Source organism: Dendropsophus ebraccatus, chromosome 8, assembly GCF_027789765.1.
Source record: "Dendropsophus ebraccatus isolate aDenEbr1 chromosome 8, aDenEbr1.pat, whole genome shotgun sequence".
Lineage (NCBI taxonomy): Eukaryota > Metazoa > Chordata > Amphibia > Anura > Hylidae > Dendropsophus > Dendropsophus ebraccatus.
In genome coordinates this window covers 65,635,731-65,779,909 of record NC_091461.1, presented here as the reverse complement: position 1 = coordinate 65,779,909, position 144,179 = coordinate 65,635,731, and the positions used below count along the sequence as shown (strand labels likewise).

Below are 144,179 nucleotides of genomic sequence, written 5' to 3'. Positions count from 1 at the left end.
TGCTCTGTGTTAAGTGGGGGGTTAACAGGGCGGTCTCATTCCGCTGCGAGTATGCTTCCTATAAAACAACAGGCCAGGGATCTGTAGCGGATTTCTCGCTGCAAACTCGCAGCGATAAATCCGCTGCGGATCCACCCTGTATGTTTTTAACCCCTTAAGGACCGGGCCTAAAATGGCCTTAAGGACCGAGGCAAATTTTATGAATATGACCTGTGTCACTTTATTCATTAAAGGGGTAGTGCGGCGGTAAACAATTATTCACAGAATAACACACATTACAAAGTTATACAACTTTGTAATGTATGTTATGTCTGTGAATGGCCCCCTTAGCCGTGTCCCACCACCCCCACCCGTGTACCCGGAAGTGTGGTGCGCTATACATACCTGTCACGTGCCGACTCGTCTCCGATCTTCAGTCTGCGATGTCATCTTCAGATGGCCTGGCCGAATCCCTCCGTCCGTCTTGAGTGCCGGCCGCCCTCTGACGCGTCATCGGCTGAGCCAAACTGTGCTCAGCCAATCGCGGCTGAGCATCTGATGATGCTGAAGACGGCGGCTGGCACTCAGGACGCTCGGAGGGATTTGGCCCAGCCGTCCGAAGACAACATCGCTGACTGAAGATCGGAGACGAGTCGGCACGTGACAGGTATGTATAGCGCACCACACTTCCGGGTACACGGGTGGGGGTGGTGGGACACGGGGAAGGGGGCCATTCACAGACATAACATACATTACAAAGTTGTATAACTTTGTAATTTGTGTTATTCTGTGAATAATTGTTTACCGCCGCACTACTCCTTTAATAACTTCGGGATGCTTTTACCTATCCGGCTGATTCTGAGATTGTTTTCTCGTGACAAATGGTACTTTACATTTCTGGTAAATAGGAGTCGATGCTTTTAACAAATCTTTATGAGAAAACCAAAATAACATGAAAAATTGTGAAAAAATGCATTTTTCCAACTTTGAAACTTTTCTGCTTATACAGAAAATGGTTATGCCACATAAATTTTATATTAAATAGCATTAGCAACATGTCTACTTTATGTTGGCAACATTTATTAAACTATCTTTTTCATTTTTTTTAGACAATAGAAAGCTTAAAATATTAGCAGAAAATTTCCAAATTTTCAGTAAAATTTCAAAATCAGATATTTTTAGGGACCTGTTCAGGTTTAATAAAAGTGTATTTTAGGGGACTGTATGTTAGAAAGCCCCACAAAGCACCCATTTCAGAAACTGCACCCCCCAAACTCTGCAAAAGCACATCCAGAAAGTTTTTTAACCCTTTAGGGTAGTCATTGAAATAAAAGCTAAGTGTGTAAGAAATTTTAAAATTTTTATTTTCTGTGCAGAGATTTTAATGTAATCCAATATCTTTCATAATTATAAACCTATTACCAGAGAAATGCACCCCAATATTGATTGCCCCATTTCTGCAGTTTATAGAAATACCCCAAATGTGGCCCTATTGCGCTATTTGACGCAACCACAAGCCTCAGATACAAAGGAGCGCCTAGTGAATTTCAACGCCTCCGTTATATTTGGTCATTTTTGACTGTACCACTTCAGGTTGGCAGAGGCTCTGGGGTGCCAAAACCTAAAAAACACCCCTAAAGGGACACCATTTAGAAAACTACTACTCTCAAGGAATGTAACAAGGGGTGCGGTGAGCATCTGGACCCCACAGGTGCTTCACAGATTTTCAGAACAATGTGGGTCAAAAAAGAAAAATGTATTTTTTACACAAAAACGTTGTTCTAGCCTTCAATTTTTAATTTTCACAAAGGGATAAAAGAAAAAAAAACAAAAAAAAAAAACGTGTAGCGCAGTTTTTCCCGAGTACGGAAATACCCCACATGTGGACATAAAGTGCCAAGCGGGCGCAGGACGAGCCTCCAAAGGGAAGAAGCGCCAATTGGCTTTTGGAAGCTGAATTTCACTGGAAAGGATTTCAAGGGTCATGTCGCATTTACAGAGCCCTCGTGCTCCCAAAACACTGGAAACCCCCCACAAGTGACCCCATTCTGGAAACTACACCCCTCAAGGAATCTAACAAGGGGTGCACTGAGCATATGGACCCCACTGGTGACGGACACAAATGTGGAACAATGTGACGTGAAAGGGAAAATTTTCATTTTTTCACTTTCACGGCACAAATGTGCCCATTATCAAGGGGTCCATATCCTCACTGCACCCCTTGTTAGATTCCTTGAGGGGTGTAGTTTCCAGAATGGGGTCACTTTTGGGGGTTCCAGTGTTTTGGCAGCACGAGGGCTCTGTAAATGCGACATGGCGTTCATCATCCATTCTGGCCAAATCCAAATCCAAATGGCGCTCCTTCCCTTGAGAGGCTTGCTCTGTGCCCACATGGCGCTTTATGTCCACATGTGGGGTATTTACGGACTCTGGGGAATTTGCTCTACACATTTTGTGTGTTTTTTTATCTTTTAACCCCTTGTGAAAATGAAAAAATCAAGGCTAGACTAACATTATAGTGTAAAACATGTAATATTTCATTTTCACGCCACATTGTTCCACATTTGTGCCCGTCACCAGTGGGGTCCATATACTCACTACACCCCTTGTTACATTCCTTGAGGGGTGTAGTTTCCATAATGGGGTCACTTGTGGGGGGTTTCAACTGTCTTGGCAACACAGGGGCCTTTTAAATGAAACATGGCCCTCGAAATCCATTCCAGCCAAATCCAGCCTCCAAAAGCCAAATGGCGCTCCTTTCCTTTGGAGGCTTACCCTGCACCCGCATGGCGCTTTATATCCACATGTGGGGTATTTCCATACTCAGGGGAAATTGCTCTACACATTTTGTGTTTTTCTTTATCTTTTAACCCCTTTTTAAAATGAAAAAATCAAGACAAGATCAATGATTTAGTATAAAAATTAACATTTTTTTACTCTAAATGTTGGTCTAGCCTTGATTTTTTCCATTTCCACAAGGGGTTAAAAAAGGAAATGAACGCAAAACGTGTAGGGTAATTTCCCCTGAGTACGAAAATACCCCACATGTGGACATAATGTTCCATATGGGCACAGGGCAAGCCACCAAAGGGACAGAGCGCCATTTAGAGGCTGGAATGGAGGATGGAGGCCATGTCGCAATTAAAAAGCTCCTGTGCTGCCAGGACAGTGGGAACCCCCCACAAGTGACCGCATTCTGGAAACTACATCCCATAAGGAATCTAACAAGGGGTGCAGTGAGCATTTGGACCCCACTGGTAACAGGCACATATGTAGAACATGTGATGTGAAAATAACAAATTCCAATTTTTTTCATTTTCACGGCACAAATGTGCCCGTCACCAGGGGGCCATATCCCCGCTGCCCCCCTCATTAGATTCCTTATGGGGTGTAGTTTCCAGAATGGGGTCACTTGTGGGGGGTTTCTACTGTCCTGGCAGCACAGAGGCTTTGTAATTGCATCATGGCACGCCTCTTATGGGAATGGCGGCCATACCTATTTAGCTGGGGAAAAGGGACAATTCTAATTAATTTGGGGGTATTAGGCCAATTATTAGTTTATAAGGTTGAAAATGACAGGAGTCCATCAAATTCAACCTGTGTTGATCCAGAGGAAGGCAAAAAACCCTTGTAAGGCAGACGACAGTAGCCTCATCACAGGGGAAAAATTCCTTCCCGACTCCATAATGGCGATCAGAATAATCCCTGGATCAACGTGACCCCTGGAATAGGAATAAGGGACAGAATTTAGAAAATGTAGAACTCCGATGACGTGTGGTACGCCTTGAAGCGATCCAGTATGTAGAGGCTGGGGTGATCAGGACAGGTGTCACACTGGAACATGGTGTCCTTCCTGAGCCCCCTGTTACGCCACACTCTGCACTTCTTTTGGGTTCTCCCGTTCTCCTGTGTGCGGGACGTCACCTGGAAAATGTTGCCCTGGTGCGATCCGGGGTCCTTCATATCCAGAAGCGCTGGGTCCGCTCCATGGCTAAATATTAGGGCTCTTTTACTGCTTCTGATATTTTTGGATCGTGCCGCAAGTACAGTAGCTCGGGCAGCGAGGGACCGGAAGAGGGGGTGCTGGTATAACAGTTATCCCCGTACAGGTGGTAACCTTTATCCAGCAGTGGGAAGATCAGTTCCCAAACGATCTTCCCACTAACTCCGAGGATGGGGAGGGGGGCATCTGGGGGCTGGATTCGGGTGTCCCTTTCTTCATACACTCTAAGGGTACGTGCACACTGCGGAATGGCGAAGGATAACCCTTTGTGCATTCCGCAGCTGGCACCCACCGGCGGACTGATGCAGGCACGCGTCTCCGCTCTTGTCACACTCCATTCTATGCACGGGCGGATTCCGCCCTCTGCCCAAAGAATGAACGTGTTCATTCTTTGGACGGACAACAGAATTCGCCTGTGCATAGAATGGAGTCTATGACACGGGTGGGGACACGCGCCTGCATCAGTCTGCCGGGGGGTGCCAGCTGCGGGATGCACAAAGGGTTATCCTTCTCCATTCCGCAGTGTGCACGCACCCTAAATCTGTAAGTGTACCCTGAGGTACTCTCACAGAGTTTGTAGAATTTAACGTCATACCGTCATCTCTTATTGGGACGGTACTGGCGGAAAAGACGTGTCTGGGGGGCAGCGTAAGCTACGCTACCCCCAGACACGTCACTGGATGATGAGGATGAGGATGAATATGGAAAAGAAGGATCCCCCCATTCATCCTCACTGGCTGTTTCAGTGTCGGAGGCAATAATAACGTATGCGTCCGACGCCGAAAACACCCTGGGGGACATCTTTATACGGGGACTAGTATATGGGGTATGTGTAGTGGTGTGGTGTAAAACTTTATTCCGTGTAGTGTAATGGTGTTTTTTTACATGTTTTTTTAACATTAAGTATAAAAAAAAAACCTACGCCAAGAAAGGGGTTGCCGATAAATGCCGCACTTATAAGCAGACCGTGGCAGTAGGATATAGGAAAAAAACACCCTACACCCTACGTGCGATGCTGATCAGCACTCAGCGGCGATAGGGTGCGGAAAAAAAAAACAACAAAAAAAAACAACTTTCTTCAACCCTATAGCTACTGATATGTGTAATATATACACTTATCAGCCGCTAGGGGGCAGTAGAACGCAAATTCCGGAAAAAGTCGAAGTTTGACGACGCTGGAGCCGATGATTGCCGATGGGGACCGCCGGAAAAAGACAAAGACCCCGACGAAGACGAGGACGCAATCGGGACCCGGAAGACACGATCGGGACGCTGGATCCGGTGAGTATGGGTCAATACCTGCTCTGGACACCTCAGCTACCTAGCTGAGGTGTCCACAGCAGGTATTTAACACTTTTTGGGGACTTATATCGACGTGATCGGCCGGCCGATCACGGCGATCGGGACGTGGCACGGTGGCCACCATTACTTTTAACAGTAATGGCGGTCGGTGCCGTTCTCGGACAGCACCGACCGCCATTGCTTTCCGGGCCATAGGGTCACCGATGACCCAGAAAGCTGCAGATTGCCGCTATTGGCTGATCTGATTTGATCAGCCAATAGCGGCGATCGTCAGCACGGGAGGGGTTAATAACCCCCCGTGCCGACAAGCAGGGATTGCCTGCTATACATTATAGCAGGCCATCTTCCCCGATCGCTGCGTGTGTACACTTACGCCCGCGGCCGTTAAGGGGTTAACCTAATGGTACGTCTTCATTGTCTAAGGGTATATGCACACTTCAAAAAAGTGACCTAAAATTTGTTGCAGAATCCGCCACTCAAGAACTGCGGTGCGTGCATCTCCTCCCGTGTCATAGACTGCTTTATATGCACGGGTGCATTCCGTCATCCATCCAAAGAATAACACGTTCAATCTTTGCATGAACAACGGAATCTCCCAGTGCATAAAATGGAGTCTATGAAACGGGTGCAGATGTGCACGCCCGCCGCAGCTCACGAGCGGCAGATTCTGCAAAGGATTTTAATTTTCTGTGCAGAGATTTTAATGTAATCCAATATCTTTCATAATTATAAACCTATTACCAGAGAAATGCACCCCAATATTGATTGCCCCATTTCTGCAGTTTATAGAAATACCCCAAATGTGACCCTATTGCGCTATCTGACGCAACCACAAGCCTCAGATATAAAGGAGCGCCTAGTGAATTTCAACGCCTCCGTTATATTTGGTCATTTTTGACTGTACCACTTCAGGTTGGCAGAGGCTCTGGGGTGCCAAAACCTAAAAAACACCCCTAAAGGGACACCATTTAGAAAACTACACCCCTCAAGGAATGTAACAAGGGGTGCGGTGAGCATCTGGACCCCACAGGTGCTTCACAGATTTTCAGAACAATGTGGGTGAAAAAAGAAAAATTTATTTTTTACACTAAAACGTTGTTCTAGCCTTCAATTTTTCATTTTCACAAAGGGATAAAAGAAAAAAAAAACAAAAAAAAAACGTGTAGCGCAGTTTTTCCCGAGTACGGAAATACCCCACATGTGGACATAAAGTGCCAAGCGGGTGCAGGACGAGCCTCCAAAGGGAAGGAGCGCCAATTGGCTTTTGGAAGCTAAATTTCACTGGAAAGGATTTCAAGGGTCATGTCGCATTTACAGAGCCCTCATGCTGCCAAAACACTGGAAAGCCCCCACAAGTGACCCCATTCTGGAAACTACACCCCTCAAGGAATCTAACAAGGGGTGCACTGAGCATATGGACCCCACTGGTGACGGACACAAATGTGGAACAATGTGACGTGAAAGGGAAAATTTTCATTTTTTCACTTTCACGGCACAAATGTGCCCATTATCAAGGGGTCCATATCCTCATTGCACCCCTTGTTAGATTCCTTGAGGGGTGTAGTTTCCAGAATGGGGTCACTTTTGGGGGTTCCAGTGTTTTGGCAGCACGAGGGCTCTGTAAATGCGACATGGCGTTCATCATCCATTCTGGCCAAATCCAACCTCCAAAATCCAAATGGCGCTCCTTCCCTTGAGAGGCTTGCTCTACGCCCACATGGCGCTTTATGTCCACATGTGGGGTATTTACGGACTCTGGGGAATTTGCTCTACACATTTTGTGTGTTTTTTTATCTTTTAACCCCTTGTGAAAATGAAAAAATCAAGGCTAGACTAACATTATAGTGTAAAAAATTTAATATTTCATTTTCACGCCACATTGTTCCACATTTGTGCCCGTCACCAGTGGGGTCCATATACTCACTACACCCCTTGTTACATTCCTTGAGGGGTGTAGTTTCCATAATGGGGTCACTTGTGGGGGGTTTCAACTGTCTTGGCAACACAGGGGCCTTTTAAATGAAACATGGCCCTTGAAATCCATTCCAGCCAAATCCAGCCTCCAAAAGCCAAATGGCGCTCCTTTCCTTTGGAGGCTTACCCTGCACCCGCATGGCGCTTTATGTCCACATGTGGGGTATTTCCGTACTCAGGGGAAATTGCTCTACACATTTTGTGTTTTAGTATAAAAATTAACATTTTTTTACTCTAAATGTTGGTCTAGCCTTGATTTTTTCCATTTCCACAAGGGGTTAAAAAAGGAAATGAACGCAAAACGTGTAGGGTAATTTCCCCTGTGTACGAAAATACCCCACATGTGGACATAATGTTCCTTATGGGCACAGGGCAAGTCACCAAAGGGACAGAGCGCCATTTAGAGGCTGGAATGGAGGATGGAGGCCATGTCGCAATTAAAAAGCTCCTGTGCTGCCAGGACAGTGGGAACCCCCCACAAGTGACCGCATTCTGGAAACTACATCCCATAAGGAATCTAACAAGGGGTGCAGTGAGCATATGGACCCCACTGGTAACAGGCACATATGTAGAACATGTGATGTGAAAATAACAAATTCCAATTTTTTTCATTTTCACGGCACAAATGTGCCCGTCACCAGGGGGCCATATCCCCACTGCCCCCCTCGTTAGATTCCTTATGGGGTGTAGTTTCCAGAATGGGGTCACTTGTGGGGGGTTTCTACTGTCCTGGCAGCACAGAGGCTTTGTAATTGCATCATGGCACGCCTCTAATGGGAATGGCGGCCATACCTATTTAGCTGGGGAAAAGGGACAATTCTAATTAATTTGGGGGTATTAGGCCAATTATTAGTTTATAAGGTTGAAAATGACAGGAGTCCATCAAATTCAACCTGTGTTGATCCAGAGGAAGGCAAAAAACCCTTGTAAGGCAGACGACAGTAGCCTCATCACAGGGGAAAAATTCCTTCCCGACTCCATAATGGCAATCAGAATAATCCCTGGATCAACGTGACCCCTGGAATAGGAATAAGGGACAGAATTTAGAAAATGTAGAACTCCGATGACGTGTGGTACGCCTTGAAGCGATCCAGTATGTAGAGGCTGGGGTGATCAGGACAGGTGTCACACTGGAACATGGTGTCCTTCCTGAGCCCCCTGTTACGCCACACTCTGCACTTCTTCTGGGGTCTCCCGTTCTCCTGTGTGCGGGACGTCACCTGGAAAATGTTGCCCTGGTGCGATCCGGGGTCCTTCATATCCAGAAGCGCTGGGTCCGCTCCATGGCTAAATATTAGGGCTCTTTTACTGCTTCTGATATTTTTGGATCGTGTCGCAAGTACAGTAGCTCGGGCAGCGAGGGACCAGAAGAGGGGGTGCTGGTATAAAAGTTATCCCCGTACAGGTGGTAACCTTTATCCAGCAGTGGGAAGATCAGTTCCCAAACGATCTTCCCACTAACTCCGAGGATGGGGGGGGGGGCATCTGGGGGCTGGATTCGGGTGTCCCTTCCTTCATACACTCTAAGGGTACGTGCACACTGCGGAATGGCGAAGGATAACCCTTTGTGCATTCCGCAGCTGGCACCCACCGGCGGACTGATGCAGGCACGCGTCTCCGCTCTTGTCACACTCCATTCTATGCACGGGCGGATTCCGCCCTCTGCCCAAAGAATGAACGTGTTCATTCTTTGGACGGACAACAGAATTCGCCTGTGCATAGAATGGAGTCAATGGGTGCCAGCTGCGGGATGCACAAAGGGTTATCCTTCTCCATTCCGCAGTGTGCACGCACCCTAAATCTGTAAGTGTACCCTGAGGTACTCTCACAGAGTTTGTAGAATTTAACGCCATACCGTCATCTCTTATTGGGACGGTACTGGCGGAAAAGACGTGTCTGGGGGGCAGCGTACGCTACGCTACCCCCAGACACGTCACTGGATGAATGTGGAAAAGAAGGATCCCCCCATTTATCCTCACTGGCTGTTTCAGTGTCGGAGGCAATAATAACGTATGCGTCCGACGCCGAAAACACCCTGGGGGACATCTTTATACGGGGACTAGTATATGGGGTATGTGTAGTGGTGTAGTGTAAAACTTTATTCCGTGTAGTGTAATGGTGTTTTTTTACATGTTTTTTTAACATTAAGAATAAAAAAAAACCTACGCCAAAAAAGGAGTTGCCGATAAATGCTGCACTTATGTGCAGCACTTATGAGCAGACCGTGGCAGTAGGATATAGGTAAAAAACACCCTACACCCTACGTGCGATGCTGATCAGCACTCAGCGGCGATAGGGTGCGGAAAAAAACAAAAACAAAAAACAAACAACTTTCTTCAACCCTATAGCTACTGATATGTGTATTATATACACTTATCAGCCGCTAGGGGGCAGTAGAACGCAAATTCCGGAAAAAGTAGAAGTTTGACGACGCTGGAGCCGATGATTGCCGATGGGGACCGCCGGAAAAAGACAAAGACCCCGACGAAGAGGAGGACGCGATCGGGACCCGGAAGATACGATCGGGACGCTGGATCCGGTGAGTATGGGTCAATACCTGCTCTGGACACCTCAGCTACCTAGCTGAGGTGTCCACAGCAGGTAGTTAACACTTTTTGGGGACTTATATCGATCGGGACGTGGCACCGTGGCCACCATTACTTTTAACAGTAATGGCGGTCGGTGCCGTTCTCGGACAGCACCGACCGCCATTGCTTTCCGGGCCATCGGGTCACCGATCACCCGGAAAGCTGCATTTGATCAGCCAATAGCGGCGATCGTCAGTACGGGAGGGGTTAATTACCCCCGTGCCGACAAGCAGGGGTATATGCACACTTCAAAAAAGTGACCTAAAATTTGTTGCAGAATCCGCCACTCAAGAACTGCGGTGCGTGCATCTCCGCCCGTGTCATATATGCACGGGTGCATTCCGTCATCCATCCAAAGAATAACACGTTCAATCTTTGCATGAACAACGGAATCTCCCAGTGCATAGAATGGAGTCTATGAAACGGGTGATGTGCACGCCCGCCGCAGCTCACGAGCGGCAGATTCTGCAACGGATTTTACGTCACTTTACCGAAGTGTGCACATACCCTTACATAGTACTGTTAGTAGATGAGAGTTTCCAGTAAATATTCTGCTTAAACAGATTTGTTAGCCTGGGTTCACACTGTGTTTTTTGCAGACCATTTTTTTCATGTATTTTATGCAAAAAATAGATAAAAAACTGATTTATTTGTGTGCATCCATTTTTCCATTGACTTCCATTATACAAAATAGATAAATAAAAAAAAAACACCAGAACTAATTTTTTTTTTAGCATACACTACACAAAAAAGGATGCATTTTATTATGGAAGTCAATGGAAAAACGGATCAAAAAGGATGCACACAAATACATCCGTTTTTCATTCATTTTGTGCATAAAACAGATGAAAATATGGACTGCAAAAACACAGTGTGAACTCTTATTGTTTAAAAGTTTTATTAGCCTGGACACACATTGACACCGGCTCTGGTTATCTGTTGTATTGGATGAAATATCTGTGGTGATATGTTCCTGGCATTGCCAAATGTCAGAAAAGTTTTAGCAAATTGTCTCTGTTGCTAGGTCATTGTTGATGTGTAAAGTCAGGACCAGGTCTATCAGTGACCTCAGGCCCAGTGGCACCGAGTTGGGGAGTAAAATGGAGAAAAGAATTGCTGAAACCTAAAGGGGTATTCTCAGTTTAACTAACACAGTTAAATATGTAGGGGTCATCAAGAAGAAGATTTGCAAATAAACTCTGCAAGTTTTTCTTTTATATATAAGCCGACATGGCCTTGGTTTCTGGTACTAAGAGTAAGTATGCTCTTTCCCAAGGAGGTGAGGCATCTGGCAGAACACTGATAGGACAATTGTATGGGTGATGAGGAGGCAAGTTCTCCATTTGCTTTTCAGAGATGACGTCTGCAAAATCTTGATACAGAATAGGGAGACCTAGCAGAGGCTTGGAGGGATTCTGTAGAAAAGAAGAATGTTCAGCACAAGATGTCTGCAAGCAACGGTTAAAACCATCTGGCCCCCAACTTAGGACTTCCCTAGCCCTCCAGTCAAGGTGTGAGCGTGAAATTGCAGCCATGGGAAACCCAGAAAAATGGCAGAGGATGAAAAAGGCAACACAAATGCAGGGCAGTTTCTAGGCCATTTTGGCAACAGGGCGACTCTGAAAAAAGCGCCCCCCCCCCCCCCTCTACACCTCCTCTGGAGCAGGCGCAGGTCCCACTGAATTTACTAAAGCTGGGTTTACGCTACGTTTTTGCACTTGTGTGCATTTATTTTGATTTGTTTTTCTATTGACTTCCATTATTTAAAAAAACGCATCTGCTTTTTTAATGTATACAAGAACGAGGTAGACTGAATTTTTGTGTGCGTTAAAAAAAGGATGCGTTCTGATATGACTGACAGGAAAAGAGGCTTCTAAGTGACCTCTTTTCCTGTCAGTCATCCTGCGGAGCTCCCTGACAGGCAGAAAGCTGTGACTAGTCACAGCCCAGATGACTAGTCACAGCCCAGATGACCAGTTCCTGGCTCTTTGCTTGTTTCATGCGCCAAAATAATAGACTTCATTTCAGCAGCTAAATGTTCTACAGAAGAGAGAGAACACAAGGTAAGGGAGCGTTTTGGCATCTTCCGGGCACCGCTAGTAGCGTTACTGGGACAATCTAAGTTAATGGTTTTCTTTATCTTTTACAAGTCTATGGCACTATACATTCTTCCAGCAGAATGAAAATCCGCCTCAAGAATGCACCGCCATAGACTGTAATAGAAATCAGTATCGCAGCAGATTTCACTGTGAAACTCGCAGCGTGAAACCTACTGCACATGTGTATGTACCCTTATAAACCTATGGTAAGTTCCAGAACCAGAACCGGATGTTGCAGCTGTATCTTTTTTTTTCCCAGGCTGCCTTAATCAACAGCTGCACCATACGGGTCTGGTTCTGGTACTTACTGTAAAGGTAGCTGCACACTTACTGCATTCACAGTGGATTTCACGCTGTGAGTTTCCGCTGCGAATCCTGGTAGTGTGATTTTCAATGGGGTTACATATCCGCAGCAGAATTTACATCCTGCTGCAAGTATGTAACCCGGCTCCTTTAACCCCCGCCTGCCACTCAGCATACATTACCTGCTCTGTGCCGCGGCTGCATGTGAGGCTCCCATCAGTCCTGCTCAGCCAATCAGTGACTGCAGCGCGGCCGTGCATTGATTGGCTGAGCGGGACCGACCGAGTTAATGTATGCTGCGGGCAGTAGGGGTTAAAGGGGCCGAGTTACATATTCGCAGCGGAATGTAAATTCTGCTGCGAATATGTAACCCTATTGAAAATCACACTACCAGACTCGCAGCGTGAAATCCACTGTGAATCCGGTACATGTGAAGCTACCCCAAGTTCTCTCACCTCTAGTATATATACAGACAGATCAATAGATATGTACTTACATACATATATATATATATATATATATATATATATATATATACACACACACACACACACACACACACTAGTATACTACACAGTATGGACATCACACATACATAGAATATTAGCATCACACTATACATACGATAGGACATCACACATACATAGAATATTAGCATCACATTATACATACTATAGGACATCACACATACATAGCACACTATACATACGATAGGACATCACACATACATAGAATATTAGCATCACACTATACATACCATAGGACATCACACATACATAGAATATTAGCATCACACTATACATACCATAGGACATCACACATGCCTTTCACATTGAACTCTTAACTTTTTGTAGCTGGGTGCAGTCTAGAAAGGGTTAAATCATCAGGCTGAGGTCCTATGCTAATAATCCTCCCCCACCCCCTCCTCCTGACTTAAGCTGCAGAGGATCCTGAGCTGAGGTGGAAAGGATGAGGAAGATGAGAAAGTATAGACTGTGGGGTATAAAGCTGCCCATCACCCCCCACTCCACAATTACATACACCCCAACACTGCTGATCCCCCTCAGTGACCCCCCTCTCCCCCTCCCCCTGCAGACAGCAGCGGCACTTACACAGACTCTCTTCTTAGCCTTGTCCAGGCCGGGTCGGGGGAGGAGACGCCTCACACAGGAGCTGCTGCCTGTGCTGGATGATCAGTAGAGCCGCAGGGGAAAGGTGGAGAAGCCCCTGCTGCCTCCTCTATCCTCTTCCCTGTACACAGGCCACAAAGGAGCCCCCAGGAGCCAGGTGCTGTGTGTGGGGGCACTCTGAAGTCCGAGCCTGCTGCCTGTGTGCAGAATGTCACTGCTGCTGAGTGAGGTAGGGAGGGCGCCCCCTAGCTGTCAGCGCCCCGTGCAGTGGCCCGGCCTGCACGGTGCTAGAAACGGCCCTGCACAAATGATTTCCTACTTGTGCAGGACGCCGACTGGTAGGTTCAGAACAAAAAGGAATAGTCACTCTTAAAGGGGTTGGCCTCTTTATAGTAAAATTGCTCAGTGTACAGTATTAGTAACTGTACTCACTGAATATACTGACAGCAGTCCCCTATGTACCTCCTCCAGGCTGGGCTGCCCTGCTCTGTGGTGTTTTGGTCCAAAGGTTGCTGACATGGAGGAGCATGTGACCAGGCACCGCCCCCCCCCCAGTGTTCACCACACAGCCTGTATATGTCTATGGAGTACACAGGGGACAGGGCATGGTCACATGCTCCTCCATGTCGGCCATTTTATGGACTGAAACAAAACAGAGCAGGGCAGCCCAGCCAGGAGGAGCGGAGTCTGATTTTAGCTCCTGATGGTAAATTCTCTCTTCTTGTGTCAGAGGAACTCTGACCATGTGCATAGGTCCCTTGGAAGATGGCTGAGGCAAGGGAGAAGGTGGTCTTTGAAACTCAGATGCCAACCAAAAAGTACAGTGAGGGCGAGCTAATTCGAGCTCTAGACAAACCTCCTCTTTTCTTCCAGAGAAACGAACGTCAATTCAGGTGGCCAATAGGATCAAATTAAAGGAGGAAGGAAGATCTCGCTGGATAACATACGGGTCCTTGACTCAAATGGCGAGTCCCTTCTTGAAAGTAGCAACAAGAGCAGCATTGTTCCAGTTGAGTTCCACGGCCAGAGAATTGTACAGCATACTGTCCCATGGGGGAAGTCTCTTTCAGGAGAGCAGTCTCTGCAGAAGGTGCACATGCAGGTTCCTTGAAAATGCACCGGAAATCAGGCAAGAAGGCTTGGAGATTGGTGGTGACTGGATCATCCGGATCCCAAAGAGGTGTTGCCCATGCCAGTGAGGAGAATGGTCACAAATGCCACCTTACAGCTTTCTGTGGTAAATTGTGGAAAAAGAAAAATGTTATGGCTATTAAAGGGTGAGGAGAAAAAAAGTTCTCCAGGAAAATAAATTTTCCAGGTCGGGAAGTGGTTAACGTCGATATTAGCTGGTAATAATTTTTAGTTACCAAGGGTATATAAAATAGAAACTGCCAGTATAGTGCACAGCAATGCCACTAGTCTAAGTAGCCAGCCATCATGTGTAGTACTCAGGAATACAGAAGTAATGTTAAGGATACCACTTTGCTATATTAAGGTCTCACCAGTTTCCTTACAAATACATACGTAGAGATCATGTTCAATACATTTTCTGAAACAAAGTTTCATTGCTGAAGCAAATTAAGGCAGCATTAAATGGGTTCTGCTGAACACTGACTTAATTGGTCTATGGTTCATCCATGGGGGTGAACGTCCAGAAGTGCTGCATCTCTTCATCATTTAGGCTCTGCTCACTTCTCCATTGTCATTTAATTTCTTCTGTTTTGTTATAAGAAGAGAAACACAATGGAATGCCAGATCCATTGCATGACAGACACCCAAGGCGCCCGATGTTACCCAAATCACTTATAATGGGATCTGTCATAGTGTCTGTCATTTTGACGGAAGGTATAATGTGCCATGCTGTGCTACTCTTTAAGTATGATGGAATCTGCAGCGAGGTCTCCAAATGCTCGTGAACATGAAAGCCTTACATTGATACAATGGCTTCCTTGTGTAAGAGGATGTGCTTGGTACTGCAGTATATCTAATTCACTTGTATTAAGGAGATATGTAACTCCTTTGTGTTAGTCCCAGAGTCTGAACTTAAACATTGACGGCATATTCCAAACTTTTAATATTATGGCCATAGAGAACCCCCATAGCTAGTTTTTGGACAGTGTGATGCCAGTGGGAGATAGATCAGTGACAATGAGGTTTAGGGAACAAAGTATTTTTATTTGGTTTATGAAATTGCTGCAATATATCATGTTTTTATATTTAACCCCTTCATGACCAAGGTCATTGATGCCCGGATGTCCAGGTCAAATTAATGCAATGTTTCTCCGCACCTTCTAAGAGCCATAGTGCTTTTATTTTTCCACCTACAGGGCTGGTTGGTGTGTCATTTTTTTGTGACATGATCTCTAGTTTTTAGTTGATTGCTTTTTATAATTTTTTTCCTGATATATAACTTTAAAAAAATCAGCAAATTTTTTTTTTTCATTGGGCATGGCTGCGGGGGTCCCGATCAGTCAGTGACAGGTGCTTGTCCTGTCACTGACTATCCCAAACGCTATAAATCGCGGCGTTTAAGACAGGCAGCTGTGGGATTGCAGCTGCCTGTCATTATCTCTGGCCCTGAACTCACTGATGTGTGTGGGACTGCTTTCACTGCAGTGGTCCTGCACACATCAAAATCCCCTGAAGTCAGGAACGTATGTGCAGCACGTACAGCAGGAATGTACTGTATATATACGTATGACTGACGTGAAGGGGTTAAAATGCAACCGCAAGTATAGGGAAGGTGGTTAGGTGGTTAAGAAATGGGTTTTATTTTATATAGATAACATTTTAACACTCTACTTACACAACTAACCTCTTCTTTCTATTTCCCTGCACAGTGACCTATGCAGTGGTCACATAGCATACTCACAACACTTTACCGCAGAAGTAAATAGTCCTGTTCCTATGGTCAATGTAGCTGCTGGCTGTAAAGCATTTTTTGACTGTTGTTAGCAATTTGGGAAAAATGGCTACCCCCATAATTATGTACAATAAAAAAATGTGCACTCAGAATATATAGTTGAGAATAACAGAATGAACAGAAGTATTAGTATTAGAAGTATTAGTACTACTTTGATAAGTAAAAAAAATTAAGTGATATAATTTATTTCTATAGTCACAAAAAAAATCTTAAAAACGATGTTTGCTATAAAGGCTTCATTTGAACAATAGGCCATTTTCTGATAACACGTTCCCTTTAAGCAGTTTTAGTAAGTAGACTCATTAGCATGCAGATTTGTTAATGGTAAATCAATGGTGTAAGTTACTCATTAGAAAAAAACTCATTACGGGCACAAAGTGGCTTTTATAGATAAATTCACAATTCAAGCCCATTATAAAACATTCTATATACATGCAAATGACTCAGTATGTAATCATGAATAGAAAGCTTCCATGGAGATTCCTCTATAGCTTGCTGGAGACCCTAGGTGACATAGGAATAATAATTCACGTAAAGACTTGTTGCATTTTTATTTATTGCGTCAATTTATAGTCAGTATTACTTTCTAGATAAAATAAAATAGCATATTAATCTATTCAAAGAAATTATCTGACCCCTTTACCCCTATCTGAAATTATGTCCTATGACCAAATACCATTGGATCAAGTCATGGTTCCTGAAGGGGTGTGCAGAACACCCATGCAGAATTAAAATAAGGGCCCCTCAATGTGTTGGTTTACATTACCATGCCCCCAAGCTGAAACAAGAGGGTCCCGTACTTGTTTTAATTTCCCTCCACATCTGTTCTTGTAAAGAGGGATGGCATGATCTTCAGGGAGGATGATCGCCTCCATTGTTTGCTAATACTGTGCATGTGGACAGGGAGGACCCTGCACAAGCTCACACAATGTGTAGGAAGGGACCAATGTGACCTAAACCCTCTTTATGGAGCAAATACCACTTGGGAAACTGTATGGATCCTGTGGTACATATGCCTGGGCCACCATGGTTGGATTGGTCCAATGGTATCGTAGCAATAAACTGTAAAGAAAAATTGAGTAGCAAAAATAGACAAAGTATGTTTGGCCCATTAAGGTCTTTGGACATATCAGCATCCTTTTTTTGACATTTTGATAACATACAGCCCAACAGAAGCCCCAAAATGTTATGTGAAAAGGCCTATATCAATAGTCATAATCTGGCTCAGGAGGGTCTTGTAGGCCTCTTTCTTGTAGCTATGACACCTTAAATCCAAAACAAACATGTCTAAGATTCAGTGAAACATTCTGGATCCAAAAACTGTCCCAGAATGCTAACCATCCGTACTGATAGAAGATACTGCACGCTGCTCAGTCATTATTTTGGTTTAGGTTTATGGTTAATTCTGTAAGGTAGGCACAATGACGCGTATACTGTTTGGCTGCTGTAGTGACAAATATTTGCACAGTGACACCACTGAGTAACTAATACGTGTAAGTGGCTCTTCCGACTGATCGACGACAAATGATTTCAATGGATATAGGGGTTGGGCATGATGAAAAATGCCCAACCCCTTTATTCTGCAAGAGATAAACGGCAGTGAAAGCACTCTGGCTGCAGCTTAACCTTCTCCACAAAGAACATTGGGCTGTGCCAAATGTTCCTGTATACAAGAAGGATGGGGGCCGAACAGGAAAGGTAACTGACAGCTGAATGATCATTCAGCTGTCACTTATTGCAGTCTGCAGTGAGTACCACAACCTGGTGTAATTTATCCAATTTTTTTAATTTGAGAAACACTGCTAAAGTCTCTTTTTGGAGAAGCCAGACACGCCTTTAGATGAACATGGGTTCCTAAATTAATTTGGATCAATGGCAATATTCTAGCTTAGGTCCTGTAATAGCAAAGTCAGGTTCATGCCTAGCCAGTGTCAGACTGGGGTACCTGGAGCCCACCAGAGGAAATGATCCTTGGGGCCCACCTATATAGAACCAGTGAGACATGACATGCTGACCCTCTCCTTTCCTGGATTCATCTGTATCTGTGACAAATCTCAGAACACCCTACATTTATACAGCTCTCAGGGTATGCTGGGAGTTGTAGTATCTGAGAGGACAACCCTTTAATAAATCACTGTGTGCAGAGGCTCCTGGTGGCTGCAATCTGTGGGTGACAACCATCAGCCCTGAAGGTCCAGCAATACATCTGTCTACAGCGGCAGTTATCAGAGGATTGTACTACTGTACTACAACTCCCAGCATATCCTGAGGGCTGCAGACTTTCAGTAAATGCTGGGAGTTGTAGTGCCTGCAGCTGTTGTAGTTGGGTCCTAGGTGCATTATACACTGGATGCTTTGTGGGAGATCAGAATATATAGATCTGGGGGCTCAGTGTAGGGAAGTGACCCCAGAACATCACTTATAGGGGATAGAACAAAAACATCTACCCCTACCAGCTCTACACAGGTTCTGTACACCATATACATTACAGTGCAGTTATATCAGGTGACTCCCAGGGGACGTGTTCTCTGATCAGAGTTCTTCCCTTTTCATCTTCTTCTTCTGGCCTGGGCCATTAGACCTTCTCCAAGAAACAAATCCACAGAATCTGCAAGACAAACATATTAGGCTCCACACTCTGGCACCATTCTCATCTCTATACACACTGCACATCTGTATTGGCCCCTTTACACCCTCATTTAGTGGGTGAACCCCCTTATAGTGTATGTCCCCCTCTGTGTATTCCCTCTTATAGATGGCCCGTTACCCCCCTTATAGATTGCACCCGTTAGCCCCCTTATAGATGTGTCCCCCCTGTTAGCCCCCCTTATAGATGCCCCCTGTTGATGTCCCCGTTAGCCCCCCTTATAGATGCCCCCTGTTAGCCCCTCTTATAGATGGCCTCTGTTAGCCTTTCTTATAGATGCCCCCCCCGTTAGCCCCCCTTATAGATGCCCCCTGTTAGCCCCCCTTATAGATGCCTCCTGTTATCCCCCCTTATAGATGCCCCCTATTAGCTCTCCATATAGATGGCCCCCTGTTATCCCCCCTTATAGATGCCCCGTTAGCCTTCTTATAGATGGCCCCCCATTAGCCCCCCTGATAGATGCCCCCTGTTAGCCTCCCTTATAGATGCCCCCTGTTAGCCTTCCTTATAGATGGCCCCCTTAGCCCCCTTATAGATGCCCCGTTAGCCCCCCTTATAGATGCCCCCTGTTAGCCTTCCTCATAGATGGCCCCCTGGTTAGCCCCCTTATAGATGCACCCTGTTGATGGCCCCCCTGTTAGCCCCCTGATAGATTGCCCCCTGTGCAGATAAAAAGAAAAAAAAAACTCACCTAACCACTCGCTCCCCCGCCGGCTGTCTTCTCTTCTTCCCCGGCTGACGCTCCGCTCCCTGGAGGGATTCCCGGTCGCCGCACGCATCAGGAAGATCAGTGTGCCCCCGGGGCCAGTACTTCCGATATCACGCGCTTCCTGTACTGGAAGTTCCGGCCCCCGGCACACACAGAGCTTCCTGATGCGTGCGGCGGCTGGTGCAGGACACCCCCCCAGGGAGCGGAGAGAGCTGGGGCCGGATTGCCTCTTGTCACCGCAAGCAAGACACTGCTTGCAGTCACAAGAGGGATTGGGGAGAAGGGGCAGTGCGGCGAGGGGGGGGGGGCCCGCGGCAGCATTGTAACTGTCAGGGGGCCCTGCCGCCCGACAGTCAGTGCGTCGCATCAGCGTGGGGACCGGGGCCTACCAGAGGATCATCCGGTCCTCCGGTAGCCCAGTCCGACGCTGTGCCTAGCACAATCACAACTATGTTGACACTTCAGTAAATTATAGCTTGCAAGTAAAAATATTGAGGGATGTGTCATCTCAATAATAAAAAGAAGTCTTTAATTCTAAAGAACAAAAAATAAATCCCTGATATCCCTGATCAAGACTTGGGCTAGAAAATCTAAACTGTGTACAGAATACAAAACTCATGATTTATTTATTTATTTTTTTTTAAAGGGTCTAGCAAGGATCACAGACACTACCTAAGCAGGTTTGCATGACAGGTACGCTTTAAGGCTCGGTTCACACGTTGTAAGAGTGCGGCTGTATTTGCGGCTGTAATTGTGCGGCGGTATTTTTGGTGGTTCGTGTGTATGCTTGGAAGTATAGGATATGCGGCTGCACAGTGCACACTATCTTTGAATCTACGGCCCTATCGTAAACGGACCCGTAAAAAATGAACAAGACCATTGTTTGCGGCTGAACATGCGGCCGAGGATTGACAGGCGGTCCGTACGGAGTACTTCAAAAATAGCCGCCAATGATGCCGAATGCCGATGCCTCTAATAGTTAATATATTAAATTAATCAAACACATTTTCTTTGTAATCAAGACACTTTCGTTGATCAATAATTTATTTCTAACGAATCCATCATTTTGCAATTAAATATACTATTAAAAAAAATAGATATATAAATAAATGTATATTTATCTATATATTTATTTTTTGACAGTATATTGAATTGCACAATGATGGATTCGTTAGAATTAAATTATTGACCAACGAAACTGAATTTATTTAAACGAAAATGTGTTTTCTTAATTAAATATTAATTAGTACAGGAAGCTCCATAAGCCGTTAATTCATATTCCCGGCAATAGAGCATTCTGTACTAATCATCACTTTACTTTAATGAAAACATCAAATGTTTCTTCTAATTATGTTATCACAATAGCATTATTAGAAGAAACATTTAGAATTATATGTGCGCTCAGCTGATTGGCTGTTCGGCTGAGCGCACATATAATGAGCCGGTCCGCAGTACAGTGACTTCATTGTGCTGCGGACCAGCGAAGAGGACACATCGGGGTGAGTATAGAGCTCTCCCCACCCCCTCCCCGGAACTGCACCCCTCCCAGCAAGGAAGGGGGGTCACTTAACCCCTTCCTTGCTGGGATGGGTGCAGTCTGACATCAGTCTGGCCCCCAAGGGGTTAAGGGGGATGCAATACATCCTCCCTTAACCCCTTGGGGGCCAGACTGTAAGCAGCGATCTGTAAAGATGCTGCATACTGTAAGGAGCACAACACCGCTCACAATGATGGGTGTTGTGCTCCTGTTTGTGTGTTTTTTGTGTGTTTCTCCCTTTTTGTTTTTCAGATATCGGTATCCTGGGGATTAGTCGGATTCCATGGACTACGTCGATGACCAGCGATTGTTCTTTGAATTTTTTTTAATAAAATGGTCAATGAGGGGTGTGGGGGTGTTTTTATTTGAATAAAAAAATTTGTAAACTTGTGTCTTGTCTTTATTTCTTTACTTTATAGACTTAGTAGTGGAAGCCGTCTAATAGACGGAATCCATTACTAAGTTGGGGCCTAGTGTTAGCCGGTATAAAATGGCTAACACTAACCCCCTATTATTACCCCAGTACCCAATGCCACCAGGGGTACTGGGAAGAGCCGGGTGCCAGTGGTCCCGGAGCGTCAATATTGGCGCTCCTGGACCGGGCGGCAGCAGGCTGGTAAGATTTAGGCTGGGGAGGGCCTAAACCAATGGCTCTTCCCACCCTGGTGTTACCAGGCTGCTGTCGTTTGGTTTTTAACCCGGCTGGTTATAAAAATAGGGGGGACCCTATGCGTTTTTTTTTTTATTATTTATTTTAAAAAAAACGCATAGGGTCCCCCCTATTTTTATAACCAGCCGGGTTAAAAACCAAACGACAGCAGCCTGGTAACACCAGGGTGGGAAGAGCCATTGTTTTAGGCCCTCCCCAGCCTAAATCTTACCAGCCTGCTGCCGCCCGGTCCAGGAGCGCCAATTTTGACGCTCCGGGACCACTGGCACCCGGCTCTTCCCAGTACCCCTGGTGGCATTGGGTACTGGGGTAATAATAGGGGGTTAGTGTTAGCCATTTTATACCGGCTAACACTAGGCCCCAACTTAGTAATGGATTCCGTCTATTAGACGGCTTCCACTACTAAGTCTATAAAGTAAAGAAATAAAGACAAGACACAAGTTTACAAATTTTTTTATTCAAATAAAAACACCCCCACACCTCTCATTGACCATTTTATTAAAAAAAATTCAAAGAACAACCGCTGGTCATCGACGTAGTCCATGGAATCCGACGTAATCCCCAGGATACCGATATCTGAAAAACAAAAAGGGAGAAACACACAAAAAACACACAAACAGGAGCACAACACCCATCATTGTGAGCGGTGTTGTGCACCTTACAGTATGCAGCATCTTTACAGATCGCTGCTTACAGTCTGGCCCCCAAGGGGTTAAGGGAGGATGTATCGTATCCCCCTTAACCCCCTGGGGGCCAGACTGATGTCAGACTGCACCCATCCCAGCAAGGAAGGGGTTAAGTGACCCCCCTTCCTTGCTGGGAGGGGTGCAGTTCCGGGGAGGGGGTGGGGAGAGCTCTATACTCACCCCGATGTGTCCTCTTCGCTGGTCCGCAGCACAATGAAGTCACTGTACTGCGGACCGGCTCATTATATGTGCGCTCAGCCGAACAGCCAATCAGCTGAGCGCACATATAATTCTAAATGTTTCTTCTAATAATGCTATTGTCATAACATAATTAGAAGAAACATTTGATGTTTTAATTAAAGTTAAGTGATGATTAGTACAGAATGCTCTATTGCCGGCATATGAATTAACGGCTTATAGAGCTTCCTGTACTAATTAATATTTAATTAAGAAAACACATTTTCGTTTAAATAAATACAGTTTCTTTGTTCAATAATTTAATTCTAACGAATCCATCATTGTGCAATTAAATATACTGTCAAAAAATAAATATATATATAAATATACATTTATTTATATATATATTTATTTTAACAGTATATTTAATTGCAAAATGATGGAATCGTTTACATTTAATTATTGAACAATAAAAGGGACTTTATTAGACAGAAAATGTGTTTTATTAATTCAATATATTAACCATGAGAGACATCGGCTATAGTGCAGAGGATCGCAAACCCCGGTAATAGCGATTCATGTAAACTGTTTCCCTGCTTTCCCAGATGCATCCAGAGGTGTTTGCATCACTTTCTTAACATTTTATTTGTTATTTTTAGTTGAACCAGATTTCCAAGTAAATGACCGTATGTTTTGAGCCGCATGTCTATTTTTTCCCACGGCAGTAGTTTCACCCGCACATTTACAGCCGCATAAAAAATACAGCCGCACAGTTACAGCGTGTGAACCCAGCCTAAGAATGCTGGAGCTGCATTTTACTTTTATTTTCCTACTTTTCTAATGCTTATGCCACTTTTTCACCATGGCTTAACAGAAGGTGGCATCGATGGTCTGTCACATGCCAGAAAATTGTCATGAATTATAGGGAACTTTATTGTATTTAGAGGTCCGTGCCCCTAAATGTATTTGGCGCATCCAGCCCAAAATGGCCTTAATGACCCCGCCAATTTTCATTTATTTTTGTTTTTTCCTCCTCGCCTTCTTAGAGCTCCAGCGCTTTCATTTTTCTATCTACAGCAGCGGTTCTCAACCTTTGGGTTACGACCCCGGCGGGGGTCAAATGACCAAAACATAGGTGTCAACTAAAGCCATCGGAAAATACATATTTCCGATGGCTTTAGTCGCTGAGACGTGCTACCGCCTGCAGCAGCGCTGTTTAGCTGTAACGCACGCCAGTATGGATGCGCTTTCCAAACTGAATGCCTGCATGCATGCGCAGATGTGATTGCATCATCTGTATGGTGCCTAAGGGGCGGGGGAAGCGGGGGGAATGCTCCACAGTCCATAGCAGCACATTACGCGTGTCCATCGTCGTCAGTGGGCGGACGCAGCAAACACCAGTGGACAGAAGCCTAGGAGACGGCGAGGCAAGAGGCGGAGAGCCAAGAGAGCCTGCGAGACAGCTTGCTGGTGTAAAAAAGGTCAATAATGTGAAAACAGTACACATCATACACACAATACTGTGTAAGTGTAAGGTGCTTTGTGTGTAATCATTACACAGTACACAAAGCACCAAAGAGAATACATAATACATATCAGGTATTTACATTCTGAATCACAACTGTATCAAAATTACAGTTTTGAAGTAGCCACCAAAATTATTCTTATAAGAGTTTTATTTTTTCACCTATAGGGCTCTAGGGGATGTAAATTTTTGTGCCACGATCTGTACATCGGACGGTTTGATCACTTTTTATTTTTTATATATAATGTAACAATTGATCAACATTAAAATCAGTATCAATTCAACATTTTTACTTTCTATTTTTGACACTTTAAGTCCCCCTAGAGGACTTTTACATGCAATCTTTGAATTGCATACACTGATCACTGTTATGCTATAGCACAGGATTGATCAGTGTTATTAATGTTCTGCACATAGAGGCTGTCTCACTTCATAGGGGTATATACTGGTACGCCCCGGGTCATCTGGTGTCAGGCGGCTGTGGCGTACCGGTACGTCCTAAGTTGTCTAGGGGTTAAAGTGAAGTGTCCCTGTCTTTATAACTTTCAAAACCTAAATCAACAGTAGATGTGATATAAAGCAAGTTTACAATTTACATTTTTTTTTTTTAAGTTATCATGGAAAACACAGCACTCCCTGGATTCTGACTTTCTTTTTTTCCAAAGAGTCAGAAAACAGGAAGTCCTGTGTTTCCAAGGTCATCTGACTGCTCACAGAGAAATCAGTCATGTAATTGATGGACGCATTCAGCTGGGACTCTCTGAACTGGCCGGGACTTACTGTTTTTAGTCTTTTTCAATCAACAGAAGACTAAAAATCAGCCTTTAGAAGACTGGACCTGGATACAAGTAAGTATAGCTTTGTTTTACAGCATAATAAAAAAAAAAAATTACTGTAAATTGCAAACTTGCTTTATATCATATCTACTGTTGATTTAGACTTTGAAAGTTATAACAACAGTGACACTTTAAACAGAGAATTCCACCCAAGAGCTAAAATTCTCCCAAACCTAGCCGAACTCACCAAGTCCCTGAGTATTTTGATCCGTATCCCATCTTTCTAGCTGCCGGCTTCCTGAGCTACAAGTTTTTCTAAAAGCCAGTCTATATCCAAGATGGCATGGCCAGAATACTACATTGCCCAGCATGCATTGCACCTCAGAGCAGACTGCCAAGTATCTGCCTCATCTTGTAGTATCTGCCCATCGCTAGATCAATCTGCTTCTGTTTTACACTGTAAACAAAATACTGTATCTAGCAATCTATCTGTTATGGTGTGGTGTGGTATTGTGAGTTCTTTGAAATTCTGAGAGAATTGGGGGTGGGGTAGAGAATAGGGCCATTTATAAGGCAAGAAATCCCACTTATTAAACCTGACAGGGCATACCTGTGAAGTGAAAACCATTTCCAGTAACTACCTCTTGAACTTCATCAAGAGAATGCCAAGAGTGTGCAAAGCAGTAATCAAAGCAAAGGTGGCTACTTTGAAGAACCTAGAATATGAGACCTATTTTCAGTTGTTTCACACTTTTTTGTTAAGTATCTAATTCCACAGTGTGAATCTACAATTGTCTTAGTCATGAAAATACAGAAAACTCTTTGAATGAGAAGGTGTGTCCACACTTTTGGTCTGTACTGTATATAGATGTGTCTATACATTGTATTACCGTATCTGTACAGTTCTGCCACACTGGTAGCTGATAGAAATCCAGGAAGTGAAAAAAATGGCCTCTGTGCCAATCCACATTGTCTCCTGCTCCTTCTACTATTCCAGGGCTCCAGACTAAAAAATTTACCTAGGAGCCATTGGCTCCTAACCTGAAAAATTTAGGCGCCAAATAGAATATTTGGTCGCCAACATTTTAAAACATGTAAAATTAATGTTATGTTAAATGGGACTTACTGTGTGCAGAGGCCACGGCAGCATCCTCCTTTAGATTCTCTCTTTTCTTAGTTTGAAAACGTTCAACATGGAAACTTGCAACTTGACAACCATATACAGTCTGACTCAGTACTTCAGCTTCACTTGGCTAGCCTTTTAATGAGGCTTACTCTTCTGAAATTGAACTTAAAAGCTTGCAACTTGACAACAATATACAGTCCACTAGAATGTATGAGGTGGTCTACAAGTCAGGTTCTGAGTCAGTGTATATACATACAGACACTGAGGGAAGTGGTACTGTGCAGTGTATATACATACAGACACTGAGGGAAGTGGTACTGTGCAGTCTATACATACTGACACTGAGGGAAGTGGTACTGTGCAGTCTATACATACACCCCCCCCCCCACTGACTACCGCACCTGGCCGCCATCACAACAGACACTACCAATCAGCCGCCCAGGCCGCGGTCCCCCCACACAGATTAGTGGCCGGCCGCCACCCCTGCAGTCCCTCCGGTTGTACTCACACACACTATCCACAAATTGGTGCCGCTGGGGTGCACTTGAAGAACCGCCGGGTGAGGAGAGGCAGGAGAGAGGCGCTGGAGGAGTGTGGCGCCTCTGCGGCCGTCCGTCCAATGAATGAAGGACGTGCGGGATGACGTCACTGGAGAAGCGTGTCCCCGCACACGTCATCCAGCACGTCCGTCATTCATTGGACGGACGGCCGCAGAGGCGCCACGTGCTTCGGTGCAGCGTGTGGAAGTCCTTAAAGAGACAGCCGCCGGGGCCAGTCGCAAATGGCGCCCAGATTAATAAATCTGGGCGCCATTTGCAAGATATCAGTCGCATTGGCGACCATTTTGGTCGCCATCTGGAGCCCTGTATCCCCTCTTAGGAGACAAATATTCCACGTCTCACATTGTGTGTGTCTGCTCGTCTCAGCAGGTGTTTCAACTTTTGCTGATTGCGCAAAAGTCTACAGAGAAATTAGGGCTGTGTTCACACATGTTGGAGTGTCATTGCAGTACTACAGTATCTGCACAAAAATGATGCAGTAACACAAATAGATAATGCTAAACAACAGTGAGGATAAGAGCCGACACTGCCAATCCCACCTGCACAAAAAACAAGGCATAAACAGTATATCCCATGTAAGATAGTATCGAATAAAGTGCTTTTTGTGGGAATCAACTTCAAAGATAAAAGATGCTTGATTATATGTGTGTGGAAAGAGGAGAAAAAAAATATTTTAATAGTTCTTTCCTTTATTCCAATATCAGCGTTACAGGTAGAGAATACAGTATGCTGTGTGGTGTTACAGGTAGAGAATACAGCATGCTGTGTGGTGTTATAGGTCGAGAATACAGCACTGTGTGGTATTACAGGTAGAGAATACAGTGTGCTGTGTGGTGTTACAGGTAGAGAATACAGTGTGCTGTGTGGTGTTACAGGTAGAGAATACAGCGTGTTGTGTGGTGTTACAGGTAGAGAATACAGGGTGCTGTGTGGTGTTACAGGTAGAGAATACAGCGTGCTGTGTGGTGTTACAGGTAGAGAATACAGCGTGTTGTGTGGTGTTACAGGTAGAAAATACAGCGTGCTATGTGGTGTTACAGGTAGAGAATACAGCGTGCTGTGTGGTGTTACAGGTAGAGAATACAGTGTGCTGTCTAGTGCTACAGGTAGAGAATTCAGCGTGCTGTGTGGTGTTACAGGTAGAGAATACATCGTGCTGTGTGGTGTTACAGGTAGAGAATACAGCGTGCTGTGTGGTGTTACAGGTAGAGAATACAGCACTGTGTGGTGTTACAGGTAGAGAATACAGCACTGTGTGGTGTTACAGGTAAAGAATACAGTGTGCTGTGTGGTGTTACAGGTAGAGAATACAGCACTGTGTGGTGTTACAGGTAGAGAATACAGTGTGCTGTGTGGTGTTACAGGTAGAGAATACAGCACTGTGTGGTGTTACAGGTAGAGAATACAGTGTGCTGTGTGGTGTTACAGGTAGAGAATACAGCACTGTGTGGTGTTACAGGTAGAGAATACAGCACTGTGTGGTGTTACAGGTAGAGAATACAGTGTGCTGTGTGGTGTTACAGGTAGAGAATACAGCACTGTGTGGTGTTACTGGTAGAGAGTACAGTGTGCTGTGTGGTGTTACAGGTAGAGAGTACAGCGTGCTGTGTGGTGTTACAGCTAGAGAATACAGTATGCTGTGTGCTGTTACAGGTAGAGAATACATCGTGCTGTGTGGTGTTACAGGTAAAGAATACAGCGTGCTGTGTGGTGTTACAGCTAGAGAATACAGCGTGCTGTGTGGTGTTACAGGTAGAGAATACAGTGTGCTGTGTGGTGTTACAGGTAGAGAATACAGCGTGCTGTGTGGTGTTACAGGTAGAGAATACAGCACTGTGTGGTGTTACAGGTACAGAATACATCGTGCTGTGTGGTGTTACAGGTAGAGAATACAGCGTGTTGTGTGGTGTTACAGGTAGAGAATACAGCGTGCTGTGTGGTGTTACAGGTAGAGAATACAGCGTGCTGTGTGGTGTTACAGGTAGAGAATACAGTGTGCTGTGCAGTGCTACAGTAGAGAATTCAGCGTACTGTGTGGTGTTACAGGTAGAGAATACAGTGTGCTGTGTGGTGTTACAGGTAGAGAATACAGTGTGCTGTGTGGTGTTACAGGTAGAGAATACAGCGTGCTGTGTGGTGTTACAGGTAGAGAATACAGCGTGCTGTGTGGTGTTACAGGTAGAGAATACAGCGTGCTGTGTGGTGTTACAGGTAGAGAATACAGCGTACTGTATGGTGTTACAGGTAGAGAATACAGCGTGCTGTGTGGTGTTACAGGTAGAGAATACAGCGTGCTGTGTGGTGTTACAGGTAGATAATACAGCGTGCTGTGTGGTGTTACAGGTAGAGAGTACAGCGTGCTGTGGTGTTACAGGTAGAGAATACAGTTTGCTGTGTGGTGTTACATGTAGAGAATACAGCGTGCTCTGTGGTGTTACAGGTAGAGAATACAGTGTGCTGTGTGGTGTTACAGGTAGAGAATATAGTGCTGTGTGGTGTTACAGGTAGAGAATACAGCGTGCTGTGTGGTGTTACAGGTAGAGAATACAGCGTGCTGTGTGGTGTTACAGGTAGATAATACAGCGTGCTGTGTGGTGTTACAGATAGAGAATACAGCGTGCTGTGTGGGTGGGACCACAATAAAATGATAAAGTACTGCAAATAATTCAGCCTAAGGGTGCCTTCACACCTAGCGACTGGCAGCGTAAATTACGCTGCAAGTCTGTCAGGTCCTGGCAGATCACTTTCACTACATACATGCAGTGGTCTGAACGACCGCTGCGTGTATGTAATTCTGCCGGCCCCTTAACCCCTTCAGCTCCCACTCCCACTCCGCTGTATACATTACCTCTCCTCGCTGCACGGGTCCCGGCGTACTACTCTCCTGCCCGGCCAATCAGTGGCTGCGGCAAGGCAACACACTAATTGGCCGGACGGGAGAGCAGTCGGGAGGAGTAATGTATACAGAGCAGGAGCGGAGCAGGAGCCGGGCAGGTCGCTAGGTGTGAAGGCACCCTAAATGTTCTGCAACAGATTTGGGCGGGGAATAGGCAGGGTGGGCGACTGTGATGGAACAGCTGAGGGAAAGCATTGCATTCTGGAACCTGTGGTACTGAGTACATCTGCGCAACCAGGGAGTGCAAAAACACAAAACAGAACAAAACCCCCCAAAACAAATGGATTTTTGGCAGTTTCAAAACTGGGATAGACAGGTAAGTAATGCTTTATGCTTTTGCAGAAATTTCATTTTTTTTTTTTTTTTTTTTTACCACTACCCGGAGTTCCCCTTTAATGGCAGGCAAGTCCAGGCAGACTAATGGCACAGTTTTACTTGCAGTACAGAATACATGTTATGTTTCTATATGATTATCTGTCCATTAACAGGTTCATGTCTGTGCATCCCTCTTTGTCATTCCGGTTTGTTGTTGGCCTCTACTTGGTCTTTACTACGAGGCTGAAGTTGGTTTCTTATTCGGCCAGTTTCTTATTCGGGGCTGAAGTTGGTTTCTTATTCGGCAGTTTCTTATTCAGAGGATTTTTCTTTTTCCTGTTTTAGCTATTATTCTTACAGAAAATGTATAATATTCATACCCTACCGTAAGTGAGGGGCCCTGAGAGGACTGGTGATAAAAATGGCAAAAAAGACCCCACGGTTGGCATAAAAATGGGCATGAAAGTAAAACCACAAAATTATTATTTAAGAATAAAATTGACTTTGGGCCACTGATCTCACACTGATAATACACAGAGAGGGATGTCCCGCATCATACCCAAGAGAGTCCAGCCTGACCCAAAGTGGTTCTGGGTATAAAAACTGGCATCAAAGTGGGCACATAGCCATTTTTCATGATTTGAATAAGTAACAGCTATTTTCAAAGGGTTAAATGAGTTTGGGCCACTGATCTCACACTACGTACACACAGATAGGCATGCCTCGCATCACATCCAAGAGAGTCCAGCCTGGCCCAAAGTGGTTCTGGGTATAAAAACTGGCATCAAAGTGGGCAGATTGGCATTTTTCCCAAATTGAATAAGTAACAGGTATTTTCAAAGGGTTAAATGAGTTTGGGCCACTGATCTCACACTGATAATACACAGAGAGGGATGCCCCGCATCACAACCAAGAGAGTCCAGCCTGGCCCAAAGTGGTTCTGGGTATAAAAACTGGCATCAAAGTGGGCAGATTGGCATTTTTTCCTAATTTGAATAAGTAACAGCTGTTTTCAAAGGGTTAAATGAGTTTGGGCCACTGATCTCACACTGATAATACACAGAGAGGGATCCCCCGCATCACATCTAACAGAGTCCAGCCTGGCCCAAAGTGGTTATGGGTATAAAAACTGGCATCAAAGTGGGCACATAGCCATTTTTCATGATTTGAATAACTAACAGCTATTTTCAAAGGGTTAAATGAGTTTGGGCCACTGATCTCACACTGATAATACACAGAGAGGGATGCCCCGCATCACATCCAAGAGAGTCCAGCCTGGCCCAAAGTGGTTCTGGGTATAAAAACTGGCATCAAAGTGGGCAGATTGGCATTTTTCCCAATTTGAATAAGTAACAGGTATTTTCAAAGGGTTAAATGAGTTTGGGCCACTGATCTCACACTGATAATACACAGAGAGGGATGCCCCGCATCACATCCAAGAGAGTCCAGCCTGGCCCAAAGTGGTTCTGGGTATAAAAACTGGCATCAAAGTGGGCACATAGCCATTTTTCATTATTCGAATAAGTAACAGCTGTTTTCAAAGGGTTAAATGAGTTTGGGCCACTGATCTCACACTACGTACACACAGATAGGCATGCCCCGCATCACATCCAAGAGAGTCCAGCCTGGCCCAAAGTGGTTCTGGGTATAAAAACTGGCATCAAAGTGGGCAGATGGGCATTTTTGTCCTATTTTGAATAAGTAACAGGTGTTTTCAAAGGGTTAAATGAGTTTGGGCCACTGATCTCACACTGATAATACACAGAGAGGGATCCCCCGCATCACATCCAACAGAGTCCAGCCTGGCCCAAAGTGGTTCTGGGTATAAAAACTGGCATCAAAGTGGGCACATAGCCATTTTTCATGATTTGAATAAGTATCAGCTATTTTCAAAGGGTTAAATGAGTTTGGGCCACTGATCTCACACTGATAATACACAGAGAGGGATGCCCCGCATCACATCCAAGAGAGTCCAGCCTGGCCCAAAGTGGTTCTGGGTATAAAAACTGGCATCAAAGTGGGCACATAGCCATTTTTCATGATTTGAATAAGTATCAGCTATTTTCAAAGGGTTAAATGAGTTTGGGCCACTGATCTCACACTGATAATACACAGAGAGGGATGCCCCGCATCACACTGATAATACACAGAGAGGGATGCCCCGTATCACACTGATAATACACAGAGAGGGATGCCCTGTGGGTCCTTACCAGACTTTGGAGCAAATGCCAAACTTTACTGAAACGGTAATGAGGATTAAGGTAAAACACACCTTTATCCATGGTGTTTTTGGTGCAATAAGGAGCTATCAGCAGTTTAGATTAATCTAACTGGCTGACAGTTCCCCTTTAATAATGGTCATTATTTGCCCTTATTTTTACTTTGTTTAAACATAGCCTAAAGGGGTATTCCTGGAAAAATTGAAAAAAAAAGAATCAAAATTAACCCTTAACTAAAGAACTTATATATTCCTTGTTGGCTTTACTCGGAGATTGCTGGTCTAGTCACATGATGCAACCTTTCTTACAGTGATGTCCTACTTCCTTTCATCTTCTTGGGTATGGTCACCATACGTCACGTCAGCACTTGGGGGCAAAGCCATCTCTCGTACCCAGAACGGCCTTCCTATACGTGCGCAGTGCGATCATTAGTATTGCAGCATGCATCTGCTAATCCCACTGGGTACAGGGACATCAATGCTCCCGTAATCAGGTTCTGCTGGCTACAAGGGCGGATTACTGGCTACAAAGGGGTCCTATATGGCTACAAGGGGACCCTGACATTGCAGGCAACACATAGGACAAATATATTTCAATGGCCCTGTTCACACATCTGTACAAGTGTTCAGGTCCACGTCCCGCGCTACAAAAAAATAAAGGATAGATTATAGTGCGGACTTGCATTTGCGGCACGAATCATTGTCTTCTACATAGTGCTCCGTAAACTGCGTAGCACTGTTACTGCACATTCATAGTGCGGTCCATCATTACAGGTCCGTATTCACTGGCTGAACTATGGATGTGTGAATGAGGCCTAACATAGCCTAAAGCAGACCTGTCAGCAGAAAACATTGCTGCAGGTATTGTTATTATAGAAATGTATTCAGGGTTAGCCGAGAAATGTTTAATAAGACGAGATGGGACAGCGAATTCTGGGATCCTGTTATGCTGACAAATGCTTCCTGAGTACTTTAGCCCTGTTTGCTTAAAGGGGTAGTGCGGCGCTAAACATTTATTCACAAAATACCCAGAACCACTTTGGGCCAGGCTGGACTCTCTTGGATGTGATGTGGGGCATCCCTCTCTGTGTATTATCAGTGTGAGATCAGTGGCCCAAACTCATTTAACCCTTTGAAAATACCTGTTACTTATTCAAATTAGGAAAAAATGACAATCTGCCCACTTTGATGCCAGTTTTTATACCCAGAACCACTTTGGGCCAGGCTGGACTCTCTTGGATGTGATACGGGGGATCCCTCTCTGTGTAATATCAAAGTGAGATCAGTGGCCCAAACTCATTTAACCCTTTGAAAATAGCTGTTACTTATTCAAATCATGAAAAATGGCTATGTGCCCACTTTGATGCCAGTTTTTATACCCAGAACCACTTTGGGCCAGGCTGGACTCTCTTGGATGTGATGCGGGGCATCCCTCTCTGTGTAATATCAATGTGAGATCAGTGGCCCAAACTCATTTAACCCTTTGAAAATAGCTGTTACTTATTCAAATCATGAAAAATGGCTATGTGCCCACTTTGATGCCAGTTTTTATACCCAGAACCACTTTGGGCCAGGCTGGACTCTCTTGGTTGTGATGCGGGGGATCCCTCTCTGTGTATTATCAGTGTGAGATCAGTGGCCCAAACTCATTTAACCCTTTGAAAATACCTGTTACTTATTCAAATTGGGAAAAATGCCAATCCGCCCACTTTGATGCCAGTTTTTATACCCAGAACCACTTTGGGCCAGGCTGGACTCTCTTGGATGTGATGCGGGGCATGCCTATCTGTGTGTACGTAGTGTGAGATCAGTGGCCCAAACTCATTTAACCCTTTGAAAATAGCTGTTACTTATTCAAATCATGAAAAATGGCTATGTGCCCACTTTGATGCCAGTTTTTATACCCAGAACCACTTTGGGCCAGGCTGGACTCTCTTGGGTATGATGCGGGACATCCCTCTCTGTGTATTATCAGTGTGAGATCAGTGGCCCAAAGTCAATTTTATTCTTAAATAATAATTTTGTGGTTTTACTTTCATGCCCATTTTTATGCCAACCGTGGGGTCTTTTTTGCCATTTTTATCACCAGTCCCCTCAGGGCCCCTCACTTACGGTAGGGTATGAATATTATACATTTTCTGTAAGAATAATAGCTAAAACAGGAAAAAGAAAAATCCTCTGAATAAGAAACCAACTTCAGCCCCGAATAAGAAACCAACTTCAGCCCCGAATAAGAAACCAACTTCAGCCTCGTGTCTTTATTAATATCTGGGCCTCCTTGTGTAGTGATAAACCAAGCTCTCTCAGTTCAAGGATTCTGTCCCTCCCAGTTAGTGACAAGCGGCAATACATGGCTGATCGATGAGCAGGTGGCATTGCACCTGTAGGGACCTGATCCCATTCCTGGGGTTTGGTGACAGGGACCTGCTTTTGTTCTGGCTTCCACATGCTCCAGACAGGATCTTGTTAATGTGGTGATTTATAGATCTCCTCTCTGTCATCACCCTCCAGCTTGTCCTTCTAGGTGCTGAGCAGTGTATATAGCCAGTGCCCAGACCTACTGGTGTGCAGGGGGGCAAGCTAATATTGATGATAGCTTTATAGCTCTCAATGACCCTAGTATTAGAATAGTTTCCTGGGCAACTCTGTCCTGGATAGCCAACAGCTGCCCGGGCATGCTGGGAACTGTGGTTCTGCAATAGATGGAGAGGAGACCCCTGCAGTGAAAGGACTTTGTCTCTGACTGATATGTGTGCTGCGTCAGATTCAGCTATAGGAGTCAGTATATGAGGCGTCAGTATATGGGGAGTGAGTATATGGGGCATCAGTATATGGGGAGTGAGTATATGGGGCATCAGTATATGGGGAGTGAGTATATGGGGAGTCTGTATATGGGGTGTCAGTACATGGGGAGTCAGTGTATGGGGTTCATTCAGTACATGGGGAGTGAGTACATGGGGAGTCAGAGTATGGGGTTCAGTACATGGGGAGTCAGTGTATGGGGAGTCAGTGTATGGGGAGTCAGTGTATGGGGAGTCAGTACATGGGGAGTCAGTGTATGGGGTTCAGTACATGGGGAGTCAGTACATGGGGAGTCAGTACATGGGGAGTCAGTACATGGGTTGTCAGTGTATGGGGAGTCAGTGTATGGGAAGTCAGTGTATGGGGTTCAGTACATGGGAAGTCAGTACATGGGGCGTCAGTACATGGGGAGTCAGTACATGGGTTGTCAGTACATGGGTTGTCAGTGTATGGGGAGTCAGTGTATGGGGTTCAGTACATGGGAAGTCAGTGAATGGGGAGTCAGTACATGGGGAGTCAGTGTATGGGGAGTCATTGTATGGGGTTCAGTACATGGGGAGTCAGTGTATGGGGAGTCAGTACATGGGGAGTCAGTCCATGGGGAGTCAGTCCATGGGGCGTCAGTACATGTGGAGTCAGTGTATGGGGAGTCAGTACATGGGGAGTCAGTCCATGGGGCGTCAGTACATGTGGAGTCAGTACATGGAGAGTCAGTACATGGGGAGTCAGTACATGGGGAGTCAGTGTATGGGAAGTCAGTACATGGGGAGTCAGTGTATGGGGTTCAGTACATGGGAAGTCAGTAAGTGGGGCGTCAGTGTATGGGGAGTCAGTGTATGGGGTTCAGTACATGGGGAGTCAGTACATGGGGAGTCAGTACATGAGGCGTCAGTGTATGGGGAGTCAGTGTATGGGGTTCAGTACATGGGGCGTCAGTCCATGGGGCGTCAGTGTATGGGGAGTCAGTCCATGTGGCATCGCTGCCGGCTGGCGCAGGGTGACTATAGGGCGCAGCTGTGTCCCCCACATGACTGGTGGTAAGCAGAGATTGTGAGCGGCTGCTGTACCGAGCACGATGCTTGTAGCTGCCCCAGGGATGCCCAGCACAGCGGGCGGCTTGTGCCTGTCAGGGACACGGTCATGACTATAGTGCGACATTTACTATGTGCTGGAGATAATCCGCATCAGTGCTCAGCCACAGCCTGCCAGTCCTCCTGACACCATAGAGCGCGGCCGGAGCTCCAGACCGTCACTTCCTCTCCTCGGTTCTCTCTCACACCGGCTCTCGCTGGTGAAGGAAGCCGGAAGCGGCAGGGCGGAAACCGGGATCAGCTGATCGAGCTGTCCCCAGGTAGTGCCGGGGAGAGGAAGCCGAGGCTGGCAGGCAGGCTGTCGGGGGAGGGCTGCTGACTGGCTGTGGGAAGCCTCTGACGAGGAGCGCCATACACCGAGCTGCAGCCAGAGAGGGGAAGGAGGCGCACAGGCCCTGCACCACCTCTCTCCCGGCACAGGGGGGCAGTCTCCGCAGCGCAGGGCTCAGCACTAGGGGGGCTTTTGTTCGGTCAGAGGAGCTGCTACTTCCCCTCAGGGGGCCCTGACAGCGCTCTCTCCAGCCCGGGCTGCTGCCTCCACATCCCCCTGTTTCCTCACACCAGAGGCAGGCAGGCAGAGGAGACAAAGGAAGCCGAGGAGAACAAAGAGAGGACGGGGAAGTCTCCCCAGAGAGGGCACCGAGACCTCCCGCTGACAGCAGTGACAGTAACCTGAGGAGCCATCTACCCAGGAGCTGCACATCCCCCTGGCCACTACTACTTCAGCCTGACCAGCAAGACCCCTCCGCCACCTTCTGGATCCCACTACTAGACTTTGTACCAAGATGTAAAATTGTTGCTTTTTGGGGAAAGGAAACAGATCCATTGTTGCAGCTTTGTTGACATTTCTGCATCCATCCTGCAATGTGAATGTTATTGTGCAGGGAGGTGGAGTAGCCTGCAGTGTCACCTTTCTAGCACTGGGACAGTATGCAGCCCCTGGGCCACCAGCGAGCAGATGCTGGGATATGTAGTGTGCTCCGGCCGGCCCATCATCCTGAAGAGGTTATGTGACTGATCTAGGGTATCCATCTTCTAGGTCCGCACACTAGATTGAGCGCAGTGTCTGATGGGGAGGGTTTGGGTAATAAGAAAAGCACAAAAATAATATAAACAGTCATAGGAAAAGTCATGTAAAAAACGTGGATTTTTCTTCTTCTTCAATATGTGATTTCTTTAAAGAAAGTTAGCTCCATCAGACACAGCAGGACTGCAATCCCATATATTTTTATGACAGTAAATTTTCCAACTTTGACCCCCTGTTTGTTGTAAAGTCCACAAGTCGCTTCCAGCGTACACCATTGGATGTAATGGAACTCATGTTTGCAGAGTGGGAGGACGGTGAGAGATTTTCTTTTGAGGACTCGGATCGCTTTGAGGAAGACTCCTTATGCTCTTTTATCTCGGAGGCAGAGAGCCTCTGCCAGAACTGGAGAGGATGGCGCAAGCAGTCAGCCGGCCCAAACTCCCCTACAGTCAAGATGAAAGGTGAGTCCTGTACGGCCGGCTTATTGCACAGTGCCATCCGGTGGCTCATGCTGTTAGTGTAGCCCGTACCAGCCAATCAGAGTCTGGCTTTACTTTTACTAGAGTATCATTGAAAATAAAAGAAATGATTTGATTGGTTAGTATGGGTGACACTGACTCCTAGACCAGCATGTATGTCTGAGGCCCAGTATATCTCCACATTGTCTTGTCTTGGGGTCTTCAGATTTCTTGCAGTGGGACTGTTGAATATGAAGAGTAGTAACAGTGAGTTTTTAAAAATTTAATATGGATTTGATTTGCGTCTTTGATATAAAATGAAGCCCCTGGCAGTTGTCTTTTCAGCACCGTTGCTGCTGTCACAGATAATCTTGGTTATCATTGGTATAGATTTGTATATACATATCAAAATGTTAGTTAATTTGTAAGCGTCAGAAAAAGTGTTTCGGCATGATTATAATGAGTATTCTTTACTGTAAGAGCAGTCAGACTATGGAGCATGATGTTGTGACGGTAGATTCATTGAACAAGGGCACCAAAGGCCTTTTCTAGAAAAATGTATAATTACAGGTTATGGGTTCTAGATTTCTGCAGCCAGAATGTTGATCCATATCTTTATTCTGATTGCTGGATTGTGCATGCACATACTGTATAATAATCTGGTCTTTTCAGCAAATAGCAGGAGTGGAACCAACACAGAGAAAACTATAATGGAAAGATCTGCTCCTTTTTCTGTGTGCACTTCAGGTTTTGGCTTAAAATACTGACCAAAATGATATGAATAGAGATGAGTGAACCGGGTTCAGGTTCGAGTCCATCCGAACCCGAACTTTCGGCATTTGATTAGCGGTGGCTTCTGAAGTTGGATAAATCCCTAAGGCTATGTGGAAAACATCGATATAGTCATTGGCTGTATCCATGTTTTCCAGGAAACTTTAGCGCTTTATCCAAGTTCAGCAGCCACCGCTAATCAAATGCTGAACCCTTGGGTTCGGATGGACTGGAACCTGAACCCGATTCGCTCATCTCTAGATATGACCAAGATGTCCGAATGTGTCTGCGCCAGAATTCTGTCCATATAGTGGGGCATGGGACTTTTCAGCACATTTCTTAGATTTATAGCTCGAGACACTTTTTTGATAGGTCCAAAAAGGTGCATGACTTTAGACAAAAGGGGGTTTAGCCTAAGTCACGTGACTGTATGCCATAATCCGGCTCACAATTCTGGTGCACTTAAGCAAAGTAAGGGTTGGTGTGAACTTGGAGTAGACAGCCTGCACATGGGACAGATTTATCAAGCAACGCTCCACATTGATAACTCTGGCACATTTGCAGACTTAACTCAAAGTTTTCACATAAAAAGCTTTATTCGACTGGGCTTATGTGTGACCCAGCCGATGGTTGTGTTTTTTTTGGTTCCTTTGCATCAGCACAGTAGTATTATCCATAGCACTTGATGAACCTGCATTTTTTAACCTTATCAACTTTATACATTTTCTTTTCCAAGGACAGTTTAAATACTTCAATTTGTACTTAAATAGCACTTGCTCTTATCTGTCCTTCACAAAGGTTAGTTTAATCATGAGTTATCTCCCTCTCTGTACTGACTCAGATTACTAGAGAAGAAGTTGCAGGGTCAGGAGTTACGTCTTCAGACTACAAGAGGCTGCATTTTTGGCATGCTGGAGAGTTTCAAATAGTGGCTAGATGGTGTCCTCCTTCTGGAGTCTGTTCAGCTCGCCCTGCTTACAAGGTCCATCTCCAGTGAGATGTATATGTGAAATAAAAGAGCAGGGCCCCATACTCTTGGCATTGGTAGGGGTCAGTCTCCATTGATTCAACAATTAGAGAAGATGTAAAAGTGACATCTGTTAATGTTGTTGTTATCACAAAGTGCCTGAGGAGTTAATACACATAGCATTTAGCATAAACACTATTCTTTTTCGATTGTTCAATTTTATATACCCCTGCCCCAATGCTGTAAAGTTGAAGAAAAGTGCCAAAAAAGACAACCTGGTGCATCTAGTCCAGACCTGGGCAAAGTGCAGGCCGCTCGTTTTTGCCAGGCCCGCATACAGTAGCTGATACTGGAAGACCTTTAAACATCAATCACATACCCCCTTTTCCCTTCCTTCCTCCAGATTTAGTTTCTTATTTCCTTCCTGATGTGTTTTATGTTTGAGATCATCCACCGTTTTTAGTCGTACCCAAAAATGTGGTCGACCATGTTTTTGTGAACGTTAAAAATAAAATGTGTTTTGATCCCTTTCTTTTTTTTTTACAATGGAAAAACAAATCAAAATGGATGCACACAAATACATCAGTTTTTCTGTCTTTTTTTTTTTTTTGCAAAAACAGATGAGAAAATGTAGTTTAAACCCAGCCCTGTACCCCTTGCTATACAGTCCAGCATAAGATTAGCTTTCCCTACTGCCTGGTTGCACTGGTGACTCATTGTAAGGCTGTCACTACAATTCACTACTCCAAAATCCTTCACTTCTGAAGTCTTTACAACATAGAACTGCAAATACCCTACTTAGATACAGGATTTGTTCCCTCCAAGTACATTATTTTAAAACATTGAACTGCAGTTTCCAATGTTTGGACCACTTCTCTAGTAAAGCTAAATTATTTTCCATATTATAGGTACTTCCAGGAATATCAACCCCGTTGCACACTTTTGTGTCAGCAAACAGACAGACCTTACCTACAAAACTTTCTCCTATGTCATTTACAAACATATTAAAAAGAATAGGGCCCAGAACAGACCCTTGTGACACACCACTTGTAACCAGTCTCTGCTCGGAATATACACCATTAACAACAACCATCTGATATCTATCCTTCAGCCAACCACAAATCCACTGAACTATCCAGGGATTAAGTCCAATTTTCACTAACTTCTCTATCAGCTCTTTATGGGGAACTGTATGAAAGGCTTCGCTGAAATACACCTTCATACAAGACTTTTGTGACAAGGTCAAAGAAATTAATAAAATCAGTTTGCATTGATCTGCCCGCAGTTTAGCTCCAGCTGATTATTATTATTTTTTTTAAAGTGACTGTACCACCAGGCTCAGGCTGAAGCATTGGAGGCGGGCCGACCCACCCCCAGTGGGAAGAAAACCCAGCCCCTCCATGACGTGACTCCATTAGAATCAATGGAACCCTAGAGGGGCGGGGGTTTCCTTCCACTAAGGGTGGGTCGGCCCGCCTCCAGTGCTTCAGCCTGAGCCTGGTGGTACAGTCGCTTTAAGAAGAAGAAAAAAAAAAAAAAACAACAACAAAAAAAACCCCACTGCATATGTTAAAGGGGTAGTGCGGCGGTAAAGAATTATTGACAGAATAACACACATTACAAAGTTATACAACTTTGTAATGTATGTTATGTCTGTGAATAGCCCCCTTCCCGTGTCCCACCACCCCCACCCGTGTACCCGGAAGTGTGGTGCGCTATACATACCTGTCACGTGCCGACTCGTCTCCGATCTTCAGTCTGCGATGTCGTCTTCGGACGGCCTGGCCGAATCCCTCCGAGCGTCCTGAGTGCCGGCCGCCCTCTTCAGCGTCATCAGATGCTCAGCCGTGATTGGCTGAGCACAGTTATGCTTAGCCATTCGCCGATGACGCTGAAGAGGGCATCCGGCACTCAGGACGCTCGGAGGGATTCGGCCAGGCCGTCTGAAGACGACATCGCAGACTGAAGATCGGAGACGAGTCGGCACGTGACAGGTATGTATAGCGCACCACACTTCCGGGTACACGGGTGGGGGTGGTGGGACACGGGGAAGGGGGCCATTCACAGACATAACATACATTACAAAGTTGTATAACTTTGTAATTTGTGTTATTCTGTCAATAATTCTTTACCGCCGCACTACCCCTTTAAGCTAACTGGCCTGTAGTTACTGGGCTCTTCTCTACTCTCCTTCTTGTGGATGGGTATAACATTGAACATCTCCTGTTAGAAGGGATTGGTTATACAGATCAGATTTCTTTAAATGAGTTATCTAGGCTTGGAAAAGCACAGCTTTCGTACGTGGTTTTGCAATTCATCTCTATTCACTTTATTGGGACTGAGCTACAAAACCACACCCAAAGAGTGGTGCTGTTTCTAGAAAAAAGCGGCTATGATTTTGTGAACCTGGATAACCCCCTTAAGAATTCTGGAGTGGACTCTATGTGGACATACACTCACCGGCCACTTTATTAGGTACACCTGTCCAACTGCACGTTACCACTTAATTTCTAATCAGCCAATCACATGGCGGCAACTCAGTGCATTTAGGCATGTAGACATGGTCAAGACAATCTCCTGCAGTTCAAACCGAGCATCAGTATGGGGAAGAAAGGTGATTTGAGTGTCTTTGAACGTGGCATGGTTGTTGGTGCCAGAAGGGCTGGTCTGAGTATTTCAGAAACTGCCGATCTACTGGGATTTTCACGCACAACCATCTCTAGGGTTTACAGAGAATGGTCCGAAAAAGAAAAAACATCCAGTGAGCGGCAGTTCTGTGGGCGGAAATGCCTTGTTGATGCCAGAGGTCAGAGGAGAATGGGCAGACTGGTTCGAGCTGATAGAAAGGCAACAGTGACTCAAATAGCCAACCGTTACAACCAAGGTAGGCAGAAGAGCATCTCTGAACGCACAGTACCTTCAACATTGAGGCAGATGGGCTACAGCAGCAGAAGACCACACCGGGTGCCACTCCTTTCAGCTAAGAACAGAAAACTGAGGCTACAATTTGCACAGGCTCATCGAAATTGGACAGTAGAACATTGGAAAAACGTTGCCTGGTCTGATGAGTCTCGATTTCTGCTGCAACATTCGGATGGTAGGGTCAGAATTTGGCGTCAACAACATGAAAGCATGGATCCATCCTGCCTTGTATCAACGGTTCAGGCTGGTGATGGTGGTGTCATGGTGTGGGGAATATTTTCTTGGCACTCTTTGGGCCCCTTGGTACCAATTGAGCATCGTTGCAACGCCACAGCCTACCTGAGTATTGTTGCTGACCATGTCCATCCCTTTATGACCACAATGTACCCAACATCTGATGGCTACTTTCAGCAGGATAATGCGCCATGTCATAAAGCTAGAATCATCTCAGACTGGTTTCTTGAACATGACAATGAGTTCACTGTACTCAAATGGCCTCCACAGCCACCAGATCTCAATCCAATAGAGCATCTTTGGGATGTGGTGGAACGGGAGATTCGCATCATGGATGTGCAGCCGACAAATCTGCGGCAACTGTGTGATGCCATCATGTCAATATGGACCAAAATCTCTGAAGAATGCTTCCAGCACCTTGTTGAATCTATGCCACGAAGAATTGAGGCAGTTCTGAAGGCAAAAGGGGGTCCAACCTGTTACTAGCATAGTGTAACTAATAAAGTGGCCGGTGAGTGTAAGTAAAATGATCACAATGCCAAAGTAGAGGATCAGGAAATGCTGCAGTAAATCTGTGACCTGCTTTGAGTTCATGTGTCCTGGTCATATTGATTGTCACTTCTGATGTGACTGATTGCTAAAGCGTCTCATTGTGCAGCACTAATGTTTTTGTGTCTATGCTATGTCTCTGATAAAAGTTTGAGAGATGCAGAAAAAATGTGTATGGTAAACACAGCATGGGAAAATGCGACCAAGAATTAGCTACAAAGCATAAGGGGCGAATGGTGGCTTAGTGGTTAGCACTGTATCCTTGCAGCACTACTCCTGTATCAGGAGTACAACAGTTTCCTCCCACACCCAAAACATACAGATGGGTGAATTTAGATTGTGAGCCCTAGTGGGGCAGGGAGCAATAATTGGCAAAACTATGTAAAGTGCTGCGGAATCTTTGTGCGCTATACAAATAAAAGCATTATATATTATTATTATTATTATTATTATTATTATTATTATTATTATTATTATTATTATTATCACCATCAAAGGGTGTAAAATATACACTGGTGTAAACTTCCCACAGGAAACCAATAACAGCTCAGCTTTCAGCTCTGGTAAAATGAAAGCTGAGCTGTGATTGGTTTCTATGGGCAGTTTCCACCAGTGTATATTTACACCCTTTGATAAATCTGGGCCATAGTGTGAAAAGGGGGAAATTCCCTTTAAGTACATTACATATAAAGGTATTACTGTGCCTACAATGACTGTCTTAGGTGAGGTCCTGTATACAAGGGCGAGCCTTTCCCTCGGGGGATGTGGCTGAGGTAGGGCTGGAATTTTTTTATGGCTCCATAGCTTAGAGATGTGTTCCTGGAGGAACAAAAGGTTTGACTGTAGAATTACACCAATCCTTCCCCAAATTACTGCAGATTATTAGGAAGTGAGAATGTACATTTCCTGTCAAGTTTCTTCAAAATCCTGGAGAAACTGTATCTTCTGGTGTGATACTAACCTCACAATGCTGACAGAATTACTACAGACCTAAGTGTCCTTTAAGACAGCCCATTATGGGGCCATCTATGGAAACCGCAAGATCGCTTTGCAGTGCCTTTACGTGGCACAACTAATTGAGTGGCCGGGCTGCATGCACTATCCCTGTATCTTTTGTGCGGCTATTTAAATATATTACTATTGGCCGCACATCTCCTATTTATACAGGGAAATGTGTGGCCGGTAAATAATAATTTATAGGCCTGCTCAGAAGATGTGACCAGATGACGCACAGGGGTTTTCCTGCTCGGCTGATCGCTGAATCTCCGATTATTGGACATATGACTCTTTCTAGCAATGCTCCCTACCGATAATCGGCCAGTATAAAATGGCCCTAAGGCAATGAAATTTCTAATCAGTTTAGAAACGCAGATCTGTCATTATATTAGTCTGTTGTTTGTAAGGGTGGCATGACATGGTATGGATACACGTCTACTCTAGTAGCCCAAATTATACAAATATATTTGATGTTTGCCATTTGGCTGATCTTACAAAACAATGATGGGCATTTTATTATGTGGGCATGTAGGGAGCTTCATTATTACTTTTATGTTGGGTACAATTGCGGTACAGCTACTTTGTAGGGTGAGGCACATTTACTGTGTGGTTACCAGTTACAGGCTGGGTCTCTCTGTTTGGCAGTATTGTTTCAAGGGTACTATAAGTGTTGTACTGTTTTTTTTTGTGGGCTAACTATAAATACAGTATTAGGCCCCGTTCACACAGAGCAAGAGGGGCGGAATGCCGTAAGCCTCTGTGTCATAATGGCACTCTATGGGAGACGCACACGCGGCATCGCTTAGCGTCTCTCAGCGCTGAAGAATGAACATGAATGAAGAAGAATGAGCGTGCTCGCCGCCCATAGAGTGTGATTATGCCACGGATATCTGAAATGCACATGGAAAGAAAAAAATAAAAATAAAAAATAAAAATAATAGGGAGCGGAACTGTTCTCCCAGTAGGAATCTCAGAAGTCAGCAATCAATCATAACTTACACTTGGTGAGTGGTGAAAATGTTCACCACTCACTAGATGTATACGCCCAAAACAGTTTCCACATGCAGATCCCTTGCTGCAATCCTCCCGGACAGGCTCAAGGTCTCCCGGTATTAAAGATATTTGCACAAAAGAGCAAAGAAAATGGACAGCGGATACTAGTTTCATAAATAACAATAAACGACCTTAGCTTCTCAGATATGAGTTTACTCACTGGTCGGAGGGGAGTAGTAGCCAGACTTCCCCCCCCCACCGTTTATCCCTGAGGAAGGGGGGTACAGTGTTTACCCGATACGCGGTGGATTGTATTTAAATAAATGTTTTCTACTTACCTGAAGTGCTAATAATATATAGTTAGTGAATGGTGAAACTCAAGGAGGTTTGAAGTGTCTGAAGCATTCCCTGTGCAGTAAGGTGTGTGCTACTGCTGAGCTAGACAAGTTGGAGTTTGAGCAGCCATGGAGTTCCCAATGTCATAAGGAGATATAAGAAAAGAATGTTCCTGGCCTGGCGGGGATTCTGGCTACTACTCCCCTCCGAACAGTGAATAAACTCATATCTGAGAAGCTAAGTCCGTTTATTGTTATTTATGAAACTAGTATCCGCTCTCCATTTTTTTTTTTTTCGCTTTTGTGCAATTATGACACGGAGGCTAACGACATTCTGCAGCGGATAATTCCGCACCTGAATTCCGCTCCTCTTGCTCTGTGTGAACAGGGCCTTAAGTGGCACTGTTACATGACAGGTATTTGAATAGTGACAAATTGGGTGGGTGCAGGATAGAAAGTTTATGTAGGTTGGATAAAGGTGGTGAGCATGCTTTAAGGAGTTTTCCAGTGCTACAAAAACATGGCCACTTTTTCACCACTCTTGTCTCCAGAATAGGTGGGGTTTGAGACGAGTGGGGAAAGGTGGCCATATTTTTGTAGCGCTGGATAATCCTTTTGAAGGGGAACGATCAGCAAGTAAGACAAATCTAACCAGCTGATAGCTCCCTATTGCGCAGGAGGCAGCAAGGATGAAGGTAAGTCTCTTCCCTTCATCCTCAGTGCCGTTCCTGTGCAGTTATTAGTTTACTCTTCGGTCTGTTAGAAGCACTGCCCTGCCCCCCCTGCCCGCTTCGTTAATAATCTTTAGAAGAGGAGGGATGGCCAAGGAAGAATTGGGGCTATGGGGGCGTAGCAGTGCTTCTTACGGTGCCCCAGTGCTCCAAATGGTCTTACCGTTCCAAGAAGTAAAAAACTAACTGCATAGGAACGGTACCAAGGATTAAGGTAAAAGGCTTACCTTCATGCTTGGCACCTTCTGGAGCAATAGGGAACTATCAGCAGGTAAGATTTGTCTAACCTGCTGACAGTTCCCCTTTAAGCACTCGCACCACCTTTATCCAATCTACATAAACTCTCTATATGGCACCTACCCCCAATTCTATTCTTTAAAAACCCAGAGAAGCCTGAGAAGCACACATGCAGAGTAAAGGTTCATGCACAGGGCTGGTTGTGATCTGCTGTTATATTAATGTATTACTTACTAAATTGAAAGTTTTAGCTCTTGCAAGGCTGCTGGTGCTACTAGACCTGTAGCAGCCTCTCCTGGTGAGTCATAGTCTGGTGAGGAGGTCTATCCCCAGGTAACCTCTCTCCTTAAACTCCCCAGGAATTCCCTTACTTTATAGAGTGCCTTGCCGTGCACTGCGTTCAATTTCATTTAGTTTTTTGGCAGTACAATATATTGCAATTGGTATGCCATAGAAATAAACAATCTGGATTTGTTACTTGGCAGGAAATCTCGTGAAAACGCTCCAAAACATCGCTCCGTTCCCCCACACACTTTTCCTGCACTATGACTCTGTAGTCTGTAGTACAGTAAAATGAATATGTTTTACTATGTCTAAATTTACACCATGTGTGGTGTGAGCAGCATCTGCTCTATATGGGCATGTTCACACCGTGGGGTCATATTGTGATTTAATGCTGTAATTTCTGTGATATTTGCAGGAAAACGCGGCAAAGCTTCTTTTCGTTTCACCAAAACCACTGTGTTGTGCATTGTTACAGTAAATGCCACACTAAATTAGGATTTGACTGCACTTATTGGTATAATATTGGCATGATAGTATAGCTCAGCGCTTCTCAAACTTTTTTCTACTGGAGTCTCACCCAACAGACTAAAGTAATGCCTCGGACTGCCTAGACTGACCAAGGGGAAGACTAGACCTCATCTTCTGTGGTGAAACTCCGAAATATAGCTAAAAAAAATAATGCAAAGGCTTCCTTTTACATGTCACTTAAAGTGTAACTGTCATATTTTTTTTTTATTGCAGAAATCAGTAGTATAAGCGATTTTAAGAAACTCTGTAATAGGTTTTATCAGCCAAAAAAAGCCTCCTTCTGTACTCAAGAAGCAATCTCCCAGCCTCCCCCCCTGACTTCTTATCTGTGCATTATCAGGCAAACACGTCTTCATTACAGAGAAGCCAGTGAAGACGGGTTCTGCTCTCCCATTCTATCCTTATGGAGGGGGGAGGGGCTGGGGGGAGATGAGGGAGCAGGAAGAGGTGACATGAAGGTCAGCTGTTTGTAGACTCTCTGGGCACCTAAACCACAGGATTCTGGGGTCAGAAAGGTCAGTGCTTATCTATGAACTTACTGAGAGAAGATTGCAGGGTGTTGTGCTTTGCAGGACTGCTCCGTGCTCAGTCACTCCTAACAGCCCCTCCCCTCTCCATAGCCACATAATGGAGACAGGAATCCAGCTGCTTCTGAAGTGAGGGGGGAGGCTGGGAGATTGCTTTTTCAGTACAGAAGGAAACTCTTTTGGTTTATAAAACCTATTACATAGTTTCTTAAAATCGCTTGAATTGTTGATATTTAATGTTTAAAAAAAATATGGCCCTGAAATGACAGTTACGCTTTAAGCTTTATATACCAATAAAGCTAGTACAAAATAATTTAATAATGTTACTAAATTGGAGATTGTTGCAAACAGCGAAAAGACTGTCCAGATAGTAGTCACTTTTGTGAAAACTGCCTCCCCAGTTGTGCCTCACCAACAACTAGGGGACGCTTTACAGCAGGAGTCCCCAAACTTTTCACACAGGGGGCCAGTTCACTGTCCCTAGGACCATCGGAGGGCCGGACTATTAAAAAAAAAAAAAAAAAAAAAAAACTATAATCAAATCCCAATGCAAAATGCCACAACCCCAGCCCACCACCCCCAAATTAAAATCATCCCTCTTTCCTTCCACTTCTCGCCCAGCCCCTACTCAACCCCTTAGTCCCCCTTCACACCCTCAACCAGCCTTCCCTCACTCCCCCTTCATCCCCTCAACCAGCCCCTCCTTACTCCCCCTTCACCCCCTCAACCAGCCCCTCACTCCTCCTTCACCCCCTCAACCAGCCCCCTCACTCCCCCTTCATCCCCTCAACCAGCCCCTTTACTCCCCCTTCACACCCTCAATAAGCCCCCCTCATCCCATTTCAACTCCCCCCTCACTCCCCCTTCATCCCCTCAACCAGCCCCTTTACTCCCCCTTCACACCCTCAATAAGCCCCCCTCATCCCATTTCAACTCCCCCCTCACTCCCCCTTCCCACGCTCTATCAGCCCTCTCCCCCCCCCCCCCCCCCCCTCACCACACCGGGTGCTGTTCTGCTTGAAGGAGGCAGCTCTGTCAGAATGACAGTGAGGCAAGCCAAGCTCACTCACGTCCCACTGCGGCATGCCGAGACAAGTGACGTCATTCTGCATGAGCAAACGTAACTGTCACTTGCATGCAGGAGGATCGTAGGACATGCTGTCAGTGCTTTGCTGAACAAGGGCCCAGGGATGGCGGCGGCATGGATGCGGGGCAGGGTCAGGGAAAGGCGGCGGTGGAGTTTGGCTAAAGCTGGCGTGATCCGGAAGGGGGAGCTCTTTTATTGGTGGTCAGTAAGAGCAGTCCTCTCACTGACCACAAATGAAAGTAGTCTCTTCTGGAAGTGCGGCGGGGGCCGGATAAATGGCCTCAGGGGGCCGCATGCGGCCCGCTGGCCTTAGTTTGGGGACCCCTGCTTTACAGTTTGAGAAGCACAGGCATTATTCTTTATTTAGAATAATCACAGTAATAAGTCTTGGATGCCATGAGTAATGGTGCGTTTACACAGACATTTATCTGACAGATCTTTGAAGCCAGCGCCAGCAATGGACTATAAACAGAGAACAGGTCATAAAGGAAAGATTGAGATTTCTCCTCTTTTCAAAATCTCTCTGTACCATAAGAAGCACTTTTGGGACAAATGAGAGTGGTATTTAAGGACAACCCCTGCCTATATTCCATATTTTACAAGGATATCATAGGTAGGATTACTCACCTTAGATGTCAGAATGGAAAACCACTCATATAGCAACTCCTTCTCTGGCATACTCAGGCCTTTCATGTGTTACATGACTAGGGAAGATCAGTATGAAGGCTGTGTCCACACATGACACATTTTCTGTGGATTTTGCACTCCTAAGTATTCAGTAATACAGTACCATGCAAGTGGATGGCATCTGTAAAACCCCATCAAGATGTAGCATAAAGATTGTACACAGTAAGGAGAGTATTCCGCTGAGTCTGCATGTGCAGTAAAGAAACAGATCGCCAGATCCAGTCATTAGTTCAGACTGTATATTAACCCCTTAATGGCGGGGACAATTTTCATTTTCGCGTTTCTTTTTTTCCTATGTCGACTTGTTTTTGCTGAGCTAATTGTACTTTTTAATGACATCCTTCATTTTACCAAAAACTTTCATATAAAATAATAGAAATTGTAGCTTGAAGTTGAAAACAAAAAACTAAAATGCAGCTGCACCTATTTTAGACAGAGGGGGGAAGGTGGTGTGTTAGTTTTTTTTTTTTATATCATTCATGTTAAAGAGAATCGTTCTTTTTTTTTCTTCTTTTATATGAGCAGATTGGCAGTGGCACGGTCCTTTTTTTTTTTTTGTTGAAACTCCGCCTAGTTCTTGCGCACGGTGACCTTTTTTTGTTCCGTCCCCTGGCCATCTCTGTGTGCTTGAAACTGGCCCACTGCCCCCTAGTGTGACGATGTCCCCTAATCTCTGTGATGCTCCTCCATTAGAATCACAGAAAGGAGGAGATATGGTTACACTAGGGGGCTTTGGGCCCGTTCCAAGTGTATAGAAATTGCGCTGTCCTATAATTGACCACAAAACTGCTTGTCCACAGCCACAATGCAATATCCCCTACAAACAAGGACAACTACTAATATTCAATAAATGTGTAACTTTATTGAATTACTAGTAAACCTTACATGGAGTTAAATGGCTACATGCAACTTTGAACTCCGTGTAATGTTATGATTTTTCTAGTAATTCAATAAAGTAACACATTTATCTGATATCAGTAGTTGTCCTTGTTTGTAGGTAATTTTATATGTTTTGTGATCTGATTTATTACTTAAAGTGAATGTACCATCAGTACATTTGCTTTAAAGCGATTCTGTACCCACAATCTGACACCACCAAAGTGCTTGTACCTTTGCATAGCTGCTCTTAATCCAAGATCTGTCCTGGGGTCCGTTCGGCAGGTGATGCAGTTATTGTCCTAAAAACAACTTTAAAACTTGCAGCCCTGTGTCGAATTGGCGTGGCCTAGAGTGTCTGCGCCCTAGAATTGCGACTCCCCTCCATTCCACCTCCCTGGTCTCTTCACCATTAGGAATGCCCCAGGCAGGATATTTCCTAATCATCACCTGTCTGAACACTGCACAGGTGCCTTAATGATTCAGCACATGTGCAGTGTTCAGACAGGTGATGATTAGGAGAATTCCTGCCTGAGGCATTTCTAATGAAGAGGAGGGCGGGGAGAAGGGGTGTTGCAATCCTAGGACATGGGTACTCTAGGCCACGCCAATTAGACACAGGGCTGCAAGTTTGTCCTGCAGTCAGGACAATAACTGCATCACGTGCCGAGCGGACCCCAGGACAGATCTTGGATTAAAAGCAGCTATTTGAAGGTACAAGCGGTTTGGGGGAGGGGGTTCAGATTGTGGGTATAGAGTCACTTTAAGTTCTGCACATGGATAGAACGGGCCGGCGCGGAAGCGAGCTGGTCCGCCTCCAGTGCTTTGGGCCGGGCAAAAATATCAGGCAAAATAGGACAGTTCCTTTCTTTTCTAGAGCCATTTTCCAGAACGCACACCCATGTGCATGTGGCCTAAGAATTTGTGTGCACACCTGTCTTTTACCTTCGGTTTTACAAATACAGATTCACGTGCCATATTACAGAGGTGTTGTTGCCATTCCTAGAACAGAAAATCAGATAGGCTGGGCTCACACTTGCCTTGGAGCTTTGTTAGGATGGCTTTGTTGCAAGTTGCATTTATTTAGCAGAAGCTGACGGGCTTAAAAAAAATTTCTGCAAACAATTTTTTGTTTAGTCAAATCTTGCTGAATAAACTGACCCCAGATAAAAATTCAAGGGACCCCATGAAAGTCATTTGGATTTCTCAGGATCCATTGGAATCTGGCCCTGCAGGCAATCTGTGATGAAGGCTGTGAACAGAGCTCTGCCGCAAGTGCCAATTTAGTCTAATGTGAATGAGGTGATGTTTGGAGCATGGCTATTTTATGAATTAGTGGAGGCATTTATCACCTAGGACAAATGTGATTGGTTTACGCTGGCATCCATCTGTGTAGGTTTTAACCCCTAGACGACCCTGGACGTAGGGTTACGTCATGGAAGTCTGTCCCCAGACGACCCATGACGTAACCTTACGTCCTGGGTGTTTTTCCCTTTTCCCGCTATGAAGCGCGCTCCGGAGCGGAGCGCGCTTCATAGCAGGTGGGGGCCGGCTGCAAACAGCAGCCGGGACCTCACCGGTAATGACACACTGCAGCGATCGCGCTGCCGCGTGTCATTAACCCCTTAAACGCCGCGATCGCGGCGCGACCGCGGCGTTTAAGTGTAAGTGACAGGGGGAGTCCCCTGTCTCTTACCTGCCTCCGTGCGGTCCGATCGGCGATCTGCTACACTGAGCCTGCACAGGAAGTGTAAAAAAAAAAAAGTTCAAAACACACACACACTACCCCAAAGCCCCTCCCCCAATAAAAGTCTAAATCACCCCCCTTTCCCATTATATAAATAAAACATATAAAAATGAATAAATAGATAAACATATAATATACCGTAGCGTGCGTAATTGTCCGATCTATTAAAATATAACAAGCGTCATTGCGACCGGTAAACGGCGTACACGAAAAGAGGGGAAAAAGTGCGCAGATTACCGATTTTATGTTACATTATATATTTAAAAAAATCAATAAAAAGTGATCAAAACGTCCGATCTTCACAAATATGGTATTAATAAAAACTAGAGATCTTGGCGGAAAAAATGACACCCCATACAGCCCCGTAGGTGAAAAAATAAAACCGTTATAAGCGTCACAATAGGCCCAGTTTATTAATATTTAACTGCCAAAAAAAAGGATTTCATTAAAAAAATACATATATAACATTAGAGAATCTGTGTAACCTGCATATGGTTGTGTTCGGACTGACCTATAGAATAATAGTGTCATGTCGCTGTTACCATATAGTGCATTACGTAGACACAGGAACCCCCCAAACGTTACCATATTGCATTCTTATTTACGATTTCACCTATTTATATCTTCATAAATAATATATTTGGAATTCCATCATACATGTTATGGTAAAATGAATGACGCCATTACAAAGTACAACTATTCCTGTAAAAAACAAGCACCTACATGGGTTGTAGATAGAAAACTGAGAGTGCTAGAGCTCTTAGAAGGGGAGGAGGGAAAAACGAAAGCACTAAGATCAAAATTTGCGTGGTCCACTGGGTCATTTTGGGCCTGGTCCTCAAAGGGTTAAAGTGTCACTGCCGTTAAAATTTTTATTGCAGAAATCAATAGTCCAGGCGATTTTAAGAAACTTTGTAATTGGTTTTATTAGACGAAAAATGAATTTTTATCAGGAAAAAGCAGTTTGAAGCTCTCCCCCCTATCTTCATGGTTTTCCTATGGAGAGAGAGAAAGTAAAAGCAGCAAAACGGGACAACAAAGAGTTAATTTACATTCAAATCCGGGCTCTCTCCTTTGACAGGCACCATGGACCTCTCTGACCTCTAATTACGGCTCTGAATAGCTCCCCTGCTGAGCAATCCTTTGTTCTTGGCTCTCAGCTGCCCGCTAATCTCGCTCCTTCCCCCTCCCCCCTCCCCTCTTCATAGACCAGACAGATCCGACTGATGAAAAAACAGTCCAGATTTTCTGATTCTGAGGAGTGGATGACAGAAAGGAGAGGAGGGGGGGACCTGGGAAAGGCTTTTTACATGCAGATAATGGCAGATTTGGCTAATAAACCCAATTACAAAGTTTCTTAAAATCGCCTGGACTATTGATTTCTGCAAAAAAAAATTTTAACGACAGTGACACTTTAAGACTGAAGTTTGGAATACCAAATAGTGCCCAGTCTATGGATGATGATGTAGAATCAGCAGTGCATTCCAGCGTACTGAACTTCTTAGCCGGCAGCAGCATGACGTTGATAAAATCCTAAGCAAGGTCATGTCTGGATTATGACAGGCTCCGTGGAGTCACTGTGACCACAGACTGCTGCTTTCCTCTCTACCACAATATTTAGTTTTCCTGTAATTGCTGTTAGACATTGGGGACATCCAGCAGGTGTGTTCTAGTGCTGTGCTGTGTTTCCTAATAGTCCTGCAACACCTGAGGCTGTGCTGGGCTCTGGGGACAACCTGGCTCATGGGACCTCTCAGTGTATGAAACAAGCACAGGAAAGAGACTAAAGACAAGGCTTTGTTATGTGTTTCTGTAAATTCAGGATAAAAAAGTGGTGAGTTACAAAGTTCTGATGAGTTACAGAGAATTGGGTTCTTGCAATGGATCTTTTTTTTTTTTTTTTTTTGAAACGTCATAGAAAGATAAGTCTGAGCTGAAAATCAAAGAGCTCTGTCTGTATTGGCAGCCAGTCACAGCACCCATTCATAGAGCCCACTTTTCTTGCTGACAAAAGGGTCCCTCTGACTTTCAGATTGTCAGTCTAGTTGATGTTGACAGGCTGACTATAGGAGGTATATTGCAGATTAATGCATATTTTAATCTTAGGGTCCTATTTCACGGGACAATGGGGGCCCGATCAATGATGTAAACGAGCGCTGATCTGTTGATCGGCGCTCGTTTACTGGGCCTATTCCACGGCCCGATGATCGTTACCGATGTCCTTGCAGCATACATTACCTGGCAGGACTTCTCCTCTCCGTCTTCCTCCCCGGGTCCCGCGGCACAGCATCAGCAGCTCCGGAGCGGCCTGGCTGAGCTGTCAGACCCCTCAGCCAATCACTGGCCGCGGCGGTCCTGGCCTGTGATTGGCTGAGCGGTCTGACTGCTCAGTCAGGCCGCTCCGGAGCTGCTGATGCTGTGCCGCGGGACCCGGGGAGGAAGGCGGAGCAGTGGAGAAGTCCTGCAAGGTAATGTATGCTGCTTCCCAAATCGCCGGTCGCCCGCTGCACACAGCTATTCCATGTAGCGATGCGCGGTGGGGGACCGATGATTTTAGGTCTGGCCCTAAATAAACGATCAGCCGATGACATGATCATCGGCTGATCGTTTTCTCTATTCCACCGAGCGATATTGGGCCGATGGGGGCCGATTCGGACAATTATCGCTCCCGTGAAAAAGGCCCCTTAGGCTGTCAATAATCAAAATGAATCATTGCTGTTATGTTATCACATTATGATAATGGTGTTTAACCCCTTAAGGACAGAGCCTGAAATGGCCTTAAGGACAGAGACAAATTTTATGAATATGACCTGTGTCATTTTATTCATTAATAACTTCGGGATGCTTTTACCTATCCGGCTGATTCTGAGATTGTTTTCTCGTGACATATGGTTCTTTACATTTCTGGTAAATTGGAGTCGATACTTATAACGAATCTTTATGAAAAAAAACAAAATAACGTGAAAAATTTTGAAAAAATGCATTTTTCCAACTTTGAAACATAAAATGGTTATGCCACATAAATTATATATTAAATAGCATTAGCAACATGTCTACTTTATGTTGGCAGCATTTATTAAACTATTTTTCTTTTTTTTTAGACAATAGAAAGCTTAAAACATAAGCAGCAATTTTCCAAATTTTCCGTAAAATTTCAAAATCAGATATTTTTAGGGACCTGTTCAGGTTTAAAGTGTATTTGTGGGGACTGCATGTTAGAAAGCCCCACAAAGCACCCCATTTCAGAAACTGCACCCCCAAAACTCTGCAAAAGCACATCCAAAAAGTTTTTTAACCCTTTAGGAGAGTCACAGAAATAAAAGTTAAGTGTGCAAGAAATTTGAAAATGTTATTGATTTTATTGTAATCCAATATTTTTCATAATTATAAACCTACTACCAGAGAAATGCACCCCAATATTGATTGCCCCGTTTCTGCAGTTTACAGAAATACCCCATAGGTGGCCCTATTGCATTGTTTGACCCAACCACAAGCCTCAGATATAAAGGAGCACCTAGTGAATTTCAACGCCTCCTTTATATTTTGTCATTTTTCACTGTACCACTTCAGGTTGGCAGAGGCTCTGGGGTTCCAAAACATAAAAAACACCCCTAAAGGGACACCATTTAGAAAACTACACCCCTCAAGGAATGTAACAAGGGGTGCGGTGAGCATTTGGACCCCACAGCTGCTTCACAGATTTTCAGAACAGTGTGGCGTGAAAAAAGAAAAATGTCTTTTTTACACTAGCCTTCAATTTTTCATTTTCTTAAAGGGATAAAAGGAAAAAAAACACACAAAGCGTGTAGCGCAGTTTCTCCCGAGTACAGAAATACCCCACATGTGGACATAAAGAGCCAAGCAGGCGCAGGACGAGCCTCCAAAGGGAAGGAGCGCCAATTGGCTTTTGGAAGCAGAATTTCACTGGAATGGACTTTAAGGGCCACGTCGCATTTACAGAGCCCTCGTGCTGCCAAGACACTTGAAACCCCCCACAAGTGACCCCATTCTGTAAACTACACCCCTTAAGGAATCTAACAAGGGGTGCAGTGAGCATATGGACCCCACTGGTGACGGGCACAAATGTGGAACAATGTTACGTGAAAGGGAAATTTTTCATTTTTTTCACATTCACGGCACAAATGTGCCCATCATTAAGGGGTCCATATCCTCACTGCACCCCTTGTTAGATTCCTTGAGGGGTGTAGTTTCCAGAATGGGGTCACTTGTGGGGGGTTTCCAGTGTTTTGGCAGCACGAGGGCTCTGTAAATGCGACATGGCGTTCATCATCCTTTCTGGCCGAATCCAGCCTCCAAAATCCAAATGGCGCTCCTTCCCTTCGTAGGCTTGCCCTGCACCCACATGGCGCTTTATGTCCACATGTGGGGTATTTACGGACTCGGGGGAAATTGCTCTACACATTTTGTGTATTTTTTTTATCTTTTAACCCCTTGTAAAAATGAAAAATTTAAGGCTAAACCAACATTATAGTGTAAAAAATGTAATATTTCATTTTCACGCCACATTGTTCCACATTTGTGCCCGTCACCAGTGGGGTCCATATGCTCACTACACCCCTTGTTACATTCCCTAAGGGGTGTAGTTTCTATAATGGGGTCACTTGTGGGGGGTTTCAACGGTCTTGGCAACACAGGGGCCTTTTAAATGCAACATGGCCCTCGAAATCCATTCCATTCCAAATCCAGCCTCCAAAAACCAAATGGCGCTCCTTCCCTTTGGAGGCCTACCCTGCACCCGCATGGCACTTTTATGTCCACATGTGGGGTATTTTCATACTCAGGGGAAATTGCTCTACACATTTTGTGTTTTTTTTTTTTTATCTTTTAACCCCTTGTGAAAATGAAAAAATCAAGACAAGATCAATGATTTAGTGTAAAAATTAAGCATTCTTTACACTAAATGTTGGTCTAGCCTTGATTTTTCCCATTTCCACAAGGGGTTAAAAAAGAAAATGAAAACAAAACGTGTAGAGTAATTTCCCCTGAGTACGAAAATACCCCACATGTGGACATAATGTGCCATATGGGCACAGGGCAAGCAACCAAAGGAACAGAGCGCCATTTAGAGGCTGGAATGGAGGATGGAGGCCATGTGGCAATTACAAAGCTCCTGTGCTGCCAGAACAGTAGAAACCCCCCACAAGTGACACCTGTCTGGAAACTACACCCCATAAGGAATCTAACAAGGGGTGCAGTGAGCATATGGACCCCACTGGTGACGAACATGTGCCAGGAAAATAAAAAATACAATTTTTTTCATTTTCACGGCACAAATGTGTCCGTCACCAGGGGGCCATATCCCCGCTGCACCCCTTGTTAGATTCCTTATGGGGTGTAGTTTCCAGAATGGGGTCACTTGTGGGGGGTTTCTTCTGTCCTGGCTGCACAGAGGCTTTGTAATTGCATCATGGCATCCTCTAATGGGAATGGCGGCCATACGTATTTAGCTGAGGAAAAGGGACAATTCTAATTTATTTGGGGGTATTAGGCCAATTATTAGTTTATAAGGTTGAAAATGACAGATGTCCATCAAATTCAACCTGTGTTGATCCAGAGGAAGGCAAAAAACCCTCGTAAGGCAGATGACAGTAGCTTCATCACAGGGAAAAAATTCCTTCCTGACTCCATAATGGCGATCAGAATAATCCCTGGATCAACGTGACCCCTGAAATAGGAATAAGAGACAGAATTTAGATAATGTAAAACTCCGATGACGTGTGGTTCGCCTTGAAGCGATCCTGTATGCATAGGCCGGGGTGATCAGGACAGGTGGCACACTGGAAAATGGTGTCCTTCCTGATCCCTCTGTTACGCCACACTCTGCACTTCTTCTGGGGTCTCCTGTTTTCCAGTGTGGGGGACGTCACCTGGAAAATGTTGCCCTGGTGCGATCCGGGGTCCTTCATATCCAGAAGCGCTGGGTCCGCTCCATTCCTGCTAAATATTAGGGCTCTAATTACTGGTTCTGATATTTTCGGATCGTGCCACAAGCTACAGTAGCTCGGGCAGCGAGGGACCGGAAGAGGGGGTGCTGGTATAAAAGTTATCCCCGTACCGGTCGTGACCTTTATCCAGCAGTGGGAAGATCAGTTACCGAATGATCTCCCCACTAACTCCGAGGATGGGTGGGGGGGCATCTGGGGGCTGGATTCGGGTGTCCCTTCCTTCATACACTCTAAGGGTACCTGCACACTGCGGAATGGCGAAGGATAACCCTTTGTGCATTCCGCAGCTGGCACCCACCGGCAGACTGATGGAGGCGCGCGTCTCCGCTCGTGTCACACTCCATTCTATGCATAGGATGGAGTCTATGACACGGGTGGAGACACGCGCCCACATCAGTCCGCCGGCGGGTGCCAGCTGAGGAATGCACAAAGGGTTATCCTTCGCCATTCTGCAGTGTGCACGTACCCTAAATCTGTAAGTGTACCCTGAGGTACTTTCATAGAGTTTGGAGAATTTCACGCCATACCGTCATCTCTTATTGGGACGGTACTGGCGGGAAAGACGTGTCTGGGGGGCAGCGTACGCTACGCTACACCCAGACACGTCACTGGATGATGAGGGTGGTAAGGGTGAATGGAGAAAAGAAGGATCCCCCCATTCATCCTCACTGGCTGTTTTGGTGTCGCAGGCAATAATAGTGTATGCGTCCGACGCCGAAAACACCCTGGGGGCCATCTTTATACCTGGACTAGTATATGGGGTATGTAAATGTGTTCTGGTGTAGTGTAAAACTTTATTTTGTGTAGTGTGGTGTAATGTAGTGTTTTTTTACGTTTTTTTTTTTTTTTTTTTTTTTTTTAACAGTAAAGGAAAAAAAAAAAACTTACGCCAAAAAATAAGCTGCTGATAAATGCTGCACTTATGTGCGGTACTTATCAGCAGACAGTGACGGTAGGATATAGGGAGGAAAAACGCCCCTACGCCAAAAAAGGAGGAGTTGCTGATCAGCGGCGCACTTTCGTGCGATGCTGATCAGGACTCAGCGGCGTTAGGGCGAATAAAAAGAAACAATTTTGGAAAAAGAACCCATCTTTTTACCCCAAAGCAAATGATCAGTGTATAATATACACTGATCAGCCGCTAGGGGGGCAGTAGAATGGAGATGGCCGAAGATGGGGGCGACGGAAAAGCCCGAAGAGGCGAAGATTCCCGACGAAGACCGAACGAACCCGGAAGTGGCGGCAACTACACTATACACACACTATTCACATGTCTGCCCAATTGTGATAAGAAACTAGTGAAACGCATTGCTAGTAGATACTGCACTTGTGATGTCTGTGGGGTGGGGGGAGCTGTAATGGATTCATTATAACCTTTCAAGGGGAACTCCGGATAAAAAAAACTTTTTTTTCTATTAAAACTACATTAAAACTTTAAATATATGTGTCTATACAATGTATTACCATATCTGTGCGGTTCTGTCACACTGGTAGCTGATAGAAATCCAGGAAGTGAAAAAAAATGGCCCCTGAGCAAATCCACATTGTCTCCTGCTCCTTCTGCTATCCCCCCTTAGGAGACAAATCTTACATGCCTCTGTCTCACATTGCTGAGATCAGGCTGATGATGCAGACAGGGGGCAGGGTGTAATGTCACAGGAGGCTTGGCTGGATCCCCCAATCCCCTGAGTGATCCACCATCTCTGACTGGCCAGAAGCATGTGTTGCACTGATTTCTCTAATTGTGCAGAAGTGTGCAGTGAAATTAGGGCTGTGTTCACACATGTTGGAGTGTCATTGCAGTACTGCAGCAGATTCACAAAAATGATGCAGTAAGACAAGTAAATGATGCTAAACGGCAGAGAGGATCAGACCCTTATTGTGGGGCTCAACCTCAAAGATAAAAGATGTTTGATCATAATATGTGCGTGGAAATGAAAAAAAAAAAAATTAAAAAGTTCTTTACTTCCCAATTTCAGCGTTACAGGTAGAGAATACAGCGTGCTGTGTGGTGTTACAGGTAGAGAATACAGCGTGCTGTGTGGTGTTACAGGTAGAGAATACAGTGCTGTGTGGTGTTACAGGCAGAGAATACAGCGTGTTGTGTGGTGTTACAGGTAGAGAATACAGTGTGCTGTGTGGTGTTACAGGTAGAGAATACAGCGTGCTGTGTGGTGTTACAGGTAGAGAATACAGTATGCTGTGTGGTGTTACAGGTAGAGAATACAGCGTGCTGTGTGGTATTACAGGTAGAGAATACAGCGTGCTGTGTGGTGCTACAGGTAGAGAATAGTGTGCTGTGTGGTGTTATAGGTAGAGAATACAGCGTGCTGTGTGGTGCTACAGGTAGAGAATACAGCATGCTGTGTGGTGTTACAGGTAGAGAGTACAGTGTGCTGTGTGGTTTTACAGGTAGAGAATACAGTGCTGTGTGGTGTTACAGGCAGAGAATACAGCGTGCTGTGTGGTGTTACAGGTAGAGAATACAGTGTGCTGTGTGGTGTTACAGGTAGAGAATACAGCGTGCTGTGTGGTGTTACAGGTAGAGAATACAGTATGCTGTGTGGTGTTACAGGTAGAGAATACAGCGTGCTGTGTGGTATTACAGGTAGAGAATACAGCGTGCTGTGTGGTGCTACAGGTAGAGAATACAGCGTGCTGTGTGGTGTTATAGGTAGAGAATACAGCGTGCTGTGTGGGTGAGACCACAATGAAATCATAAATTACTGCAAATAATTCAGTAACACAATGAAACTGCAATGTGTGAACACAGCCTAGATGTTCTGCAACAGCTTTGGGTGGGGAATATGCACTGTGATGAACAGCTGAGGGAAAACATTGCATTCTGGAACCTGTAGTACTGTGTACAACTGATAAACAGGAAGTGCAGAAACATAAAACAGAACAAAACCCCCCAAAACAAATGGATTTTTGGTAGTTTTAAAAATGGAATAGATAGGTAAGTAATGCTTTATGCTTCTGCAGAAGTTTCATTATTTTTAACCTTTACCTGGAGTTCCCCTTTCATTTTTTGTTACAGCAACTACTGATAGGAGGAGGAGGCGCAGCCGGGGCACATCAGGGAGGAGCCGCTCACCCCATCAGCCAAGAGAGAGGAGCCAATCACCATTCCATCAAAGGCCACGCTGTGATCCTTCTAGGCCAAGGAGGAGCCGGTCACCCCAACAGCATAGGGAGAGGGGCCGCTCACCATCATGGCGCAGGAGGCCGAGGCAGAGGGAAACCATCAGGGCCCAGCAAATAGAAGGCCTACCATCTAGGATTATAGAACAAAAGAACAACCTGTCTTGTACCATCTGTATAGACGATTTATAGGCTGGAGAGCAGTCCTACCGTGCAGCCATGTATACCATTCGTCCTGCATATCCCCCTGGCTCCAGCATAACACACAATGCCCCAACTGCTGCGCCATTTGCTTCCCATAGCCGCTCTGCTTCCTCCAGGGCATGAGCCCAAACATCGCTCAAAAAATAAATCAGGATAACATCTTCCCTAATTTACTGTAGAGGCCACAGTTTCCATCTAACCCATCCCAAAATTTACCGACATCTGTGCATACTGGCATTTGTAGTGCACCTCACAGTCTAAATACAATAGGTGAGTACAGCAAGCCCATTCAACATCAAAAGACTAAAGCAAGAATCTAATGTGGTCACATGATTTATTCCTGAGACTTTACCAATAAAGTGATTTTTACCATCAAAATAAGTGTTTTGTGTTTAGTTACTGGGTGTGGGGTATTTATGGGATGGGTCTACAGGAACTTGCAGGTCACTTATCAAGGAAAACACACTAACAGCCCATTCATATCAATGGTGTCACACCTGCCGTCCTCCAGCTGTAGCAACATGATATTTCCCATTGTTCCTAGTGGTAATATTGCAACATTTGGGGGACTGCAGGTTTAACAACTGTGGGATAGACCTCAAAATACATTGGATAGGTGTAGGAGTCAAACCATGAGACCCCTACTGATCAGCAAAATAAAGGGTCTCACTACTCTCTGGTGCTACTTCCCCTTTCCCTCTTAACGGATCTGCAGCGGATTTCTCGCTGTGAATTCGCAGTGAGATCCGCTGCGGATCCCTGCTCTGTACACTATGGGCAGACATCCCGCTGTGAGTTTGTCACCAGCCCGCCCCGTTAACCCCCTGGCCGCTGGTGCGTATACTTCACCTGGTCCTTGCTTCGGCTTCTTTCGGGGCTCCTGGCATGTCCCCCTCGGCCAATCAGTGCGCTGCTTCACTACAGCGCACTGATTGGTGGAGCGGGACGTGAAGACGCCGGGAGCCCCGAAGCAAGCCGGAGCGTGGAGAAGGTGATCTATACGCTACGGCGGCGAGGGGTTAACGGGGCAGGCTGCTGACATACTCACAGCGGGATGTTCATCCCGCTGCAAGTTTGTCTGCCGATAGCGTACAGGGCAGGGATCCGCAGCGTATCTCACTGCAAGTTCACAGCGAGAAATCCGTTGCGGATCCGTTGTGTGAACACCCCTGAATGAGTATTACTCTTGCAGTTCAGTTCTATTCACTTGAGTTGCAGTACTGGGCACAGACACATGTTTCTATCCACCACTGTGTATGGAAGAACTTCCCAAGTGTGCATGATTTCAGGGGAGAAGGAAGAATGTTACTCCTTAAAATAAAGCATACCCAACAATTCTCTCCCCTGATATTTGCCATCAAAGGGACAGTCTGGATCCCGCATACACAATAACTGGTCATCCACACTCGCCACAATTGGCTGATTCTTAGGGGCCTATTCCGCGGAGCGATAATCGTCACTTCGTGGAATAGAGACAACGATCAGACGATGATTGTGTCATCGGCTGATCGTTTATTTAGGTGCAAACCTAAAATCGGGCACGCATCGCTACTTAGAATAACAGTTTGCGGTGGGCGACCAACGATTCCACAAACAGCATACTTTACCTAACCAAGTTGAAGGGCTACGCTTCTTCTCCTTGTCCCGCGTGCAGCAGCAGCTTGGGAGCAGCCTTTTTGAGCTGACAAACCACTCAGCCAATCACTGGCCAGGACCGCTGCGGCCAGTGATTGTCGCTCATTTACATTATTGATCTGGCCCCCATGGAATAGGACCCTTAGGAAGCTGTTGTTCCTCCTCCATTTTTAAAGGGTAGCCCCTTGGGTGGTTTTACCTTTGTTTCCCTTCCAAGAGGGGTTGTTATGTGTTCTGACCTAACCTCAATTTAGTACTGTATGGTGGTGATCCTAATGGATATTATAATGCCAAATCCAGAACCTCGGGCTGAATAATATCTAAAATTTGCAGCTTTATTTTTACTATTTGTAATTACTGTAACCTAAGCCCATTATGGCAATTACCATAATTGAATGTGCCAAAGGGATAGAGTGCTTTCCTAGCAGCACTGCCCCTTGTTCTGCTGAGAGCACATTTGTGGCATTCCCTTGTTTGTTTGTTTTTTATTCCTTGTCTTTTTTTAAAATCTTTTTTGAGGATGAAAAATTACCCAAAACTACTTCCGTTTTACATCACAAAAAATATGTTAAGTGAAGATAATGAGAAAACTGTTCTTTGTTAACACATGGATTTAAAGCCCTATTCCATGGGCCGACAGTGAAGAGCAAACGAGCGTTATCAGCTCCTCGTTCCCTGCTCGCTGCCGACGCTATTCCACGCAGCTGCAGCGAGCAGGTGAGCGCGGGGAGCTGTGAGGGGGCTCCCCGGGTGATGACTAGATCAACCGGGCAGCCCATAGAGGATAGTGGCTGTCTGCTGCCGCCACTCCTATTCCACGGCATGACGGCGGCAGATCGCTGCTTTATCAGTCGTTTGTTTTTCAACATTTTTGAAAGACAAACAACCCAATGATCAGCCGACATAAACGATGTCTGCTGATTGTTGCCTTCTATTTCACGGGATGATTATCAGCCATTACGGACGAATACGGCCAATAATCGTTTCATGGAATAGGGCCTTAACTTTATAGTTGTAATAAAATTCTAATTTTGGCGTTTTTTTTTTTGGCAATTTATCTAAGAATTTATAGTAAGATTATACATCCCCAACTAAGATGGCTCTAGACATTATGCTGCTCCAAATGACACCTTCAGGGTTCAGGGTTTCTGCTCCTCTGGGCTGAGATAACTTTAGGATCATTGTCTCATCAATCATAGATCTTGAAGTGACAGGGCAGAAATTCATCTAATTGCTGACATCTGTGTAGGGACTGTGGTTTGACCTCACTAGGTAAGGGATAAAGGGTAATGGTGGGGCTTGTAGAGAAACCAATCAGAACATAGCTTTATGGAAGAAGCTTTTAAGTCATTTTACATCCTTAAAAAAGCAAAAAAAAAAAAAGCAAAAAACCCAAACCTGTGTGCACATAGCCTCAGACAAGAAAGTGCCATGAGTGTCCAATGGGTGGGAGTCTCAGCAGAACATATGGGTAGTGCTGCTAGGAAAGCACCAGATCCCTTTGGTACATTTATTTGCGGTAATCTAGTAAAAATAAAGCTGTAAATCTGTTTCCCAAACAATTTCAGGTATTTGTCCTGAGGTTCTGGATTTGGCGATATAAGGTCCATTAGGATCACCACAGTACAGCATTGAGTTGAGGTTAGCAGGCCCGGATTAGTAATCTGGCACACTGGACAAATGCCTGCTGGGCAGCCAAGATTACCAATCCTATGGCCGCCGATCCCACCGCACATTTGCACCGGCCGTCACCAGTGGCTACAATAACAGTGTGGCTGGCCGCAGCGCTATTCACTCGGCCTCTGCAGAGGGCCAGTGCCTAGCGCCGCAAGATAAACCCTCACGGTTAAATGGTACGGCCCCAGCTCTGTCAGTAACTCTTGTGGGCAGAGGCAGCATAATACTTCTGGCTACAAGAGGCTGCTCTATCTCCCTGCTCCCCAGTGTGACAGCGTCCCTCGTGTGCCGGTGAGCAGGAAAAGAGAGTGGTTGATTACAGAGCTGAAAGAAAGGAGGAGGAATAGAGGACTTTGCTGGGACAGGTTAATATGCGTTTTATTATTTTTTTTTTATTCTCTGCCTCCCCTGTAATATATCAGTACTACCCCCAGGGGGGGAAGGGGGTGGGGCTGGGCACATTAATGTGGTCTGGCTGCTGTCTGTGCACTCCTTCCAAGACTCAAAGTTAAAGGGGACATATAAATAAATTCTTGCAGTCACAGTATGGTTGTATCAGGTCTGGTATGGGGGTGTTATACAGTCACAGTAGGGCAGTATTGTTCAGGTCTGGTATGGCACTGTTATACAGTCACAGTATGGCGGTATTGTTCAGGTCTGGTATGGCATAAATTTGCATTGTCTGACGCTATTACCTACCTTTATGGTGAGTTTTGCCTTAGACAATATGCAGACTGATTATTGATTCATTGTGCAAATATGTTTATATTTTAAGAATCTAAACACCATGTAAAAAGATTCAGACAATGCTCCCACATGTAGAGGAATGTATTTGGCCAAAACCATGCTCCCATTTCTTCAGCAATAAGGCCTTATTCCTGCCTTCCTGTGGACATTTATGTATACGGAGGGTGCCCAGATTCAAAGATTTAAACACTTTTCGGTTCTTCTGGCATCATAATGATGGGTTTCTCGGACTCTGACATGGACTCCCTCTTATGGTGATATTGATTCATTGATTTGGCTCTCATTCTATTTTCATTACCTTTTGTCATCCTTTGTTTTGCGTCCATAGGTCACAGGTACACACACTTACACACAGTGTTTATGCTTTTACTTTGGTTTACTTATTGTGGGCCATTTTTACTGGCTGTAGGAGGGGTCACAACATTAGCACATGTCCGTATGTTCTGGTTCGTGTTTATTAGACATGAACCTCTGTATGTTGTAGTTTTAATTGTTTTTATTATGTATGTCCTGCGCTTGTAGTTTTATTTACTAATAAAATTTAATGGTTTTAACTTGAGCATACAGTTTACTATATCATTATCTGTAAGGATGTGCCACCCACTCATGTATGACATGGCTTTGTGTTCTTTTTTTGGGGCATCATAATGATGCATATGATACATGATGCCGGGAGTTCCGATAATCTCTTCCACTGCACACCGTCCATATATACAGTAGCTGCACAGAAAGTGGGAATAAGGCCTTAGACTGATCAATTATCAATATGATTTGTTCATAAACTAATAAATCATGATGATAATAAGTGGTTAGTGAAATGTGACGTCTTCAAGTTTACTACCTAGGGCAGGAGGACCAGTAAATATGGCCCTGGGTAGGACACATTTAAGGAATAAAAGTAAAGTGAGCACCCCTAGAATTAACAAATAGCCCTATCTCATACAATGTGAACAATATTTTCCAGTTTGCCCTGACAGCTATAGACCTTGAGGAACTGCTGGTAATTGTAGTTCTTCCGGCAAAATCCATTTTATTAACATGCTATGCTTCTTAAAGCATACTGTGCTGTAAACAACAAAGTCTATGGCGCTTGCGGCAGCAATTTTTTATCGTATCCTGCTGCCCCAACTAAACACCCCCATACTAGACCTTATACCACCATACTGTGACTGTATAACACCGCTATACCAGACCTGATACCACCATACTGTGATGGTATAACAGGGCTATATTGGGGTACATGGGAATTACTGGTTGGTTTTTATTCAGTGTTTTATACGGTCACATAAAGTAATATGAGGAAATTCACTACAGAGTCACTACAATTCCCAGTGTGGTCTGTTTATGAAGCCTTTGTCCCCTTTTATTATTTATTTATTTATCTATTGTCCTCTTCAACTTTGAGTCTTGGAAGGGGTGCACCCCCCCCCCCCCCCCCCCCCCCCCCGGGGTAGTACTGATATTACAGGGGAGGCATAGTATAAAAAAAAAAAAAAAAAAAAAAAAAAAATGCATACTCACCTGTCGCAGCAGAGTCCCCCATGTTCTTTCTTTCAGCTCTGTAATCGGCTACTCTCTTTTTTTTCCCGCTCACCGGCACGCAAGGGACGCTGTCACACTGGGGAGCAGGGAGATAGAGCAGCCTCTTGTGACCGAAGGTATTATGCTGGGGCCAATGGCTCCCTGGCTCTGTTAACTGTGAGATTTCATCAATAATACTCACATTTAAAGGGCCAGGGCAGGGTTTGTGGCACCAGGCACTGGCCTTCTGCAGAGGCCAGCCACACTGTTACTGCAGCCACTGATGAGGGCCGGTGCAAATGTGCGGCAGGAAATTACCGCAAATAAATGTGCCAAAGGGATGCAGTGCTTTCCTTGCAGCACTACCACTATGTTCTTCTGAGACTTCCACCGATCGAACACTTGTGGCACTTCCTTGTCTTAGACAAGGAATAAATAAAAAAAAAAGACAAGGAAGTGCCACAAATGTCCAATTGGTGGGATTCAGACTTGGGTCAGTGCTGCTAGAAAAGCATTGCACCCCTTTGGCACATTCATTTATGGTAATTGCCGTAATGGGCTTAGGTTACAGTAGTTACAAATAGTAAAAATAAAGCTGTAAATCTGTTTTCCAAACAATTTTAGATATTATACCTCCCAAGGTTCTGGATTTAGCATTATAATATCCATTAGGATCACCACCATACAGCACTAAGTTGAGGTTAGGTCAGATCACATAACAAGTGATGGTAACATGGTCATAATCACCTGTTACAAATGACTAGCAATACTATAAGAGCTGCTTCTTGGAGGGGAAACAGAGTTAAAACTACCCAAGGGGCTGGCCTTTTAAAAATGGAGAAGGAACAACAGCTTCCTAAGAGTCAGTCAATTGTGGTGAGTGTGGATGACAAGTTATTGTGTATGCGGGATCCCGACTGTCCCTCTGATGGCAAATATCAGGGTAGAGAATTGTTGGGTATGTTGTAAGGAGTGACTTTCTTCCTTGTCCCCTGAAATCATACACACTTGAGAAGTTCTTCCATGCACAGTGGGGGATAGAAACATGTGTCTGTGCCCAGTACTGCAGCTCAGTCCTATTCAAGTGAATAGGACTGAGCTGCAAGAGTAATACTCATTAAGGGTATAAACCCACACACCGTATATGCAGCAGATATGCAACAAATACGCTGCATATACGGTGTGTGGGTTTATACCCTAAAGAAGAAGTAGCACCAGTGAGTAGCGAAACCCTTTATTTTGCTGATCAGTAGGGGTCTCATGGGTTGACTCCCACACCCAGCCAATGTATTTTGAGGTCTATCCCACAGTTGTCAAACCTGCTGTCCCCCAATGGGAAATATCATGTTGCTACAACTGGAGGATGGCAGGTGTGACACCAATGATATGAATGGGCTGTTAGTGTGTTTTCCTTGATAAGTGACCTGCAAGTTCCTGTAGACCCATCCCATAAATGCCGCACACCCAGTAACTAAACACAAAACACTTATTTTGATGGTAAAAATCACTTTATTGGTAAAGTCTCAGGAATAAATCATGTGACCACATTAGATTCTTGCTTTAGTCTTTTGATGTTGAATGGGCTTGCTGTACTCACCTATTGTATTTAGACTGTGAGGTGCACTACAAATGCCAGTATGCACAGATGTCGGTAAATTTTGGGATGGGTTAGGTGGAACTGTGGCCTCTACAGTAAATCAGGGAAGATGTTATCCTGATTTATTTTTTGAGCGATGTTTGGGCTCATGCCCTGGAGGAAGCAGAGCGGCTATGGGAAGCAAATGGCGCGGCAGTTGGGGCATTGTGTGTTATGCTGGAGCCAGGGGGATATGCAGGACGGATGGTATACATGGCTGCACGGGAGGACTGTCACCTGCTCTCCAGCCTCTAAATCGTCTATACAGATGGTACAAGACAGGTTGTCCTTTTGTTCTATAATCCTAGATGGTAGGCCTTCTATTTGCTGGGCCCTGATGGTTTCCCTCTGCCTCGGCCTCCTGCGCCGTGATGGGGAGCGGCCCCTCTCCCTATGCTGTTGGGGTGACCGGCTCCTCCATGGCCTAGAAAGATCACGGCTTGGCCTTTGATGGGATGGTGATTGGCTCCTCTCTCTTGGCTGATGGGGTGAGCGGCTCCTCCCTGATGTCCCCCAGCTGCGCCTCCTCCTCCTATGAGTAGTTGCTGTAACAAAAAATGAAAGGTTATAATAAATCCATTACAGCTCCCCCCACCCCACGGTGACAGAGATATCACTTACCTCTAGTAGCAGCCGCCTGTCTCCTTCTACTATCACCTCTATTGCGGTGATCCCGCTGACGCCCACTCATTTTTCTTGCGCAAAAAAACAGAGTAGCAAAAAAAATTCTGCCTCTCTGTCAGTCAGTACTGGCTTCGGTAAAACCTCCACTGAAGAACTGACACCAAAATGGCCGTGCTCAGGAATTTTCTAGCTGCGTGTATGTCATGATGACATCACTGGATTGTGATGTCATATTCAACACAACTTTATTGTCACAGTAAACCTCCCTCTGAGACATTGCTCTGTAATAAAGAATTGCCTTAGCATCCATTTACACAGAAAGATTATCTGCCAAAGATTTGAAGCCAAAGCCAGGAATGGATTTGAAACTAGGAGAAATCTCAGGCTTTCCTTTATGACCTGATCTCTGTTTATAGTCTGTTTTTGGCTTTGGCTTTAAATCTTTGGCAGATAATCTGTCTATGTAAATGGACCTAAGTTGCCCATACAAACCAATCAAAGCATAGTTTTTCCAACAGCGCTTTAGAAAGCCAAACTGTCAGAAATACTGGTTACCGTAGCAACCAATCCCAGTTATGGCTGCACTATGGTTGCTATAGGCAGCAGGATTCCCAATATAAAAGCTTTGATTAATGAGGCCTGACGATGCTTCCATTATGTCTGGAATCCTGACACATATGGGATAAAGAATACGGTTGGGTTCACACCACGTTTTTGCAATCCGCTTATTAAGATGGCACACTGACCTTCATAAATGTAAATCCACAGTGAAGCTAATGATTGGGAATGTTACGATAAGTCATCAGACTCAGCCATTTATGTGTGGTCCAGACTGGAGGGGATATGCCCCAGCACTATCAACTTCTGGATAAAAGCCACTATTAATACCGTGACTGTGTACATCCCTTGCTATGGTTATATGTATTGTCTAGCTTTATATATAATGGGGGGAACATGTATGTACACAAGCTTTCCCCATGAGCACTACAGAAAAAAATATCTTATGGTGTTTACTGAGCAGATACAAAGTTTCTTTAGTAAAAAAATTATATGGAATAAGTGTAATGTGGCATCGCACACACTTTGCCCCTGCCTAACAGTTCCTATTTACAAATCTGCAGTCTTCCTATACTTATCAGCTGCTGTATATCCTGCAGGAAGTGGTGTATTATTTTCAGACTGACAGTGCTTTAATGTCATGCTGTTACTGACAAAATCTTGCAGTTGGTCGATACAGACAAGGCCTTCGGCTAATGTGAGAAATGATCGGTATTAAAGGGGTTGTCCGGCGATAAAAAATTATTCACAGAATAACACACATTACAAAGTTATACAACTTTGTAATGTATGTTATGTCTGTGAATGGCCCCCTTCCCCGTGTTTCCCCCCACCCACGCTAGACCCGGAAGTGTGGTGCATTATACTCACCGCATCTCGTGTCGTCCACGGTCTCCGATCCTCAGCAGTGACGTCTTCTTCGGGAGGCCGGCGGATCTTCCCGAGTGCCGGCCGCCCTCTGCAGCGTCATCCGAAGCTCAGCCGCGATTGGCTGAGCATAACTGTGCTCAGCCAATCACGGCTGAGCTTCGGATGACGCTGCAGAGAGCGGCCGGCACTCGGGAAGATCCGCCGGCCTCCCGAAGAAGACGTCACTGCTGAGGATCGGAGACCGTGGTCGGCACGTGACAGGTAATGTATAGCGCACCACACTTCCGGGTACACGGGTGGGGGTGGTGGGACACGGGGAAGGGGGCCATTCACAGACATAACATACATTACAAAGTTGTATAACTTTGTAATGTGTGTTATTCTGTGAATAATTTTTTATCGCCGGACAACCCCTTTAACAGTCCATGAATCATTCCATACATATGAACAGGGCTGTGGAGTCGGAGTCGGAGCTAGTTTTGGCTGGAGTCGAAAAAAAAATGTACCGACTCCAGCTTTTTAAAAAATCTTTAAAAAATGTAGAATTGAATTTTGATATGAATTTTACAAGTTTTGCTCATGAATATATACTATGAGCAACATTCTAATAGGACACTGGCCCTGTTACATAAGTAGGGTCATGGAAAAGTTGTCGGTCACTATTTGGCAGTTTGTTTCTGAGCTGGAAGAGTCCATTGTGTGGGGGGAGATCTGTGCTGTTCTCTTCCTGGATGCTGGAAGACTGTATATGAGCAGCAGTGTAATATGAATATATTCTGTGTAATATAGAAAAGGAGGAGAAGACATAAGTAGTGTAGCAGTAACCTCTGTCCTCGGTGTGGTGCTTTCTCTCTGGGAGAAGATTGTGTGTTTTTCTTTAGTGTTCTATGGCTGCAGCTGTGTGTGTGTGCGCGCTATGGCTGCAGTAGGCTGTGTGTGTGTATGCTATAGCTGCAGCAGGCTGTGTGTGTGCTATGGCTGTAGCAGGCTGTCTGTATGTGTGCTATGGCTGAAGCAAGCTGTGTGTGTGTGCGCATTATGGCTGCAGTAGGCTGTGTGTGTGCTATGACTGCAGCAGGCTGTGTGTGTGTATGCTATAGCTGCAGCAGGCTGTGTGTGTGTGTGTGTGTGTGTGTGCGCTATGGCTGTAGCAGGCTGTCTGTATGTGTGCTATGGCTGTAGCAAGCTGTGTGTGTGTGTGCGCGCACTATGGCTGCAACAGGCTGTGTGTATGTGTGCTATGGCCGTAGCAAGCCGTGTGTGTGTGTGTGTGTGTGTGTGGTGTGTGCTATGGCTGCAGCAAGCTGTGTGTGTGTGGTGTGCGCTATGGCTGCAGCAAGCTGTGTGTGTGTGCTATGGCTGCAGCAAGCTGTTTGTGTGTGTGTGTGTGTGTGCTATAGCTGCAGCAGGCTATGTGGGTGTGCGTGCTATTGCTTGCCTCCACAGTGACCTTCTATATCATTGTATGACCCCTCTCTATATGTCTGACCTTCTGTATGGCTGACCTCTATATTACAGGGATATGGCATTGTTAGCCGTGTTTCTTTAAGTATGGTGACTATTTAGTTAGAAACATAGAAGACTGTCAGCAGGAAAAGACCACCTGCTCCATCTAGTCTAGTTGTGAGTAGTTCAGGACATAGAGGCTGGAGACTGGCTGCATCCACTGCACACACAGGAGAATCTGCTTTATATACAGTATTCCTTTATTCACTCAGAAGTCGCCCCAGGATCATGTAGGACATTAGGTAGAAGCTGCTGAGCCAGTGTGATAAATAACTCCCCTGGTATATGACCGGCCATTTATGAAGGAGTCGGAGTTGGAGTCGGTCCTGATAAAATTCAGGAGTTGGAGTTGGAGTCGGAGCTGCGGCTTACCGACTCCACAGCCCTGCATATGAAGTACCTATCCACAAAGCCCAGGTGGCTGTGCTATACATAGGCAAGGGATCAAAAAGATAGGAAATAAAATTCTATACCTGTTTTCCATTGAATTACATAACAAAGATGACCAGATTGCAACATATAATTTTTTGGCGTCCATGATGGCAGAGACTACTAGGCAACACTGAAAAGCGAAAAAGAATTCCATCACTCACATGAGTTAGGCTGGGTCCACACTACGTTTGTGCAACCTGTTTTTTCATCCATTTTTGCAAATAAAAAAAACAAAACAAAAAATCCCTGGATGCATTTGTGTGCATCCATTTTGATCCGTTTTTCCGTTGACTTCCATTATAAAAAAAAAAAAAAAAAAAAGGATCAAAACGAAGGTCAGTAATAAATTTGGTGCATTCCCCCCAGAGTGTATAAAATATGCCTCCATCTTTCCCCCTACTTTTTTTTTTTATTAATTAATTTTTCGTTATTTAATATATATATTTTTTTATTATTATTTTAATTTATTTTTTTTATATTTTTTTAGTGTTTGGTATGGTGAAGTGTGTTGCTAGTATTCCTCTTTTTGCTCTCCTGGTCCCAATCAGGGTCAAGGGGGAGCGAAGGAGGGGGATTGGGTTGGTTGAGAATGCAGGTTGTTTATATGTTTAGTTATTTATTCTTGTTACTTTTTTACTCTTTAACAAAGGGAAGTATTGGAGTGTGTATGTATATATCAGCATCCCCGCAATTCCTGATCTTCCTGATGGGTGATATACCTAGAAGGCGATTTGTGGAAAGTAGTTAAAGAGAATCTGTCAGCACCTTTTCGGCTTCTGAGGAGCTGACATTGTGAGGAAGGGGTGTGTGTGTGTGTGTGTGTGTGTGTTAGTGTGTGTATTACCTTTCTTTTTCTGGTAGCTGCTGTACTTTTTCCATAATCTGTTCTGTAACTTGCGGCACAAGTGCCAAAGAGGAGTCTTGGTGCCGCACTTGGTCCCGCCTCCAACTACCTCCTCCTCCCAGCTTCACCTGAATATTCATTGGGGGCTGGCTGCGGCCTTCCTGGCGATGTCATCTGACTGCAAAGGCCCCGCACACACTTGTCAGTTTGCGCATGCACCCTGGCTCTGTGCGGCGCGCACGCTCCTGAAAAACAATTTGCGCATGCGCCATAGAGCATCAGAGCGGCACAGGCGCACTGTGCGCATCAACTGAGAGCATAGGCCCCGGTCCTCAGCGCGACTGCGCCTCTATGGCGCATGCATAAATTGTTCGTCGGGAGCGCTCGCGCCGCACAGAGCCAGGGCGCATGCGCGAACTGACAAGTGTGCGCAGGGCCTTTGCCGTCAGATGACGTCGCCAGGAAGGCTGCAGCCAGCCCCTGATGAATATTCATGTGAAGCTGGGAGGAGGAGGTAGTTGGAGGCTGGACGAAGTGCGGCACGAACGTGGCACCAAGACTCCTCTTTGGCACTTGTGCCGCAAGTTACAGAACAGATTATATATATAATATATACAGTGGTGCCTTGGATTACAAGCATAATTTGTTCCGGGACCGTGCTTGTAATCCAAATCCACTCTTAAACCAAAGCAAATTTTCACATAAATCACAGAAATGCAGACAATTGGTTCCACACTCCAAAAATAATTATTTATTTTTCTGAATAACATGCAAAATTAATGAAACAAACATTCAGAAACAGCAGAATATGTGATATTATAGGTTACTGTACAGTAATGGAGAGGATGGGAAACACAAGGACTGACAGAGACTGCAGGGGGCATGAAGGAATGAACAGGGCAGATGTGTGGGCACAGTATAGCAGCACTCTCTGTCCGGGGAGAGAGGGGTTACAGCTATGGAGAGATTACCTCCACAGTCCTGTCCCCTGATGCAAGCTGGGTCTGAGTACAGGGCTGTAGACCCTGCTATGCAGACCATGCCCCTCCTCCATGCGCGCTCCCACAGTACAGGGAGCTCTTAAACCAAAGCAATGCTCTTAAACCGAGTCATAATTTTGAGAAACTGTGAGCTCTTATATCAAAACGCTCTTAAACCAAGTTACTCTTAAACCAAGGTACCACTATATATATATATATATATATATATATATATATATATATATATATATATAAAATGCCTCAATAGACACCCCAAAAACTGCTTGTATTTCAGAATGTTTATTTCACTATTTCAGACATATTTTGTTGTGGTTAATGCCACAAATGGCACCAAAAAGCACAAAAACCTAGCCGAATGTACAGTTTGGCTTTTGAGCTCTTCTTTTTACTTTAATAGGAGAAAACCACTTTGCTTACCCATAGAACCTCCCTATAGAAGTGACGTAACGACTGGCCATCAGCTTGTAAAAACTAATGGAAACTACCCTACCCATCAGTACCTGAGGTTACAATTAGGATAAGGCCTCATTTCCACGTTCTGCGTTTCACGGACGACACAGATGTGGAAGGCCTGTAGTGGAATCACGCACCCCCGCAATATGATGCTGGGAGCGGGAAAACTGTATGAATATGCACAGCATTGTAACGAAGCAGTCGTGCAGCTGTGTCATTACAGTGCTGCACGTACTTATACAGTTTACATTTTGTTCTTGAGTGAAATCCACTATACAAATACATATATATATATATATATGTATATATATAAGTTAGGCCTACTATGTGCCCTCATATAGTATATATACCTAACTGTGCCCACATAGTATTAGGCCTCTCTGGGCTGAAAGAAATAGTATGCAGTCTCTGCCTTTCAGTGTAAAGACCTAAAAACTGTTGTGCACTATTCAAGCTGTATTGCCTAGTCATTGGGTGAAGCAGGATAGTGGAAGTGATGTAAAGTTACCTGAGCTCATTGCCTTCTTGCTTAATGTCATATTTTGTCTCATGAAAGTTATACAGGGACATGTCAACAATTTTTTTGGGTCTTTGTCTCACTGCTGAGACCCTCACAGATGAGCGGGGATAAGCATGTGGTAGGGCACTTCAATTCTGCTGTCTATTGAGATAAATGAAGACTGGGAAGGAAGTGAAGGGAAGGGAATTCTTCTAATCTTTTGGGGTCTCAGCCACGAGACCCCAACTGATCAAAACTTTGTTCCAGTGATTTGTTAATTTTTTTTCTAAATAACAGTGCCAATTTAAAGGATAACTGCACGGCCTCCATGACGCTTCACTAAGGGTAAATTGTATTATGCTAAAACAAACCATTTATTCTTTTTTTCCTCAGCTGTACAACATCACAATAGTGGATTAGGGGCCTCAATTGGTTTATTGGAAGTGATAGGTTTATTTATTTATAAAAAAACAAAAAACAAAGATGGTTACTTCCTCTCAGAAATAAGAACCCTTTAGCCAGAGATATTGCAGTGTTCAGTTAAATTGGGTCAAGCTGCCATACTAGACACCTGGCCAAATGTGATGGTGTTTGTGGAAGAAAGCAATCTAATATAACCCCTTCAAGTGTGTCTTGTGTGTGCCTACTAAACAGGAGTGTAGCCCAGCTGTGCTACTGTGCAGCTGGTGACATTTTATTGATAGTGGTTTTCAATAATATAACAGGTTCAGCAACTGAGGCTCCGGCGCAGATGTGAACATAGTGTTTTTCACATTATGGGTTTACGATTTACCCTGGCGAGATGTTTTTTTTTTTTTTTTTTCCCCTTTCTTTTTTTCTAAAACTACACTTTTAATATTGTTGTTAGAAAATGATGATATGAGATGGACCACTGTGTCTGAGACCCGCTGTGATCAGGAGATATAGTGGGGGAGAGAGCGTGGCAGCTGATTTAGACAATGTAGCGACATGGTTAGAATTAGCCGGTCAGGAGGTACACCCGGGGAGTGGATTTCGCTGCTGCCGCACTCTCTTCCTGGTATATCTCAGCAGGTCTCACAATTGAACATCATTTTTGTTGAATTTTATGCATTTTGGAAAGGATTACAGCAGTAGGATGGGGAAAAACTTCCCAATCCTAAAAGTAAACAAAAAGCACAGAAGAGCTTTGACAGTTTCCCTTACAGCAATGTAAATCCATTAGACATATGACAAATGTTTGGAAATGTATAGAGCAATACTACAACACAGTAACTGTTATCTTCATTGAGTTTTGCTGTGTTCTAATATCTCCACTTATGCAGGAAGACAATTGTCCAGCTCCACACTATTTGCCTTAAAACAGTACTTTGTGATGAGAGAGAAGGAATGGGGCTCCAGTCCTGGGGGAATTAAGCCAATGCCTCTGTATTTTTTCAAATTTCTTTAATGATTCCCGTTTTTCATAAGTGTATTTCTCTATCTCAGTCAGTCAGTTAATCTTGGCTATCCATGTGGTTACCTTTGGGGGGGGGGGGGGGGATTGGGGTCAAGTCACTATTTGGCAATGTTTTTCCTAGCCATAAAAATCCTGGGAAACTGTACTGTAATTTCCCTCATCTCCTAAAGGTCACCAAAGAGACAGACCTGTACAGTGTAGCTCAGCAGGCAGTGTAATTTAGTGTTGGATGCCTGTTTTTAGAACCTTTAGGTCATTGATCTACTGTTTAAAGACCAATATAATTTTTTATTTTGTAACATGAACATTTCATTCAGTCATAATGCAAAGAGGCATAAATAATTTAGCCTCAGCATGTAACTAAAGTAATGAAGAAGAAGAAGTAAAACAAATAGAACACACCCATACTAAAAATATATGTAATATGGTCTGCCAGGAAAGACAGAATCCATTGTTCTCCATAGTTTTCCAGCTGTTATCGGTTTAATCTTGAATAACAGGTATCAAACACTTATTGTCTAGTTAGAGTGTTTTGTCTATAGTTTTATGGTGTTTTACATCCGATCACATTAAATATTTTACTACTATTATTTATACCTATGTGTGACCCACATTACATTACCTTTAGGTAAAGTTTGAAGCTCAATTTGTAAAACCATTAGACCAGTTTACTATGTAAAGTGGAACTTTACATAGTAAAATTTTTGTACTTACAGTATTTATTCCTCTTTACATTGAAACTGTTTTGTTTGTATATAGATGGATTTGTGATTCCCCTGGTGGAACTGTCTGCAAAGCAGGTGGCATTTCACATTCCGTTCGAAGTGGTGGAAAAAGTTTACCCCCCAGTCCCAGAGCAGCTACAACTGAGGATTGCATTCTGGAGCTTCCCAGAGAACGAGGAGGATATAAGGTGAGTTCTTTTTAGTTTATATGTTTATCTGAATACTTGAGATGCTTTTACCTTCTTTAGAAATGTGTGTGATCAGACTAAAGGCCCTGTTATATGGAGCTCGCCGAACAATCAATCGCTAGCTATCATCGTTAGGTGTGATAGGGTTAAAGGGGTAGTGCGGCGCTAAGAAATTATTCACAGAATAACACACATTACAAAGTTATACAACTTTGTAATGTATGTTATGTCTGTGAATCGCCCCCTTCCCGTGTCCCACCACCCCTGCACGTGTACCCGGAAGTGTTGGTGCATTATACATTACCTGATCCGTGTCGCGCATGTCCTCTATCTTGTGCCAAACGTCATCTTCGGATGCCGCCGTCCCTAGTCACGAATCGCTGCCGCTGTCCCTAGTGCCAACCGCCTTCTGCAGCGTCATCAGATGCTCAGCCGCGATTGGCTGAGCACAGTTATGACGCGGCAGAGGGGGGCCGCCATCAGGGACGGCGGCAGCGATTCGGCCGTCCGTCCAAAGATGATGTTTGGCACAAGATGGCAGACATGCGCTACACGGATCAGGTAATGTATAATGCACCAACACTTCCGGGTACATGTGCGGGGTTGGTGGGACACGGGAAGGGGGCGATTCACAGACATAACATACATTACAAGGCTGGGTTCACACTACGTATATTTCAGTCAGTATTGTGGTCCTCATATTGCAACCAAAACCAGGAGTGGATTAAAAACACAGAAAGGCTCTGTCCACACAATGTTGAAATTGAGTGGATGGCTGCCATATAACAGTAAATAACTGCCATTATCGCAATATAACAGCCGTTGTTTTAAAATAACAGCAAATATTTGCCATTAAATGGCGGCCATCCACTCAATTTCAACATTGCGTGAACAGATCCTTTCTGTGTTTTTAATCCACTCCTGGTTTTGGTTGCAATATGAGGACCACAATATTGATACTGAAATATACGTAGTGTGAACCCAGCCCAAAGTTGTATAACTTTGTAATGTGTGTTATTCTGTGAATAATTTCTTAGCGCCGCACTACCCCTTTAAGCAAGCACATGCCCAACACGAAATCGGTAGATTGTCACTGATCGTGATCTTTCAACATGGCGAAAAATAATTGTTGGTCTTGTGCTAATAATTCGCCAATCTGTTTGGGTAACCAGTCTTTTAGTCGTTTGGGGGGAAAAAACAACCATTTCCTCTAGCGGCAAATGATTAGCGACCATATAACGACCACAGAAGTATCGTTCATAACAGCAGATGGTTAATTTAATAACATTAGAATTGTTTGCTAGAAGCATTATCACTAGTGGTCGATTGGTTTAGCAGGTTTTTGCATAATAATCGCTCTGTGTAATAGGGCCTTAATTTTGAAATTGTAAGGTTGGCTTCTCATCAAAGTTTGTCCTCCAAGGCATGGATGTCAGAGTCTGCTACCAACAGATCGGCACTGCTCTATTCAGTTCAGTGACTGTAAAACTTCTGGCTCGAACTGTAGAGCACAGCAAACCATTGCTTTTACTCCATGCCAAAACACATATACGATTGTAACATTACACAGATGTAGTCACTAGCTGACAATGTTTTGGGTAATTGCATTGAATGAGCCCAGTGCCCATCTGAGGACGGACTCATTGGCAATCAATGTGGAAATTTTACCATAATATCTGTGACTATGATATGACTGAAGCCCAGATACTTTTACTTGATCGCCACAGATTTTGAAATGTGTAGAACATCAGTGTGTGCAAATCCTATTACTTGATGTCTTTTTGCTAAACCATCTCTGTACATTGTGCCTGTCACTACAGTTTCATCACAATATTAAGGAATCCCCACACGTACATTATCAAAACATTATCAGAAGTGCTAGTCTGAGATATCTGTATCATTTTAAATACATTACGGCAATTTATCTCTTCTAGTCAGATTGCCAGTGGCCAGTGTCTGGGAGGGGATGAAACTTGTTCTAGATTTTATCTGGAATTCTTCTATGTTTATTATTTTACACAGATTGTGCATTCATTTGGATGAGTGGATGGGCCTCTCTTTTTCTGTCATTGACTGATTCTACCTTGGCATAATCATTCTGTCTATTGATCCTTACCCCTTATGGTGTGTTTACACACACACATTTATCTGACAGATTTTTGAAGCCAAAGCCAGGAACAGACTATAAAGAGAGGGAACATGTCATAAAGGAAAGACTGAGGTTTCTCCTCTTCTCAAATCCATTCCTGGCTTTGGCTTAAAAAATCTGTCAGATAAATCTCTCTGTGTAAATGCACCATAACTCTATGCATCAGCATGATTATTTACCTTTAAAATGCGAGATTTTTTTGTGGGCTAATGAGCATAATTCTCATGCTGTTTTACGTGTAGTGTGTTTTTACTGTGTGAGGGTCCATTTACACAGAAAGATTATCTGACAGATTATCTGCCAAAGATTTGAAGCCAAAACCAGGAATGGATTTGCAAAGAGGAGAAATCTCAGGCTTTCCTTTAATCTCCACATGTTTGACCACTGGGGAGAGGGTTAAGCTGCTGCCAGATTTTTCTGCTTGCAGTTTATCTCCTAGAGAGCAAAGGGATTAAGCAGTTGAAATCCAACATGACTGATCCTTCTCTCTCCTGACATCTCTAGTTGAGGGAGAGTCAGGAGACAGCCATACATATTAGATAGCTGTCAGATTGTAATTTACTTCTATTTAAAATTCTCATGTTTTCCAGTACTTATCAGCTGCTGCAGTAAGTGGTGTATTGTTTCCAATCTGACACATTGCTCTCTGCTGCCACCTGATATGGAGAGGGGTGGCAGCAGGGAGCACAGTGTCAGACTGAAAAGACTACACCACTTCCTGCAGGACATACAGCAGTTGATAAGTACTGGAGAACTTGAGAATTTTACATAGAAGTAAAGTTTGTGGAAAACTTGTTTTTTTTAAATAGAAGTAAATTGCAAATTTATATAACTTTCTCATACCAGTGGATTTGAAAAATGTTTTTTTAACCGGAGTACCCCTTTAACTTTTTTCCCCGTTTTTCTCATATACAAATACCTGTATTATCAATCTTTTTTATGGTTCAGTCAGTTTTATTAAAAAGCACATGCATCAAACATAGTAAATACCTCCTTTATATAGAATTACCAAAACAACTGCCATGCTTTAGAGATGCATTAGGTGTTTTAGACCCTTTTTGCACCTTATTGTTTAATAAAGTGTGTAGCTTGGACTGAAAGGTGTGTGGTGAATGTGCCAGTGTGCACTTGTAAAGAAAGCCAAGGCTAAGTTAAAGTGGGACACTTTGGCATTATGTAAGCTTTAAAGGGTTTTTCTGTTTGGGACACTTTTATAGATAGTAAAAAAAACAAGCAAAAAAACACTTCTCCCTGGGTGAAATGATAGGTACCCCCTTTTATTTTTAAGCCTTTGTTAATGCATTTCCAATAGAAACAGTACAACAGCGGTGTGGCACAGAACTGTGCAGTAATATGGACGATCATCAGATGGAAGATATGGTTAGGTAAGGAAAGAGCAGTACACAATGCAGTGATCAGTTAGTAGTCAAGGAACAAAATGTACCAATAAATGTAACATAATATAATGTAACATGTATTTACCATTCACAGATACATGTTTTTTTATGTGGAAATCAATTTTTGCCTGTGTGAACATACCCTTAGAAAAAATCGTTCCAGCTTGCTGTAACCGTTATCAAATTCTTCTTCAACAGGTTGTACTCATGCTTAGCAAATGGCAGTGCTGATGAATTTCAAAGGGGAGAGCAACTGTTTCGTATGAGAGCTGTAAAAGACCCTTTACAGATTGGTAAGAACTATTAGGTTGCTACAGTTCTGATAGAATTACATGTTGCAGACATATTGTAGTTCTAGCTGTGATTTTTGCAGAAGTTTGAGAAACTTATATTGCATCTTGGTGGACCTGTCTCTTTTTTTTCAGCCACACCAAAATCTTCATAGGACTGCAACATGTGACTATACCCTTGATTCGTTGTCAGAAGAAACTATATTAAGGATAATACATTATCAAAGGGGTTGTCTGAATAAATACTTTTTGAAATGATATGCCCTTTGACTTCCCTTAAAGGGGTATTCCCCCCAAGAGCTAAAAAAATAAAATGCTCCCAAACCTTGCTGGTCTTACTCACCAAGTCCCCCTGAGAATTTTGAGCCGTCTCCCGTCTTTCTAGCTGCTTCCGTTCCTGAGTTACAAGTTTTTTAGAAAGCCGAACTATATCCAACATGGCTCCAGCCAGAAAACTACATCTCCCATCATGCAATGCTTACGTCTGATTGGTCCATGATGTAGCAGAGCTGATATCCACAAGATATAACAGAGTTGAGAGCGTAGCATAGCAGAGTTGAGAGCGTAGCATAGCAGAGTTGAGAGCGTAGCATAGCAGAGTTGTGTGCGTTGCATAGCAGAGTTGTGTGCGTTGCATAGCAGAGTTGTGTGCGTTGCATAGCAGAGTTGTGGAGGCAGGTAAGAGACCTCCGGCAGTCCGTTTCAACGATCGGGACCCCCGCAGTCACACTGCGGGGGTCCCGATCGGTAAGTGACAGGGGACTCCCCCTGTCACTTACACTTAAATGCCGCGGCGTTTAAGGGGTTAATGACACGCGGCAGCGCGATCGCTGCAGCGTGTCATTACCGGTGAGGCCCCCACCTGCTATGAAGCACGCTCCGCTCCGGAGCACGCTTCATAGCGGGAGAAACACCCAGGACGTAAGGTTACGTCATGGGTCGTCTGGGGACAGACTTCCATGACGTAACCCTACGTCCAGGGACGTCTAGGGGTTAAAGTGTCACTGTTGTTTATTTATTTTTATTTTTTTTTGCAGAAATCAATAGTACAGGCGATTTTAGGAAACTTTGTAATTGGGTTTATTAGCCAGTGCTGAAGTCAGCACTGACCTCTCTGACCTCTGAATACTGGCTTTTACACAGGTCCCACTGTGTAATCCTTTGTTCTCTGCTCTCTGCTGCCGACTAATCTCGAGAGTCGAGATTTCCTGCTAATGAGCAGTGAATGAGAGATTTGGGTTTATTTGCCTAATAAACCCAAATACAAAGTTTCTTAAAATCGCCTGGACTATTGATTTCTGCAAAAAAATAACAAACTAAAAAACCCCCATAGTGACACGTTAAACTGAAGATTCTAAAGGGAATGTGTCACCCTTCTCATCTCCTTTTTTATTTTCAATTTTTTTTATTATTATAAAGACCAGATATACAGTACATTTTATTTTCTAATCAGTTTTTTGATTGTAGATTTTTATTTATCTACTGTACATGATTAGACAGTTTTGCCAAAATTAAAACTTTTGTGTTCTGCCCTATGTTCGCCTGGTAACACCCCTGAAAACCCTTGGAATGCGTCCTAAATGCCTGCTGATGAAATGACTACTTGAAGGGTTCATGTATACAAACCTCCTGTTATGTAACTGTAGGCAACGTAATGCAGATTCTAAAGATATCCTTTTCATTGGATCCGTTGCATTGTTTCATTGTAATAGATAAAGAGAAGAAAACAAAGATGTAAATGAGCTGCTTTGGTGCACTGGCCAGTAATGGTCAGTAATGACACATGGGATCTTGGGCATAGGAAAGAAGACATATGCATATAGTTAGCGGAAGAAGCTGGCAGGCGACAGGTCAGAGAAATGCCTCCAGTGCACCAAAGGATATCTTAAGAATCTGCATCACATCTCCTACAGGTACATAACATCAGATTTGTATTTACCTGCAGAATAGGTCGTGCCTCAGTCTCAGCCTTAGTAGTCAGAGCGATAACTGCAAGATTTTAGAGTTATGTTAACACACATAATACAATTTTTGGAAGAAAAACCAATAAAAATTTAGAAAAAAATGTGTCTAACACTAAAGTTTGATTTAAAGCGACACTGTCACCCTCTTTTTGCATTCTAACGTCTCTACACAGGTGTAAGGGGTAAATTTAGCAGTTGTTATTATACCTTATTTTATTGCATACGTCATGTTGCTTGTTCAAGTAAAAAGTGATCTTTTATCAACTGCAAATTGAGCTAAGTCGGCGGGGCTTCACGGGGACAGCCCACTTAGCCCCGCCCACAGCGCTTCAATTGACCCCACCCCTCTGTGACGTCATCGACACATAGACCTTTATGCCAGCCTGTTCCAATGGTCGGGGAGGGGTGGGGCCTATGTGCCTATGACATCATGGAGGGGCCAACAGGGGTGCTGTGGGCGGGGCTAAGTGGTGCTGTTGCTGTGAAGCCCCGCCCACTTAGCACAATCTGCAGTTAATAAAAGATCACTTTTTACTTGAACAAGCAGCATGACGTATGATATAAAATAAAGTATGAAAACTGCTAAATTTACCTTTTATACCTGTGTAGAGAAGTCAGAATGCAAAAAGGGGGTGACAGTGTCACTTTGAATATTGTTATTTTTTGATGGCACATGCCCTTGAAAATGTCATTTTATCAGCTGATTTCCCAGTGCTAAGGTTGTAAGGGAACGTAACTAGTTACCTCTTCACTTGTGGTACATCTGTTGTATAATAGTCTCATTAAATGGTTTATTCACCGTTTGTTATACTTTTATCTTTCAGGTTTCCACTTGAGTGCCACTGTGGTGCCCCCACAAATGCTTTCTCCAAAAGGTGCCTACAATGTGGCTGTGATGTTTGACCGTTGCCGGATCACATCGTGCAGCTGTACCTGTGGAGCAGGAGCGAAGTGGTGCTCACACGTTGTGGCCCTCTGCCTCTTTAGGATACACAATGTTAGTTACTTGCGTAATGGAGGCGTCCATGCTTTTTTTTGTTCCTTTACTCTATAATTTAATGTGACGTTTGTGTCTGTGGGATTTCAGTATCAGGACACTGGGAAAATAGAGAAGGCACCCATCACGATAAACTCCTAGCTTCACTTAAAGTCCATTGCAAAATATAAGCTTCTGTAATCACATCAGGGAGCTACCTGTGCAGTACCTAAGGTTTTTCCTGATGTTCTTTAATTGACCCTAGAGCAGCTGGTTCAGCTGTACACATGATTAGTCTATTGAATCCATTGTATCCACAACTGCTCATCCCCATTACTGCAAACTGGAGTAGCCAAGGGGAATGTGTTGTGTGGTGTGATGAGAAAATATTATCTTTTTATCTACAATAGAAAACATGCTACACACTGCGGACCACAACCAATTTTCTATGCTGCAACATTTATACAATACTTTTATATAAGTACTTCATGTTGAACTATAAATCATATTGTCCAAATATCAATCTTATGTTTTTGATAATATTGACAGCTTTGTTCCCTTTCAATTGTGACATAGAGTGATATTTATTTCCCATAGGCATCAGCGGTCTGTTTGCGAGCTCCAGTCTCTGAGTCCTTGTCGAGGCTACAGAGGGATCAGCTGCAGAAGTTTGCCCAGTATCTCATCAGTGAGCTACCACAGCAAGTGGGTCATTTGTGTTTGCACAGTATTTTACTTACATGTATCACAGGCAATAGCTATCACTTGTAGGACACTCACTCCAATTCTCTTTGTCTAGATATTGCCTACTGCTCAGCGTCTTCTGGATGAATTGCTGTCTTCACAGTCAACCGCCATTAACACAGTCTGCGGAGCCCCAGGTAGATGTGTTGTCATCATTAGTGTGCATGATGCTACTGCCAAGTCTAGCACCAGCATCATGCTGATGCCAGAGTCTTGTCATCTTGCATGTGGTTTTATGTCATTTTTCTTGTTGCTAGCACAGGATTTTTTTCATCCTCTTTGTAGGCAAAAAAGTTAAAGATGAATATGTGAAAAGATTTTTTTTTTTAGGTAGCATCTGTTTACTTTTTTTAATTAATAAACTCTTAGGGGAGATTTATGAAAGGGTGTAAATATACACCTGGTGTACACTGCCCACAGCAACCAATCACAGCTCCTCTTATATTTTACCAGAGCTGAAAGCTGAGCTGTGATTGGTTGCTGTGGGCAATTTACACCAGGTGTATATTTACACCCTTTCATAAATCTCCCCCTCGGTCTATACCCTATATCACAATTTGTCTACTACTACTTTTGTTTGTATGTTTATATACATATTGTGATCAATGTAAATGGCCATTAATATTTTGTGTTCATGATGTCCTTAAAAGTGTACATATTGCTTTCAAAAACATCTGACATATTGCTATGTTTTAATCAGTGGGGATCCGGGGTGCTGAGACTCACATCAATTGCTAACACAAAGGGGCAGCACCCACCTCTGCACTGTGCATGTTTCTTTCTACCAAGTTCTGCTTTGAGACCTATGTGAGCAGTTTACATATTCAGAGAAAGTGTTTAGAAAGTCTATAGACCTTCTGTAAATCCATCCATACTGTTCTCTGAGCAGAGCTGAACAGAAATAAACAGATGAGCTATCAGCACCCCAGACCCCCAATGATCAAAACTTCTGACGTGTCTGAGAGTTTGATCATTTTTTAAAGCGATAAGTACCATGACAATGAAACATGTACATTTACATAGCTAATTACCTTATCATTTGTTAATTATAACTCTTCTTTCAGTATTGCTATATTATTATGTTGCTTATCCTCTATGGATTAGCCACACAGAAAGCACAGGAAGTTTAACACAGTTCCTCTTTCACCCACGTAATTTCTCTAGTACACACAACCACAAAGTCCAGGCTGAAGAAGTGCTCTGAATCTTCTCAGTTCTGTCTTCTGGAGTAGTTTACCTAACCTTTAAGGGAATCTTTCAAGTTTTTGCCACCTTTAAAAAGGACAGCACAAACTAGTGGCAGAAATGCCGAACAGAACAGTATATTATGTACATCATTTTGTTCAGCCATTCTCCTGATATGCAGAATAATGGGCCTTATGAGGCAGCACTCCCCCCACCTTCGTCTGCAGATCTGCCTGCCTATACAGAGTATAGATGACAACTTCCATGACAACTTAATAATAATAATAATAATAATAATAATGATAATAATAATAATATTTTGATTTTATTTTTATCTTAGGATAAGTATTTGTTTATCCCTGCCATGTTAAAGTTTACTTGCTATTTTCCAACTGTGTCCACATGGTCACAAACTGCTTGAATAAAGGCCATATTACACGGGTCAATGCTGAGGATCTTTAGATCGTCCGAGGAGCCCATAGGAGATAGTGGCAGTCTGCTGCCTATGACCTATTACACAAAGCGATTATCGGCCAACTATAGCCAATAATTGCTTGGTGTAATAGGGCCTTAATTGTCCTTAAACTCAGCATGACATTTGCTGTGCATTTGATGCTAATTTTGATGCTGTTTCCCATGTGGCTTTTCAGGCAATTTTTTTTAAAGCTTCCCATGATTTCAAGTGATTTTGAAGCCAGTAGGAGCTGAAAACCACAGTTTTTTTTTGAGGCGGTTTTTTGGTGCATTTTTGCCTGTGTGAACATACTCTAACTCTACAGAATGCATGCTGTAGATTTTATTCAGTGTTCAATTACAAAAAAATCTATATAGATAACATACTCTGCAGTGTATAGGCTACTAGTGAAAGTACTCCTTAAATAATTTACCAGGCCACACAGTTGAGATTTGCATCAAAATACAATCCCCCCCCCCCACACACACACAAATATTAACAACTGTATGTGACTAATATATGTCATTTTTTGGCATATAAACTAGGTTCTTTTATCAATTACCTCAATGAGGGCTGGTGGCTCAATTAGGTACAGTGCATTATATTAGTGTAATGTAAGACAACACATCTAGTCCCCTCCTGGTTGTACACAGCACAGTTCTATCACTTATATTCCCATAGTTAAAGGGGTTTTAGTGTTTTATTTTTCCTATTCCATTACTGGTGCTCTGGTCCATTCCATTGCCTCTCTTTACTTCCCCTGATGACGTGCTCCCCTGGCTCTCCTGCTGATGTTCCAAACACAGTGCAGCCAATCACTGGGGCCACAGTGGGTTCTGAGTATCATCAGCACAGCAGGGGGAACATGTAACCTTGGTAAGTAAACAGGAATGGCTCACATTAATGGAGTGGGTGAGGTGAGTGTAGTGTATTTTATTGTAAAACAGCTCTAGCAGACTGTAGTTTGTGTCTTAATGAAGTCAGAGACCCCCTTAAGTCTGTCAGTACAGTAACGCGAAAATTTAAATAGTTTCAGAGCTTGCGGCATCATAATGAATGATGATGTTGGGGACTTTTAACTCCATTCCATAGCACTTCATCAGTCTTTACAGACTGTGCATAAAACATGTGAATGTTATACTTAGTCCTACACGGTGGTAGCTACCCGGAGCCAGCATTATGTAATATATATCAAGACAGAAAAACAGAGCTTGGCAAACAACCCTTTCATATATGAATGCCAATTCTTCTAGAATATCAGTAAGTTGGGCTATCTCATCTACTTTAAAGCTTGATAATGATAAGCTTATTGTAGGTTTTTTGATCCAGACCCCACAGCAGGTCCCTCTGCCTCTGACCAGAGCACTTGGTACCTGGATGAATCTACCCTGAGTGATAACATAAAGAAGACGCTTCATAAGTTTTGTGGCCCCTCTCCTGTTGTTTTCAGGTAAATTTACATTTGTTTAGTTCCTAGAACCATCAGAAATCATTACTAAATTTACTTCTGTAAAGCTATGTTTATTTGTATTAGCATGTCTTCAGAAGCTCCAGTATATATATGTCCAGTGTATATATGTCTCCTGATTGCTTTCTTTCTGCCTAAACAGTGATGTAAATTCAATGTATCTATCATCTACTGAGCCTCCTGCTGCAGCAGAATGGGCCTGTCTTCTGCGCCCCCTAAGAGGACGAGAACCAGAAGGTATATGGAATCTTTTGTCCATTGTTCGTGAGATGTTCAAGAGACGGGACACAAACGCTGCCCCCTTACTTGAGATCCTAACAGAACAGTGTCTGACATATGAGCAGGTATGTATTAGAGCTTGGTAAAGAGAGAGTTCTCGGATGATATTTCATCTTTTAGACTATGCTTAGACTTGGCAAATTTGTTTCATATTTTTGGTACAGAAAATTGGTCAGTTTGTAAAAAAAAATGTTTGAACATAGACTTACTAGTTCCTACAGTTTTGTAGAACCATCACTGCAGCACTCCAGCAGTCTGAGCTTTGTGGCAGGGTAGCCAGAAGGAAGCCTTTTCTCAGTAAAAGACACTATAAAGCTTGTCACAGTTTTCGCAGTTTGTGCAAAAGCACAGAAAGTACACTCAGACTGTAAGAAAAAAAAATTCTTGCTCAGTACCATCCCTACAGTGAAGCTTCATTGGGTGTGGGGGTGTTTATCAGCTAGGATGGGGTATCTTAGTTGAGGAAAAGCTTGATGGAGCAGCTGGGCCTAGGGTTCACCTTCCAAGACACTAAGCACACAGCCAAGACAACACAGTAGTAGCGGAAGGACAGCTCTGAATGTCCCTTCGTGGCCCAGCAAAGTTTTAAATCTGAAAATGGCTGTCTACCGACAGTCCACATTCAGGCTAAAAGAGCTTGGTGCAAACCTTGTGGCATCATACTGAACAAGTCTGGAGACTGTAATCACTGCCATAGGTGCTTTAACCCCTTAACGACGGATGATGTACATTAACGCCATCTCGTCGCTAGGGGAGCTCAGAGGGGGGCCGCGCTGCGACTCCGCTCTAAACTGCCACGATCCCGGGTGCTATCTACAGCCCGAGACCACGGCTATAAGTGGGCGCGGCCAATCACCGCTCCCGCTAATTAAGACCGTTAAATACAGCTCTCAAACATGACAGCTGCATTTAAAAGTCTTCTGTGGGGCCTTCCCTGGTGTCTGGGGGGATCTCACAGAGGGGGGATCTCTTTATCTTACCGCCCTGGGACTCAGCGTCGGACGCTGATCATGGCTCTGTATTCTATTGATCTGGTCTGCAGCAGACCAGACCAACAGAGCACTGATCTTATTGATCGGTGCTGTATAAAGCATACTACACTGATCCCTATGAGGGATCAGTGTAGCTATATTAGAGGTCCCCCAGGGGGACTTCTAATTACTGTGTAAGTTTAAAAAAACATGTTTGGTATCGCCCTGTGCGTAATCGCCTGAATTAAATTATCTCATTTCTGATCTTGCACAGTAAACGGCGTAAGTGCAAAAACCAGCCAAAGTGCAAAATTGTGTATTTGACGTTGCATCAAATCCAGAAAAATTTTAATAAAAAGCGATCAAAAAGTCGCATATACGCAATCAAAGTACTGATAGAAAGAACAGGTCATGGCACAAAGAAGTATACCTCACACAGCCCCATAGACCAAAGCATGGTAATAGAGCAATTTTAAGGAACGTTAATTTTCTGTAAAAGGTTATATTTTTTTTAAATGCCTTCAAATAATATAAAAGTTATGGAAGTTACATATCATTGTAATCGTTCCGACTTGAGAAACATATATAAATGTCAGTTTTAAGAACGGTGTAAAAACAAAGCCCCCCAAATAAAAATAATTGTTTTTTTTTTCCAATTTTACAGCGCATATAATTTTTTTTGTTGTTGCAAAGCGTATTTAATGCAAAAATTAAGTCTGCTATTGCAAAGTAAAATTAGTGGCGCAAAAAATAAGGGCTCATGTGGGTTTGCAGGGGAAAAAATACAAGTGCTATGGCCTTTTAAAGGAGGAAAAAATGAAAGAGGAGGAAAAACGAAAATTGGCTCTGTCATTGAGGGGTTAAGTATGAACCCAGTAAAGGGTCTGAATATTTATGTCAATGTAATTTAGTTTTTTCTTTTTAGTAAATTTGTAAAGTTTTATAACATTCCTTCTTTCACTTTGTCGTTAGGGGATATTTAGTGCAAAATATTGATTTTTTTTAATTTTATTTTACTACATAGCCAAAGGAAAAAAAGTGAAAGGGTCTAAAGATCTTCTGAATGCATTGTAAACACTGAGCTTAAAGTGAATACTGTGCTTAGCACTGGGACCCGAATGTTAGAAACTTTCCTGCATTTGGGTTATTGCTAGGGAAATCTGTGATGTCATGATGATGTAGAGGCACATACAGAGAGCTGATGTGTGTCCTGAAAGCACTCCTCGTTATGCAGATCACTGCTAATCTAATAGCTGGCAGGCAAGAGATAACTGGTATCTGTGATATGCATACATAGGGGTGCTGGGAGGACACACATCATGTTATGACAGCTTCTTTTAGACACAGGGGAAAAGTTTTTAAATTAAAAGACTGTTAAAGAAAAAAATAAGCGTATCCCCCTTCCCCAAATCTATCCACAACTTGGAAATGTTAATGGACATTAGGCTTGAATTGTAGCATCTGGTGCCAGACAGCTGCTGCATAAGCAGATATGATTATCAAATGTGAAATAGGGTCCACAAGCATATGATGAAATCCTAATTTTTACTAGATCGTTAGGCTTCCCTTATGTGTAATGTTAGTGACTGGTGGTAGTGATGTGTTACTGATATTTGCAGGCTGTACTGGGAATTGCTGCCTTGAGGTACAGCTTGTACTTATGGGTAATTTGCTAGCATTATCCGTGGCCACTAGCACTGGCAATTCATCTATAATTGAAGGTTGCATCTGGACTTGCCATGGCCTAAAGTGGCATATCTAGGTCCTGCCTGCAAATATCACTAACACATTATGGTGTCAGCAGCAATAGAAGATATGTTAAATATTTTGTAAAAACGTACGGTATGTAATTTTTATTTTACTTTTACACTGGCACTAGCAAAATAGGAAAAATGTTATATATTCAGATAACCCCTAGTTAACATTTAATGTTAATGTGTTATTGGAAGCAGTCAGACAATGTCCACAATCTAACCTTTGTGTACAGTACTTTAGGGATTTCATTATAGCTGTGTATAGCAGTCACTGAGCTAAAGTCACCTTGTCTTGAACAATTTAGTTCTTAGCAGCTATTGATCTTACTTTGTAAATTATGATCAAAACAAGCTTGGGAGGAAGTTTGTAATAGTGCATTTTGATTTACGTTTTCCAACACCCCTCTGGTTTGTGTCTACAGATAACAGGTTGGTGGTACAATGTGCGGACATCAGCATCTCATAGCAGTGCTAGTGGACATACAGGTCGCAGTAATGGACAGTCAGAAGTCGCTGCTCATGCCTGCGCTAGTATGTGTGATGAGATGGTCGTCTTATGGAGATTAGCTGTTTTAGATCCTACTATCAGCCCTCAAAGGTAATTGGTGCTTATGCATTAAGTTTGTCTTTCTGAAAGATGTTCTACATTATTAATTTTTTCTTGCTTTTATTTTTATTCATTTGATGTGTTACAGGCGGCGGGACCTCTGCGCTCAGTTACGTCAATGGCAGCTAAAAGTCATTGAGAATGTCAAGAGGGGCCAGCATAAGAAGTCTCTAGACAAGCTTTTTCAAGGCTTTAAACCAGCAGTAGAGGCTTGCTATTTTAATTGGGAAGAGGCATACCCCATTTCAGGAATTACCTATTGCAGCACTGACAAGAAGAACTCTTTCTGTTGGGTTAAAGCTTTTCAGCAAAGAACCTGCCGCCTGCAGTGCTCTGAGGCAGTATGTGAAGGTGGACGTGCACAAGGGCATGAAAGCTGTCTGATCTTTGGAGACCGGTCACGTCCTTCTTCACAGGAAATGTCTGTGCGTCCCAAGGAGCTTGTGGGTAAAAGAAAAGTGACATCTGAAGCGCCTCAAAGAGTTCTAAGGAGACTTTCTACAGAGGGGGGAGAGAAAGCTGTGTATAAATCCACAGTCAATAAAACAAAGATACCAGCAAGTAAATGTCTGGCCAACAAACACAGTGGCAAGCGTCGGATGAGTAGTGAAGACAGTTCCCTAGAACCAGACATGGCAGAAATGAGTCTTGATGATAGCAGCATGGCACTTGGGGCTGAAGCTAGTAATACCTTTAGCTTTATTGAATCACCTCTAAGTAGAAGGTACAGAGACAACTTTGAGGATGAGGGAGGCGTTTATTTCTCAGAAGGCCTAGAGTCTTCTGTCATCAGTACAGCAATGTCTAAACCTGACACTGATGCAGCAATGGACACTTCCGTTACCACTGGCAGTGGAGAGGCAGATCCAATTGTTGCAGATGATGAGGAGGGTAAAAGCCTTAAGCCGGAGCTGTTGGCCGTGGATGGAGCAGTGGGTGGGGGTGAAGGGGACAGTAAAGAAGCAGAGGAAGGTAGGAGCCGTGAAAAGGGAGAGGATGAAGATGACTATCATGCCTACTATGTAAACCCACAAGAGGCAGCTAAAAATGAGGATGAGAAAGCAGAGGAAGGAACAGAAGAAGAGCATGATATATTTGCAGGAATAAAGCCTCTGGACCAGGAAAACAAAATGGAGGTAAAACTATGTATATTAATGTGGACTCCTCAGAGAGTTTGTGACAATTGGTGCCATATACTACATAGTTAACCTTGTGTCAGTAAGATAACAATGACTTTTCACATCAGCTGACCCACTCTGTCTACTTCAGCTTCCCTTTGGTGTTGGCAACATCACAGATGCAAATTTGACCAGCACTCCATTCCAGTAAAAAAAATAAAATAATAATAATCGAACAATGACATCTACATGAATGGTAACATGTTTCTGGAGCCTTTAGTTATAGTTACCATGACTAAGCATCTGGAGTGGTGGGAAATGTGTTGGTGCCAATGGATGTCATTGTTTTCCATACAGTTCTTATGCCATTTTTGATATTTTCTTTTTTCTTTTTGGAATAGTGTGCTTCTCAGGTTTTGGATATATGATGTAGGCAGGAAAGTATTTATGCAAAGTATTGCATATAATTATTTTAATACTGCTATTATAATTAGTTATAATAGGATTTTTAAGCATAATGCATTTAAATATACAGTGCACAATACAGATATTAATATGGGTCATTGATATCCAAGTAAAAGTTTATATTACGTTTACTTTAGAGGTGTACCTACTGTGCGTAAGTTAGTAGACTGCCACTATACACCTGCCTCTGAGCTATTTATAAGACAGTAAATTAACACAATGAAGCTAACCCAGCATGTCTTCCATTTTCTTCTCCTCATCTTGGGTTACTCCCATTGTCAATATAAGAGAGGGTATTTTGACTCAAACATGATTCTGTTCTGCTTGAAGAAGAAAAAAAGTAATAAAAAAGCAATGATTATCTTATGTATCATCCCAAAACTTGCAGTGCATATAATGTTACCATTTGGTTTCAGGTATTGTTTGCTTGTGCTGAGGCTCTGTATGCTCATGGATACAGCAATGAAGCATGCCGTCTTACAGTGGAACTAGCACAGGATCTATTGGCGAATCCACCTGACCTCAAGGTTGAGCAGCCCCCAACCAAGGTGAGAAATATTGACAGATCTTTATCAAGTATGTAATCACTTTTTTTCTGTTGGGGTTTCCATTTGCCAGAGCCCCTCACCAATTCTGAGAAAGAAAGATCCATATATTTTCCTGGCCAACAAAGCTCCTGACTATTGCTGTGTGGTACACTGTAAAACAGCCCTATATACCTGAAAGGAGCTGTGTAGCTTTCTCTTGCCCAGCGAGTGGACTGGGGCACTGCTGTGCAGGAGAAAAATTGGAGGAAAAAGTGATAGCGTCAATGGTCAGAATGTAATGGCAATGGCATAGCCATTCGCCATAACTAGGGCTTCCTAGGGCACCATCCAATTTCTTCAACGACTGGTATTCAAATTCCGTAGGATCAGACTTGTGCATGCTCAAGTTACGCTTATCTCTAGCCATAACATTTTACAATTAAGGTATCCCTTTGATGGATTTTTCAACAAAACACTTTCATGACATGCCAGCAGTTGTCGGCATGGCCTCTTCTCTTGACAAGATAGTTTGGACCCTAATTGGAAAATCTTATGTTCTCACCTTTAAATGAGTGGAACTGGCAAGATTGGGTGTCTTATCTTTAGTCCTGTACATGGTTTGGCTCTAAGGATGGAACATTCTCTTCCCTCATAAAGAAACCTTTTTTTTTTTTTTTTTTTTTTTATAAATTCTTTATTTAACAGCCACATTTTCCGACAAAGAAAAGCTGAACAATCAGAGGCAAACACACCCCGAGCCAGAGAGTTGCAAAAAAAAAAAAGAAACATTTGGCCATGGGGGACACATGTAATGTACACAGTAGAATAGGAAGGTAAAATTGAACATTCATGTCATATCAGACGAGAGAGTACGGTGTCCACATGCTCCCTAAATTATTGTGATGGCCCGGTGGCTACCCCCAACCGTCAACCCCTTCGTCCTTTTCAGCTAAAGGACCAGATAGAGGAACTCCCAGCAAAAGACGCTGAGGTTCAGAGGGCAAGGAGATGGTGGGAGAAAAACAGAGGAGTAGGGATATGTAAAGAGGGGTAGAGGACAGGGGAAGAGGGGGGAGAGAGGTCCACAAGGGAGACCGGGGGGGGGGGGAGGGCAGGGTAAAAGAAAGGCGAGGAAAGGAAGGAACTGCGGTAGAAAGAGAAGGAAAGAGGAGAGGAGAGAGAAAAGAAAAAAAAAAAAGAAAAAAAAAGGGGGGGGGAGAGGGAGGTGGAGGGAAGGGGGTGAGTAGAAGGAATAGCAGGGAAGGTCTGAGGGCAATGTCCAGGCCTAGGTGCCCCAACTATCGCAGGCCCGCAAGCACTCAGGGTGACATCTAAGTCCCTCCGGCGCTCTGGGAGGGTTCTGGGCACAGCAAGGTTGCATATTCAGCCGTGTCCTGGAACTCCATCCAGGCTAGCCATGTACCTGTAAAACGAGCGTTCTGGTCGTGCAGCACAGCAGTCAGGTCCTCCATTCTCATAAGTTCATTCACCTTAGAGATCCAGAGAGAAACAGGTGGGGGGACTGTGCGCTTCCAGTAGAGAGGGACGCACGAGCGAGCCGCCATCACCAGGAAGCGCAGCAGGGAACGCCTGTACTTTTTTGTGGACAACTCAGTGTGGTGAAGTAGGAACAGGGCAGGCGAGAGGTCCACCGAGGGGCCAATGACCCACCGGATGGTCTCCCTAACCCTGTCCCAGAAAGCTGTGAGCACCGGGCACAACCAAAACACATGCAGATGGGTACCCTCCGCAGTCCCGCATCTCCAACACATCGGATCTACCTCAGGCCAAATCGCATGCAACCGCACCGGCACCTGGTACCATCGTGTAAGGATCTTATAGCCCGCCTCTTGGAAGCGTGAGCTCAAGGAGCCTTTATGGACAAGGGACATAATGTCAGACCTTTGCGCCGTAGAGAGAGAGAGGTGGAGGTCATTCTCCCATTTTGTCAGAAATGGAGGGGGTTCCTGGTCGGGCGGGATCAGCAGGTCGTTGTAGAGAAGAGAGAGTGCATGACGTAGTTGGCCAGAGCCCTCGCACAACGTCTCCAAATACGTCTTAGAGGTAGAGAATTGTGCGGTAGGGGGGAGAGTGTGTAAAAAGTGTGTAAGTTGGTTAATACGCCATGCGCCTAGTGGTCTTGGGTCAGAAATGGCTTCCAAAGCCGCAGGAGACAGCCATGTTGCCTGGGATATGAAGTGGGAGGCTCTGAAAATGTTGGCACTCGCCCATGCTCTGAAGCCTGGGTCCGAAATCCCAGGTACAAAATCCGGATGGCCAATAATCGGTGACATAGGTGAGGTGAGTGGGAGCACGCGGCTGCGGACCAAAGCGCCGGCACAGGCTAGGAGTGTTGGGCCTATCGTCGGGTGTGAGCGTAGGTCTGTTAGGGAGGGGCCGGGGAGCCAGGGGATGCAGGCTAGAGGAATGCTGGTGGAGGACTGTTCTATTTGGACCCATGGCTTCAGTGCCGCATGTCTACACCAGTCCACGACCCGGGTGAGGACCGACGCCAAGTAATACAGATGGATATCCGGGAGGGCAACGCCACCTCTGTCTTTTTTGCGACACAGTAAAGCTCGTTTAACCCGTGCCGGTTTACCGCCCCATATGAATCTAGTCTGAGCGGAGGTCACGGCCTTAAGGAACGATTTCGGGACACGAACCGGCAGGCATTGGAAGGCATACAGCAACTTTGGCAGCAGATTCATTTTGAAAATGGCACATCTGCCAAACCACGTGAACAGTCCCTTGCTCCAATTGGCGCAGCAGGACTGAACCGTCGCAAGAATTGGGGGGAAGTTAGCGGAGAAGAGCTCTTTCGGGTCAGCAGTGAGGTTGATCCCTAGGTATTTGAGCACCTTAGAGGCCCAGCGGAACCTAAAGGAGGCGCGAAGTGACAACACCGTCTCACCGGGCAATGATATGTTGAGTGCCTCAGACTTTGCATAATTGATTTTAAAATTAGAGAGTGAGGCAAAGAGTTCCAACTCTCTCAGTATGACTGGTAGAGTAACCTGAGGGTTAGTCACAAAGAAGAGCAAGTCATCCGCATACGCGGCTACCTTGTGTACGGTGTTGCCCACTCGCAAACCCCCGATATCCTCAGTCCCCCGCACAATTCTCAAGAAGGGCTCTAATGTCAGCACAAAAATGAGGGGAGAAAGAGGGCATCCCTGTCTTGTGCCGTTGTAGATAGGAAAGCGGTCTGAGAGGACGCCGTTCACCTGGACAGTGGCAGAGGGGTTGGAGTAAAGGGACAGAATCCAAGATAAAAAATTTGGACCTAAACCCAAGGCCCGTAAGGTCTCCTCCATAAACGTCCAGTTGACACGGTCGAAGGCCTTTTCGGCGTCAGTAGAAAGAAGCATGAAAGGGGTACGGTGGGCCGAGGCATGATGGACCAGGTCAACTGCACGAATGGTATTGTCCCGGGCTTCACGTCCCGGTAAGAATCCCGTCTGATCTAGGTGAACGGCGCCCCCAAGGAGGGGGGACAGTCTAGAGGCCAGGATCTTTGCAAACAGCTTAAGGTTAACATTCAAAAGGGATATCGGCCTGTAGCTGGCACAAAGGGAGTGGTCCTTCCCCTCCTTAGGGATGGCTGAAATGACCGCCCTGGTTGTGTCAGTGGGAAGCGAGGTGCCCTCAGGGAGTGAGTTAAATGCCTCGAGGAAGTAGGGGGTTAGTAGTGGTTCAAGTGCCTTTTAATAACCCAGGGAGAATCCGTCGGGGCCCGGTGCTTTCCCGGACTTGGAAGCCTTAAGGGCCGCACGGAGTTCTGTGTCAGAGAGCGGCTCTTCCAAAGCAGAGAGAGCCTCCTCAGGGAGACGTGGAAGGCCAGATCGGGCTAGATAGTCCCTGATACGGGAACGAAAAGAGTGGCTGCATGTTAGGGGATTAGATTGGTCTGTGGAGTATAAAGCAGCGTAGAAGTTGCGGAATGCCCGCGCAATGCCAGCCGGTAGGTGCTCCCGTCCTCCTGAGTCAGTAACGATTTGGGGAACATAGGTCCGAGTGCGTTGAGCTCGCAGCGCCCTAGCAAGGGTCCGTCCGCACTTATTCCCAAACTCATAGAAATGGCGCCTACATTTCACCGATGTGGCTTTGGCTTTGTCCAGGAGATGAGTGCGGAGGGACTCCCGAGCAGCCAGTAGCCTCACCGTAATATCTTCCGTAGGGGCAGATTTGTGGGCCTGCTCTAGGTCTCGTAATTCTGCCAGTAAATGGGTCGTTTTAGCTGCTTTTTCCCGTTTAAGGCACGCCCCGTGTTTCACCAGGATCCCTCTAGCCACACACTTATGCGCCTCCCAGACCACCATAGCCGAGGACTCCCCACCTCCATTGGTACTGAAATATTCGGTCAGGGACTGCCTAAAGTCCGCAAGGACCACAATATCCTGGATCAGCGATGAATTAAGCTGCCACTGCTATTGCACGGGGTACGGTTCCGGCAGAGCCAGAGTGAGAGAGATCATGGCATGGTCTGAGAACGTAATGGTATCAATCGCTGCATTTCTGAATAAGGATAAATGTCCGTGTTTTTACAGGAGATAGTCTAACCTTGAGTAGGTGTCGTGTACTGGGGAATAAAAGGAGTAATCCCTGTCCCCTGGGTGGCCAAGTCTCCATGTGTCAATTAACTGGTGTTCGTGTAGTAGGGCGTTCATGCGGGACAAGTGTGAGCGACTAACATGTGAGGATCCTCTAGAGGTATCCAAGGATGGATCCAACGCTAAGTTAAGATCCCCACCAACGACCAGGATCCCCTCCTTAAAGGGAATGTGTCGGCAAGTAAAAAAAATTTTTGAAAGTGTTAAAAGTGAATTTGTTATTTTTTTTTGTTAATTTATATGTTTTTTATTTTTTTTACATGTAAGGAAATATGAAAAATTAACGATCGAATTTTCCATATTTCCCAGTGATGGCCACCAGGGGGAGCTCCAGCAGGAAACTGCTGGTAAAAGCAGCCTGAAATAGGGATGCTGAAAAAAAGAGGCAGTCCCTGCTCAGCTGCTGTGACATCATCACCTCCCCCCTCTTTTCACAAAAGAACAAAGAGGAGAAAGGTGATATTATGTGTACTGTTGGGCAGAGCCATTTTGTTGTTGTCTGCACAGCAGTACAGATACAAGAAGCATGTCCCTAGCCGATAATACACCTCAGCTGCTGCAGAACCTCCTAATACACCTCAACTCGCTGCAGAACCACATACAGCCGCCCATCCCCCGAATGCACATAGTATTGTTGTTACACTCATACAGATAACTCATGTCACACATTACACAGGTAGAGGGTATACATATACAGGAGAGTAAAGGCACCAGAGTATTGTTCTCTGGTGTCCGCTGTGTCACACATTACACAGATAGGGTGCGTGCACACTACGGAATTGCCGCGTATAACCCGCGGCGTATTCCGTTGCTCATCTCCGCACGCGGCGGCGCACATTTCCGCCCGTGACATAGACACCGTTTTGTGCACGGGCGGATTCTGCATTCCGTCAAAAGAATTGACATGTCTATGGCACGGGCGGGGACGAGCGACGGAATACGCCGCGGGTTATACGCGGCATTTCCGTAGTGTGCACGCAGCCATAGATAGATAGAAAGATAGATAGATAGGAGATAGATAGAGATGTGTGTGTGTATATATATATATATATATGTGTGTATGGCTATGTTCACATAACGTCATTTTGTAGTAAAGAACAGATGCTGATTGCAATTGCCTCAGTGTCCGTTCTTTACTGCAGGGGTGGCATTGCATTGAAGTCAATGCAATGTCGCCCGTTGTGTTGACATAGCGTTATTCTAACGCCCGATCTTTAGAACGGGCGTTAGAATAATGTTCCTGGACATTATTTCCGGACACTGTTCACTGAACAGCGTCTGGAAACATCAGCTGTTCACACAGCGCAATGTGCAGTACGGCCGCACATTGCACTGGAGTGAATGGCTAATTGATTTGCGGGCACAGCCACCAAATCAATTGTGAATAAAGAACGTTCCTGCATCTGATACGGATGCAACGGATGCTGTTGAACATAGTGTGAACGTAGCCTAGGGCCATGTTCACACTATGTATATATCCGGACGCATATTTTCACGGCCGGATATATACGTGTTAAACTCTACGCTACGTTATACGCTAGTTGCGGCCGGCTACATACGGACCATACGTAGTCTACTTACGCTTCCCGAGCGGCATACGTAGTGATCTGACAGCGGTCTTTTACTTGGAAAGCTTCGCCTAGCCCCGGACACCCCACAGAACCTTTTGAAACGGCAAAGAAGAGTGGAAAAAAGAAGAAATCACCACTACGTAAGGGACCGCATGTTACGCTACGCGCGTAAGTTACAGCATTTCCGTCCGGAAACAATGGTCTGGTTCATTATTTACGTTGCCGTATACGATCCTGGCGTAAGTTCTTACGTAGTGTGAACTGTGCAGCCGGGATCAAATACTTTACATTGTACGCAAACTACGTAAGTCTCCGGATGCTTATTCACGGAACACGCTACGGCTGGAAACTTACGTAGTGTGAACATAGCCTTAATGTGTGTATGGCTAGGTTCACAAAACGTCAATAAACGGCTGCCAAAAAACGGCCGTTTTTGCCACAATTTAACTGACTGCAATGGCAATACATTGAAGTCAATGGGAGGACGGACGTCCAATGCACACACCGCATTGAAAAACGGCCGTGTGTGCATTGGACGTCCGTCCTCCCATTGACTTCAATGTATTGCCATTGCAGTCAAATTGCAGCAATAATGGCAGTTTCTTAGCGGCCGTTTATTGACGTTGTGTGAACGTAGCCTATATGTGTGTCTATATATATATATATATATATATATATATATATATATATATATATATATATATGTGTAAGAATATAGGGCTGGACGGCACTGTGTGGCACTGTGGCTCAGGTGGGTGCTTCAACCTCAGTGGACGGACTCCAGGACCACCTTAGTAATGAAAGAAACCGAGAAGAGGCAGCACTCCAATATGTGGTGAAAAACGGAAGATAATTTATTCACCCATCAATGTGCAACGTTTCGATCTCCCAATGAGATCTTGCTTGAAAAAGATCTCATTGGGAGATCGAAACGTTGCACATTGATGGGTGAATAAATTATCTTCCGTTTTTCACCACATATTGGAGTGCTGCCTCTTCTCGGTTTCTATATATATATATGTATATATGTGTGTATATATATATATATATATATATGTGTGTGTATATGTACAGGCTATTGTTCGCTGGAAGAGGCTGGGGTGACGGGGGAGGCTGGAAGAGACTGGGGTGGCGGGGGGAGGCTGGAAGAGGCTGGGGTGACGGGGGGAGGCTGGAAGAGGCTGGGGTGACAGGAGGGAGAAGCTGGAGGAGGCTGGGGTGACAGGGGAGGGGGAGGCTGGGGTGACAGGGGAGGGGGAGGCTGTGGTGACAGGAGGGAGAGGCTGGGGTGACAAGAGGGAGAGGCTGGGGTGACAGGAGGGAGAGGCTGGAGGAGGCTGGGATGACAGGAGGGAGAGGCTGGAGGAGGCTGGGGTGACAGGAGGGAGAGGCTGGGGTGACAGGAGGGAGAGGCTGGGGTGACAGGAGGGAGAGGCTGGAGGAGGCTGGGGTGACAGGAGGGAGAGGCTGGGGTGACAGGAGGGAGAGGCTGGAGGAGGCTGGGATGACAGGAGGGAGAGGCTGGAGGAGGCTGGGGTGACAGGAGGGAGAGGCTGGGGTGACAGGAGGGAGAGGCTGGAGGAGGCTGGGATGACAGGAGTGAGAGGCTGGAGGAGGCTGGGGTGACAGTAGGGAGAGGCTGGGGTGACAGGAGGGAGAGGCTGGGGTGACAGGAGGGAGAGGCTGGAGGAGGCTGGGGTGACAGGAGGGAGAGGCTGGGGTGACAGGAGGGAGAGGCTGGAGGAGGCTGGGATGACAGGAGGGAGAGGCTGGAGGAGGCTGGGGTGACAGGAGGGAGAGGCTGGAGGAGGCTGGGATGACAGGAGGGAGAGGCTGGAGGAGGCTGGGGTGACAGGAGGGAGAGGCTGGGGTGACAGGAGGGAGAGGCTGGGGTGACAGGAGGGAGAGGCTGGAGGAGGCTGGGGTGACAGGAGGGAGAGGCTGGGGTGACAGGAGGGAGAGGCTGGAGGAGGCTGGGATGACAGGAGGGAGAGGCTGGAGGAGGCTGGGGTGACAGGAGGGAGAGGCTGGGGTGACAGGAGGGAGAGGCTGGAGGAGGCTGGGATGACAGGAGGGAGAGGCTGGAGGAGGCTGGGGTGACAGGAGGGAGAGGCTGGGGTGACAGGAGGGAGAGGCTGGGGTGACAGGAGGGAGAGGCTGGAGGAGGCTGGGGTGACAGGAGGGAGAGGCTGGGGTGACAGGAGGGAGAGGCTGGAGGAGGCTGGGATGACAGGAGGGAGAGGCTGGAGGAGGCTGGGGTGACAGGAGGGAGAGGCTGGGGTGACAGGAGGGAGAGGCTGGGGTGACAGGAGGGAGAGGCTGGAGGAGGCTGGGATGACAGGAGGGAGAGGCTGGAGGAGGCTGGGGTGACAGGAGGGAGAGGCTGGGGTGACAGGAGGGAGAGGCTGGGGTGACAGGAGGGAGAGGCTGGAGGAGGCTGGGGTGACAGGAGGGAGAGGCTGGGGTGACAGGAGGGAGAGGCTGGAGAAGGCTGGGGTGACAGGGGAGGGGGAGGCTGGGGTGACAGGGGGAGCAACTGGTGGTGGTGGGGGCACGGATAGCAACGGGGGGGGGGGGGGCCCGAGGAGAAGGCAGGGCAGAGGCTCCCCAGTACAGTTAGAGGGCCGCGTTGAGCTTCCCCCCGATAACCGTTCAGCACACCGCCGGCGACGCCGCAGGCCAGGCAGGGGTGGTCTGGGTAGGACAGTCCCCCCCCGTACAGTCACCGGGCAGCTGTGAGCTTCGAGCACGGACAGGCTGTAATACACCGTCCCGGAAGCTCACAGCTGCAGCCACTCGGTGCACGGACTTCTCTCCTGCTCTGCAACAATGATTTCACCGAGCAGCAGAGAAGTCAGTGCACCGAGGGGCTGCAGCTGTGAGCTTCCGGGACGGTGTATTACAGCCTGTCCGTGCTCGAAGCTCACAGCTGCCCGGTGACTGTACGGGGGGGGGACTGTCCTACCCAGACCACCCCTGCCTGGCCTGCGGCGTCGCCGGCGGTGCGCTGAACGGTTGGTGGGGGGATGCGGGGGAGGGGGGGGGGGGGAGAGCTGCACAGTGTTCTCCAGCACACTCACTGTGCGGTCTCTCTCTCCTCCCCTCTCGTGCCTCTTGCTGGCCAGAGGCTTCACGAAAATGGCCCCACCACCCTGCCCCATGTACTTCAGCTGTGTACTGCGCATGTCTATGCACATGCGCAGTACACAGTGACGGAGCCTCCAGTGTGAGTGAACCAGACGGACTCCGTCGGTTCACTCCAATGTTCTGGAGGTGCCGTATAGTGTCTGTGTGTGTGTCGTGAAATGACGTCACACACAGACACTATAAACATGGCAGCCCCCTGTGCAGGCATCAAATTGATTAAAAAACACTCAAGCACCATGTAAAAAAAAAAAAAAAAATAGAACACACTTATTTTCTCTAAATACCTTTTATTAAAAAAAAAAATCAAAAATGTGACACTGTCCCTTTAAAGTCATCAATGGCATCGAGGTACGTCTGCATTGCATGCGCCTGGCCCGAATTAGGGAGATAGAGGGAGGCAAAGGTAAATACCTGCGCGTTGATCCTACCCTTCACAAGAATCATACGGCCCTCCTCATCACACCGGGTGTCCAAGAGTTCCCAGGGTAGCGAACGGGATATAAGGATGCTAGTACCTCTTGCTTTCTGGATCGGTGAATAGCTGTGGTAGGAGAAGGGGAACCAAGAGTTAGTCAGGGAAAACTTATGAGTGGGGAGCATGTGCGTTTCTTGGATAAAGGCGACATGGATATCCTGCTTTTTAAAGAGATTCATCATAATGGAGTGTTTGCCACAATCATGTAGGCCCTTAACGTTAAGGGAACCTACTTTCAGGTTACCCTGAAGCCGAGAGGCCATTGCCCGTGAGAGAGTGGGAAGGGGGGGTTGAGGAGAGAAAGAAAAAGAAAAAAAAAAAAAAAAGGGGGGGGGGAGGAAGGGTCAGAGTAGGGAAGGTGGGGAAGAGGGACGAGAGAACAAACGGATGGGAGGAGGGAAGGTACGAAAGGAAGAGGATGAAGGAGGAAAAAGAAAAAAAACAGGGAGGGATAGAAGGGGGGGGAACCAGAGAGAGAGGACAGGTAGCACTAGTACGTGCTCAACGGAGGCAGAGCTCCCAGAAAGAAATAAAGGAAAAGAGAGACAAAGAAAGATAGAGTGGAGACGTAGAAAACCATGGGGTGAGGGGCCCCGAGCCACAACCTACAGATCCAACAAAACCCTTCAGAACAAAACGATCACTGAGCCTCCACATCCCCAACACAGCAATGGGTGTTAGGGTGCAGAGGGCCCAGGGCAAAGACTTAAGTTACAACTAAGAACAGTGAGAAAACTTAATGAGGCAACACAAGAAGGCACCAGTGGGCACCAGAGTGCGAAACATATGCGGGTGAAAGTGGATCGGACTGAGCAGTCCCCGAGAGTGGAAACATAATGTGCGAGCAGACTAAAAACAGAAGTCCATCCCTGCGTCGGCCCAGCTATAGGGATGGCCGACGAATCCAGCACAGACGGAGTACGGATCCTCCATAAACAGATCCTCACAGAAAGCAGGGAGGCAGTACGACTGTGTCAACCCCGTCGAGGCCAGGAAAGTGGTCGTATCGCCGGGCCATTACAACAAGGACGGCTGATGACACGGTGGAAACTTGTTTCTAGTCAGCTCCCGCGGGTGTATCTGGAGATGGAGACCTGATCGTGGAAAACAGTAGAGACGGATGCGGGCGTGTCGCAGCCGCGACTTCTAAGCTTCCATCGGGAGTCCCAGAGAGAGGTCCACAATCGGTGGGGGCGAGACAGGTTGGGAATGGGTCAGATCGGTGGAGACTCTGGATCTGCGGTGGAGCAATTGCGCAGTTGGTGGCGGCAGGTCCACAGCCAGCCAATCCGGAACGGAGATGGGAGGCCTGTCCAGGAAGGTGAACAGCTGCGGGAGATCCTCATGACATCTGAGGAAGAACGTAGCGGAGTCCTTGCGCACCATGACCTGGAAGGGATGGCCCCACCTGTAGGATGCCCCTGCCTCTTTAATTATTGTCAGGAGCGCTTGCAGAAGGCGTCTCATAGAGAGTGTGCGGGCGGAGACGTCAGGAAAGAGGCGCACTGTCGTGTCCTCATACTGAATAGTACCCGAATTTCTCATGGCCGCCAGTATGCTCTCCTTGTCTGAGTAGTAGTGTAAGCGGCACAGGACATCTCTTGGCGCGGCGTTTTCCCTCGCCGGTGCCCTCGCCACTCTGTGTACTCTGTCAATAGCATAAGTAGAATCCAGAGGTCTGGAGGTAGCCATGTTGAAGAGCTCAGACACTCTGCGAGGCAGTTCATCGCCCCCCTGAAGCTCCAGCAGGCCTTTTATACGTACATTGTTTCGCCTCCCCCTGTTTTCCTGGTCATCTAGGAGGAGTTTGAGATGGCGGGAATGTTGGCGGATGCGCGCCATGTCACTCTCCAGATGATCCACCCTGGAGGACAAAATGGCGGATGATCCCTCCACTACTGTGGTGCGCTGGGCCAGCTCCTCCACCTCTGTGCGCACCTCCGCTATAGCCTGCTGGTGCGCAGATTCTATGCGGCATACAACCGCGTCCAAGTCCTGTTTCGTGGGCAGGGCCTGTTTAAGCTCCCGCAGGAGCTGGCCAGGACACCGGCAGGTGAGTTTGGCTGCTCGGAGGGCACAGGGAGAAGGGGCCGGATGTGCAGCAGGCGCCATGTTGCCGCTGCCGGCGGCCTGTGTCCCGGATCCTGCCGGCTGGAGATACCTGTCTATGCGGGCGGACGCCACCGCCGAACGGGTAACCGGGTGCTGGGGTGTCCCCACTGTCTTTTCCTTGCGATTTGCCATCTGGAGTGTGCTGTAACAGGCTTGTGTAAGGGTGGATCTGCGTGCGGCGGCCCGGAGCTCCGACAAGGTGCGTCCTCACGGATCCATAGCTAAGCCACGCCCCTCATAAAGAAACCTTTTAATTGGAAAGGATTTTCTTTCTAAAAACCATTATTTTTTTTTATTTTTACATAGTTACATAGTTAATACGGTTGAAAAAAGACACGTCCATCAAGTTCAACCAAGGAGGGGATGGATACAGGGACAGGGGAGGGATGATAGGTTCTATACATATGCATTTATATTATTTTGGTCTAAGAACTTGTCTAGCCCTGTTTTGAAGCCCTCTAATGTTTTTGCTGTGACCAGATCCTGGGGTAGACTGTTCCACAGATTCACAGTTCTCATTGTAAAGAAGGCTTGTCGCCTCCGGAGATTGAACCTTTTTTTCTCCAGGCGGAGGCAATGCCCCCTTGTCCTTTGAGGGGGTTTTACCTGGAACATCTTTTCCCCATATCTCTTGTAGGGGCCATTTATATATTTAAATAAGTTAATCATATCTCCCCTTAAACGTCTCTTCTCCAGACTAAACAAATGTAATTCTTTTAATCTCTCCTCATAACTAAGATGCTCCATTCCCCTTATTAGTTTAGTTGCCGTCTTTGTACCCTCTCCAGCTCTAGAACATCCTTTTTATGAATCGGGTTCCAAAACTGGACGGCATACTCCAGATGAGGCCGCACCAAAGCTTTATAAAGCGGTAATATTATATCCCTGTCCCGTGAGTCCATGCCTGTTTTAATGTATGACAATATCCTGCTGGCCTTAGAAGCAGCTGACTGACATTGTGTGCTGTTCTGTAGTCTATTATCTACAAGTACACCCAGATCCTTCTCTATCAGTGACTCTCCCAGAGTAACTCCCCCTAGCACATATGATGCATGTGGGTTATTAGTACCCAGGTGCATAACTTTACATTTTATCCACATTGAACCTCATTTGTCAAGTGGACGCCCAAACACTCAGTGTGTCTAAGTCATCCTGTAACATCTGCACATCCTCCATAGACTGTACTGTACTACAAAGCTTGGTGTCATCTGCAAAGATAGAAACATTGCTGTTAATTCCATTCTCAATATCATTAATAAACAAGTTAAACAGAAGGGGGCCCAGTACTGACCCTTGGGGTACACCACTTATTACCGGGAACCATTCAGAGTAGGAATCATTGACCACCACTCTCTGGGTACGATTATTAGCCAGTTTTCAATCCAGTTACACATTAAACTTTCCAAACCGATAGACTTTAACTTACCCATCAGACGCCCATGAGGAACTGTGTCAAACGCTTTTGCAAAATCCAGGTACACAATATCCACAGCTGCGCCCCCCATCCAGGCTTCTACTTACCTCTTCATAGAAACATATTAGGTTGGTTTGAAGTTTTGCCCAATTTCTTTCAGTCCCATATGATCATTAGGTCACTTCAATTTGAGGCTATGTTCCCACACAGTATTTTTGCTCAGTATTTTTCAACCAAAACCAGAAGGGCTATGTTCACACACTGTTGAAATTAAGTGGATGGCCGTTATTTAACAGCAAATAATGCATGATATTTCAAAACAACGGCTGTTGTTTTAAAATATTGGTAATTATTTGTCATTTAATGACGGCCATCCACATAATTTCACCAGTGTTCGAACATAGCCTTTCTGTGTTTTCAATCCACTCCTGGTTTTGGATGAAAAATACTGACCAGAATATTGAGCAGAAATACTGTGTGAGAACATAGCTTTAAACTTGAGTACTTCCATGTTGTAGTGTATTACAGACGCAGCAATACTAATCTTTGTCCTTGTCACTTTAGGATAACTTACCCTGACTTCAGAAGTGCTGTACAATGTCACAACTCATTACACAAACCAAAGTTTAACATTTCTTTTCAGTTACTGACCCTATCTTGATTCCTGCTGCATTACAATATCCAAAAACAACACATTGCTGTGTCGAGGTAACACCCTCCAGATGACCATTGCTACATCTGTCAGTGTAACAATGACAGGCATCCTACTAGACCCTGCCGTCTGATGAGTCTCCGTAAGCTGGGGACCTTTCTTAATTTTCTATTTGCCATCAAAACCTAGTGGCCTCCGCTTCCTCTGTGTAGCCACTTAGATGTTGAGGTCAGCATTGCCTGTGGAATCTAAAGGGGTTAAACAGCTGGGATGTATGTTACAGCTGAGACCTGCTGCTGATAGTACAAGCTCATCTCCTGAGTGTGCACCATCACTGTGCCATACATTTACCACCCCATACACACTGGGGGAGATTTATCAAACATGGTGTAAAGTGAAACTGGCTCAGTTGCCCCTAGCAACCAATCAGATTCCACCTTTCATTTTCCTTAGAGTCTGTGAGGAATGAAAGGTGGAATCTGATTGGTTGCGAGGGGCAACTGAGCCAGTTTCACTTTACACCATGTTTGATAAATCTCCCCCTATGTACTCACCTAACTGCACTGTAAATGTAAACCTCAATGATTTATCTGGCTGATGTGACTAGATTTGCAATATTGGGAGCAGATAACTAAAACTAAATGTTACTTTATGCTCAAATCAATGTATCATGTGTTAGGCTGTATCTATCTAAATGTGTTTGAACTGAAAACTAGATTTTATAATTATGTATTTTATAGGGTAAGAAGAACAAAGTTTCAACAAGTAAGCAAACTTGGATAGCAACAAACACGTTGTCCAAAGCAGCTTTTCTTTTAACTGTGCTAAGTGAGCGTCAGGAGTACCACAATCTGGCCTTCTGTATTGGAATGTTTGCCCTGGAGCTTCAGAGACCCCCAGCTTCCACCAAAGCATTAGAGGTAATTATGTGTCCCTGCATTCAAAAAGGAGCAGAGAAAAATAATATATACTTTCATTAAAAATGATACTTTGTCTTTTTTGTGTCAGAGCATCTCCAACACTGCAGGTCTTGAGGTGTGCGCCCAGTATGTAGTGGGTATTACCTAACAGATTGTGTCCAAGAAAGGACAACTAGTGAATCAGCAACAAGTTCATTGGGTGACCAATGCTTATTAATGTGTAGGAGAGAAAAATCTAGCGATTCTGGCCCAATCCCCTAGAAAAGCACCTGTAGAGCTGCAAAACAAAGTTAAGAATACATTTGAGCAAACTTCCAGCATGCTTAGGTTTGTCCGAACCAGAGCTTGCAGAATTTGATTAGCTGTGGCCACTGAAGTTGGATGCAGCCCTAGGGAGTCTTGAAAAACATAGATATAGCTGTATCCATGTTTTTCAGGACTCCCTAGTGCTGCATCCAACTTCATCAGTCATGGCTATTTAAATGCTGCACGCTCGGGTTTGGACAATCCCACGTGTGTTCAAAGTTTGCTTAATTCTAGTTAACAATTATTTATTTTTGCGTCCTTTAAAGAAGCACTCCAGTTATTTCCCCTAGATGCAACTTACTACCAGTTGTGTCAGTTGTTTCCCCCCTGTTCAGCCGCATGCATACATTTCATTACTGCAGCTGGGTCATATGATCTCCTTTCTGACAACCTAGTGAGTACTAGTTATACTCTTTACTAAAAGTCTTTTAATAGTTCTTATTTTTTCACTTAGTTTACCTTTTTCTCTGTAGGTAAAGTTGGCATACCAAGAATCCGAGATTGTCTCTCTTCTTAAGAAGATTCCTTTAGACTCTAATGAAATGAACACTATTCGTGGACGAGCTAAGGATTTAAGAGATGGTACACTGTGCGACTATCGGCCTGTGCTTCCTCTTATGCTGGCCAGCTTTATCTTTGATGTCCTTTGTACCCCAGGTAGCAAAATTTTGTTCATTTGATATTTTTCTACTAATTTCTTCAACTTTCGGACTGAAAACTGTGTAATTAATGCACCAACAAGAATTAGCCAGGAAATTGCATTAACCATCTGATCACTACCGTACTGATGTAAGTGCTGGAATTGCTCCATTTAGCAGTGTCTTAATAAGACACTGAGTTGTTGGGGAATTTCAGATTCTCTGGTTGTAACCAGTGTTTGTGTTAGCACACTACTGTTTTTTCTTACTGAAGCTTGGATGTTGAGGAGTTTACACACGTCAGATACAGTGATCCCTCAACATAGGGTACTATTACACGGGCCGATGGGGGCCCGATAATAACTGTAAACGAGCGCAGATCTGCTAGATCAGCACTCGTTTACTGGGCCTATTACATATAATCGTTTAATCGTTTATCAAAAATCGTTTAACAAGGGCTGCAGGACATCGTTACCGATGTCCTTGCAGCCCTTGTTTAAATTGTATGCAAAGAAGAATACATTAACTGTCCATGCTGCAGTGCTCCCCTTGTGGTCCTCTTCTCCCCAGCTCCTGCGCACTCCAGCTTCAGAGCGGCCTGTCTCAGCTGACAGGCCGCTCAGTCAATCACTGGCCGCGGCACCGCACACCACTATTACACACAGCAATGCGCGGTCGGCTCCCGACAATTATAGGTCCAAACCTATATCAACGATCAGCCTATCGTTCCATGTGTTTATTTTTTTAATTATCTTTATTTATATTATTTTCCTTCCAATAACAAAGTACAACCATTTACTAATTATAAAACTGAACAATACCACTGGGCAAACAACAAGCAAACTGGTTCCTTATTTGAATCAGCCAAAACCATCGATAAAATCATGGATCCCCTTGATAACAAAAGCGGACCTGGAACTCAAATGACCCCAGTAGAACAGAGAATTAAGTCAACCAAAAATCCACCTATCTTACAGACGAATTAACTATGGACCAGTATGGGTAGACCCCCACCATATACAGACCCTTCATCCGGCCATCCTATTACAGAGTAAACTATTACGTTAATGAGAAAAAGAGCTGTAAGCCCCCGCGGGTCCGAGGTGGCAACCAGTCGGTCAGACCCAAAGCTACACACCACTGAGACAAAAAGAGAAGACCCCTCCACAATTCTCCAAAGGGGGGGGGGGAACCACATCCATACAATGAGACTCAGCTTCTATTCCGTTCCATTCCCTACCATTTCTCCTTGCTTGGATTCACAGAGGACTCACAAACTCGCACATCGTGGGAATCTAGAATCCAACCGCTAATACCAGGCATCTCATCCACTAGGAGCGTGCCTAGGGACCAAGGTTTCACTTAGCATTCAGGAATGTCTATCACGACACCCTTCATTCTATTATTACTCCCCTGGTCTCCATTCCAGCAATCAGCTCGCTGTATATGTGTAAATAGAAATAGCAGAAGAAATCCCCGGCTTCCATCCTGAAAAACAAGACTTAAGCCATCGGCATCCCTCCACTACCTTTCAGTCTACAGAAAACAGCAATCATACTTATAAAAAGGGAAAAGAAGAAGAAGAAGAAAAAAAAAAAGGATGAGGGGTCTATCTCCCTCCCCCAGAAGGGTCAACAGTATCTAACCAGCTCATTAGCCCCCCCCCCGAGTAACCGCGATAAACCAAACAAGCTCCTTCCCATCCAACGCAATTCTTCAAAATCGAAGTGCCAGCAAAACTACCCCACATCACCTCTACCTCTTCTAAACAGGGGTCCCCCAGACCAGTCCACAGATCACAAAATTTTCAAAGAAGAAGAAACAAAAGCCCATCTCGGTTCAACCAATTCAAAACTCAAATGAATAATATCAAAGTGTATTGTTCGTAACCGTCCTGTCCTAAATACCTCCCCTATACGACCCCCCCTCGCCCCCCCCCCTGAAAAAATAAAAGGAAAACAAAAAAAAAACAATAATACCTCTCTCCCCCCTACCACTCTCCCACAACGACACCTAGAGCGTATCTCACATTCCCTAATCCAGCCATCCCCCCCATAATTCATTGAATAGCTCGATTTTCCCCTTCCTCTCTGCCTCAATCCCCTCCATCCTAATAACTAGTTTCATTTCATTTTTCCAGTCACTAAGGGTTGGTTCTTGCGGCATTTTCCATTTCTTTAGGATACAATTCCTAGCGGCAAACAGAGCCCTACACAGAACCTTTTTTTTTTCACAGTCGGGCACACAATATCTGAAAAATCACCCAGAAGATATTGTTTGGGGTTCTCGCTCAGTTTAATTCCAGTTACTCTACATAAATATTGTGTAATATCCCCCCAGTATCGATGAAGTTTGGGGCATCGCCATAACAGGTGAATTAAATACCCCCCTCGCCCCTACATCTGTTACACTCGTTCGTCTGTGCTTGTTTCATTCTAAATAGTTTCACCAGTGTATAGTGTACCCTATAAATAATAAAAAGTTGCGATATCCTGTGATTAGCTCTCAAACTAGAATAGTGCACTGAATCAAATACGGTATCCCAATCAACTTCCGAACCAATATCAAATTCCCACATCCTTAACCCCTTCACGTCAGCCATCTGTATATATACGTTCCTATTGCACATGCCCCGTGCAGTAGGAATGTACATATACGTTCCTGACTTGAGGGGGCTTTGTGATGAGAACGGGATCGCTGCAGGGACAGCGATCCCGCTCTCATCTGTGTACAGCACCGGAGATAATGAGGATCAGCTGCGATGTCGCAGCTGACCCCCATTAACCCCTTAGTGACCGCCGAAACGGCGGTCACTAATGGGCCGGTGCCGCCGCTGTATTTCATCTCCCCCCACCGTGAATCCACGGTGGGGGGAGATGAAATAAGTAAAAATCAGACCCCAGATCAGCCCCCTAGTGCCCCAGTCACTAACCCCCCCTCCCGCGGCGGCCAATCGGATCCAAGATGGCCGCCGCGATCACTGTGAACAGACTAATGTCTGTTCACAGTGATCAAAAAAGAAAAATGAATGAAAGCCCCATGCTCTCCGCCACCGGAGGTAGCGGAGAGCATGGGGCAGTCATCGGGACCCCCCCTGTGGGGTCCCGGTACAAGCGATCAGCGGTATATACTATATACCGCTGATCGCTTGTGCCATGTGCCGCCGGAACTTTTTATCCCCTGTCACCATGAATGATTGGTGACAGGGGATAAAAAGTGATGTCCCCCCACCCCCCAAGTCGTCCCCCGCCCCCCCCAGTCACCCCCGTCCCCGAGTCACCCTCCCCTACCCCATATACTCACCTGCTCCTGGATCCTCTCTCGACCGTGAGCTTCTATATCTTGACTCCTTTCCCTGGACCACATCATAAAGTGCCTCCATCTTTAACTTATCCTGTTTTTTTTTTATATGCAATTCTATGGTGAAGAGAACCTCTTAACGTGGCCTTATATGCGTCCCAGACGTAATTGATTGTGGTCGAGCCCTTGTTATCATTAAAATAATTTTCAGTCTCCTTCTCCAAATCAATATCCAGATGTTGTAGCCATATAGGGTTAATCCTAATCGGTTGTACTTCTCTTCTTTCTACACCATCTATAGTTATACTTAAGGGAATGTGATCGGAAAATCCTCTCCTCCCAAACCCAATTTTACTTATAATAGCAGCAGCCCGAACATTCCCAAGGGCTAAGTCAATCGTTGACATAGTTCTGTGGGTCTTATTAACGCAATAGTATTCCTGTCTGTCCCCCATCTTTAATCTCCATATATCCCACCAGCCTAGACCGTCTGCTATTTTTTTAAGCGAAGAGTGAGTTCCCATCCTCTCAGCCCCGTCCACCCTCAATCTATCTGTATAATCATTAAATACTGCATTAAAATCACCAATCCATATCACGGGGCACTCTCCAAATGAATTCACAATCTGGTCGATTTCCAAGAACAGGACTTGGGTAAGGGGCGGGGGGGGGGGGGGGGGGGTAAATAGACTGCCGCCAGAACCATCTCACCATCTCTACTTGCTCACACACAAGGTGAAGGATGACATAACGACCATACAAATCTACCTTACTATTTAATATTTTGACAGACAGGGCTCTATGAATAAGTATAGTAACTCCCCTAGAATAAGATGAGTAGAATGAATGATATGTTTCACTAGCCCATTTCTTTTGAAGCACTTTCTCTAGTCAGGTGCGTTTCTTGTAAACAAACTATTGCAGGTAAGTATCTATTTATAGTATCGAACACAGCCACTCTCTTTCTTCTATCTGCCAAACCCCTTATATTCCAAGATACCACCTTAATCTTACCCATCCTTTAGAAAATCAAAAATCGGGAAGGAACAGGGACGCAGAAGGAAGAGAGAGAGAAAAGTGGAGAAAGAGGGGGGAAAGAGAGAGAGGAAAAAAAAAAAAAAAGAGAATATCCAACGACCACCCAACCCTTCCCCCCCCCCCCCCCAAAAAAAGGGACAAAAAAACAAAAACACCACATGGCTCTACCGACTCCGGCACACAACCCTTGTCTCAGAACCTCTAACTCAACCTGTCATCTCTACCCCCCACCCTCCCCCATGTACCACCTCCAAGATAAGAGCCCATACCAACATTACAGACCCTTACTATCTGCCCACTGGCACGCATCATCAGGGCTATCAAAAAACTGGGATTTACCCTCGTATATTACCCTAAATCTCGCTGGATATACAAGAGAGTATTGAATATCTGCTTTCCTCAGTCTCCTTTTCACTTCAATAAAACTGGATCTTTTTTTGTTTCGTATGAGTAATCCGGATATATGGCGATTATGTTATTGTTGTAGAACAATTCACGCTTATCTCTGTTTAGCACCAGGATAACGTCTCTGTCTCTATGAAACAATAATTTAGCCAGAATGGGTCTAGGTTTCCCACCAGGGGGGTTAGGTCTAACAGGTAATCTATGATTACGTTCAACCCCAAAGAACTTAGATAGTCCTTCATGCCCAAAGTTTAAGATCAACCAATCAAATATGAACTGGGAACAATCTTTCCCTTCACCCCCTTCGGGAAAGCCTATTAACTTGATATTGGATCTACGCGCTCTATCTTCTAACTCAGTGATCTTCCTGGTGTGAGCATCAGATTCCGTCCTCAATTTTTTAACCTCCTTAACCATTTCCTCATGGGAATCTTCTAGTTTTGAGACCCTCATCTCTGCTTCCGTCATCCTTTCACCCATCTTGCCCATGTCAGTACGAATAAACGCCACCTCTGCTTTTAAACCACCCATCTGGGATAATATTTCAGAGACTGAGTTATCCAACTTCTGGACAGTATCAAGGATTTTAGTTAATACATCAGAACGATCAACGGGTCCACCCATAGCCACATCAGCCAGATGCTCTTCACCTGCTGATCTGCCATCTTCACACATAGATGCATCACCTTTATCCCCTTGCTCGCTCAGTGATGTCTGGAGAAACTTTGCAATTTTTTGATTGCCTCCTTTGTTACTCTGGGAAGTCAGAGTGGGATAACCACCTGACTTCCTATTGTTTGGTTCCTCAGCTCTCTTTTTTGCACCCATTTTTTCCCTTTTTTTTCTATTTCTCCCCCGTACCTACTCCAAACAATACATACACTTCCTTCTACCCTCTCACTCTCCACCAACCCCTCCCCTCTCACCACCTTCTCCACCACCTATTTAGTGTAGTGTCAGCAGGGAAGGTACATATAAATACATGCAATTCCCCTTAGGGTTCTCTCCCAGAATATAACAACACTAATCAAAAAGAAAGCAGAAATTCATATATATACACCCTATCCAGCAAGAACGAAGGGAGATCAAAAAAAAAAAAAAAAAGGTCGGTAAATAGATCTTGAAACACAGTTCATATGTGGGCCAATAGAAAACAGTCCAACTTTGAGGGAGGAAATGTCCAGAGTTCAAACAACAAGGCAATGATACAATTAAGTATACTATTAATAGGCACCTAAGGAAGATGAAAAAAAGTGTGTAAATTGCTGCGATTGTTCGTCTCCAGGTGACACTAATGTATCAGACTTGGATCTTGGTAAAGATGGCACAAGAAGCACAAATAAGACTAGGAAAGATCTCACCCAATCCTCTCCAACTGTCTGCCTCCAGAAGATGTTGCAATGTACAACTCAGTCCAGTCCACTGCTGTGTCCCACACGTATCAGCTACACCTTTCCTATCACCGTCCACCCGTACAGCCGCTCCTCCTCCCAGCTCCTCCAGTGATGACAGCTGCTGGAAAGGGCCTTGCCTTCAATGTCCACACTGATATTCCCGAGAGTCCGCCAGCTACCGACCAGCCGTCCTCACCGAGGGCTCGGCGTCCCACGTGACCCCGGCGTCCCACGTGGCCTCAGCGTCCCACGTGATGCAGAGCAGCAAATAATCACCAGTCAGTCGATCAGCAAGTCTAGGTAGTCACCGAAGGACGGCTTCACATGCCGCCTTCTCCGCCCAGGATCCCACAGCTTCCTTCTAGGGTAAACATCTCCTAGTTCCCAGGTACATAGAGGGGGGTGGGAGCGCGACCAAACGCACGTCACATCCGCTCACATGACCGCGTTCCATGTGTTTATTACATGGAACGATAATTGGCCGGATAGGGCCGATTTGGGTGATTATCGTTCCGTGTAAAAATACCCTTACAATGGCCTCAGGTTGCAGTATTTTCTAGACCATTGTAACTTGGGACTATACTCAACATACAATACTACAGACAGTCAGAATCTGCAGGACATGTAAATAACTAGATGATCAACCAATAAAAGTGACCATTTTACTGGTAAAACCCCATTATTACTGAAGTACATGCAATGATTGGCTGTCTAGTAGTGATTCTTCCCAGTACAGTGTGATACTACATGTCCTGTACTGCTTTTTATCTGGGCCAGGATGAACTGTTCCTTTGGGCACCAGATGAGGGTGGCTTCACTTTATTTTTCTTGGAGCGGAACTGTACTCGACTGAAAATGCTCCAGTCGTCGACATAAAAAGTAATTTACAGTTTCCAGGAGCTCTTTTTGGCTGCTGTAAAGTTTGCATACCTGCCCCCTTAGCTTTTTTTCCTGCCCACTGCTGTCATTACTATTGCACAGTGAACACAGGACCGGTTTTTCACTGATTTTGCATCACATCACCCCAGTATGTATTTCATACTAGCTGATGGTGTAGCAGAGCACGCACGATGTAGCTATGTTTATACACAATAGTTTTAATGGACACACAACCATATAACAGGGTCTCTGTATTTAACCCAGATCCTCTGTCGACAATACAATAATATCTAGCCTTTCACAAGAACTACTGATTAGATTTTAAAAATATTTTTCAATTTTATTAACATGATTATTAAAAATCTCCAACGTCATTACACAGTGTAAAAGGTTCCAGTAATAAAGACAACCACAATCACCACATATCTATATCATTTACAAATGCAGTTGGTCCCGGTAAGCATATAAATCCCATTCACAATAGACATGTGATATATCTACTTGGAAAACACTAATGTGCGGCAACTATATCACAGTCCCAAAGAGCTCATCAATCATGTAATATGCTTACCCATATTAGCGCTGTGGCGTCCGTACCCCAACATGTTTTTCGCATCGGGGTGTAACTATGTGCTGCATAAACAAAAAAGATCCACAAAGGATCACAAAAAATGCAGGACAGTCACAAAATATAATTATAATCTTTATTTGAAAACTTCTTATTTGATAAAATTTATTAAAAATAACCAGGAAGTGAAACAAAACCAAAGAATACGTGTGAGGGGACATATAAGCATATTTTATGAAATCATATATTGCACATGCATAAGAATAAGTAATAAATAGCTATGGTAATACAAGCAACCTCCACTAGATGGCAGACAGTGGACACACAATTGTGATTAGCAGCAAAAAGTAAATACAAATAGGCAAAGCCCTATAAGCTGCTGCGGTTACTCAATGAGCACCACAGATCGGTGAAATCACCAAGCAAATATAATATATATAAAAGCCAAGGAGAATGCATGCATTACACCAAGTCCCACTCACCTACTCACCCTACGCACGTTTGGCGTGGCTCACTTTGTCAAGGGACATGTGCTGTATAATATGCATCTGTTTACCGGGGGTGGGAGTGTAGTGTAGGTTCAGATCTCTGCTTGCTAAGTGTGAATGAAAACATTCTAGTTCCATCCAGACTCTAAGAACATTCATAACACTTTCAATATGCAGAGCTAAGACACAAAGGCGGATATATGTGCCTGCATTCGCTGACAGCAAAGATAGAACTATAACTTTTCATATTACAGAGACCTAGGCTCAGGAACACATGTAAGTCAATGGAAGCAGCACAGATGCATGGAGATGATGCAGATTATGTCTCCTGGGGGTCAGGTTACCAAGTCAATGTCCTGTGACTACCAAGGGGGGGGGGGGAGAGGGAACTGAGCATGGTCAGAGTGGACCTAGAGTAGAGGGTTTTTGATATCCAGAGCAGATAAGAATTAGAAAAAAACAGGGAAAGGGTGCAAGATAGGTTATATATGTATATTAGACATAGGGTGGTTATTGTTTTTGTTACCCAGATAACCGGTCTAATTAATATTGTAACTTGAGGGACCACTGTATTACCAAAATCACCTGTGGTCTCATAGCAGCACGTCAGGAAAGCTGTGGAAGAAACTGGAGTCGTCCCAGCATTCCTGCTGTAGTATTCAAACATTAATGTTATTTGAAATAACTTTTGACAGGGGGAGACCCACTGCAATCCTGAGAATTTTTTTAAAACTTCGATATATGTGTTCCAGAAGTGTCCATTGAAAGCTGTAGCGTTAACTATGGTGTCCACAAGAGGGCATAGCAGAGTACATATTGGACTAGAGCTAGTTGTTTTAATTCAGCTGGAAGTTACTGTTGGCGTTATGTGTGTTTCCATCTTCCACAATTATTTTAATAATCTTTGCAGTGTTCACAATGACGGTGAGCTTTGATCACTTTATTATTAGATTAGTTATTTACTACCAGCTTTTATTTTCTGAGTAAACCTTTCCAGGAAGTGTTTATACATAACCTATTGTGAAAGGGATTTTGTTTATCTGTGAAAGCTGGTCTTCCTAATCTTCTTGCCAGACAATAAGAAGAACTCCAGCTTATACTAATAGTGGTGGTGCTCCCCTTAATATCTGTAGACTTTTTTCTCTCAATGAACTTGACTTATTTCAAGGATTTTTGTATGATTTACATTCTTTCTTTGCTAAAAAGCTAAAACAACTAGAACAGACCTGTCTGTGTATGAGAATATGATAACCAGAATAAAAAAAAAATCTTTGGTTTTCATTAAACGAGGACTCATGCCACAACTAAAAATCCAGTGCAAGTAATGGAAGTGGAGGTGAACATAATAAAGAATATATACTTGCCTGTCGCTGTGCGCCTGCAGTGCCACATAACTTTCTATCTGACAGTCAACACACTACATTTTCTCCCGGCTTCCTTCTATATCACGACCAGAGGGAAAGTACCTGCTCAGCCTTGTTCACTGAATGGCTGAGGGGCCATTCCTGAGCTAGGATGTGACGTTACAGGAGCGGGAGCTATAGGAGGTCAGCAGGGGTTTGTGATTGGTTATGTGGTGCTGTGGGGGCACGAGGACAGGTAAGTATACATTATTTATTACATTCCCCCTACCCCCTGCCTGCATCAGATTTTTTGTTGTGGCCAGAGTTCTTCTTTAATGGATGCACCCAGGGAGCACTCAGAAAATTGTTATTTTAATAGTAATTTCACCATACCAGGAGGGATACAATGACAGAGGTGTCGTACAGCAGCTTACTTTCATCTTCCTAATGTGTTTCATGTAACCACCCTCTCCGTTTACATGCAGTATATATTAACAGCATAAGGGAATAAGAATAAAATGTGTATGAGAATACAGCTGTATGATTCAGACTCTCTCTCTTGCAGTGGTATCCCCAACAGGCTCCCGTCCTCCAAGTCGTAACCGTAACAATGAGATGCCTGGGGATGAAGAGCTGGGCTTTGAGGCAGCTGTTGCTGCTCTAGGTAGGTCATTTATTTATAAAGTGGTCTCACAGATTTAGCTCTTATTGTTTGCTTTGTGTAATTGAGTTGTGTTCTCTCACGCAATGTAGTGTCCTGTTGTGTATAATACAAGCCATCAGTCTGGTGTTAGGGCAATAAAACCAATATGTCATTAAAGAACTTATTATATATCTACTTAATAGGTTCATTGTTGCCTATAAAACCAGCAGTAGAATGGGAATTGTTCAAAGGCGTAACTGTTATGACTGACTATCCAAATTATAACTACAGCTATTAACAATAATTGTTATCACCATGGTACTGAAGTTTATTGGACATGCTTTAATAATGCCTATTGGTTGGAAATAATAATTCAATATAAATATATAAAATATATAGAATATATAAAAAAGAGGGAGTCTTCCCATTTATATTGCTATAATGTGAGGAAGTTGTGGCCAAACCAGCATTTTATCTGCTGTCCACCTGAATAGAAGCCGCTGATATGGCTCCTCTTGGCTTGTGAAAGAGGATGCAAAATGGTAGACTATGCCCTATGAGATATATGAAAATGGGTTGTCTTAGGGTCAGTTTATACTGAGGAATCGCCGCCAAAATTCCGAGCGGAATCCCTGTAGCAGAATCTGCTCAAAATTCTGCCTGCCTCAGTTTTTTAATGTAAGGTATAGGGCGCCTCCTCTCTCAGTGGCTCTCCGCTCAAAGAATTGACATGAGCAGTTCCGAGCAGAGTCCACGACGGGGAGTCCGCTCAGAATTTTGGCACCGATTCCTCTGTGTCAACTGACCCTTAATAGGCAAACCCCTTTGAGACATAGAGAAATTTGATGTTGAACAGTGCAGCAGACTTTTTGGAAATGTGTACAGACCAAGTGATGTGTGATATTTAAAATCCTTTAAAGGTTATGGACAACTTTTTGGATGTTTTTTTTTTATAATAATTATTATTATTATTAATAATTTTTCAAAAATTTGCCCTTTGTTTCATTTGCAAACTTTCTCTCCTGGTCTCCATCAACTCTTCTCTTCTAAGATGATTTTTGACCAGATTTAAGTTAACCTTTGATTTATTAATAAATCAGCTAAATGCCATATTACACAGATTATCTGCCAAATCAGGCAGATATCTCCCACAGTGTTCCAGCATGTCAAGAAATAATCCGCAATCAGCCGCACATCTCTCCATGTAACAGATACGTGGTTGATGGCTGTTTAAAGTTAAGGGCTGTGCAAAAATCCCTAGCAGTGTTCATGCAGCCTTGGCTGCAAGATTATAGAACCGTGTAATAGGCTTGGTAAGCAAGCGCCGATCTTGCAGATTGCAGGTTGGGCCGTGTAATTCAGGCTTTAGAAGATCTTTCTGTAAAGACTAGAAGGAAGCTGGAGGCTGAACCATCAGAAATCGCCTTTGATTAACTTGCCCCTGAACGAGAGAGTAACCTGCAAGCTGTAGTGGTAAAGTGAAATTATTATTTTTTTTTTTTTTAAAGACCTGTTTGAAAAATGTTTTTAGACCATAATAAGGACAGTGCAATAATATAACAAAAAATGCATTAAAGTTTGCCTATAGCTTTTAAAGGGATTATCCAGACTGGTAAAAAAAAACTTGGTGTAGGTGTTATATGTGGTAAAAAAACACATGGCTGCTTTCTTCCAGAAAGAGCACCACTTCTGTCCTCAGTTTGGGTGTGGTATTGCAGCTCAGTTCCTTTTGAAGTGAATGGAGCTTAATTGCAATACCACACACATCCTGGGGACAGGGGTGGTGCTGTTTTTGCAAGAAAGTAGCTGTGCTTTTTCTCACCCTTTTGTAAGCCTGTGAAGTTTGCAGTTTCAAATCCTGTAACCAATACAGTGATAGCCAGTTGTAATCTAACGTCTCTGCTAAGCGTGTTGTGTGTGAATGGAGTTACCTTGTTTTATATTCACCTAAATTATTTTATAGAAGCTTTATGCAGTGAACATTAGGGTTAGCATCTTAATTCCTCAGCCCATCTAAAGAACTTAATAGTGTATTAGGCTCACCGCAGCGGTAATGTGCTGGAACATGTTTCCTGCCATTGTGGGCACTTCATCAGAGACAAGGAGTTGTCATTTGCTTGCAGTCTGCCAAGGTATGAGTGTATTCTTGGTTGTTATTATTGGGATATCCTGACCTTTTTCTGGCAAGATGCAGTCTCTTTTTGCAGGTGTTTTTCTTTTTTTTCGCTGGCAAAAGGCAGCTTCCTTCCTTGTTTATATCATATCATAAACTGCAGCTGCATGTTGTATCTCCTGGAACCTGTAATCCAGGTCTGCTTTTTGCATTTACGTGAGCAAGATTGGATTTAATTTGTGATACAAAGTAAAGGCCCTAAGAGGCTATTGCAAACAGCCTAGATCCAGGTTTATAGATTTTGAGAGGAGCAGAAGGGGCAAGCTCGACTGCAGCTCCATTCACACTCCTTGTCACCACTGCCATGCTGGTGAGAAGGAGCAGGAGACTCCGGATGCCCATTGAAGTGAGTGCTGTGTAATTGGGCTTCTATTTGTTTAGGCTGGAAAATGCCTTTAAAGTGAAATTGCTGTTTTAAAAGGATTGGTATAAATGTGAGACCCCACTGATCACTAGAACAGATCTGCAGTTTTCTTCTTCCCTTGGAAAGGCAAAGGGCCAAACAGTGCCCAAGGGCCTCAGCAGTCTGCCTTATACTTCTGGTACTTTTGATCAGTGGACATCTCGCCTGCCATACCCCTATTGATCAAAACAGATGGCACATGTCATGGTGAATATAACCAACTTTAGAATTTCTTTTTCCCTTTAATACTGTATCTTGTGTATATCAGTATAAACACTGAAACGATATTGCTTTTGTTCTAACTTATTTATCCAGGCATGAAGACAACAGTCAGTGAAGCAGAGCATCCTTTGCTCTGTGAGGGAACAAGACGAGAGAAGGGTGATCTGGCTCTAGCTTTAATGATTACCTACAAAGATGATCAATCCAAGCTGAAAAAGGTATTTAAAGAAGTCAATCCAACCACAGCATGTTCAATACACCACAATGTGTGTGCAACCTATTATCCAGAGTCACACCTGCCCAAAGGCCTGACAGGGGAGAACAACTAGACCCCTGTGCTGTTCTCCTCTGCTGTGATCAATGCTGTGGGTGTGCTGTGACTCCGAGAAGCTCTGCACTTAGACTGTCAATCATACCAGTCTGGCCAGGAGAAGGACATGCTGAGCATGACTGAAATCTGAAATACTATAAGTGTTATTATAATGCCGGAATATGCTGTCATTAGCAAATTGTTTGGTATCTAACCGCTGGAATGCCCACCATCACGTCTATGCCCCTTCAGCCTCTACACAGGAGTGCAATGAGGCATGAACAAGGTGGAGCTGCCTGACCTATATAGTGCTGGGCTGCCGTATTTTACTTATGATATGTTCTATCCATTGTTGGAGCGTCTCAAACATACTAAGCAACGACATATCACAGCAATTTGTAATCATTTAAATTCATAAGAAAACCCTTTGAAACATGTAAACCTAGTCATTTACTTTGCTGAGATACTTTCTTGAGTAGTAAGTACTTACTTTATTAATCTTTGTCTTTCTGTCCTTAACATGCAGATATTGGACAAGCTGTTGGATCGTGAAAGTCAAACGCACAAACCTCAGACTCTGAGTTCCTTCTACTCTTCCAGTAAACCAACAACAGCCAGTCAAAAGTCTCCCTCCAAACATGCCTCACAATCCACAGCAGCTATTCTATTGTCTGGTAGCCCAGCTGCTCACCAGCAGCCAGGAGTGGCCACTACAGTCCATGGAGGGATTGCTGAAAACTTTTTGGAGAAGAACACGCAGGGTAGCTTACTCATCTTGCTGATTATTTATATTAATGTTACAGGTGTCTCTCAGCTTTGCACATGCTGATACTGCAATTTGCTATAAATACTGTGCTGCTCCCATATGTACAGTCAGTCTTTCCTTCCTATGAAGGGTCATTCAACAGCATGGTCTTTGACAGTGTGACATGAACCATGCCCTAGTCCATTAAATAGCCCATGCAACTGAGTATCCTAGTTGAAGAATTTATGAGGGGATTTACACTTTACCTGTATTTACACTACTGTGTGTGCCTTTGCTACAGATAGTTCCCAGAAATCAAGCAGTGAACCTGTGGAAGCACAAGTATACAAACAGGAAGGAAAAGTTCCAAGTCGCCTTGCATTAGGAAACAGAGGAGGATATAATGGGAGGTGTTGGGGTTCACCAGTCCGTCAGAAAAAAAAGCACACAGGTAATTGCTATTCACTTATATGTACTACAATGTATTTATTGTATTGTGCAGGTATCTTATTAGATGTTGCAATAATGATTTTAGTTAGATTACTTTAAATTAGTCTTATTTGTATCCATATTCTTGAGAGTAAATATTTTTCGGGTGGAAGGAAAGCTCTGGTGGCTCAATATTACAGTTAAAGTTAAATTTGTTAATTTAAAAAACTGATAAGGTAACCTAAGGATAGGTTATAGTTATTAGATTGGTGGGGTCCATTTCCCGGCATCCTCACCAGTTAGCTGATTAAAGTAGCTACCGTGCAGCTCTGTGACACTCAATAGATGGCATAAACAAACCACACATTAAAAAAAACTACATATATTGAGAGACAATTTGATAAATTTTGCGTAATTGAACCTGGTATAAAAGAGAAAGGTACAATAAGTCGTGATGAACTGTATGATCACACAACACTAAAATAAGGGCAAACTCCAACTGTATTGTTGCCACATTTTCCGATGTGTAACAGCAGCCACCCCTGTCACCGTGTGGCCCCAGCCCCAGAGCTCACCCCTGACTATGCCCCCTCACTCGTGTCGACGCTTACCGGCGGCAACCTTCCCCCCCGTCACCAGCGGCTCACTCACGCCGCTCACCCGCAGCAGCCGCCCCCAGCTGGGCTCATTTGCGGAACCTCCCGTCACCCGCGGCGGCGCTTACCGGCAACCGCCCTCCGCCCACACCCCCCCACCCTACCGCTGGTATTATTTGCGGCACAGGCGCACCCGCAGCGGCGGCACCCCCCGCACCCGGAACTCGCCCAGCCCGCGGCAAGCACCCCCAGATACAACCCCCCCCCGGTGACTCACCTGCTATTTCACTTAACTCTGCCGCATCACACAATCAACTCTACTATATCACACAATCATCTCTACTATATCACACAATCATCTCTACTATATCACACAATCAACTATGCTGCATCACACAATCAACTCTGCTGCATCACACAATCAACTCTGCTGCATCACACAATCAACTCTGCTGCATCACACAATCAACTCTGCTGCATCACACAATCAACTCTGCTGCATCACACAATCAACTCTGCTGCATCACACAATCAACGTTGCTGCATCACACAATCAACTCTGCTGCATCACACAATCAACTCTGCTGCATCACACAATCAACTCTGCTGCATCACACAATCAACTCTGTTGCATCACACAATCAACTCTGCTGCATCACACAATCAACTCTGCTGCATCACACAATCAACTCTACTATACAACTCACTCAACTCTATATCACTTGCTCAACTGCTATATCTTGTGGATATCAGCTCTGCTACATCATGTACCAATCAGACATAAGCATTGCATGATGGGAGATGTAGTTTTCTGGCCGGCGCCATGTTGGATATAGATCGGCTTTTTAAAAAACTTGTAACTATGGAACGGTAGCAGCTAGAAAGACAGGAGATGGCTGAAAATACTCAGGGGGACTTGGTGAGTAAGACTGGCTAGGTTTGGGAGCATTTTATTTTTTTAGCTCTTGGGGGGGGGGATACCCCTTTAACATTTTGTGCAGGCTTAGGACCCTTTTAGCAATGCGTATTTTTTTCAAAGCGTTAACGATTGCAGCATAGTTTGTTTGGCCTAGTAAGGTCATGGTAGTTGGCTGCACATTCCTGTTTACACGGGAAGATGTGTGGGTGATCAGCAATGATTTAATGCACCATACAAAAGATTTAAAATCTCTCATTCATTTGCTGGCCCTTTATACACTAAGGAACTTTTAGGGTGCCTTCACACCTAGCGAATCTGTCAGGTCCTTGCAGATCACTTTCACTACATACACGCAGCGGTCTGAACGACCGCTGCGTGTATGTAATTCTGCCGGCCCCTTAACCCCTTCAGCTGCCGCCCGGTCCTTCAGACCACTGCGTGTATGTAGTGAAAGTGATCTGCTAGGACCTACCCGGATCGCAGCGTAATTTACGCTGCAAGTCGCTAGGTGTGAAAGCACCCTTACAGATAGAATAGGCATCAAGCACACCGCAAATGATAAATTCCTTCCTACATTTTGTATGTATATACTGTACTAAAATTATATTTATTTCTATCTTTATGTATGTTTTTGTAACAGGAATGGCCAGCATTGACAGCAGTGCACCTGAAACTACATCAGACAGCTCCCCAACCCTTAGTCGACGACCACTGCGTGGAGGTTGGGGTGCTACTCCTTGGGGCCGTGGGCAGGACAGTGATAGTATCAGCAGCTCCTCAAGTGACTCTCTTGGATCATCATCATCCAGTGGGAGCAGGAGGGCAAGTGGTGGAGCTAGAGCCAAGACAGTAGAAGTTGGAAGGTAAGCTCACACATCTTGTTTAATAAAGTATACATACAGTTTTCTTTGTTACGCTAAAAATAACATTGTGGGTGAATGATTGTTTTACTTGACCAGGTACAAAGGGCGTCGCTTAGAGAGCCATGCTCCCCATGTTCCTAACCAACCCTCTGAAGCAGCTGCCCATTTCTATTTTGAGCTGGCCAAAACTGTCCTCATTAAAGCTGGTGGGAACAGCAGCACTTCCATTTTTACACATCCATCCTCCAGTGGTGGACACCAAGGGCCCCATCGCAACTTGCACCTCTGTGCCTTTGAGATAGGTCTCTATGCTCTGGGCCTGCACAATTTTGTGTCTCCGAACTGGCTGTCTAGAACCTACTCTTCACACGTCTCCTGGATAACTGGTGAGAGCTTATAAATGAGTCTATGTCATGTTTAACAATGGTCCTATGTTTTTTGAAAGTGGATGTGTAAATCTTCTGGTTAATATCTCAGTTATCGATGTGGGAGCATGCAGGATTAGAAGGTAAGCTAGAAGTTAGATAAAGCAAGGTATCATGTAGGATGTCACTAATATTAGATGTAGGGAAAAAAGTGAAAGATTTGGCTAACTATGAGATGCAAGATACTTTTTACAAATCCAAGGGCATCAAAACAGAAAGAGACAAGGCAGTGGTCAGTAAGTGAAGCAGGGTTTAGCAGTTACATACACCATACCAAGACATAACTAATAATGTATTCTCACTCTGTAGTTAGACTGATTCTACCTGTTTGCCAGCAGATGATGTACACTCTTTAAACAAAGAGAGATAGCAATGTTCCTCTAATAAATGGCATAAATTCTTCTTTGAGAACCTTACATTGTACAGTTTATACACCCCTTCACTGTGAAATGTTTTTTGTTTTTTTTACGTATTTGGTTTTCTCTTTGGTATAGCTGGGGTACAATGTTGGCACTAAAATCAGCTGCAGGATGAGGTTGATGAGGTTGGAGCAATATAGGCTGCAGGCAGGTGTGTGGGTGGCTGTAAGGAAAAGCCTTCTTCTATAGATGTCAGTGTAAGCAGGATCATGTGAGCAGACAGTCTCACACACAAGTTCCCTCCTACCATCTGTTCTCAGTGAAAGAATTGGAATACAAAGTGCTTCACAGGATAACCTTAGCTTAAGGCAACAAAAGTAGTAGACGACAGGATCTTTTTGCATCTTATCCTGTGACCCTGTTGGCCATCATATTGCACTACTAGATGGATTCTGTTGGTGTCTGCATTCTGGGAGCGGCAACAGCTTTTTCCATATCTCGTATTATCATGTCTTATGATGTCTATTATTTGTGTTTGTACCCACCAATCAATTTTTGGATTCCAGGACAGGCAATGGAGATTGGAAGTGCAGCTCTAAATATTCTCGTGGAGTGCTGGGATGGCCATCTTACTCCTCCAGAGGTCGCCTCTTTGGCAGACAGGGCTTCCAGAGCTAGAGATTCCAATATGGTTCGAGCAGCTGCAGAACTGGCCCTGAGCTGTCTCCCTCATGCACATGCCCTGAACCCCAATGAAATCCAGAGAGCTCTGGTGCAGTGCAAAGAGCAGGTATGTATAGCTTGGAGATGGGGGTATGATTAGGGTGGGAGCTCACAGTCTGCAGTTTTAATAGGACCTATTAATACATTAACTTGAGCCTAATACTAATGCTGTAAGGTATTTTAAGTTACTTCATATTGTTGTTTTTCTTAGGATAACCTGATGCTAGAGAAGGCCTGCATGGCAGTGGAAGATGCAGCCAAAGGAGGAGGGGTTTACCCAGAAGTCTTGTTTGAAGTGGCTCATCAATGGTATTGGTTGTATGAGCAAATGGTGGGTGGCACACCTGCACAAAGAGAAGGCGCTACTGGCTGCAGTACAGGAGGTGCTCGTTCTGTGCCCGAAGCAGTGCGTGGACTTACAGACAACAGGATAATACCAGATACCTCCACTGTAACTGTGGCAGCTGCGGTGACTGCTGCAACTGTGGTCCCAGTGATATCCGTGGGGTCAACAATCTACCAACAGCATACTGCAATGGCTCACGCCCACAGCCAGGGACTACACCCTTACACCACTCTACAAACACACATACCCACAGTGTGTAATCCACAGTACATTGGAATTCCTCGCCAGCAAATTCCACAGCCAACAGTCTTCCCAGTTCCTGGAACAATATACACACAGGTAAACATTAAAAGGGGGACAATCGCTAGTACCAAGTGCGAAAACCTCATATCCATAATTACATAAAGGCCAAACACACTCTTTAATACCAAAGCATTAAAAATAATTGCTGTGTTACTTCTGGTGTGGTTCTCAGATGGTAAGACAATGTTCCTGCCTTAATAACATGTTATATTTTAGCATTTGCTTTGAGTAAATTCCTCGGTTATACTCCAGTTAAACTTTGAAATGTTTATGGGATTGAAGGTTTGTCCCACAGTTAAATATTACACTGATAGTAGATTTCACAAAGAATCAACTTTTAATTGGAAACATTCCCCACTTGCCAACTGCCTGGTGACCTGAAGGGAAACTAACAACTAGTTTGCACATATAACCCACTGGTATGGGGCAATAGAGATAATGGCCCAGATTACATCATTACCTTTCTAATCCAGATCTGTTGCACCATTTTGGCTAAATATATAAATCAATTAATGTAGAAATGAGCTGGTTTGGTCCCCCAAGTGCACACCACTCTGCCAGCCTATGTAGCTTTAACGTCTAATAAATATTTATATGACTCATCTGCTGTGATGTATGTTGATCCCACATGCACAGTAACATTGCCCGGACACTGTACTGCTGATGTCGGGCACATGCAAGGGATCAGCAGATGCTGCTGCTAGGGATGTATTTTTTTTTTTCATTCCATTGCTACCTTCTCAAATACTGTATGCACATTGCTCAATACAGCACTTAACAGCTGAGCAGAAGCCATATGGCTTTCTTCTTCCTGTCCTAGCAAGTAAGTGATTGCTGGGAAGCTGTGGTGAGTTGCTGGGTCTCAGCAGACCCATAACATCTCTGCAGAGTGTGTTGGAGGCTGTATTGCACCTCTAACTTTTTCACCATTATCACAAAAAGAAAGAAACTAGTAGAATAAAATGTAGAAAAAATTAAAAGCATGTGTACCAAAGAAAAAAATGGCTGAAAAATATTTTTCAATGACCAACATAGAAGAAACATTATAGTTTCTAGGTTTGGTCTGAAAGTTTAAAAATGCGAAAGTGTCTTGATATGGCTAGCTTCACACGCCATCTTTTTTTGGCCATTTGACGTCCGTTTTTTTAGTCGTCTGCGGTTTTGAGGCCAAATAACGTCTGTTATTTTACAGTGACGTCCGTGATTTAAAAATAACAGACGTCATTTGGCCTCAAAATGACAGACGTTCAAAAAGACAGATGTCAAATTGCCAAAAAAGAAAGAGATTAGCTTTTGTGTGCTATGTACTTGTAATGGTGCCCCCTGGTAGCACTGGTTCAAAGAAACTGCTTATAGCTTTAAAATTCTTACTGCCTGGCCTACACTATGGGGGAGATTTATCAAACTGGGTAAAGTAGAACTGGCTCACTTGCAACCCTAGCAACCAATCAGATTCCACCTTTCATGCCTCGCAGACTCTTTGGAAAATGAAAGGCGACGCCCTTTGTATCTGGTCAATTCTACTTTGCACCAGTTTGATAAATCTCCCCCTATGTGTAAAGGTCCCCATACACTTTATATCTTTGCCAGCCATCAGGTTTCGCTGTCAGTATAAGGTGTATGAGGCTATCCTGATCGTCCACCAACAGATGATATCAGTGGAGATAGGGGTCAGTGTGATGGAAAATTACTGCCCAGTCCCTTTGTGCTAGAAGTGATAAAAGGATCCAGGTGGTCTGACTGACCTACTGAGCATGTGTGACCACAAGCTCTAGCACATTATGCCACATTCTAAAAGAGAACAGAAGGGGGCAATATAGCAAGTATGTTACAACAATATTATTTGTTGCAGAATTTTTACGTTTAGCTAGATGTAGCAGAGTTAATATTTCATCATGGGACATCCAAAAAATTGCATTAATATATGCTTGGTGAACAGTACAGCAAAACTTTTGACATTAACATAGATTTGGCCTCCCATTGCTGCATTTTCTATCTTCTTGAGGGACTGTCAACAAGATTTTGGCACATGGTTCAAGGCATTTGTGTCCATTCAGTCACAGGATAATGCTTGTCATCTGATAGCTCATCCCTAGACTGTTCCCTGGGAGTAAGGTACAGACCAAACTTGCTACAAAGTCTGTTCCGTTTTTTGTTTTTTTTTACCCTGAACTTCATTGTTACATTGACAGTTGTTACTGTGTTGTCATTTGTACTATTTCTTTGTCAGTGTATTATTTTCTGCTTACTCTTTAAAAGATTAGTTAAATGTTTTCTAGGGGGTTTTCCAATGCTACAAAAGTTGGGAAACTGGCAGAACACCATTTGTTATCAGTCTCACAACAGTAGTTATGAACATGGGAAGACATTGTAATGAATTAAATGTGATTGGCAGCTAAAGATTGTAATGTTTCTCTTCTTTGCAGGGTGTCCATCCAGCATTTATTGGAGCCCAGTATCCTTACACCGTAACTACTCCTTCTATCGCAGCGACAGCTGTGTCCTTTCCAGGGGCTCCTGTCCCTTCAATGACACAGATTGCTGTCCATCCTTATCATACAGAAGCAGGATTGTCGCTAACATCTAATGTAGCAAGTGAGTAAGCCCTAACGCCAAACCGTAACATGTAGAATAAACTTTACACTGCCACTGTGGTTATTGTGATCTTGTGTGCCTATACCACTAGGTGTCGCTATAATCCTTCACTGCATGGATGGTAAGTGCGAGAGATCTGTTGCTGTAGCAACAACACTTCAGATTCACTTTAGATACTGGCTGCAGAGGAAGTTATTGCTTGTTCTGCCGGAGAGTCTTGAGGCCATGTATCATGCCTTATCAGGACACAACAATTTGCCCAAGTATTTGTCTTGCATAATACAGTATAATTAAACCTGCTGTGAACATTTCATTTCTAGTTAGATTTTGCCCAGCTTATGCTGCATGTTTTACTTTTTTTCTTTTAAAGCAAAAGCTGTGATAAACAGGAAGAAGTTGTATTTAGCAGGGTTAAAGCTTTCTTATAAAGTGATATGATTGATGGCAGTTTGATCTGACACCTCCACTGATCCTGAGAATTATATACATAGATGTAATTACAGTATATACGTTTTTGTCCGGATCCTGTACTTACATTAGGGTAGATGCACACTATATATTTTTTCCATGGACATTTGCCAGCAGATTACAGTAACAGCAAGCAGATGTGAGCTCACCTTCACACAGCAGAAATTTTTCTGACTGAACCTGGGGTGTGGATTTTAATGCCGGTTTATGTTGCAGATCTGTGGATTTGCCCATTGAAATCAGTGGTGAAGGTAAAATCTGCAGTGAACCAATAGTAAATTTGCAACACATCCACTTCAAATTCCACCAAAATCTTAGCCGATTTACATACAGATTTGCTGTTAATTTTTCTTTAGCAAAACAGTCACAGAGCTTCTATAAAGCATTGGCAAAGGTATAGATAATCCAGTAACATGGCTTTTATAAAATGGGGACGAGGAACCCTATGGGGAATCCTTGATCCAACTGTGACCGTACCCTTTATGGTTAATATCACTGTACAGTACCTGGTATCAAGTACATTTCCCAGAATGCAGTTACAAGAACACATTGTGCAAATACTGAGACAGTAGAGAATACTTGGAGATTTCAGCTCTGCATTATTTTACATGTAAGGAAATGTATTTGCAAGTTACTCAATTTAATTTAAAGGGAATCTGTCAGCTGTGATCCAACCTCTACACTGTTAGATGGCTTAAAGTGCTGCAGGCTTAAATGCCTCCTCTCTCCCAATCGCATCTCTATCCCTAGTCGATTGACAGTGTAGACGATTGACAATGTAGAGATGTGTCACCTTGACCTAACAGCTATCTAACAGTGTCAGCATTATGGGAAGTCAATTGGTTTGGGCTGAAAAAAAATCTGCAAGGGAAATGTTATTTGTCTTGAGGTGGTACAGATTGGGTTTCTGGTAAGTTGTTTCCTGATCTGGGGTACTTTGGTTAGCATTAAATATGGGGAAAATATAGTATAAAAGTGACCTACAAGTAGAATGTCCCTTTCTTCATTCCAGTAGGGAGTGTTCATGCAGGAACTACATTTCCAGCAATCCCGGGCACCAACCTGACAACACTAACCACCCAACCCGCACAGCTGGTTACAGGGAGCTTCCCTACAGAGGATGAGCAGCACAGTCAGCCTGTCAGCCCACAAGGTTTGCACTACCTCCACTCTGCTTACCGTGTTGGTAAGTAAACTTTAGATGAAGCTGGGTTTTTCTTCCAGGATGCATTTAATGTTATATTTTAATTTTTTTTTTACACACACCACCTTTACATAATGCACCAGTGCAAATAGTTACATCATATCTTCTATTGTGTTTTAAACAATACCCTGAGTATAATTAAATTACAGGAATAAGGGATATCGACATTTACATGAATTACTAAAATGTTATGATGAGGCACTGTATGTATAACTAGCATCAGTCTATTGTATTCATTATCAAATGTTATGTAGTATGATTATCACATACACTTTGTCCAGAAAAATGTTCCATTAAAGGGAATCGGTTAGCTCTATATCATGCTCAAGTGTCAAGAAGGCAGTACCGAGCCAGCTACACCACCTCCCTACCCTACCCCTTCCTGCTTTGATGAGATTGACATACAGGGACAGGGCTCAGTGCTGGAAGACGAGCCCTGTAAGTCATTCATTCAAGACATAGAGGGGTGGGAGAGAAAGAAGGCATGCTGCGGCTAGGCAATGCATCTTTGAACCCTGAGCAAGATGGAGAGGTGACAGATTTCCTTCTAGTCCTGCTGACCTCTTTTTTTTTTCCTGGAAATGTTTTAAGGAGTTGGATATTCTCATTTTGCTTGTTAATAGGGTGTATGATACTGTCCGCATGCATTGGACTGACACCCTCTTGCCAGCAAGAATGCTAATGGCCAGTTGGTCCATATATTTCCAGGAGGAGTAACGAATGAACAGCAAGAATTTATGCCCAAGTGTTTTCACTTCATCGGGCAGACTAATATTCATTAAGACAGACGTACAAGAGCTGACTGGTCCTCTTTCAGGATCCAAGTAATGTTATCCTGAATTAGTAACTCCCCTTCAAGTACACCAGAATATATGTGGCAATTGCATCTTTCTTTTTTGGGGTTTAGGTGCTTGTAGTCCATGAAATCAGCTCTTCCTCCATTGACTCCTGGCTGGACTAGTGATGTGCTTTGGCTTATATTTGGCAGCAACCAGAATGAATTGGGCTGCAATGTAAGGGCATAAATAAGTGAAAATTAGTGCTTGCTTGTGGTGCCTTCACAACAATACATTAAATGCCCTGTTATCGGCCATACATCCCCTGTTTAGACAAAGAGATGTGTGGCCTATGAGGATGGGCTGTAGAAAAGAGCAATAGAGAGATGGTCATTGGCAAACTTTAGACAAGGCCAGAGATGTGCTGGCATAAGCAGGGGGACCTTGCAACTCTTGCAGGATTTTATGACGGCGTAGTGTGTTACTAACGTTAATCTTTGAAACAATGGTCCCAGCTCTCTTCTGGTCATTGACCAGGTCCTCCTGTGTAGTTGTTGCCTTCTTACCAAGCAGCTTGCCTATTGTACTGTAGCCCATCCCAGCCTTATGCAGGTCTACAATTATGTCCCTGTTGTCCTTGGACAGCTATTTGGTCTTGGCCAAGGTGAGAGAGGTTGGAGTTTGATTGCTTGAATGTTTTTTTATACAGATAACACGTTCAAACAGGCGCAGAGTAGGAGGAGCGTCTTAAAGACAAACTAACAGACTAAAAGACAAAAAAAAAATTTACTTTTTTTATTGCATATCTGCGGTACAGTAGTATTGTTTCGACCAGTATAGGTGTCTTTATCGAGCAAGACCTATATTGGTCAAAACATTGCTACTGTATCACAGATATGCAATAAAGTGTTTGGATTTTTGCTAGCTCACTGGATTGGATTCCTTTGGCTTTTAGTCCAATTTCAGGATTGTCAGTTTATGCAGCATGCATCTCAAGGATTGCTAACAGACTCTCTACCACAGTGCTGTTGGAGTATGTTTCTCTGTGATCTTATAGAGACCTTTTAAAGGTTTTGATTGGTCGGGTCTGAGTGTTCAGACAGCAACAAATCAGGACGAGTCAGTAGAAGTCATGCTCAGCACATTCTTCTCCCGGCTCTGCATCATGTGTGAGACGGTCTTATAATGGCAGTTCCACTGATTACTCAAGGCCTGCACAGTGAAACCCTGATCAATTTAAAAAAAATAAAAAAAAAATGTTGACATGTTTCTCTAACATGTCAAAAGTTTTTTTTTCTGGCGACAGGTATACCTTAAAATACAAACCATCTGATTTTCTGGAATTACATTGTTTTTTCAATTAGATTCTGTCTTTCACAGTTGAAGTGTATCTACAGTAAAAATTACAGACCTCTCCATTCTTTGTATGTGGGAAAATTGCTAAATCGGCAGTGTATCAAATACTTATTTTCCCCACTGTATGTATGTATGTATGTATGTATGTATGTTTATTTATTTTGCAGTGCTCCTCATCTGAAATTTAAGTCTACATTATAGCATATAAATCGTATGGCCCAACAGGTTCCCTCTTTCTTGCACAGATTCTGTCTAAAATTAGATCTCCTTCTAGCAACCCATTTTGTATCTTGTATAGAGCTAAACACTATATACAATATAGAAAATAAACAGTAGGAAACCATTACTTATGAAAATGATTCTAAGAATATATTATTATAAGGTGCAAGGTACTAGCGGCACTGAGATTTGCATCACATTATGCCAAAGGGCAATACCTGCCATTATACATACCATACAGTACAGCTACAAATATTATGAAAATGGGCTTGTTGGATACATAATGCACATTCCTTGTATAATGTGCTAGTCTGATGGGATCTTGGATTCAGTTTGGCATTGCTAAAATTGTACTGTTCATTGTTTTGTGTATTTAACAAACAACTTTTCCCCCAGGAATGCTGGCACTAGAGATGTTGGGTCGAAGAGCCCACAATGACCACCCCAACAACTTCTCCCGAAGCCCCCCATACACTGAGGATGTCAAGTGGTTGCTGAGTTTAGCCTCCAAGCTAGGTAAGTCTAGGTTCCAATAATGGATTAGCAGACTTTATGACTACTATCCTGTGGTCTATACAACTGAACACCATGAATAGCAATCATCTTCGATTGCTAAAGTGTTTTTTCCCCATAATGAGACTAAGTTTATTCATCCACTGCTAACTGACCTTTACAGAAGATGCATGTAGTTGATAGCAGGGGCTTGTTGACCAGAATTAAATGACAATTGTGCATCCTGTTGTCTTTTATAATACAAGAACATACTCCTCATTTTTCCAATCTTGGCTCTTGAGATTTCATTATATGTGTCTGTCTCTCTCTCTATAAAATATTTTTATTTTATTTATTTATTTTTTATTCACTTCTGACTTTCCACAGGAGTGAATTATGTCCATCAGTTCTGTGTTGGAGCCGCAAAAGGTGTGCTGAGCCCATTCGTACTACAGGAGATAATTATGGAGGCTTTGCAACGTCTTAACCCTGCCCACATCCATAACCACCTGCGTACCCCTGCCTTTCATCAGCTGGTACAGCGCTGTCACCAGTCTTACTTGCAGGTAACAGTATTGCTAAGAGTGGAAATGGCATGTATGAAACCAACATGAAGGCTGAGCGGAAATAGTTACTGTGTGCCGATTAGAAGTATGTCACCCCAGTGTCTTGGACTATCCAACGTAACAAGCTAAATGAATGGCACCGTGGTTGACCATTGTATGGACATCTGTATCTATGTTACTCGTATCGTTGTGTTGATAGACTACAATAATGATAGGGCTAATGAAGCTAGTAAGCTAAGCCTAGAGTAGGCCGTCTGGTGTGGGCGTCCCCTGAGCCGGGCGGGACTAACCCTACACGCCTAGGGTACCTGGATAGTGGTGGATTTGTGATAAGGTGTATGGCAGTGTGAAGGGCTGTGACCTGTATAGTATTAGACCATATATATTCTGTATACACTAGGTTATATGAGCTGTCTTGAGGTCTCCAATACACTAGGTTGTGTGAGCTGTCTTGAAGTCTGGTTTATTTCTTGAAGTCAGCCCAAGGGGGTTATGGGCTGTTTCTTGACCCTGTGTTCCAACACGTTTCCCCCAGCAGGTGGCGCTGGGTTCCTCTGGGAAGTAGTGGGTCAGTCGCATATGTTGGTGCATCAGACATCAGGAGGGTAGGACACTGATTTGTTCCAGTTCCAATGGCCCTATAGAGTTGATATGCGCTATAACTTGCGGTAAGGAGTCACGGTCTCTATCAGAAAAGTCTACTCCAGGAAGTCTTGTGGTGTAAGAGATCCTTTCCCACATGGCTGGTTTGTTTGTATATCCCGTCAAATGAATAGGGATACAATGATGAGGTGGTGGAGATCTCGTCTGTGTTTAGTATGCCAGCTCCATAAGGAAAGTATGTATGCATACAGAGCGTCCCCAGGGTAGCAGGGTCAGGCCACGAGGTAATGGTCCCGTTGCTCTATGTACTATAACAATTAACAATAGTCCAGGTGCTTCTAGGCTTGTTATGGTAGCCTAGATGAGATAGGCAGCGGAAAGTTGGTATAGTCGGAGCTGCATGGTGTGGATTTCTGGTCAGCGGTCTGGTGCTGGAGGTAGCACCCGAGTGGAAATGGTTAAACTCTTAAATTATTCAAAAAATATTGGGATGACCTCAGTAATATTGTGTATTTTGTCTTCTAAGGGCCCTATTACACAGGCTGATTACACTGGTATACATCAATTTTGCTGACTACAAGATACCATGTGATCTTTATGTATTTTCAAGTGGTGAATCCAAAAGTAACATCTGTTTCCTCCAGTCACGTCCAGTTTTTCTGCAAAACGCTGTTTACTAGTAAACTTTTGCAGTTATAACGTATCGTGGTAAATACTTGAAATCAAAGTATTTTAGGAGTGATACCTTTATTGGCCAACAAAACGTTATAGCGGTTATAACGTAACATTATATATAATTCTTTGAAAAAGCTTAGAGTGAAAAAAGATAAGTGTGCAGACAGATATGCAGTAGGTATAACTAAATGGAAGAATACATAAGTAGTTTCAAACTGCTGATGTCGGCATTTTGTGGCTCTATAGATTTATGGAACATAGATATCAGGGCAGATAGAACACAAACATGATGGCAGACTACTGCTGGTGTTTACACCATGACAACCCTGATCATAACTATTCCAGGGCATCCAAAAAAGAAATTGCGGAGGGGAGATCCCTTCATCTTACCTGGCCATGCCTCAGAGTTGCACTATAAATAATTATATAAATATGAACAGCGCTCCATAGTGTAGAAATCAAGCAGAAGGGTATCAGGAAAAAGAGAAAATGGAGATTGTCACCTGATTGTGTTGTGCAAATACAAGGCACAACACTCGACCACAGCAGGAATATTAACCGCAGCCACTCCCAGGAAACCACAATGGGATAGTAACAGCAACAGAATCTTCCACTCCACAACTGGGTCCCACGGGCGCAGGTCCCAGGTGAAAAAGCAAGGCAAAATAAAGTACTAAAAAACGACAGCACGTTTTAGGGTCGCACCGATCTCTTTTTTAAGTGTCTGGTCAGACACTTGAGAAAGGGATCGATGTGATCCTGAACCGCCTTGTTGTTTTTTATACAAATTTTTAGTACTTTATTTTGCCTTGCTTTTTTACCTGGACCTGCGCCCGTGGGACCCAGTTGTGGAGTGGAGGACTCTGGTGCTGTCAGAGTCGCAATGACACTGATCCTGGCTCAGCAATTAGCAAAAATATTTAGGTCAGCAGAATTTTGAATTTCAAATGTAGACCAGTGTTATCATATGAAAAATTATATTATAAAAATTATATCATTCAAATTTAACGATACTGTTTTTCCGTGTGTATGCAGGCAACAATCAAAAAAATGTTTGTGTGTCAATGATCGCATCTTTTAAGCTGACCATAAAATCCTTCTTAATCGTTTGCTAATCTTCGTGTATGCACACATTGTTCCTCCTTTTGCTGGGATCAGATGAAGTAAACAATCATAGTAACAATACCACTATCGTTCTGTGTGTTGTCGTGAACAATTTCAGCTTATTTGCAATTGTTTATTGGCGAAAATGACAAATCGCTTTGTCCAATAGGACTCTTCCCAATTAACTGCTGGAGAGTGCTATTTACATGCAGCCCAATGAGACCAATTCATATAAACTGAATTCATTGTATGCGGTTTTACATGTGACTCCCACTGATACTTTTGTGAGGGGTGTATACTGTGGAGCACTGAAAGCTACGCAGTTTATGTAACTTTCAAGTTGTGGAAACAGAATAGCTCTTGGTGCCATGCTTTTGTCGTTTTCAGCCACCTGGCCAGGCCAGGAGGGCACACTCAGTTTTAAAAAATAAGTACATGTCCCAGAGGAGGGAGCTGCATGTTAGCTCCCCTACCCTCCTCCTTTTTTCTGCTCATCCCTTCCTTAGTATGCGGCCTATTGACTTGTACCAAGCCCCTATTACAAGGGGCGACTATGAGGAACAAACAAGTGATGTCAGCACTCGTTTGGTTCCTGCCGCTATTACACTGATAATCGTTCCGTGTAATGGGGGCCTTTACTCTCTCTGAGAAGGTCATCATCCTTTGCGATGTTTATCCCTGTAAGCTATTAGTCTTTTTAGTTTTTGACTGTAGACATTACAGCCCTATTGTTTGCCACTGGATGGACTATTAGCCTTGCTTACTGGTAAGTATGAAGCTGTAGCCAATTATGATACATCATTTCAAGAGCGCATCTATGTAGTTTCATGGGGAGTGTTTTCACAGTTACATCTATGTCATTATTTTACTGCAGAAACAACATTAACAGCGTGTTACTTCTCTTTTTTCTGGGAAAGTGACCTGTGTAGTAAATGACAATTAAAAAGGTTATTTAGGAAGTTTCTCAGTATTAAGTCTTAAATGAAAGATTAGATTTAGGGTCAATGTTTTTCCCCTTTCACGAGAACATGACCTATTAAAGTTTTTAATGATGACAGTGACATCGCTAGTGCCGTTCTGTGGCTGCTTGTTGTGAATCTTCTGTCTGGTAAGGCTGTTAGGAGCACTGGGGGAGGGTGCTAACGTATCAGGGCAGATCTACCAGGATAATAGTTATTGTTAGTAATGTGTTTCTGTTTTCCTGCAGTACATCCACCATCGTTTAATACATCTTAACCCGGCAGACTATGACGACTTTGTAAACGCCATTCGCAGTGCAAGGAGTGCATTCTTCCTCACCCCTTTAGGAGCCATGCAGTTTAATGACATTCTACAGAATCTGAAGAGAGGTAAACAAACCAAGGAGCTGTGGCAGCGGGTCTCCCTGGAAATGGCCACCTATTCTCCATGACCCTAAAAGAGACATTTATTTCACCGTTTGAGTAGCATACTACATGGCTTCCACCTGCAGGACTTTGGCAATAGGACAAGACACCACTGCAGGCTCAAGTCTAGATGGTTACTCTACAACAGTTGAAATGGCAAACCAGCTCAGCAATGAAACACATTGGTCTGATTACAGCTGTATAAACTATTTGTACAAGGTTGGATTTTTTTTTTTAATATATAAAAATATATACACTATTTTAGTTAATACATTACAGATCACATGTCTGATGTGTCATTCCTTATATAACACAACCCAGGTTGCCCTCCCCTCTCCCGGCTTTGATGTTTATTGGCTGGACTTTACTAAGGGCTTATTTACAGGCCCTGGATGGGGAAGCCCTGTGATGGAAGGTTTCCCCCGCACAGCATGATGTATCAATATCATGCCGGGAGCAGGGAAACTTTTTGAATCTCTGTGGGGCTGTAGTGACAGAGCCACAGAGATTTAAAGAGTTTCCCTGCTCCCGGCATGTATTGATACATCATGCTGTGTGGGGGAAACCTTCCATCACAGGGCTTCCCCATCCATAGGGCCCGTAATTTATGAGATGTGTAAATAAGCCCTAAAGGTCTGCTTATTGTTTGTTACATAGGATTGATTTCTTTTTGCTTAGTGTATGTTTGTCTTCCTTATGTTCTGTTATATGCAAAATATTTATTTTGGCTTTCTTTTTGACATGTGTATTTTGTATCCCTTCCATCATTACAAACATCAGAATTAAACAACCCATCTCCCCACTAAGAAGCCTTTAAGGCATATGTAAAACATGGTCCTGTGTCTCCTTAAGGGATTGGTATGTGTTTTAAAGTTACAAAGGGGAATGTCATTTGCCAAGTGGGAAATTTAAGTGTGAATGTTCTGCATCATTTCAAAGCAGAATATCCTCCTTCAGTTTTCTTTTCCTGGTAGATACATGGAATTGTCTTATTTTTGTTTCCAAATTAAAAGGAAAATATTCTTTACACCAAACCTGTCGTAATATTAATGTTGTTTTCTTTCTTATAAACACCACCCCCAGCAAAAACATTAAAGGGAACTCTCCTGCTGCTAGAACGACAAGTCATCAGATTGGTTCCCAGTGGCTTCTGCCTGCCTAGATAGATCTCTGTACCCGAACAGGGAAGGATCTCTAAATCAAGGCTAGTCAGGCAGGGAAAAGCTGCCAGGTACCACCCTGATGACTCAGGTCAGGTAAGCATGAAAGTGGTGACAGGTTTCCTTTTAAAAGCACAACAAATTTTGATTACTCTTAGAGGGAACCTGTTTCATTAAAATGTTATGTGATCTGTAGGGCGTAGCAATACATATAGTTTTATACAAAAAGATTTGGCATAACCTGTAAACGTGTTTTTTTTATTGCATATACTGAGGTTAGAAAGTCCAGTGGGTAGCCTTAGGCCTTATTCACATATTCCGTAAATGTGTCTGATTGTGGATCTGCATTTACGGCAGATTTAGGACACAGATTTTTTTTTTTTATTGGGCTATTCAAACTGTCAGAAGTTTTACGGACCTGCAATCTGTGCAGCAAAATAATAGGACATGTCCTAGTATTGGCCGTAATTGCGGCACAGATTCACCCTATCGGAGTCTGTGGGAGTGTCTGATTTTTACAGAAGAAATGTCCGCAAAAATACAGACCCCCTTAATTTCATGGATGAAATTAGATGTGTAATAAATAAATATTAGTGTGTGTATAGGAGAACAAAATGTGCCGTTTTTAGTAAAGTCATTTACATCCCTATACAGTTTTTCTTCCCCATAGATCTATTCACTCCCTGCCAGTACTAATGGGACTGATTAGGTGACTGCCTTTGAATTTGAGCTTGAGTTACCCAAAACTGGTGGGTCTTAAAGTGACTCTGTATCTTTCCCCCAAAACCACTTGTACCTTCAGATAGCTGCTTTTAATCCAAGATCTGTTCGGCAGGTGATGCAGTTATTGTCCTAAAAAACAACTTTTAAACTTGCAGCCCTGTGCTCTCCGTCCCTCCTCCCCACCCTCTTTTCTATTACTCTGCAGTGAAAACTTCACAGGTGCCTTAACAAGCCCATGTGCCGTGTTCTCACAGGTGATGAATGGTAGAAAATCTGCCTGGAGCATTCCAAAGGAGATGGAGGGACAGAGAGCTTGTGCCAGCCTAATGCATGCACGCTTTAGGCCACGGCCAATGGGCTGCAAGTTTAAAGGTTGTTTTTGAGGACAATAACTGCTTCACCTGGCGAACGGGCCCCAGGACAGATCTTGGATTAAAATCAGCTATCTGAAGGTACAAGCGGTTTGGGGGGGGGGTCACATTGTCGCTTTAAAGGGGAACTATCAGCAGGTTAAACAAATCTAACCTGCTGTTAGCTCCCTATTGCGCACGGGGCACTGAAGATGAAGTCTCTTACCTTCATCCTTGGCCCCATTCCTGTGCAGTTTTAATTTAGTGCTCTGTCCAGTAAGGCTGTTTGGAGCGCTGCCAATCTGCCCCTTCTCTCTGGTGGCCCAAATATGCCTATAATATGAAGAGCTCATTAAAAGCTGTGTAATGCTTTATTTCCCTTATGGTGGTTCTGCATTGAGCCGAAACAGGACACTGCTTGCTTGCAAGATACCATTGTTTCAAGGATTGGCTTTTTTTTTTATATTAGGGGATTTTTATCCATGTAAATTAATGTAGATCTAAAGCACTGCTTTATGTGACAAGGGGTTGTATGTAAAAGCATACAGATCTGAAAATGTACACTGAACAGTCATATCATTAAAGGTGTTATCCAGCCTTATAAAACTGATGGCCTATCCTAAGGATAGGATATCAATTTTATATCAACAGGGGTTCAACCTCTAAGACCCTTGCTGTTTAAAGGGACCATACATATCTTAGCCTTTTTTCTCAGTGTTTACTAGCACACAAGTACCTGCTTTAATATTCTTTTAGTAGCAATGTCCCATTCATGTCTACAAAGTAATGCTGTAGTACTGCAAACTAGTGTAAGTGGCATCAGAAGGCAGCTTTAAAGGGGTTTTCCCAAATTATTATTATTTTTTAAAAGCAGCCACTCCCTGCAGCCTACATCAATATACTGTACTTACACTCCTGAAAAAAAAAAACTGTTGTGCCAATGTATCATATCACTTGTAACCTCCTGTATACCCAGCATGTGGACAAGGGGCCTAGCAATTCCCAGCCCAGTTTATGGGATGCCACAAGTCATAAAACAAGAAAATAGCCGCATTAACGGAAGTGTTAGTATATACTTATTTGATCTCAGCATCAAAAGGGGATAGCTTATTAAAACCGTAATGAATGTGAAAAGCTTTCTCCTGAATATATATTTTACATCACAGATCTGAACCGTCCTTAGTATTAAAATCAATGGACCTTTTGAATAAATATACACCCAAAAGGGCCATCTTTGACCTAGAACTAGAATAATGTTCCAATGGCAGTTGTTGCAATGACGGCAGTTGTAACATGCTAAACTACAGCCATATTTTAAATTCAAATGATGGTTGTTATTTAACAGCATGTCAACATGGCCTTAGGCAGCGGATTTCACTCTGCGAATTTGCAGCAAAATCCACAGCAGATCCCTTGCCTGTCATTTTGAATGACACATAGGTTAAATCGGTGAATGACTGTTTACATGGAACGATCTGCAAATTTTTTTTACGAACAACGATTTAAAGAGAACCAATCACCTGATATTAACTGTCCCTATAATAAAAGATTCTCTCTCCCTAAGTCTATTCCTGAAGATTCAGACTGCCTGTGCAGTCTGTATCTTATGCTTTTAACTAATCCTGTATAGCGGAGAAGTAAGGCTGGGGGCGGCCATCTTGATGACGTCAGTGGTGCGTTCCAGCGCTGGAACGCAAGGGACGTAATCAAGATGGCGCCCGGCTTTACTGCACCGCTACAGAGGACTGGGTAAAGTATAAGATACAGACTGC

At 44.2% G+C, this 144,179-nt stretch overlaps 1 protein-coding gene across 1 annotated transcript; it reads left to right on the top strand.

Annotated features, from left to right (window-relative positions):
* Nucleotides 1-36,218: 36,218 nt before the first annotated feature.
* On the top strand, nucleotides 36,219-140,383 carry ZSWIM8 (zinc finger SWIM-type containing 8). Its single transcript, XM_069980599.1, has 26 exons — nucleotides 36,219-37,524; nucleotides 77,508-77,661; nucleotides 81,406-81,500; nucleotides 84,286-84,458; nucleotides 85,035-85,142; nucleotides 85,237-85,318; nucleotides 88,150-88,270; nucleotides 88,431-88,632; nucleotides 91,715-91,890; nucleotides 91,988-93,035; nucleotides 93,899-94,030; nucleotides 108,734-108,913; nucleotides 109,693-109,876; nucleotides 119,838-119,936; nucleotides 122,807-122,931; nucleotides 123,550-123,784; nucleotides 124,070-124,219; nucleotides 126,353-126,575; nucleotides 126,672-126,961; nucleotides 127,926-128,149; nucleotides 128,294-128,767; nucleotides 131,158-131,326; nucleotides 132,807-132,980; nucleotides 135,746-135,865; nucleotides 136,229-136,407; nucleotides 139,997-140,383. The coding sequence occupies exons 1-26, from the start codon at nucleotides 37,347-37,349 to the stop codon at nucleotides 140,198-140,200; spliced, it is 5,499 nt and encodes a 1,832-aa protein (XP_069836700.1). The 5' UTR covers nucleotides 36,219-37,346; the 3' UTR covers nucleotides 140,201-140,383.
* The last annotated feature ends 3,796 nt before the right edge of the window (nucleotides 140,384-144,179 follow it).

Excerpts from the sequence above, each read along its gene's own strand:
- ZSWIM8 (XM_069980599.1), top strand. The coding sequence starts at position 37,347 with ATGGAACTCATGTTTGCAGAGTGGGAGGACGGTGAGAGATTTTCTTTT. Across the intron at positions 119,937-122,806 it reads GGCAGCTGTTGCTGCTCTAG|GCATGAAGACAACAGTCAGT; the intron begins GTAGGTCATTTA and ends TTATTTATCCAG. Across the intron at positions 126,576-126,671 it reads AAGACAGTAGAAGTTGGAAG|GTACAAAGGGCGTCGCTTAG; the intron begins GTAAGCTCACAC and ends TTACTTGACCAG.